The sequence below is a fragment of the Carya illinoinensis genome, chromosome 1 (genome assembly GCF_018687715.1).
Source record: "Carya illinoinensis cultivar Pawnee chromosome 1, C.illinoinensisPawnee_v1, whole genome shotgun sequence".
NCBI lineage: Eukaryota > Viridiplantae > Streptophyta > Magnoliopsida > Fagales > Juglandaceae > Carya > Carya illinoinensis.
In genome coordinates this window covers 10,791,541-10,921,186 of record NC_056752.1, presented here as the reverse complement: position 1 = coordinate 10,921,186, position 129,646 = coordinate 10,791,541, and the positions used below count along the sequence as shown (strand labels likewise).

Below are 129,646 nucleotides of genomic sequence, written 5' to 3'. Positions count from 1 at the left end.
TATTCACTTTTTCAAAAAATTCAAATAAAAGGTTATTCTTTTTCAATTGTCAAAGACAACATCACTCACTTTTTCAAAAAAATCAAACCTAATTTTTTACTTTTTGCATATGAAAAAAGGAGTATACTTTCCTTTTCAAAAAAATTCAAACCTAATATTTTACTTTTTGAATATGACAAAAGGAGCACACTTTACTTTTCAAATTTTTCAAACAAAAACATCTACCTTTTTTCATAAGTAAAAAAAAAAACGTCAATCACTTTTGAAAATATTCAAATAAAATATGCACATGTGAAAGATGACAATCAATCATCTTTAATATTTTCAAAATTCAACCCTTTAATCAAGGCATGCACATGTAAAAAGTGACAATCAATCATCTTTCAAAATTTTCAAATTTAATTTTCAAAAAAATATTCATGCACATGTGGAAAATATATTTTAATGCTTTATGATAAAATATTAATTTTGAGCATTAATCCTAATTTCAAATTTTGAAGAAATTTACAACATTACTCTATAATTTTAATGTGAACTTGTTTCCTTCTTGCTCATGCTTGTTTCCTTGATGTGCTTGACTCCATTGTGTAGACAACTTGAATTTGAGACTTCTTTATTCTTTGAATTCATTTGTTATCATCAAAATCCATGTGTAAATATATAATTACACAAAACTTGAAATCTTGGGTTCAACAATCTCCCCCTTTTTGATGATGACAAATACTTGATAAAACCTGAAACCTGTATTAATACTTAACCTCTCCCTGAGAATATGCGTTAGTTTTTTAAGTAAAAGTATAAATATAATTCCAAGCATATATAATAAGTTTAGCAATTCAAACAATGTTAATGTTCTAATCTAACACTTTTTTCCATTTTGACATCATTAAAAAGGATCCGCAACAAGTAAATGGACCTGAAGAAAACAGTGCGTTAGTAGACACTGTAGATAGTTAAAAATAAATAAATAAATTTCATCAGTCCGTGACCCGACAAGTGCGGCTGGAGATTTGAAAAAATCGCCTGATGTTGTTGACAAACGAGATTGAAGGCTCCGAGTTTCTAAAAAATGTCATTTTCACCGATCGGGAAAAAATACATTGCTCTTTGACTTGGATGATACTTGTCTTGTTCTTTATGCTATCTCTATAAAATCAGTCCTGAAGTTCATCCAATCCACATCAAGTTTTCTTCTCATCTCTATAACTTATCTGCATTCCTTCAACATTCTCGTTTTAAGCCTTCTATTCTTTTTTCAATAGCTCATTCTTCTAACATTTCTCTAAAACCATCCATGAGGCATTCTGCATCTCAACCTCCTGTCCTTTCTGCAGCTGCCATTGGTGCCATGTTGCAGCAAGAAAATAATAATCTGACTAATAAGTCAGATTCTGATACTATTTATGACTTGGTGAGTCTTGAGACTCGCTACTCTTCCTCTATTGTTGCTTTTTATCATCGGCTACAAGCCAAAAATCATGAAGTTGAAAAGCTCAAAGAACAAATTATTATATTTCAACGAATTGTTCAAGAGTCTCACACAAGGAAAGGAATCATTCGGCAGAAGAATAAACAGTTGAAATCTTTATTAGATTCTTCATTCCGCTTGCCGGTTCCCATAGATAAGAATGACATGATATTGTATGAAGAGAATGAGCGTCTGAAACATGAGGCTAAGAATCTCAAATTTATGTAAAAGTATTTAAAAAATCTATCTCTATTTTTATTGACTCTGGTCTATCTTTTAAGAGATATTCATAGCATGCATCATACCTATTTCTCTTCTGATCATACATAATCTATCTTCTGGTAAAGGTTTTGTGAAAATATCTGCTAACTGATCGTGTGTGTTTGTGAACTCTAATATTATATCGCCTTTCTGCATATGATCTCGAAGAAAATGATACCTTATTTCAATATACTTAGTTCTAGAATGTTGTATTGGGTTCTTTGAAAGATTTTATAGCACTTGTATATCACATTTGATTGGAATGTGATTATACATGAGTTTAAAATCTTCAAGTTGTTGCTTCATGTAAATAACTTGAGCACAACAACTACCCGCAGCAACATATTCTGCCTCAGCAGTAGATAGTGCAATAGAATTTTATTTTTTACTAAACCAGGAAACTAGTGCATGACCTAAGAAATGACATGCTCCACTAGTGTTTTTTCGATCTATTTTACAACCAGCATAATTTGCATCTGTGTAACTGATTAGATCGAAAGATGTGTGCTTAGGATACCATAACCCTAGGTTACTTGTACCACTAAGATATCTAAGAATGCACTTAACTGCAATTAAATGTGATTCTTTTAGAGATGATTGAAAGCGTGCACATAAGCACACACTAAACATAATATCTGGTCTATTGGCTGTTAAATATAATAAGCTACCAATCATACCTCGATATATCTTCGAGTCAACTGGCTTACCAGATTCATCTTTATCAAGTTTAGTTGATGGGCTCATTGGTGTTCCAATTTCCTTAACATTTTCCATCCCAAACTTTTTCAGTAATTCCTTAATATATTTTGATTGATTGATGAATGTCCTACTTTTTGCTTGCTTAATTTGCAATCCGAGAAAGAATATAAGTTCTCCCATCATGCTCATCTCAAATTCTTCCTGCATAGTCTTAGAAAAAACTTGACACATATTTTCATTAGTAGCACCGAATATTATATCATCAACATAAATCTGAATCAAAAGAATATCATCATTTTCATAGTTTATGAAAAGAGTTGTGTCGATTTTTCTAATAGAAAAAACCAATTGTTGCCCAGATGACTAACACAAGAGGGGGGTGAATTGAGTTATATTTAAAAAAATAACATTTATAAATCAAATATACAATATAAAATATAAACAAAATGCGAAACAGTAATAAATATAAAGAGTAAGGGTAACAGAGAAGCAAACTCAGTAGGTTAACGAGGTTCGGCCTCACTGCCTACATCCTCGCCTCAAGCTACCCCTTGAGAATTCCTAAATTCACTATTCAACCTCCTTCAGGTAGAGATAGAAACCTATTACACCTTTGAACAACACCGCTACAAATGATCCGTGTAGAACACCCTCTACACTTGCAATCACCTTACAAGTAGTGATTCAACTATTCCCCGTATAGAATATTTTCTACACGCACAAAGGTTATACACACAATTTTTTTGATACAAAAGCTGATAGTAGGTAAGTTATCAGAAAATACTCCTCAATGAATGAAATAAGAACAATACAGCGCAAACTATATCTCTCAAAATGAACAAGGATTAAGGCTAAATGCTTAGAGAAGAGAGAATGAAAGTTTTGAATGAATGTTGTATGCTCTGGATGTTGCGAATGTGAATCTCTCAAATGATCTATTTATAGGCATACGAGACTTCATATTCAAATTTAAAAAGATTCACATGTCAAAGACAACATCATTCACTTTTTCAAAAAATTCAAATAAAAGGTTCTTCTTTTTCAATTGTCAAAGACAACATCATTCACTTTTTCAAAAAAATCAAACCTAATCTTTTACTTTTTGCATATGACAAAAGGAGCACACTTTCATTTTCATAAAAATTCAAACCTAATATTTTACTTTTTGTATATGACAAAAGGAGCACACTTTACTTTTCAAAATTTTCAAAGAAAACATCTACCTTTTGCATAAGTCAAAAAAAAGTATCAATCACTTTTGAAAATATTCAAATAAAACATGCACAGTGAAAGATGACAATCAATCATGTTTAATATTTTCAAAGTTCAACCCTTTAATCAAGGCATGCACATGTAAAAGATGACAATCAATCATCTTTCAAAATTTTCAAATTTAATTTTCAAAAAAATATTCATGCACATGTGGAAAATATATTTTAATGCTTTATGATAAAATATTAATTTTGAGCATTAATCCTAATTTCAAATTTTGAAGAGATTTACAATATTACTCTATAATTTTAATGTGAATTTGTTCCCTTCTTGCTCATGCTTGTTTTCTTGATGTGCTTGACTCCATTGTGTAGACAACTTGAACTTGAGACTTCTTTATTTTTTGAATTCATTTGTTATCATCAAAATCCATTTATAAATATATAATTACACAAAACTTGAAATCTTGGGTTCAACACATTCTTTAAGACCTACCCCACAAGCAAGGGGCTATGTGGAGAAGTCGATTCAGGATACCACATGTCAGTTGAAGGGGCTTTTTGTCTTCAATAAATTTCCTGGTTTTAACCATCATATTGTGTCTTTTCTTTTCATAACTCCAACCATCTTGGTGCCTTGGGGGGTCAACGATCTTATTGGATGGATCGTGGATCACCAGCTCTATTTGAAGGATGGTGTTCTCTTCCTTTGCACCTATGGTGAAGTGATGTCGGATAGAATTTAGACTAATTTTGATTGCTATTTTCAATAGATAATTCACATGACAAAAATAAGAGATTTACCCAAAACATAAAGAAAATTCTTAATAATATTGATTCATAATAAAATTCAAAATTCTTTTATGAAGCACCCAAGCTAGACTTAAATAGCTGCTAAGTTCAAAATTATGAAGATTTTTCTAAAAATGAAAAAATACATATTATTGTATGAGAAATTAATATATAAATAAACAAGAGTCCTACCAAAATTTGGTCAAAATCAAACTCATAATCACTTCCAAACTTTAAACAAAATATTTACTAATAATGTAAGAATGAGCATAAATATATACTATAAAAGAAATTAACTAATATTATTCTAAATGATTTTGGAAAAAGTAGCTAGTATCTAATATCAAGAATGAACATAAATATATATTGTAAAAGAAAATAACTGATATTATTCTGAATAATTTTGGAGAAAGTAACTCATATCCAATATCAATTTGAATATGCACCACGGAGAGGCTTGCCAGGTTATCTCCAATGCAAGGACAGAAACAGATGAGCTAATAGATGCCCATTCTTATTAGAAGTCATATTCTCATATGTTAAAAGAATATGTGGCTAGCCTTTGGGATGAGGTGGCAGGTTTACGCCAGGACTTGCAAAAGTCTAAGGAAAAAGCGTCTAGGCACCATTTCGAGGCCAGGCTTTTGGAGGAAGAACACGACAATGGACATAATAGACTTCAACGCATGGAGCAAGAGTTGGAGGGGGGCAATAAGCGAGCCTTGGAGTACATAATCAGGTTGGATAATTCACTGAACTCTCTTCAGGGACTTAGTACAACTCTTGACATCACTTGTGGCGAGATGACTCAGTTGGAAGCTTGGTTTGCGGGCAACAATGAGGACCTCAAAGAGCACAACGAAAGATTTCTTAAACTCAATCAAGTCATGGAGACCTATAGGCAAAAAGCCATCGACTCAAAGAAGAAGGTCGCCGAATTGGAGGCTAAATTGAAGGCTTCCCAAAAGGATATGGTTCACCTCTCTCCTAAACTTGCGATAACTAGAGATGTCTATGACTAAGTATGGGGATTAGGTTACAAGTATGGCATCCAGAGGCTGAGGAGCTACTTGTTAAAGAACCCCATACAGATATGTTGTCACAACCCCACCCTATCAAGAGCGAGATCATGATACCGTACCTGTTCTTTTTTCTAGTATACCAGTAAATTTATTTATAAATAAATGTTCATATTGTTATTAGTATTATTTTTTTTTTAAAAGATAATACATGACGGTTCGAACGCATCATGCATAAATTCTAATTTCTAATTGAAAGAAACAATTAATAGACATACCTTTACATTACTTTATAAAGGACTCTCAGAGTCCGTCATCCATTCATTGAACGTAACTACTTTAAACAAAAAGGGACTCAGTCCCTTCAGTCTTTACAAAAAAAAAAAAACTAACTTAAAGCATGAGGGGTTTCCATCACTTCACTATAAAATATACCTTATACCCGAAGGTATCTTGTCTAGAAGTTAACTCAATAAAACATCCCCATGTAGGGTCCAGCATTAAACCTTAAGAAACATATATCGTCTTCAAAAAGAAACCAAACTACCCAAGGACTACTAAATGTCGGCCCCTCCCTCCTCAGCAATACTCATCTCCTCAGTAGATTTGTCTGTACCTAGATGTTTAAAACATAAACACAAAGTGAGTCTAATACTAAGTAAGCAGTACACCATGCTGTTAACTTAATAAGCATATAGTATTTTCTTTTGAAAACATGCATCCATAAACCAATACTAATTCTGACAATACTTCCATGCATATGCTTTCTTTATAACATCATGCATACGCTTACTTCTTACTATCATGCATCTACTTACTCCATACTTTCATGCATAATCTTTATTTTTTATTTTCATACATACTTATATATCATATCTTCATGCATACACTTAATTTAATCTTTCACTTTCTTTTGGCCAACACACTATTACGTCCCGTGTGTTGGGGTTAGCGGTCCTATTGGACCTGGATTCCACCCATGGCCATAGGTTAGAAACTCCTTTCTGTCAGGGAGCAGCACTGGGTGCACTACCAGTACTACTTACCCAGCATTACAGTCTGTCCATTTCTTTGATATCATTTCCTTTCATGTGGTCATTACATACTTTCATACATTAATTCATTCTTTTTCTTTCTTTGAAATCAACATTTTCTGTATCTTCCTTAGTCTGATGAATATGCATTTATTTTGAAAAATAGCATTTCATGTCATGCTTACATATAAATAAAATCTTAGTTATTTCAAGAAGCATGTATGAAAATTTCATGACTTAGAATCTACATGCATGCATTACCATATCCACGTACAATCAATTATAATCGATAGGATACTTAACAGGGGCTACCAATAAAGGCTTGTACATAATATAAATTCATTTATTCTTTAATTAGAGGAACGTTTGGAAAGAGATAGAGATATATTCTTCCACAAGAGAACTTGGCGTGAGCGCATGGTTATAGCTACTTACCTTGGTCCTCTGCAATCCCTTTAACTTCATAAAATCCTAATCCAATAAATAACAAGTGTGTTAAAACTCATCCAACATCCTTTAGACCTCCTTTTAATGATAGCTAAAATATTATAAATCTAACGTCATTTTCTACCCTTAATGTTACTTCAAATAATTACCTTCTCAACAAATCTTTACAATAGTAACATAAGAAGATAATTAATTTCGTTAAGATAACATCAAAACAGCTCCATATATGCATTTAATCACTTAAAACAGAATATAATTATATATATATACACAAAATAGAATATTAAAACAGTCTCTCATATATATTTACACTTAAAACAGAACATAAATATGTATATATACAAAACAGAACATTGAAACAGCCTTTCAAATCTATTTACATGGAAAGCAACTTCTCAAACAACCTTCTATATTTATATATATGAAATACCACCTCAAAACAGATTCGTATACACTTGGTTAGCAAACAGAACACATGTACGTATATACATACCAAACCACAACATAAAGAGATGAAAATAAAATAAAAATTGACACAATACAACACATCGTTCCGTTGATCCTAACAACACCTCAAAACCATGTACATATATATATATTTATAAGATGGTTGATGTATTTTAAAAAAAAAATCTATATATCACTTACACTAAGAAATGAGTTAGGAACCATTATCCCAAATTTCTCCACTTCTTGAAAGATGAAAACACTTGGAAATTCCAACTATAAGAAACCTCAAAGTGGTAAAGAAATAGATAAAGTGCACGGTTTGGAAAGATTTAACTTTCTTTATTTCTTTTGGGAGATCACATGGTTTAGGTGATAGAAAGAAGGATTGGTTCTTCTCTTGAACTAGAAGAAAGTGAAGGAAGAAGGAGATATACGATGGCTTGAAAAAGTGAAAACTCCTTAGGAAATGAAAAGGGGTCAAAGCTTATCTCTTAAGGTGCATGTTGGACGTCCTAGATTAAGCCTAAGAAGATAAAGCTTATACCTAATTCAATCTAAGGGTGTAAGTTCAAAGGACTAATTCATAATTAATTCAAAGTGAAGGACTTAAAAGAAAGTATAGTAAAGATATAAAAAAATATACTCTCATCTCATTTTAATAATTCACATAAAATAAAAACACACAAATCTTAAAATAAAATAAATTGAATTAATAAACTAATAAAATCTTTACATGAAAATATTTAATTTAAAGATTAAAATAAAATGACGTAAAGACTCACATAGTAAGACTAGGGTATTACATATGTGGTCGCTGAACTTGGAATCTATCAACCCCAGTCGTGACACCTTCCACTTTATTGACTCATTGGGCAGAGATGTGATGCCCAATGCCTTTCCTCTATCACCTTATTATCCCTGAAGATAGTTGTTCCTTTTGTACTTTGGCTATTTTTCAGACATTTATGTAACTATCTTTCGTAGTAACTCTTACCATTTTCCTTTGGACTACATTGTTGTTATGTCTGTTTGAATTTCGATGCTCTTTCCACGCCTTTGTTTTGATACTTATCGAAGAGCGATGTCTTCATGTGTATGTTTGAGTACTTATTGTTGTGGCCCGTGATGGGAATTTCCATGCCTTTGTTGCTGAAAGATGACACTCTCGTGGGATTGTCATCATTCGTTAATCGCTAGGGGGAATGGTCGATGCACTCAAGGGAGTGTTATCGCATATTAATTGCCAAGGGCAACTACAATCACACTCAACTTAAGTAGGTGAGGGTCGAAGCAGCCAAGAGACTATCCTTGGCAGTCAGTCGTTGTGCAAATGCAAGGGTATCCAACATAGGTGGCAAGGGTCTAAGCAGTTGAGGAACTGTTACCGCCTTTTGGTCACCATAGAAATACAAGGGCATTTGACTTTAGGTGGCGAGGGCTGAAGCAGTCAAGGGACTGTCATCGCCTATAGTTCACCGTAAGAATGCAAGGGCATTCAACTTAAGGGGTGAGGCTTGAAACAGTCAAGGCACTGCCATTGCCCGTTGTTTACCATGCGAATGCAAGAGCATCCGGCTTAAGGGGCAAGAGCCGAAGCAGTAAAGTGACTTTCATCTCCCATTGTTCACCATGAGAATCAAGGGCATCTAGCTTAAGGGGAAAAAGCTGAAGCAGTCAAGGGACTGTCATTGCCCTTTGTTCACTGAGCAAATGCAATGGCGTTTAACTTAAAGAGCGAGGGCCAAAGAAGTTAAGGGACTATCGTCACTCGTTATTCACCATAAGAATGCAAGGGCATTCAACTTAAGGGGTGAGGGTCGAAGCAACCAAGGTACTGCCATCACTCATTGTTCATCGTGAGAATGCAAGCCCATCTAGCCTAAAGGGTGAGGGCCGAACTAGTCAAGGGAATGTCATTGCCCGTTGTTCACCATGAGAATGCAAAGGCATCTAGCTTAAGGGGCAAGGACTCAAACAGTCAAGGGACTGTCATCGCTCATTATTTACCGTGCAAATGCAAAGGTATTCAACTTAAAGAACGAGGGCCAAAGTAGTCAATGGACTATCATTGGCTGTCAGTCATCATGCAAATGCATGGGCATCTAGCATAGATGGCAAGGGTCTAAGTAGTTAAGGGATTGTCATCGCCCTTTAGTTACCATGTGAATACAAGGGCATTCAACTTTAGGTAGCGAGGGTTGAAGCAATCAAGAGATTGTCATCTCCTGTTGTTCACCATGCAAATGCAAGGGCATTCAACTTAAAGGGCGAGGGTCGAAGCAGTCAAGTCACTATCATCGCCCGTTGTTCACCATGCGAATGCAAGGGCATCCAGCTTAAGGGGCGAGAACTGAAGCAATCAAGAGACTTTCATCGCCCAATGTTCACCATGAGAATGCAAGGGCATCTAACTTAAGAGAAAAAGGCTGAAGCAGTCAAGGGACTGTCATCACCCATTGTTCACCATGCAAATGCAAAGGCATTCAACTTAAGGAGCAAGGGCCAAAGCAGTCAAGGGACTATCATCGCCCAATGTTCACCATGCAAATGTAAGGATATTCAACCTAAGGGGCGAGGGTTGAAGCAGTCAAGGCACGATCGAAGCAGTCTAGGCACTGTCATCACCCATTGTTCACCGTGAGAATGTAAGGGCATCTAACTTAAGGAGTAAGGGTCGAATTAGTCAAGGAACTGTCATCGCCCATTATTCACCATGAGAATGCAAGGGCATCTAGCTTAAGGACCAAGGGTTGAAGTAGTTAAGGGATTGTCATCGCTCGTCGTTCACCATGCAAATGCAAGGGCATTCAACTTAAGGAGCGAGGGCCGAAGCAGTCAAAGGGCTATCATTGGTAGGGATGTCAAATCGTGTTAACGAGTCATGTTCGTGTCGTGTCAAAGCATATATATTATACAATATAGATCAACCCTAGCCCGACCCATTAAGTTTATCATGTCAAAATTTCAAACCCTAACACGACCCATTAACATAACGAGTCGTGTCGTGTCAACCCGTTTTGACCCATTAGTGAATATTAATAAAGAGGTTAACACGACACAATACGACTCGTTTCAAACTATTTATGTAAATAGGTTAAATAGGTCCAAAATTAACCATTTTGACTTAATTAAATTTAGCATAATTTTATATGAATTTAGAAATCACACTATTTATAAAAATTATAAAGCTAAATACAAGTCCAAAATTACAATCTAAATAATAAAAATATCAATATTGAAATTCTAACAATTTTACTTTTAGGTATAAGGGTATAATTATAATTTCAACTTTCTTAACGTGTCATAACGGATTGACCCATTATCAACCCGTTAAGCAATCATGTCTTAACCAGTTAACCCGTTTTGACCCGAAACCATTAAAACTAAACTCTAACCCGCTATTGTCGTGTCATGTTCGTGTTGAGTTAACGGATTGTGTAACATATTGCCACCCCTGATCATTGGTTGTTAGTCATCATGCAAATGCAAGGGCATCCAACATAGGTGGCAAGAATATAAGCAGTTAAAGGACTGTCATCGCCTTTTGGTCACCATGCGAATACAAGGGCATTTGACTTTAGGTGATGAAGGCCAAAGCAGTCAAGGCATTGTCATCACTCGTTTTTCATAGTGCGAATGTAAGGGCATTCAATTTAAGGGGCTAGGGTCAAAGCAATCAAGGCATTATCATCGCCCATTGTTCACCATGCAAATGCAAGTGCATCTGCCTTAAGGGGCGAGAGTCGAAGCAGTCAAGAGACTTTTATCATCATGAGAATGCAACGACATTTAGTTTCAGGGGCAAGGGTTGAAGAAGTCAAGGGACTATCATCATTCGTTGTTCACCATACGAATGCAAAGGAGGCTTAAGGGACAAGAGCCGAAGCAGTCAAGGGACTTTCGTTGCCCATTGTTCACCATGAGAATGCAAGGGCATCTAGCTTCAACGACAAAGGCTGAAATAGTCAAGATATTGTCATCGCACGTTATCCATTGTGTCAATGTAAAGGCATCTAGCTTAAAGGGCGGGAGCCAAAGCAGTCAAGGAAATTTTTTCGCCCATTATTTACCATAAGAATGCGAGGACATTTAGTTTAAAGGGTGGGGGTTGAACTAATCAAGGGATTGTCATTGCCCGTTGATCATCGTGCGAATGCAAGGGCATTCCACTTAAGAGGTGAGGGTTGATGCAATCAAGGAATTATTATCGCCAGTTGATTGTTGTGCGAATGTAAGGGTATTTGGCTTTAGAAGTGAAGGTTGAAGCAGTCAATCAACTACCATTGTTCGTTGATCGTTGTGTGGATGCAAGAGCATTTAACTTTAGGGGCGAGGGTCGAAACAGTCAAGGGACTGTTATTGTCTATTGATCGCTATGTGAATGCAAGGGCATAAGGCTTAAAGGGCAACGACTGAAATAGTCAAGGGATTGTCATTATCCATTGTTCACTGTGAGAATGCAAGGGCATCTAGCTTAAGGAGCAAGGGTCGAATCAGTCAAGAGACTGTCATCACCCATTGTTCACCATGAGAATGCAAGGGCATCTAGCTTAAAGACCAAGGGCTGAAGCAGTCAAGGGATTGTCATCGCTCATTGTTCACCATGCAGATGCAAGGGCATTTAACTTAAGGAGCGAGGGCCGAAGCAGTTAAGGGGCTATCATTGGCTGTCAGTCGTTGTGCAAATGCAAGGGCATCCAGAATAAGTGGCAAGAGTCTAAGGCATCCAGCATAGGTGGCAAGAGTCTAAGCAGTCGAGGGACCGTTATCGCCTTTTGGTCACCAGTTGAACACAAGGGATTTTGGCTTTAGGTGGCGAGGGCCAAAGCAGTCAAGGCATTGTCATCGCTCGTTGTTCATAGTGCGAATGCAAGGGTATTCAACTTAAGGGGCGAGGGTGAAAGCAATCAAGACATTGTCATCGCTCGTTATTAACCATACAAATGCAAGGGCATCTGGCCTAAGGGGCGAGAGCCGAAACAGTCAAGAGACTTTTATTGCTCATTGTTCACCATGAGAATGCAATGACATTTAGCTTCAAGGGCAAGGGTTGAAGAAGTCAAGGGACTGTCATCACTCGTTATTCACCATGCGAATGAAAAGGCATCTGGCTTAAGGGGCAAGAGCCAAAGCAGTCAAGGGACTTTCATTGCCTATTGTTCACCATGAGAATGCAAGGGCATCTAGGTTCAGGGGCAAGGGCTACAATAGTGAAGGGACTATCATCGCACGTTATCCATGGTGCAAATGTAAGGGCATCTAACTTAAATGGCAAGAGCCGAAACAATTAAGGGACTTTCATTGCCCATTATTCACCATAAGAATGCAAGGGCATCTAGCTTAAAGAGTGAGGGTCGAACCAATCAAGGGACTGTCATCGCCTGTTGATCGTTGTGCGAATGGAAGGGCATTCCACTTAAGAGGTGAGGGTCGATGCAATTAAGGAATTATTATCGCTTGTTGATAGTTGTGCAAATTCAAGGGTATTTGGCTTTAGAAGCAAAGGTCGAAGCAGTCAATCGACTACCATATTGCCTGTTGTTCAACTTTAAGGGCGAGGGTCGAAACAGTCAAGGGACTATTATTATTCGTTGATCACTGTGCGAATGCAAGACATATGGCTTAAAGGGCAACGACTGAAATAGTCAAGGGATTGTCATCGCCCATTGTTCACCGTGAGAATACAAGGGCATCTAGTTTAAGGAGCAGGGGTCGAATCAGTCAAGGGATTGTCATCGCATATTGATCATCATGCAAATTCAAGAGCATTCGGCTTAAGAAGCAACAACATAAGCAGTCAAGGAATTGTCATCGCTTGTTGATCGTTGTGCAAGTGCAAAGATATTCGACTAAAAGGACGAGGGCGGAAGAAGTCAAGGGATTGTCATCAACCTTGGGTCGACATCCAAATGCAACAACATCCACTAAAGGGGCGAGGGCCGAAGCAATCAAGGGATTGGCATTGTCTGTCAGTCACCTTGCGAATGAAAGGGCATTCGGCATAGGTGCCGAGAGTCGAAGCAGTCAAGGGACTATCATTGCTCTTTGGTCACCTTGCGAATGCAAGGGCATTTGATTTTAGGGTGAGGGTCGAAGCAATTAAAGGACTGTTATCGCTCGTCAATTGCCGTTCAAATGCAGGGGCATTCGATTTAAGGAGAGATGGTCGAAGTAATTAAGGGACTATCATTGCCCATTGTTTATGCTCACCCTAAAGTTGAATGCCCTTACATTTGCATGACTATCAATGGGCAATGACAATCGCTTGATAGCTTCATCCCTCACCCTAAATCTAAATGCCCTTACATTTGAATGTCAATCAATGGGAGAGGACAATCCCTTTACTACTTTGACCCTAGCCCCTTAAGCTAGATGCGCTTGCATTGCATGGCAACCAAAGGGCGATGATAGTAGTTTGATCATAAACTAAAATTAGCATACGTTAGCTAGTTATATATATTATTATTGAAGTCAATTTTTTCAAAGCCAGTGTTAACATACCGCACATGTCATGATGTTTTCAAATATGTCATTCATCATATTTTGTTCTACATATTATAGTTATGTACGTATTATGCATCTCATACATCTCACATTGCATAAGACATGTAATCTTTCGTAAAATCAAATGTAAGATAAGCTCATAACAGTTATTCAGATGACCATTCAGATATATGGCACCAATGCATTTCAGGGTGAACTTGCAACTCACTAACTCTAGCATGGTTCACCTTAATACGCCAGTGTACACTACAGTCATTTTTATTTATTGTAGTAAGAGAAGTTAGTGCACAACTATGCACATATGATTAAGTATGTTGGCCAAGCAAATCAATCAAATAAATCCATTAGTTAGTTAATTCAGATAAATTAGTCATGCATAGCATAATTATCAATATGATCAGTCATGATTTTAAGTTCTCGGCATGAAATATTTTATGAAAAATCTTATGTTAAGTATGTTTACATTATAATAAGTTTCTTACTGAGTCATAAACTTGTTTTAATTTTTTTTTTTTAAATCACCCCAAGTAAAGATAATTATGACGATAGAGTTGCAAAACAAGACTCAGAGAGACGTAACAGTGACTTAGATCATGTATATAGATTTTAATTTATGTTTTTATGGCACAAATTTTGTGAAATTTTAAGAAATACTTCTGTGCACTCTCATTTATGATCTCAGTATTTTAATACAAAACGACTTTATTTATTATAAGGAATCTTATACTTGTAGCTAATTTAAGTATAAGAAAATATTTTTAAGTCAAGTTCAGTAGTAGCATTCTAACTCCTGAAAATTTTGAAAAATGACATCATTATTAACCGTGTGGAGTAATATGAAGTATTGAATTCACTTTCTATGTGTTTGGACTTCATAGGTGTTTGGACTACATGCCCAAATACTTCATATTTGGCCTACATGTTCAAAAAATAATGGATGTAGTTATCACATATTTATATATATACATGAAAATGCCTTAATGATATAAAATTTTCAAAGTATATAATCCAAAATCCGGTAGTATTTATTCTTTTAAGTTACAAAAATTATTATATGGTCTAAAACAATCCAAACGCATATTGTAAAATCGTCTTAGTGAATATCTATTAAAGGAAGGTTGAGAATAGTACAATTTATCCATATGTTTTCATTAAGAAGTCAGGGTCTAGATACACAACTATTGTAGTATAAGTAGACACCTTAAATCTTATTAGGACTCTAGAAGAGCTTACGAAAATTCCAACTTATTTGAAAAATGAATTTCAAATGAAAAATCTTGAAAAAATCAAATTTTTTCTTGATCTACAAATTGAACATTTTTCAAATAAAATTTTAGTTAATCAGTCTAGGTATATAGAAAAAGTCTTGAAATACTTTTATATGGATAAAGCTCACCCTTTAAGCACTCCAATGGTTGTTTGATCAAGTGATGTAGAGAAAAAATCATTTTTGACCTCGAGGGGAAGATGAAGAAGTTATTGATCTTGAAGTACTATACCTTAGTGCAATTGGTATTTTAATGTAGTTTGTAAATTGTATAAGATTTGATATTGCATTTTCAATCAACTTGCTAGTAATATATAATTCTGTATCAACTCGAAGGCATTGGAATTGCATAAAAAATATTCTACATTACCTTCGTGGTATGATCGACATTTGATTATTTTATTCAAAAGAATCAATCTCATAATTAATTGGATATATAGATGTAGGTTATTTATCAGATCCACATAAAGGACATTCTCAAACAAGATATCTATTTACATATAGAGGTACAACTATTTTATAGAAGCCTGTCTAACAAACAATAGTTGCTACTTCTTCCAATCACTAAGAAATTATTACAATTCATGAAGCAAACCGTGAATACATTTGGTTAAGATTAATATCATCATATTCAAGAAAAGTGTGGCTTACCCACAATCAAAAGTAGCCCAACAATATTATATAAAGATAATGCAGGATGTATTATGCAAATAAGAGGAGGCTACATCAAAAGTAATTGGACCATGTATATTTCATCAAAATTCATTTATACATGGAGCTTCAAAAAGGTGACGGCATTGATGTTAAGAAAATATAGTCAAGTTATAATTTTTATTTACTGAAATTTTACCGACTGCAACATTCAAAAAATTGATACATAATATTAAAATGCATCGGCTCAAGGATCTTTTATCATAAAGAATTGAAGTTCTGCATACTTATGAGAATGAGTCAATTATTATCTGGATTGTACTATTTTTCTTTAACTGAGGATTTTTTTCTAGGATTTTTTTTGTAAGGTTTTAATAAGATAATTTTAAAGCATTTAAAGATACACTAGAATATTGTATCCTTTTTCTTTCATCACAAGTTTTTTTAACTGAGTTTCCTTTGATTTTTGGCTATGTTTTAAAGAGAATATGTCACTAGTCATCCAAGGCAGAGTGGTATAAATGCATGAATGTGGCAAAATACATTCTATATATTTGATGGATGACTATTAGAATTTTTATATCTTCATGTATGGATCGTGCCACACCCCACCAACAAGAAGCCCATTTGGTCTTTTTTTTTTATCATACATTTTTTTATACCCTTAAATATTTAAAAAAAATTCATAATATCATTAAAAAACATTTACTCACTAAGTTAAAAAAAATTAAAAAAAAAAAGACTGTCGTGATCCACTATCAAGGCCCAAGTGTTTTCCTTCATATATTCCTATTTGTCATGTTCATGTTTCCTCTTAATTCATATATTATCATTATCTAAATTCATGTATTTATGTATCATCTCATGCCTATATAATAGAGTCATGAGGAGCATTTTTCGTAAACACAATAAAAAATTTAAAACAAATAATATTGAATTTCTGAAAAATTAATTTTATTTATTATAACGTTTCAATTCTTTTATTACTTCTCTTTAATTTTATAATATTATTATTATCAACAACTTCGGCTTCAGATCCCATCCTTATCCTCTTCGGCTCTTTTATTCACAGTAAGCCGAACACGACAACAATCACCCTGCTCTTTCCATTTTTTACAGAAAAACCAAACCACCACTCTAGTCTTAAATCTCTTCCGGCCGAAGCTCTCTAACGCAGTCCACGCAGCAGCGAGAAGTCTCAAGATGGCGAGTACTCCTTCCCTCCTAAGCTCAGCAAAGTCTTCGTTTCACGGCCTGTCGCCACTCATTTCGGTCCCTCTGTCCGTACGAGTCCCTCGCGGAAGCCATGGAATCGGTGTTGTCTCGGTGAGGGCGGCCGTCGGGACTCTGGTGGTGGACGCCGAGAAGGTTCATCGTCTCAAATCTACTTACCTGGAAAAAGTCGTTCCCAAGCTCAAGGAAGAGTTCTCGTACCAGAATATTCACGAGGTAGCTATTTTTTCTCTCTTCTCTGAGATTAATTACATTGATTAGTTATTTGGTTTTCTGGATTTAGTTTGGGGCTGAAGCCGAGCGTTTGGGGTTGGGTTATGATATATGGGTTTTTTTGTTACAGTTTTTTCTTAATTGTATATTTGCTTATTGAGTGGAGTGTGTGTTTGTTTGAATGAAAAATGGGTTTGTTTTTTCGTTTTTTTTTTTTTTTTTTTGTTGGCGGCCGCCCCCGGGGGGGGGGGGGGGGGGGGGGGGGGGGGGGGGGGAATTTTGGAGATGATAATAATTGAATTTTTAAATAAATTCCCATTTATAGATATTTAAATGAGAAAAAGAATAAAAAATTCAACTAATTGGAGTTTGGTTCTATTGTTTGGAGTAGATGAGCTGATCTTTTTGTTCTTCCAAAGTCAGAAGGACAAAAGTTCTCATTTCGTTTGTTTTCCGTTACTTACTATCTTGGTATCCAAGCCACAACATTATCCAGCGTAAAAAACAGGGTCGTAAAACTTTTGATGCATTGATTTTAAATTTGAACTCTGCGCAATAATTTGTGTTCCTTGAAATTTCAAACGGAGGAGGTAGGGAAATATTTATAATTCAATTTTACAATGTAGGTTCCTAAGATTGAGAAGATTGTGGTGAATTGTGGTATTGGAGATGCTCAGCAGAATGCAAAGGGTTTGGAAGCGGCAATGAATGATCTGGCGCTCATTACGGGGCAGAGGCCTGTAAAGACAAGAGCCAGAGCTTCCATTGCCACCTTCAAGATCAGGGAAGGTCAACCACTTGGGATTGCTGCCACACTGAGAGGAAATGTAAGCATGCTTTTTTCCTTCAATTGTTGTTCTATAGTGGGGCTGCTTTTGCGTTTGTTTTGCCATTTCGGCGATGTCTTCAATTCACTTCTAGTGATAAATTTTTTTGTTGACTGTACTGTGCAGTATGTATGACTGGAGAATTATACTCTTTGTTGATTTTGATTGTCGATAGAAACGCTGAATAATATCTTATGTTTGACTGCTAGTGCTTGAAGATCTATTTAAGTTAATAAGTTTGCCTGAATTAGTACGATTTATCTGCAATGGAAGTATGCTCCGTGCCCCTCATCTCCTCCATGGCGTTTGAAAATTTTGTTATTTAAGATAATATGATCAATTATATGGATCGTTGCAGATAAAAAATAAATAACTTATATGGGTCATGGTGCCAGTTTTTATACTACAGCAATTGGTACAGCACTCAGATTTCTATTGTTTTCAGTATATGTAAGAGTTAACATATGCTAATTTAATGACGAAAATGAAATAGCTAAGGAGGAGCTGTTTGATTAGCATTGAAGGTGTTACCAGGAGATAGAGAGAAGGATATCAGATTGGAATTTCTTTTCTGGGTTGGGAGATATATCTATATGCTGATGGTTGTGGTGAGTATCAAACTGGGGACTATGATATGAAGCTTTTCAATAAAAAATTAGAACAGTGGTGATGGTGGTGGCGGTGATCGTGCTAATGGTTTTATAATAATAGTGGTGATGATAATGACACGGCAGCATCCTGCTGGTTGCAAGGGCTTAGTTCGTTTTTATATCTGATAGTAGCAGGTTGGTGTTGTTGATGAGATACATGAGTAAATGACAAATGTCCAACCTTCTAGGCGATAATCTACTGCTGTTTAAAATAAGCAAGTCTCTTACCCTTTGGCTTCTCAAGATTCATTTTCAGACTCCAAGATTGCAGGACCTTTTCCTCTCTTATGGGAGGCGGCTGTCTGCTTGGCTGCGGCGGTTGGGGGAAGAGGGAGTGGGGCCCCCGCCAGGGGTGAGGTGGGGGCGGGGGTGGTTTTTCGTTGTTACTGTGGTTCATTTGTTTTCTCATAATATCTTTTGCTTGGTTAATCATACTGAAGTTTTGAATGCTCCATACATGATCTTGTAGACATCATTGCCATGATTACTCACTTAAATCTGACATTAGGTAGAATAAAGAAAAAATAGTAGAGACATAACTGCTTTGCTCATCAATTGGTATTTGGCTTTATTGCAAGAGGTTTCGGTTCATCCTAATCGATTTTCTTTAAGATTGTTTCTGCACATCTTCTTCTTGCGTATGATGAAGTACTTGCTGCAAACCACACAAGTTCCAATTCAAATGAAACAAAACCTATTTCTTGGCGTTAGTTTAATTATTATCAAGCATTCAGTGGCAGATCCTTCCACTTGGCTTCATCTACTTTCTCATTGACCAAAAGTATCAAGTCTTGTGCCATTTATTTATTTATTTTTTTTCCCCATTTTGACAGGTAATGTATTCGTTCCTAGATCGGCTAATCAATTTGGGGCTTCCAAGGACGAGGGATTTTCAGGGAGTAAACCCAAACAGCTTTGACGGACATGGGAATTACGGCATTGGGATTCAAGAACAGAGTGTATTCCCAGAGATCAGGTTTGATGCACTTGGGAAACAAAAGGGCATGGACGTTTGTATTACTACAACAGCTAAAACTGATAAAGAAGCCCAAAGACTTTTGGCTCTCCTGGGGATGCCATTCCGAGAGGGTGGTGGTTCTACAACTTTGGTGCGCAAAAAGAAGCTGAAAGCTCACCATTTTGATTCGAAATCGAAGGGTAGAAGCCGGAGATAAAAGTGTTTTTTTTCCTCCTCATTTTCTTCTTAGACCGAAGATTTGTACTTTTTCGCAATTCTGTTATATGTTTGCTAGTTATTTCCTTAATGATGATGTTAAATGGAAGGGATCTGTACGTGTAAATCAGGCTGTTGTACTTGACGACTACTTGTTCTTGCTCGAATGATTTTGGTGTATTTGTTATCTTAAAAATGATGTTGGGTGAGCAACATTCTCAACTTATCACACCTCATTTCATTATTATAATTTTTTAAAATTTTCGTATAAAACGTATTAAACAATTTAATTTTTTTAAATTACAATTCAATTTTTTTAAATTTTAAAATAATAACAATATTTTATTTAATTTTTAATTTTCATCTAAAATTATTTTATCTAGAATTAAAAAAAAGTAAATAAATCTATAATTTACACAAAAATAATAATTTTTTTAAAGGTGGAGTTTTTTTTTTTTTTTTTGGTCAAAAAGAGTATGTGATTATTGCATATTCCAAGATCAGATTCATCCTTTAAGCAAGTTTAGCAATTACTTTCGAGTAATGTTAAATATAGTTTTATGATACAAATCATGTCTACTCTTTTTGAAAAATTGGGATCATCATTAAAATAATAGTTTTTTCATATAAATTTTAGATTTATCTTACTTCAAAATAAATTGATTGAATTTACAATTTTATCTTACTTCAAAATAAGTTGATTGAATTTACACATTTTAAAATTGTAAATATAATCTCTTAAGAATACGACAGGAACATTCAAAATGGTGCTCCCCATTTTGACCGATACTTAACAGTTAAAAGAAAAGAATATTAGTAAATTTGTATTTTTTTATTTTTTAAAAATATTTTAAAAAATATTTTTTAAATTCAAGGGCACAATTCTCGACCCTAGCATTGTCCTTTCTCTTATCTTTAAGCCTAGTAGGGGGTGATCAACATTGGAAATTAAGCCTCTGAAAAATGTGTAATGATGTCCGTATAATATACGTATATTTCTTTTCATCCCGAAATATTATATGTCATATTTATTTTAATTTTTTTATAATAAATATATGATATATAGATAAAAAGTAAAATAATTTAATTAGTTTAATAAGAATAAAATAAAATAAAAAATAATTTTAAAATATATAAAATATGTAGTGTAAAATGATGAATAACATCCATCTTTTACAAAAATATCTCTCATTTTAAAATATAGTTATGAAAATATTATGAAAAGTTACATATATTTATCAATTTTCTTATTACTTGTCCAAAATTAAAAAAAAAAAAGAAGAACAAAATTCGATCGAATTTATTAATATCACGTCAGGTCAACAAATGAGTTAAAAATAATGAAAATTAGGGCATGCTTGGACAGATAGAATATTTTACAACTTTTCATGATTTTATTTTTAAACATCACTTAAATAAAAAATATTTTTTAATTTTTAATTTTTAATTTTTTTTCATCTAATTATTATCAAATCAATTTTTTAAATACAAAAATAATATACTTTTTACAAATTTAAAATAAAAATAAAATTTTAATTTTATAATATTTTATTAATATTTTCCAAAAAACACATCTTCCAAAATTCAATAAAACTTCCTAACACAATTCTAAAATAAAGTAAAGTAACCGGTTTTTTTTTTTTTTTTAATTTGTAAAGATAGACCCGAGGGGAACGGGGGCTATGTCCTGACAACGAATGTTGTCTTAAATGAAGACAATCAAGTGGAGCTAGCAAGGTTAGGCCGCAGCAACTATATAAGGCCTCGTTTGTTTTGAAAATTATTTTTATCTCATATATCTTATTTTATTTAATTATTATAATTTTTAAAATTTTTTTTATATAAAATAAAATAAATAATTTAATTTTTTTTAATTTTAAAATAAAAATTATATTAAAAAATATATTTTAATAAGATTTTATTTAATTTTTAATTTTTATTTTAATTTATCTTATATTTAAAAATAGAATCTCATTTATTTTTATAGATGAAATAAAATGATATGAATTGAATTGAGATTAAAATTAAAAGTTAAATTAAATATTAAAAATATTTTTTTTATATAAGATTTTAAAAAAATTATAATAATAAAATTAGAGGAGTAATAATTTACGTTAACGAAAACAAACGATAACCATCATTCAAGCAACGACAATTCAGAGATTAATAACCCAAAAGAGAGCTGCGAGACAAAATCAAAAAGAAAACGATGCCCAGTTTCTGCTGTCAGATGGCATTGGGAAGATTGGGACTCGCAATGGCTAAACCCTCCGTTTTCAGAGCCGAGCTACAACCCACGGCACCTCATCTCTCCACCGATCCGCCCTCCTCCACTTCTCCCCGCCGCGACATCGTTTTCGTCGTCAACCCCCGAGGTCTCTCTCTCTCTCTCTCTCTCTCTCTATATTGCTTTGTTTTCTCCGAAGAATTGGCATTGGTTCATTAACCCCATTTTTCTTTTCGTTGAGAATTTAAATTTGAAGAGCATTCTGGGTCCTTAACATAAAGCTTCGCAGGTGCAAATGGTAGAACGGGAAAGGAATGGAAGAAATTACTTCCGTATCTAAGGTCCCGCCTCGGTAGGGACTGCAATGTGAGTTTTCTCTCTCTTTGATTGTTTTGTTCATTGACTCGAGTTATAGAGATGTATATGCTTGTTCAAATACGTGCACACATATCAAGCTTGTTCGATTATGTATTGTATAATATATTGAGGATTGGGTTGCGCTTATTCTCATCAACTGTAATTTAGAATTTACTATTTGGTACACTATGAATATGAGCGTTATTCTGGGGGGTAAGTCACTATGAGATGAATTTCCCATTTATATAGTTTTATTTGGGATAGGATGATAATGGCCACTTGTCTACTTGATGAGCTTCATTTTTCGTATTTTAGATGAAAGCAATTATATCTTGGTTCTATATCTATCCTGATATTAAGTCATGTTAACAAATCTTTTATTCTTTTTCGTGTCATATACAGAAAAGTGAAAAGTATTACCTTATATTCACAAATAATTTTACCAAATCGGGGTGATTTTAGGCAGTAGAAGGATATTGAATTTGTTGGTTTTGTAGAATCCCAATGTAGTTTTTTATATATAAAGTTTATAGTGCACTCATTTTTTCTTTGCCTTGAAAAGTTTAATAGGGAGGGTATTGACGGTATCAATATCTATCCGGTCTGTCAGGGGATATGCTACATCTTTTGCATTTTTTTTTACAAATACTTTGTTTGGCTTGATATTTGTGTTGTTATTTTGTGACGATCTTTATGTATTTTGGCCAGATATGTGAATCCTTGACTTCAGGCCCTTCTCATGCAGTAGACATAACGAGGGAGGTAGGTGCTGGAGGCTGTGCCATTAAGACTTCATTTTAGGGTCTGTACTGAATGATTGGTCTTGATTAATTCTTCTATTGTCAATCTGCTTGTATGCAGGCCATACGGGATGGTGCTGATGCTGTGATTGCAGTTGGAGGTGACGGAACTCTCCATGAGGTTTTCCACATTACATCTACTGAAAACTTATTTATTCATGAACCTTTCTGTATAATGTCTTTAAGCAGTACTCATGGCTGCTACTGGATAGATATCTTACTTGGTATTTGCGTATAAACAACTTGCTAAGATTAATGAATTTAATAAAGAGATGCGAATTTGCTCATAGAGTATTTCCTTTATACTAGCAAACGCTTTGGTTGGATATGGACCAATATAAGTTTGTTGTAAAGCTAATTTGAAAAATTTTCTACCGAAATTGTGGATGATAAAAGAGTTGATATTATGCAATTTAAGATTGGTAATTCAGGATATTATAATTATTTCATAGTAGATGATGTATTTGATAAATAGAATACCACCAAACGTTTTGGTTTGCTATAAGCAGGTTGTTAATGGCTTCTTCTGGGATGGAAAACCTATTGCTAATCATGGAGAGCTAGCTCGCTCAACTGCACTTGGTGTAAGTGCCTTGTGCTCATCTTAACTGCAAAAGTCACTCAACAGTAACATGTTAGTGTGATTTTTGTACTGGTTCACATGGACTTTCCAAGAGGAGATATAATTCTATTGTGCATTTGTACAGATCATACCCTTAGGGACTGGATCCGATTTTGCCAGAACATTTGGCTGGTCAGTTCACATTACTCTTTGCCATTTCTCTTGATTCCATGTTTCCATCTAAAGGTACGTATTCAAGATCATTGATTAGGATATCTATTTTCATTCATTGTTCAGGAAAAATGATCCTCTTGAAGCCATTGAACGCATAGCTAAAGGTGCTTTTAAGTTTTTCTTTGATTCTTCATTACTTCTATTATACTTGTGTTGTCTCAAGACTTGAGGAGCTTCATTAGCTGACTGTTCCTCCACGCTTTTTAACTTTTTCATTTATGCTTTGCCAAATAAAGGTTTTTTTCTTTTTTTTTTTTTTTTTTTTTTTTATCAGGACTGAGATCAAGGATAGATATTGGGGTTATCAGTACAAAAAGTGGAGAATTACATTACTTTATAAATGTTGCTGACATTCATTTGTAAGGCTAATTTTATAGTTTTCAGATTTAGTGTCTAGGCATGCTGATATTGACTATCACATTACTCTGAGTTGTAAAATTTTTCAGGAGTGCAAAAGCAGGTTTTTATGCCTCTAGATACAAGAGATATGGAAATTTATGCTATGTTCTTGGTGCCTTGCAAGCCTTTATGGGGCACCATAACAAAGACTTAAGAATCAGGGTCAGTGACTCAGTGCGACCAAATTTTGTCTAGTGTAGGATTTTTATATCCTTTTTTCACTTTATTCTTGCCATCATGTAGTTCCATAGTATTATTATTAGTACTAAAATTTTCTTTGTATGCTGTGATTATAGGTCAATGAGGGTGAGTGGGAATTATATTCTCAAGTGACGGCCCTTTGCATAGGAAATGCTAAATATTTTGGAGGTGGCATGAAGATTACACCAAATGCTGACCCTTGCAGTGGAAGTTTAGAGGTAGAGCAGTTTTCATGTGAATCTGATCCTTAACTGATTAATATTTGTTTTGAATAATCTAAATTAGGTGCTTTTGCTAGTAACTTTGAATTTTTCAAAAACTTTCTATTCAGGTTGTGATCCTCCAGGACTTCAAGTGGTACGACTTTATCTTTAAACTACACAAGCTTTACTGGGGAACCCATTTATTGGTGAAAAATGTATCTTCAAGAAGGTATATTCTCTTCATAAGTGATAGGTTATACTGTTATTTCTTGTTGTCCAATATGCTCAATATTTCCTGTACTTGGGCAATGCCTATTTCATTATTAATAAAATATCTTCTTCCTTATAAAAAATATATATATATATCTCAATATGTGCACCTTTTGTCCCCTGATATTTAGCTATGGTTAAGAATCTGGCTAATAAAGTTACAAATAAACTTGATAGTCTTGACCTGAGGGTACTTGATCAAGTTAACTTTCATCTCCCATGCAACATGACAAAAAGGTTTTTGCGACTTCCTGCTATTGAGTAAAACTAACGTGTAAATATCGAATTTTATATTGTATTTCCATTGGCTTTTGTGTTTTTTTTTTTTTGGGGGGGGGGGGGGGGGGGGGGGGGGGGGGGGGGAGATTGTGGGGGAGCTGGTCTTAGCTGCTCTGCTTGTTACTTGAAACCCCCAACAGCTTGTAATTTAAATTTCTTGACACATTTCATCTGGAAGATGTATCTCTGTAACCATCGCCTTTGGGGTGGGCTATTTTTTCTGAGGCATGCCCTGCATGCTGGCGGTCTTTTTTAGCTCACTTGGGTTTGTAGTTGATATTCATTACAGCCATTAGGGGGTGTTTGATTTGGTACGTGTGCCATTCATTGGTGGAACAGGGTAGGTTGAGGAGCGGCAATTGCTCCCTTCCCTCCATGGAGATTCCTTTTTCTCCCTCCCCAAATTTGCGAAGATTTCTTTTTTTTAAAAATGAGATTACCTTCCAAGAATGTTAATTTTTCAAAGAACCAAAATGAGATTGCCATTCAAGAATACTTCGATCTCAAAGAACCAAAATGAGACTATCTCCAAAGAATGAAAAGTACTTTGGTACATTTTTAAAAACTAAGAGAAGTGTAAGTTAAGATGTACAGGTTGATTGTAATATTGTCATCACGTGACAACTGCTCATGCCAAAACTATCCCTTATTTCAGGTGAACTCATTGAAAGAGCAGTCTAACGGCATCACAGAATGAATGAAAATTTCACTTCTCTTTAATGTTTTACCAAGCAATAAAAGTTTATTCAGTTATAAATTTATTTTGTCTTTTGCTGAAGTACTAAATGTTTTACAAATTAAAATTATATATATTTTCTTAGCTACTTTTCAATTTTGTTCATTCGTTAAGTGAAGTGGTATTGCAGTGTGTGTTCTATTGAAGTGGAGGACCTCTCAGGCAGTGGCAGCATATACATTCAATCTGATGGGGAACATTTAGGGTTTCTTCCAAGGAAGGTTTGTGTTTTACCTGGTGCTATTGAGTTGATATGCTGATGCAAGAGCACGTCCGAGTAATGCACGAGAATACTCATCTACATGAAGTGATTTACTTTCCCCAAATGGCCTTTAGATTCCTTCATCCTTACATGTATAAAAGGAAAAGCAAGATGCTAGAAATAACAACCCAACCAAAGTGAAGTTATAATGTCTTAGAGAAGTAGATCCGAGATTTTTTTTTTTTTTTTTCCCTCTGTTACCAAGGAAATAAGGCAATTTTTCTGTTTAATTTGTACTTGGCGGACCATTGCTTTCGAAAGGTTTGGGACTGTTTTTATTTTTTTTTATTTTTTTATTTTATTTTTTTTATTATTAACGGTAACAAATTCTTTTAATGTTGCCCGAGACAGTCAAAGCCCTGTATTGCTAGAAAGAAATTGCAATTCAAATTTTTGATATATATTTTTCTGGGAAAGAAAAAGACATTGTTGCTTTAGATTATTGTTGAGATGTGTGATGGCGCATCAGCAAATATCGAACACCCCTCATTCATGGATGTTATTTTTTTCTTTTAAGATCATTGCAGTGGCAATTCATGGATCTCATGCTTAGGTTGGTTTCTTTCTTTCTATACATCGACATCAACTTGGGTTTTAACCTATTAAAGCTTTAAGAAATACTCCCATCATAAGAGATTATGTAAAAGTAATTTTACAAATTGACGTGATTTCATGTGGATCGTGTCATATTATAAAATTACTTTTATTGTAAAGTAGACTTGATAAATCACATTAGTTTGTAGAATTATTTTTGTGTAATTCTTTGTAGCTATTGCACTCATCTAAAGTAGGCCTACAACTCAGTCTGAAATAGTCGGGTTTTGAATCGATCCAACCCAAATCATGTTCATCTAAGCAGGCAACTCGATCCGATCCGGTCCGATCAAAATGAAACCGGGTTGAACCGTATAACCCGACATAAAAACCAAACGAAGAAAGAACACAGGCACCGTCTTTCTTCTTCCCACCAAGCATCCTCGTGGAGATTGGCTCCCACTCTCCATTAGACAATAACAACTTCTGCACAAAATTTAAAACCAAATTCGGTCTCAAATCTTGGTCTTTCACCTAAGACTCTGACCGACGCATCCTTATTGGACTCATTGCATTCTGGTATAGTAGCTGGTGTAGGAAAGTGACAATGAGTTGCGCTTGCAGGGGCAAAAGTAGCTTTAAATGGGTAATTAAAAGAATTCATTGATGCTTTGACTCCCAGTTTGGGATTGGCTTAGGATTTCTTAAAGTTGGCGATGAGAGAGGAGGGGTTACAGGGGCGCTGTTTGAGATTCGAAGGGGTGGGAGAGACGAAGATGGGATTGGGCTTAGAAAGGCAGAAGATAAAGGACTGGGATTTTGAGAAGAGTATGAGGTGATTTTGGTTGAGGTGCCTGCCATATCACTTACCAGAAAATCCCATCAACTTTCCTCTCAATTTCTTTGCATTTGCTTCTGTCTCTCTCCCTCCCTTCAGTTAATTTCTTTGCATCTAATACTTGAGGCCAGAGAGTGGTCGAACAAAAACTGTTTCTTATCTACCAAACAAAAACTGAAACAGAGTGATCGAATAGGCATATAACCGAGTATATTTGGACTTTCTTACGTTTGTGTTGTTGTCACTAATTGCCAAACTTTATTGTTAGATCAATTCATTAAGCCTTCTGCCAAGAAACCATGATCCATCGATTCATAAAAAGACAAAAACAAAATTGTACCTATCAATTAATGGCATTGCTACTATAAAGATTCTCATTTCTCAATTTTCTTATTGGATCAATCATTAAAATAAAGACAGAAGAATGATTTCATATGAATCTCTATTTTCCAATTGGAGCAAGGACGCCAACAACCCCAGAAAAACATCACAAACCAAGGATGTTAAAGAATCAGATCCACACATGCATTGAACAAATTAAAAGGAAAAAGAAAACAGATAAGAGAACAGAGAGACCTTAGACTAAACCCAATCCCAGCCCTCCCACAGTACAGCCAATACTACAAACGACGGACACACGTTCTACTTCAATCCCTAGGGTGTGAAGGCTTGGAGTCTGGGAGCCTGGAGTCTAGGGTTTGAGCGATCTAAAGGATACCTGGGTAAGAGCAATTGCAATGTCGGTCGGTGTAATATTAGAAATCCAAACCCGTCATTTATTTGGTTGGTAAACCGATTGTTTAGTAATCTGGCATTTTCCGGTTTGGATTGGATCAGATCTCACAGGTCACTCGGTTTGACGGCTTATTTGCATAGGCCTAATCTAAAGCATCTCACATATGTCCTTTTCCAACTTGAATTTGGATAGACCTACTTGTCAAGTTGAACGCTTTCATTTCTTTAAGAGTCTTTTCTTAATAAACTAATCCTGAGGTGTATAGGTAATCAAACTTGCTTCCATTCCGAATAAGCACATCCTATTGTATTGATATGTGGCGTTCACAATGACTGGGGGGGGGGGCTGAAGATCGAGCAATGAGTTATTTATTAGCCAGACATTCTTCTTAATGAGTAGGTCCAGGCTCCTAAAGAAAAACATTTTAACTTCTTTCTTTGAAAAAGGAAAGATTAGGAAAATCTTTATGGCTTGCAGCTTTCTTCCAGCTTATGGGACAAGCATGAAAGACTATAAGGAGTTTTCCACAATCTTTCAAATCTTTCTACTTATAAATCCATATGAAAGACACCGACTTATACATTATTGGTATGACAAACTCTTTGATTTGGAAGGAAAATTTAAATTAAATCATATAGTATAATCAGTGCAATGAATGTCTGTTGTAAATATAATATTTTTTTTATATTTTAATAATATTTTTATTTTTATATCCATCTCATACAGATCCTTTGTTCGCCAGAAAGAGTGTAAGAAATTAAGAATGAAAAAAGGGAGTTCGACGAGAAATTACTTTTGGATTTCTATGGCTGCCATTATTTGAGGCCTAGAGATATTTAAAAGAAACCGCGGTAGAGATTCCAACTCCCAATTCCATCTTTCAACTACCACCCCTCTCTCTCAACATGACTGTTCTTTCCTTTGCTTCCATCACTCCACACCTCAACTCCCAACACCGCTGTATCGTTTTCCGCTCAAATTACTGTCCCAAAACATACAGATTCCGATGCAATGGAGAGAACCCAACGAGCAATTCTTCAACTAGTAGAGAATCTGAACCCGAGAATGCGTTGCTCAAGGTTGCTTGGTATGGCTCCGAACTCTTGGGAATTGCTGCTTCGTTTTTCCGTTCCCCATCAAACGTTGAAGCTCCTGAAAGAGTTCTTGAGCTTGCTGGAGATGGGTCGGGAGTAGTTGATCGTGCCCAAGTCGTGGAGACTGTCAAAGACGACTTTGAAAGATCATACTTCGTCACAGGTTAGAGAAACCCTATTTAATATCTGCTCAAACTTTCACCTTTATACGATACCTTGATTTTCATTTGGTGTTGCCCCTAGGTAATCCCAGATACACCTCTCTCTTTGTTGCTTTCTTGTTTCCAATACAGTTGCAGATTTATTCCGTCCAATTTGATATTTTTCAATTTTTTCTTTCCCTCTACCTTTTTATCTGTTGTTGGATGCTTATTCAATTGCTACGGTAATAATAGTGAGGGAACTATGTTGTAACCATATACCACTTGATAGCACCTAAGTACCATTTTCCCTAGAGGAGCGTTAAAAGACGCTAGAAGAAAGCCTTAGGGATTTTTTATTTTTTATTTTTTATTTTTTATCCTGGTGGGAGGAGGCTAACAATTGGGCTTTCAATACAAAACTTGGGAGTTGAGAGGCTGTGGTAATTTCCTTTCCCTCCGTGATGTGCTTACATTACCGAGTTTTTCCTAGAATTGCTAGCTATTTCATTTCTGAGACGTCAAGATCTTTCAATTCTAGTTCAGGTAATAATCATTTCTAAAGTAAAGAATTCTAGTGGCAAATGTTCTTGAAATGCGTGGAAAATGTCACCGCAAGTGTCAAAAGAATTGGAGAATCTTGGCAATTTGAAATAGAATAATTTCTGAGAGCCATTCTTAGTCAGTTGGTGACAATCCAAGAGTTACTTTCACCATATTATCTAGGTAAGAATTAAAATGACATGGAAACTTCCAAATGATTGGGCGGAGAAGCATGATTAACACCAACAAATGTGTCAATCCAACAATTGTATGGTATATACTTGAGGTACAAAACACGGCAACAAAGGCACAAATACTCAATAGAAGTCTTTCTGCGCAATAAGAGTAGAAATTAAATGTAGCCTTGTTATTTGCATCATTATGAACTTCAGTTACGAGGTATGTTCCTATTAATTATTCTAACTCAGTATGCAAGCCTGTTTACTTAATGAAAGGTATGAACATAGACTGTCAATTATGTGTGGATTATATGGATTGATATGGTGCCACATGCAATTGGATCAAATTTAGATCTAAACTTTGTATGGTCTGTGAACCCATTTTCTGTTGGCCTCACTGAGGATTCCCCCTTTCCAATTGATCAGGGAACCTTACACTTGATGCTTATGTAGAGGATTGCGAATTTGCGGATCCAGCAGGTTCCTTTAAAGGGCTTCGCCGTTTCAAAAGGAATTGTACGAATTTTGGATCCCTTATAGAAAAGTCAAATATGAAGCTTATGAAGTGGGAAGATTTTGAGGTGAGCTTCTTACGTAGATTCATCATCTCTTTTATCATTTGTTGTTTCCTGATTAGCCATCTCAGTCTTGGGACTTGGCATTCCCATCTACACCTCCATAGACTGCATAACCAAAATCGACATATTTCTATCATGATGTTTCTATTGTAATTACAGGATAAGGGAATAGGGCATTGGCGATTCAGCTGTATATTGTCATTTCCTTGGAAGCCTATTCTTTCTGGTATGTATAATGCTCTTTTGCATCAAACTGCTTCAGGCTAGTGAACTCATTGGTCCTTTTTGGACTTCAGTTTCTTCTATCAAAGGCATCATTGCATTCACAAAAGTATGGAAAAAAAATTCCTTTCCTTTCCCCCCCTTCGGCAATTACAAATCTAGAGAAATGTGAGGAGAAGAGGAGGGAGGGAGGGAGGGAGGGAGGGAGAGAAGAGAGAAAAAGGGGGGGGGGGGGGGGGGGGGGTTCAGGTTAAGGGGTGATTTTGATCCCTGCTTGTTTTGAACTAAACAAAGCTAAAGTAAGTTAAAAACAAGCCTGTTACATTGATTTGAGCCTCTGAATCTAACTTTTGTAATCTAACTATTTTAAACCATGTTGCAGCAACAGGATATACCGAGTATTACTTTGATGCACAATCTGGAAAAGTATGCAGGTGAAGTTTCTCAATCTAAAGCATTCCTTTCTCTACAACATTATTATTTACTATATTGATCTCGTTTATGTTGTTTTTTAGGCACGTGGAGCACTGGAATGTTCCCAAGATGACTTTACTTAAGCAAATTTTGCGGCCTAGCCAGGGGTTATGGCGTAAAAGAATAGGTGCTTAAGTTAACCTGGTGCTTGAGGTATATAGAGTGATAAAATGAACCTTATGGCTGATCAGGTTTCGATGAGACACTCCTAAGTAGTAATTAAATCATGATATATTGATAGAAAAAGGTTGGGTCCATGACATCTCTCAACTTTTGGTGGGATCAGCTATTGTGATGAAGAATCCTTTCAATGCATGATTCAAGCCTCCGTTGTGGTCTGATCGGCCATACTCTGAAAATGGTGATTCATTTGCTGTTTTCTCTTTCCTCACAAACATGATCAGTGTTGGAGAGCTTATCTTGGAAGCATTAATTCAGCTAGAATTTATTTAGTTTTGGATTGATTCATATTTGTTTTTGCTTTTGGCATATTAATGAAGTTTAATGTGTATATATATATATTAAAAAATTACATCATGTATAAAGCCAAAAACATTATTTCTCCTTTCACTTTCTCATCTAACTGCCCACCTCTCTCTCTCTCTCTCCACTTCGTCTCCTTCCTCCTCACTCTCTCTCTCTCCTGTCTCTTCTTTACTTCGTCTCCTTCCTCTCACTCTCACACTGGCAATTCTCCATTTCTCCTCTTCTTCTCTTTTTTCCTCTTGTTCTCTTATCTCCTCTTCTCACTCTCATATTGGTGGCCATAAGTCGCCGATGATTTTTTCTCCCCCTCTCAGTCAGGGGCAAAACTATGTAGAAATTGGTGGGGGCGGACAAAGTTTAAACAATCTAGCCTAAGCTCTACTTTATTCTATCTAGCCTTGCTTTGACATGCTAAAAATCTAAATCTATGAATGGATACACTGATGGACACTGCACAATATTATTTTTGTTCACACATTAACACACACTATCTCCCCTACCTAGTGATAATAAAAAATGACATTGATTTTATTTTCCCCTTGACTGATTGAATAACCAAACAACTCTCTTTTATTAGTGTCTTCTACTTTTTTTTCCTTCTTGCTCATTATTTGTTCTTCACAGCATGGAGATTGGAGTTGGAAGATTGTAGGGTCGCTGGGTTGTTGTTCTTTGGTCTTGCGGCTTGTTGAGAAGCTTAGGGTTTGTTTGGGAAATTCATCTCATTTGATCTTATGTCTAAATTTCTCATAATTTCATTTCCAAATAATACTCAAACACAAATAATTTTTAATTTCAAATCTACTTTTTCATCTAATCATTACAATTTTATCAAAATTCTAAACAAAACACAAAAAAAATACAACTTTTTCAAATTTCAAAACAAAAATTATATTAAAAAATTATATTCTAACAATATTTTAATTTTATAATATTTTTATTCATATTTTTCTATCTTATTTCCTAAATTTCAATAAAATATCTTAACTCAAACTATTTTACTATTATCCACAAACTATTTTACAACTATTCATAAAATTCTCATCTCATCTCATTTCCCAAACATTCCCCCGACTTTCAATTTTTATAGTAAGATTTTTTAATCCTTATTTTATTTCTGCAACTCTTGTACCATTAGCAGTGAATCATTCTAGAAAATAAGATCATTTGTTTCCAAATGAACATTCAGCTGTAAACCCCTAAACATAGATAGCATTTCAATCTCTATAGGATCATTAATCTCATGCTCATTCTTACTTGCTGCTATGAGCACTTCCCCTTGATTATCTCGAAGAATTATTTAGTTTCATAGCTACTTAGGGGTCTTCCAATGACAACAATATTTATTCATCTTTAGTAGCCTACATTTGAGCTCTTTATAGGCCTTCTGCATAGCGAGGGAATGTCCAATCCTTGGTTAGGCATCAAGCTTTTATTTTCATATACCATTTGATTTCTTCTATACCAACAACTCTATGAAATTAGAAAGAAAAGTTCTACATCCTCCTTGCTACCTCTTTCACTAACCTATCTAGCAATTTCCACAAAATCTTGATGAGTATCAGCTGTCTGCAAGGTGGGTAAATGTTTTCTCCAACTCTCTTTCAATGTAGGACAATAATAGAGAGCATGTGCAATATCCTCCACCCCACCTTTACTAACTGTAAATTGTCTTCGGTCAACACCCACCTCCTCTTTAGGTTGTGTTTAGTTGGCAGTCCATGTTTACAAGCTCTCCAAGTAAAGACTTTCATCTTACTTGGGAGTTGCATATTCCAAATCACTTTCCATATGTGCTTCTACCTCACAACATTAGAACTTTGCCCTTCCAATCTTCCCTTCTCGATTTATCTAAATAGTCTATAAGCACTTTTTACACTAAACATTCCATCCTTCTTTGGTGCCTATATTTGAATGTCTTCTAGTTCTCCTAGGCTGATAATAAGTTTCAAAGCCTCAATTGCAGTTGATGGAGGTAGCGGATTCCTCACTTTGTCCACATCCCAATTATATGATTAATGTGATTAGTTCAGTTTTCTATTTTAAACACTTTAGAAATCTGAAGTCACAATATATACTCACGCAAGATCAAAATAAAAGCAAGAATAATAAAAGAAATGGGAAATTAACACAAGAAATTACATGGTTCGACTCTAATGGTCTACATCCACAGCAGAAACAGTTAAGAAGTCTTTATTATTGAAGAATGTTTTAAAATAGAGTTTTACAATCACTTACAATCATTTCTCACCGCAAAAAATGGGGAGTAGCTACCTCATATTATCCTCAAACGAAACTACACATTTCTTGCACTTGATCTTCATCTCAAAGTGCTGATTTAATCTTGATGAAACTAGAGTTTCAAAATTCTCTGTTTCTCTCCAGGATGATGGCGGCTCCAAGAATGAAGAAAGTGAAAATATTTGGACTCATACTCCTCACGAAAGGCTCACTTGCCTTTATATATAAAACTATATAATTACAAACTTGCCATTTACCCAATATTACAAAAATGCCATTAATGAAATTACAAATACATGGAAAAACGACAAGTTGTTGAGGTAAAAAACTTGGCATATCTTCAACAAATTTCCACCTTGTTAAGTCTTTTATACTTACAAAGTGATATTCTTCTTCCTCTAGATTGTTCCTGCAAAGTAATCCGAACTCTAATAGCTCCCTATATTAATCAAATTTAGGCAATGCCTAAACTTTGTAGTTGGTAGAGATTTTTTAATCATATCAGAAGGGTTTTCCTCAGTTGGAACTTTTTTCTTTAACCTTTCCATATGCTATTACATCTCTTACAAAATAAAGTCGAATGTCTATGTGTTTAGGCCTTTCGTGGTATACTAAATTCTTGTCAAGATGTATAGTTCTTTGATTATCATAGTGAACTGTGATAACCCCTTTAAATATGCCTAACTTATATGAAAAATCATTTAACCACATAGCCTCTTTTATTGCTTCTGTCATATTAATATATTTCAGCTTCAGTTATTGATAAAACAACTATAGATTGTAAATTAGATTTCCAACCGATAGCCTCTTCAAATGCTGTAAATACATATTCATATAAAGACTTTTTGGTATCCAAATTAGCGGCATAGTTAGAATCCACAAATCCCTCTAACTCACTCCCCTGTTGTACATCTTTTTCAAACCTCAAATCTAGACACTGTGTTCCAATTAAGTATTGTAATACCCACTTGATAGTATGCCAACGTGGCTTCCCAGGGTTACTCATAAACCTACTTACCATGCTAACAACATAGGTTAAGTCAGGTCTAGAGCACACCATAGCATACATCATGCTTCCCACCATGCTTGCATAGGGTATACCTTGCATAAATTTAATGTCTTCATCGGTTTTAGGGGCTTGACTTATGGACAGTTTTGAATACTGTCCTATTGGTGTGCTAACAGGTTTTAAATTAGACATACCAAATCTATTGAGAATCTTGGTGATATAGTTTTTCTAAGATAGATAGAGAAGTCTTCTTTTCCTATCTCTAACTATTTTTATACCTAATATCATCTTAGCTGGCCCAAGTTCCTTCATCTCAAATTCTATTTTCAATATACACTTGACTTCTTCAATTAGATCGGCATCCCTACATACTACAAGCATGTCATCTACATACAAGAGTAGGTAGATAATGTGGTTCCAGGAATGCCTAAAACACAGACAACTATAATAATGACTCATTTTAAACCCATTGTCCAACATATGAGAGTCAAATCTTTTGTACCATTGCCTTGGGGACTATTTAAGTCTATACAATGATTTTTTAAGTAAACAGACATGACCACTGTTGGACTCATTTACATAACCCTTAGGGGGTTGCATGTAAATAGTCTCATCTAATTCATCGTGCAAGAAAGTTATTTTTACATCTAATTACTCTAAGTGTAAATCTTCATAAGCAGTATAGGATAGAATTAACCTTATGGAACTATGTTTAACAACAGGTGAAAAAATTTCATTAAAATCTATACATTCCCTTTGAGTGAATCCCTTTGCTACCAACCTAGCCTTATATCTAGGACCCTCAACTTCTGGTATGCCCTCTTTCCTTTCCCTTAATTCCTGGTATGCCCTCTTTCCTTTTATAGATCCATTTAAACCTTACCAATTTAGTCTTTTCAGGCTTAACAACCATTTCCCAAGTACGATTTTTTTTCAAAGAATTCATTTCCTCATCCATAGCCTGTACTCATTTATGAGACTCAATACTTTCCATGGCTTCCTTGTAGGATCTAGGATCCATTTCTACAACTTCATTTGCTACGGTCAAAGCAAAAGCAATCAGCTTAGTTTGACCATACCTGATGGGGGGTTTTATAACCCTCATTTTTCTATCCCTAACCAAGTTGTATGAACTAACTCCACCTTGGTCCTCATCACCTAAAGTGAAAGTTTGAGTCTCAACATCCTGACCTTCTAATTTCTTCAAATTATTGTCAGGTTGCTCCACCTTAAGATGTATCTTCTCCAAGTTAGTATCCTGAGTGGGTTCAAGTCTTTTAGTTTTAACCTAAGCCATTTCATGTTCATTAAAAATCACATTTCTACTAATGATACATTTTTGTATCATTGGCTCATCAATCTATAATTTGTACTCTTTTACTCCCTCAGGGTACCCTACAAAGATACATTTCATAGTTCTTAGTTCCAGTTTGTCAGTTCGGGTATGAGAATACGCAACACACCCAAACACCCTTAAGTAGTCATAGTTAAAAGGTTTTCTAGTCCATATTTTTTGAGAAGTCTTAAACCCTATAAATGATGAAGGACTCATATTAATTAAGTAGACTGCAGTTGTGGCAGTTTCAGCTCAAAAAGACTTAGAGAGTTCCGAGTTTGACAGTAAGCATCTAACCCTCTCCAATATGGTCATATTCATAATCTCGGCTAAACCATTTTGTTGAGGGGTTTCCCTTATTGTTTTTATGCCTAGCCATACCCCCCTCCTTACAAAACTGATTGAATTCACTTGAGAGATACTCAAACCTATTATCAGTTCTTAATTTCTTAACCTTCATTCCTACTTGAGTTTCTACCAATTTCTTCCAATTCTTGAATTTCTCAAAAGTGTCACTCTTATTTTTAAGAATGTACAGCCACACTTTTCTGGAATAGTCATTAATTATAGAGAGGAAATAACTTCCCCCTCCATGTGAATTGACCCGAGCTGGACCCTAAAGGTCCGAGTGCACATTGTCCAGGATTTGTTTTGTAGTGTGAGTGGCTGTTTTAAAACTTACATTTTTAGCTTTTCCAAGGATGCAATCATCACAAAAAGCTAAAATTTTCAATTTTTTCTCACCTAACAACCCATGTTTATGGAGTTCTAATAGTTCTTTGTGACTCACGTGACCTAACCTTTTGTACTATAGAATAACCCTATCCTCACCCTTCTTTAGGATATAAGAAACATCACCTATAACAGTTTCCCCAATGAGGATATACAAGCCATTTTTAAGGACTCATTTCATCATGATAAGTGAACCCTTAGAAACCCTCAAAGATCTAGATTCAGACCTAAAAGCGTACCCAGATAGGTCTAACACACCTAGTGAGATTAGGTTCTTTTTTAATTTAGGTATGTATCTAACCTTAGTTAAGAGTCTTTCAATACTATCATGAAGCCTTAACCTCACCGACCCTATACCCTGGATTTTACAATACTTATTGTTACCAGGCATCACAAACCCCCATCTAAACTAGTGAAAGTTTCAAACCATGTTTTATTAGGACACATGTGAAAAGAACATCCTGAATCAAGGATCCATTCTTTTCCTGAATCAACATCGGACACATTTAGAACCTCGGCACTCTCATACCCATCACTTACAACCGATGCATCCCCCTCCTCCTTAGACCCATTTCCTTTATTAGATCTCTTATGAATGCAATCTTTTTTTAAATGCCCCTCTTTGTGACACAGGAAGCATTTAATTGCTTCCCTTCAGACTTAGACCTACCCCTCATATTGTTTTTATTATTCTTTCCCTTTTGACCTCTTTTTTCAACTCTCACTCTCACAGTCAAGCCCTCCCAGTTTCAGATTTTATTTCAGACATGGCTTGTAATTCTCTGGACTGTAATACGGTTTGAACCTCATCTAAGGTTAGTATTTCCCTCTCATACATCATGGTCTCTTTCAAACTAGCATAAGAATTATCCAAAGAACCCAACAATAAAATTGCTTAATTTTCATCATCAATTTTAATATCAATATTAACCAAATCTAAAATAATTTTATTAAAAGAATCGAGATGGTCAGAAATCAATATACTGCCGGACATCTTGAATGTGTAGAGTTTTATTTTCTTGTACAGTCGGTTGGCCAGAGATTTTGTCATGTAGAGGCTCTCTAATTTCAACCAGATTCCAGCAGCGATGTGTTCGTTAGCTACCTCCCTCAGAACTTTGTCTCTGAGAGAAATAATGAGTGTGCTGTGAGCCTTCCTCCAGATTTCTTTCTTATCATTCTCTTCAACAGATTCCATTTTCTTTTCTCCAAGAAGAGCTTCTTGGAGACCCTGTTGAGTGAAAAGGGCTTTCATCTTGATCTTCTACAGTCCAAAGTCATTTTTTCTATCAAACTTTTCGATATTGAACCTCGCAATCCCCATCGAACCAAGCTCTTGATACCACTTGTTATATTTTCAGCCCTCTCACAACAAATATTCAAATAACCAAATTAATGTACCTGGTTGTAATATGCAATTAATTTGAACAAGAGACAACCAAAACTCTAAGAAAATTATATGATTAACATGATCAGTTTAGTTTTCTATTTTAAACACTTTAGAAATCTGAAATCATAATATATACTCATGCAAGATTAAATAAAAGCAAGAATAATAAAAGGAATGTGAAATCAACACAAGAAATTACGTGGTTCGACCTTAATGGTCTACATCCACGGTAGGAACAGTTTAAGAGTCTTTATTATTGAAGAATGCTTCAAAATAGAGTTTCGTAATCACTTAACAACCATTTCTCACCGCACAAAATAGGGAGTAGCTTCTTTGTATTATCCTATAACGAAACCACACATTTATTGCACTTGATCTTCACATCAATTGCTGATTTAATCTTGATGAAACTAGGATTTCAAAACTCTCTATTTCTCTCCAGGATGATGGTGACTCCAAGAACGAAGAAAGGGAAAATATTTGGACTCATACTCCTCACGAATGGCTCACTTGCCTTTATATATAAAATTAAATAATTACAAATTTTCCATTTACCCAATATTACAAAAATGCCATTAATGAAAATACAAATACATGGAAAAAGGGCAAGTCATTGAGGTAAAAAACTTAGCATATCTTCAAAACACCACTTGGGATGATTGTCAATAAGGTTATCCATTGTTGCAGCATTGTCACTGATCTCTTCCTATCTCGTGATTTGCTTTAAGCTTTTGACCCCTAGCGGATTCCTCACTTTGTCAACATCCCACCACTTGATATGATTGTCAATAAGGTTATCCACTATTGCAGCACTGTCATTGATCTCTTCCTCTCTCATGATTTGCTTTAAACTCCTGACCCCAAGTATCCAGTAATCACTCCATATATTTATTGATTTTCTAGTTCCCACTCTCTACCTGCAACCAAGAGCCAACTCTATCTTTATCTCCCAATTGCCACTCCAAACATAAGAATGATTGTGACCGACATTGAATCTAAAAAGCGCATATTAGGAAAGTATTTGGCTTCAAAGATTTTGTGAAGTATAGTGGACTTATCTTGTATAATTCTCCATCTTTGTTTAGCCAAAATAGCTTCATAAAAGTCTTGAGGTCTTTGAACCCATCCCTCTATCTTGTTTAAGCTCACACATCTTCTTCTAACTCACTTAGTGGATCTTGTCTTCATCCATTTTCGGTCGTGCCAGAATTTAGCCATCATTTGCTCCAGTTCATTACAAAGGCTTTTAGGTAGCTTAAAACAACTCATGGAATAAGTAGGTATCGAAAGAGCAAATGCCTTAATTAAAACTAGGGATGTATAGAAAATTGAGAAACTGGTCGAAATCGATCAGACTGGCCGCTTGAGTAGGGAATCAGTCGAAACGGGCATAGAACCGGTCGACTAGTGGTAGGATTTAAGCCAAACCGACGTTGGCCGGTTTGGTTCGTGGTTTGACCCATGGAAAAACCACTAAATCAATCGAAGTGTCAGCTTATGCATATATTTTTTCAAATATAATTATATCAAATGACACCATTTCACTTAAATGAGTGAAATGACATCGTTTTGGAGACACAGTCTATTAAAAAAAAAAAAAAAAAGATAAATGCAACGGCACCAAACTAAGCTAGACTGTGTCGTTTTAAATTAGGGTAAAAGACCCCTAACGAGCCCTTCTTTCTCATTCTTCTTTCGAAAATTTTTCCTCATTCTCAGCTTCTCACCGACAGCAGCCACCCCCAACCTCTCTCTTCGATGTGTCGATGCCATCTCCTCTCAGGCTTTCAAAGCCTTTATCTCAGATTCTCAGGTCACTCATCTCCCTTTCGTCTCTCTCTCTCTCTCTCTCTCTCTCTCTCTCTCATGGGATAGTTGATGTTTATTATTTGAATATGTATATTTGATGTTTATTGTTGAATCTGTATTGTTGAGTGTTGAGAAATTTGTATGACTCAGGGGAACCGATGTTCACATCGATGAATTGACAACAACTGGCTGAAACTACATCAGCCGGTTTTACCACTCTCCATCAACCAGTTTCGGTTGGTATCTTCCCCTTAAATCCATATCAGTTGGGTTTCGGTCCATCGGTTTGGTTTTGGTTTTGGACCAAAACCTAACCGATATGGTTGGTTTTCACCCCTAATTAAAACCTCTCTTCCTCCTTGTGACAAAAGCCTCTTCTTCCAACTTTGGAGCTTCTATCATATTTTATGCTTTTTATCAAAGAAAGCCTTGTTTTTTGCTCGACCAACCATATGAGGTTGTCCTAAGTACTTAACATATTCTTGGAAACTATGGATACCCCAAAAAGACAAGAGTTCCTCTTGCTGCACATAGCTAACATTCTTGCTAAACATGATTGTAGTCTTCTCTGTATTGACCATTTGGCCTTAAGCCTTTTCATATTTCTCAAGTAACTGCTGAACTGTCACATTCTCTTGTAGATTTTCTTTACAGAATATGAAATTATCATCTACAAAGAGGAGATGATTAACTTTTGGTGCCCCTACATATTTTAATCCCAAAGATCTACTTGGCAGTTTTAGCTTGTTGCAATAAGATGATCAACGCTTTTGTACATATCAAGAACAAGTATGGTGACAAGCGTCTCCCTATCTTAATTCTAGTAGCCAGTAGGTATCATTGTGCCCTTTGATTCTCCATTGATCAATGCCGAGACGGAAATAGTTCTTACACACATTATGACAAGCTCAATCCACTTTGCCCCAAAACCCATCTTATGCATAACTTATTCCAAGTTGTCCCACTTTATTCAATCATAGGTCTTAATCATGTCCAACTTTAAAGGCATATTCTCAGTTTTTCCTAGTCTTTTTTTTTTCCTTAAAATGTGAATCATTTTATAGGCTACTAATATATTATCAGTAATAGGCCTAACTAGTATAAAAGTACTTTCAGAGCCAGATATTACAAAATGAAGTACATGTTTAAGTCTATTTGCCAACACCTTAAAGATTAGGTTGTAAACCACGATACAAAGACGTATAGGCCTAAATTCTATAATTCTTTCAGGCTTCTTCTTTTTAGGGATCAAAGTTATGAAAGTATGATTGAGTTAGAGTACATGGCACAATTCAAAACTTGTAACATAGCAAAGGGTACTAACTCACCAACTATGTGTCAATACTTCTAAAACAAATATGGGTGCCATGTCATCAGATCCTGGAGCTTTAGTAGGATTCATCTGGTTCAAGTAGAGGAGTACAGAAAACTAAAAAACCGGTCGCCATAAAAAACGATCTGTTGTGTCAGGAACAGGCCAGAATCGGTTGGCACACGGTGGAATTTATTAAAAACCGACCAATGTCGGTTTGGCAGCGGTTTGACCCTGGTTCAAACCGCTAAATCGACCGAACCGATAAAAATTTATTTAAAATATATATATACAATATACAAGAGATAATTGAAATGACATTGTTTAGTATTAAACCAAACAACATCGTTTCATGTAAGACGTGTGAAAAAAATTTTAATTGAAACGATGCCATTTGATTTTAAATCAAACGGCATCTTGAAGTGTCGTTTCAAGATGAGACCATCTTCAACCTCTAACTTCTTCTTCCTTCGTTCATTGCATCCTTTGCACCAACTCCCTCTCTCTCCTCTACAACACACTCTCTCTCTACTCTCTCAGCCGAACTAAGCCACTACAGTAATCGAAAACCGACAGAAAACTATCGGAGTCGATATGGCCAGTTTTCCTACTCTCCATCCACCGGTTACGGTCGATGGTTCCTCCCTCTTCAACGGCGTCGGTTTTGCCCAAAAACCGTGTTGAATACGTCGGTTTTCACCCCTAAGTTCAAGGTTGTGCATACCTCTTCTTTAGTAAACATCTTATTAAGCTCACTATTCATGTTGTCAGATATTCTCCCATTTAAGCCTTCCAAGAAATCCAGATCTGTAATTTGAGTTGAAGTAGCAAACAAAGCTTGAAAGTAGTTCATAATTACCTTATCCCTGCATTCCTCAATCTACCACATCCTTTCTTCATCCTTCAGGCCTACAATCAAAATTTTCCTCATTCTCTATGAAGTCTTATTAAAAAAATACTTTATGTTTTGGTTCCCTGATTTTAACCATAAAACTTTTGATCTTTGTCTTTATAAGATTTCTTCTATTTCTAACAAACTTTGTAATTTATTTCTAGCTACCTGGTGTTCCACAATCCTCAAGCAATGAGGGTCGCTAGCTTGGAGTTGTAAAATGGATTGTCGGATATGTTTATGCACTAATCCAAAAGTCTGCTTGTTCCACACTTTCAATTTTTGACTGCACACTAAAATCTGATTGATCACAAAACTCATATTTGCACAATCAAGGCCCTCTTTCCAAGAGACTGCTATTACTTTCTCATAATTTTCAACTTCCACCTACATGGCTTCAAACCTAAACAATCTCTTCCATCTTCTATTATAATTTCCATCATTCACATGGATAATAATAGGCACATGACCCATATAAGCTGTTGTTCCATGTACAAATCTTGGATTGGGATATAGACTGAACCATCCATTGCTTGCCAAAAATCTCTCCAACCTTTTACTTATGTTGTTTTGCATCCCTCTTCTATTATACCAAGTATACTTAATACCCTCATATCCTATGTCATACAAAGCACATTCATCCACCGTAGTTCTGAATTCCACCATATGTCTTTCTGGTCTAGCTCTCCCTCCTATCTTTTCCTGTTTGCATAGAATCTCATTGAAATCTCCAAAGACTAGCCATCCTTGATCATCCTCTTTTAAAAATTGGATGAGCCTCCAAGTTTCATGCCTTTTTGTTGTATTTGGGTGTTCATAAATGCTTGTTAATTGTCACTCTCTTTCCTCAGCCGCACTTCTTTCATCCTAGCATCAATGTAATATTTGGAAAAACTCTTCACAGTTAACAAACTTTATTTTTTCCACATTAAAACTAGACCCCAACTTCAACCCTTATTCTTTACTGCCAAGCAATACTCAAAACAAATATTGAATTTTAAAGGCTATTTTTCTAACAACCATTTTTGTCTCTTGTAAAAATAAGACTTGACGAACTTCATTCCTGACTAAGTTAGGAAGAGCTCAAATACTTTTTGGGTTTCTAAGCCCATAAAAATTTCAACTTATGATTTTCATTGCTCTCGGCGCTATTGGGAACTAGCCTTCACCAATCTTGTTTGTTGGTCTTCCTCCTCATAATTCTCCTTTTTTCTTTGTTTGTCTGCCTTCTCATAATTCACCTTATTTCTCTTCTATTTTTGATTGCCTCTTCTTCCCTCTAATGGGCTAGCTGTGTCTTTATAATGAGTTGGGCTAGTGGGCTTTCCTCACGGGCCCTACCCAACATACCAGAATGATTGTTTTGTGGCCTCACTCTCATCCCTTCCTATTGCACATGGTCCTTCATGTCTTTTGGAGTCAACGGTTCTATCTCATGAACATTCCCCTCTATAGCTGTCGCCTTTGCAATAATCTTGTATAACACGTTGCAAAGACTTATAGGTTTGTAATCCCCCTACCCTCTTAGGTTCTACACACTTTGGGATTAAAGCAACATATGTGAAGTTCATGCCATTCCCCAAATTTCCATCATTTAAAAAATACAGTATAGCCTCACACATACATCAGCCCCTCTTGTACTCCAAAACCCTTAATAAAAAACATGCACTGTAGCCCTAAGGACCTGAGGATTTGTAAGGCCCCATTTGCCTCAAGGCTAGTTCCACCTCTTCTCTAGTAAAGGGTTTCTCTAAATCATCATTCATGTAGCTTGTGACTTGGAAATCTAAGCTCTACAGGCACTCCTCTATTAATGCACTGAGAGAGGTAGTTGTTCTATAAACTTCATCAAAATGCTTTCTGAATGCTTCAACAATATCCTCCTGTTCTACCCTCAATTCATACTGTCCATCCATTACAAAGGAATTTGATTTTTTTCCTTCTTCTTTGGTTGACACACGCATGAAAAAACTTAGTGTTCTTATCTCCCATGTTGTACTAGTTTCTCTAGAACCTTTGTTTGCATTTCAAATCCTCCTACTCCAGGAGCCTTCCCACCTCTTGTTGCATGTTACTTATTTCAATTATATTATGAGGCCCTTCCTCATCTTGCATCTTATTGATTCAAATGAGCTTATCAATACTACCACACCTCTCCCTGTCTTTCTTTCTAAAGCCACTAGCTAGAGTGCCACTGCACATGCTTAAGAGTCTTCGCACTTTCTTCATAGGCTTACGACAATGCACCTTCTTAGATTAGACACTATCAACTATTTCTTTACACTCATCTTTCTTTAGCCAGCTGGCCTCAAACCTAAACACTAGGCCTGTGCTCTGACTATGATGGAGTTGGAATAGTGCCTTCTGACTTCTAACTCCAACTTGAGTCGGAGTCCAAAATTCATGTCGATTTTGACTCCAAATGGAATCGAAGCTCAACTTCGATCGGAAGTCAGAATTTTACTTCCGAGTCCAATTGGAGGTCAGATTTTTTATTTTCAATTGGAACTCCGACTTCTAAATGGCAAGAAATAAATATAAAAAAAATATAATTAATGTAAATACATCATTCAGAAAGTCCTATACAATGGTTCAAAACATTGATAATAGAAAAAATTTTCAATTTCAAAATTTGATTAAATAGTCCATAAGAAGAAACATATTGGTTCAACTAAAAGGAAAAACCTCATCTGTAGCATCGTGCTTAGTCATTCTTCATCCTGAAATTAAGATAAAAAGTCCCCAATCAATAAAAGGAACCAAAATTGATTCAGAAAACACAGTAAAAGTAGAATTTTATTACCATTTATCACCAATAAAGATTAAAATTAGTTCCGTTATCAACTTATCTTTATCCATACTCTATCAGTTATCGGCAATTATGCTAGGGTTTACAATTAAATCTGTAAAATTATAAAAAGTATAAGTTAAATAGATTTATGAAATCATAAAAAGAATTAAATAATTATTGAAATACTTAAATAATTATTGCAATAAAATTTAATAATAAAAAACAAGTAAAATAAGATTACCCGATTCAAGCTTATAGCTCTCAAAATCAATGACAATGCTATTTAGTCCAAGGAGGGTATCACTGATCCAGTTTCGTGTGCAAACGAGGGCCTCCACGGTTGACGGTCATAATGAATTTCAGAAAGCATTCAACACTCAACCTCTAGTGCTAAACGCCGATTCAGATGCAACCGTAATAATAGGAATGACTAGCATATCTTGGACAATACAAGAAATGATTGGATATTTGGCAGAATTAGCTTTCAACCAATTTAATATTTGAAATACAGCATTAGGTGCCTTGACCACTTCCTTAAAATACCATTCAAACTCAGGAGTACATTGCATAATATTCCTCGATGTAACAAGTTGTTGATACTCATTTATAATGTTGTGACCTTGACGGCATAGACGCAATGCTCCATCTAAGCTAAAGTCATTGGAGAGAGGTGTCGAAGTTAAGTGTGAGGTACCTACTGCAGATGAAGGCTGGCCAATATTACTATAGTGGTTGTATAAGTCATCGAGATTATTTTTGAGCGCTCTAATAAATGACCTAGCCTTCACTGCCCTGAGGACAGAGTTTGTCTCAAATTCTATCACAACTAACTTAACTTGGAGGTCAATGATCATAGCCTAAAAGAGTAATCTATATATCTTATCAACTTGCCCCTAATATTTATTATATTTGGTTTGTATCCTCTGAGCCATACCAGATAACAGTCCGCTCTGGTCATCACAACCTTCTTGTAAGTGATGGTGTAGCATCGAGACCTCGCTGAACCACAAGTTTACAGTCGTATATGTGGATCTAAATATCCGTATAGTAATGTCATAAAAAATCTGCAAAAATGTGACAAAGTACCCCACACCGGTCTAATCATGTGTGTCTGGTAGCTGAGCCCCTTTTCTGCAGGCTCCACCAAAGCATACGTAAGGCCCCCATCCTCTACCTCCATCCTCTTAAACACTTTTTGGTACTTCTATGCCACATCCGACATAATGTATGTAGAGTTCCATTGAGTCAGAACGTTCAAGCACAACATCCTAGAACATGAAATCCCAAGTTGTTCTGCTATTGTCTTGAACTTTTTGAGCCTTTGAGGGGAAGTCTTCACATACCCTACGATGTTGCGGACTTTGATAATGGAATCGTCAACCTCTTTTAACCCCTCATTAATAAAGTTAAATATATGAGCACAATTTCGAATATGGATAAACTCGTGGTCCAGAATGATATCATTTCTCACCCTCGTATTTTGCTTGAACCATTCAATTATATCATCATTGGCACTAGCATTGTCAATTGTAATGCATAAAACTTTTTGAATTCCCCAATCCTTCAAACAATCATCCATCTCCACCCCAATCGATGCACCCTTATGATCAACAGTATCTTTGAATCCAATAATCCATTTTTTCAAATTTCATTCGTTGTCAATGTAGTGTGTTGTGATACACATGTAGGAAACGTTATGTACAGACGTCCATGTGTTAGTCATAAATGACACTCTCTGGCCAATGATGACAAACATCTTTCTCATATTTGCCTCGTCTTTTAAATGCATCTTCATACAATCTTACATCACTATATGCCTTGATAGCAATGGAAATCGTGGCTCAAATATCTTGATAAACTTTCAGAACCACCCTTTTTTGCCGACTGTAATAGAAGGCATCTCATCTTCAATTATCATCTCTGCAAGCGCATCCTCAACAACTTCTCATTGTATTGAAGGATGATCATTTTCCTAAGTTGTGTACCATCAGTCATGTAAAAGTTTCGTAACTAAGCTTGGTCTGATCTTTGGCCGTTAATCCCTTCGCTATCTTATACCTCTGGCAACCATTAAGATGTGATATCAAATAAGCTGTGACTTACTTCTTTGAATGACATCTAACGTGTGAACCACAATGGTTACAACTTGCCTACAGTTCCTCAAGATTATCGTCAATCTTGGTAAAATGTTCCCATGTCCATGACCTTTTTTTATTTGATCGTGGTGGCCTCGCAGATGGAGGTGGTACATTCGGCTCATCCCCAATAACCATCTTATCCATCTCATTAAATGCATCCTCTTCATCTTCTATATTTACTGGGAGTGAGAATTGACTACTTGTACACGAAATTTGTGCTCTGAAAGTGGATTTAGATTTTGGTGCTTAAGTCGAAATTGTGGGATCTTGATTCAATTCTGGAGTCCCACTAGGTGAAGCATCCATATCTAGAATATGACACACATATATAAAAAAATCAATTATATATTGAAAGAAAAGGAAGAAGTACTTTAAGTCTTTAACTGCATGCTACAAATTCATGATATATATAGCTAGCTAGAGTGTATATATATAGTTTGATTAATTTTAATATTTTATAGACTAGCTTGGAATATAAATTGTGAAACACAACAAATCACAAAAGAAAAAGGATTGTAAGTAGTTGTTCTTTTAATATTAAAAAAATCAATCACGAAATATATATTATAATTCTCAAGATCACGTAATAACAAAGAAGAATAACAATGCAATATATATATATATATTACAATTATGTGTTTTCTTAGAGGGGTCTAATGTAATCATCCATATTCTCAAAATTTTTGTAAAGGTAGTCGGAGCTAAAGTATTTGTACTTTTATTTTTTCCGATAAATAAGGATAGTTGTGCATGTGGAAGATATTCCCAAAATCATGCTTTCCCCATTTGTGTTCCCTTTCTCTTAGTATTAGGCTTGGTTGTTTCATTCCCCTTGAAAAGTTGAATTGGGTACTAAGTTTTATCACAAACAAGGAGTTCATGTAAGAATGGTTATACTCAAGATTTATTGTGAAAAAAGTGCTCTTTACTAGGATTATTATGAGAAATGCTTTATTTACAAATAAATCTCATAAAATCAAACACATTTAACCAGGACTAACCCAACATTTACCCTAAAATCACATCAAAGCCCCCAACTCCTAAGCATGTTAAATCAAATTCACACATAACTTTTTATCTCTATGAAAGACGAACCCATAAATTCACAAAAACCAAACTATATTTTACAAAAATCTCACACCACTTCTGTGGGTTCAAACATGACTAAACCAACATGAAACAATCCAAACACATTTCTTGCAAGGCATCATCATATCAATAAACCAACCCAAAATTCAAAACACAAACATAAGTCTTTCACTTCAACCAAACAAACTTACACTTTCCTTCCTTACTACCATAATCTTAAATACACCATTCATTCAAGAGGATTGGCCATTGTGCAAGATAAACACATTTATACTCTCAGGCATGAAAACTTTCAACCACAAACTTGAAACTCTAGAGCGTAAAATAACAAGTTTCCTCTTAAGAGAACATGATTTTCACTATGAGCATGCAAACACCAAGCCATCATGACTCTAAATCATGAGTCCAAGAAACACACAGCAAACCGGGGGGAGATTTTACAGATTTATCACACGGGCTCATCATTCATCAACCTAAACTATTTTCCAAAATTATGAAAGAGCAAAGAGAGATTTATCTAACTGTGCATGTGCACATGAATGTGTGAGTAGGAAGTATCATTAGATTCACTACCTAAACAAACATTAAAATCCTAAAAATTAAAATTACCAATTGGCGGTGGCTTAAAGACAACATTACGGTGATGGTGGCTTGAAGAAGGTAGCGTGAAGCAATCTAGGGCATGAAGATTGCAATGGGGCGTGAATTGTGAAGAAGTGAAGACCGAGTCACTAAAGATGGAAGAAAATTGTGACTTGTGTGTGTTGAGAGCTAGGGGTATGCAAAATGGAAGACCTGAAGAAGAGTAGAAGACGACGTCGTGGCCCATGGTTCTTGAGTCCTTGACTCTTGCGGCGTCGTTTACGATATAAAGAAGAAAACAACATCATTCTTATTAAAATGGAACAATGCCGTTTGTGATAAGAGATAAAATTATCACAAATGCAAAATAACGTTGTTTTGTATCTAGGTTTTCTTAAAAAAGTCGAAAGTCAGAAGAGATTGGGACTCTGAGTCCGACTCCAAATTCTGCTTATGAAGTCGGAATTACTTTGACTCCAACTTCGATTTTTAGAGTTGAAGTCGGAGCGGGTATCAGTCGAATCGGAACCTTCGATATTTTGCACACCCATACTAAACACATATCGTCTTTTACACAACTTCCTTTTCAGTTCCACAATAGACAACAGGATAGGCTTGTGGTCTAAACTTCTTGCAACAAGCCCTTCCACCAAAACATCACTAAGTATAGCTTTCTACTCTGCATTCAGTAAAAATTTGTCTAGCCTTTCTTTTGTGTAAGTGTGATCAAAGTGCCTATTACTCCATGTGAAAATATTGCCCACACAGCCAGCATCAAACAAATTGTTGCTCTCCATAACCCCTCGAAACCGAGTCATTTGGTGCTTAGCTCTTCATTTCCTTCCCACCTTCTCTCTGAGGGATAATATCTCATTAAAGTCACATGTAACACACCAAGTTGTTTCTTCAACAAGCTTAATTCTATTCAATAGCTCCCAAGAAAATCTTCTTTTATTGTGTCAGGATGTCCATAGAAACCAGTAACAACGCAATCCCCTTTATTGCCCTCTCTTAATTTTGCACTCATATGCCAATGAGAGTAAGTCTGAATCTGTATAGCCTCCCTATCCTTCCAGAATAGAGCTAAGCCCCCTCTCTTCCTTACAAGATCAGTTGCAAAACATCCCTTCATTCCTAACTTGTTTTTTAAGGACTCCACTCTCCTTGTTTTTGTCATAGTCTCAATTAGAAAGACTATTTTGGGTCTCTTTTACTTAATCAAGTGGCTAAGTTCTTCAATTGTTTGAGGGTTCACAAGCCCTTAGTAGTTCTAGCTTAACAGATTCATAATGATTGGTAGGGCTGCCTTACAGCCTCTGCCATTAAATCCACCATTAGTTTATCCCCTTCAACCAGTTGCACCCTAGCATTTTTCCCCTTACCACCCTTCAACTTTCCCTCCAATACAACACTATCCACACTTATCTTCATAATTGTAACAGATGTAGCAGATGTAAGGGACTCACCAGAAAGTTTTGGCCCTCGAGCCCTTCTCTCCAACTGCCTCTCTTTTGCTTCTCTAGCCCATTCAAGCTACCTGAGACTTCCTTTCTTTGTTCTCCCAATTCTTGGAAATTATCATGAGTCAGAATTAATCCCTCACCCCCATCATCCGACTCCCTTTCCGCTAACTTCTTCACTCCCTCCATTGCTTCCATCATTACCCTTTGATCCTCATTAGGATTCTCCACCACCTTAGAGCTCCTCCTCATCTCAACAACATTTGTAGTCCCTTTCCCATCCACAACAAGAGTTCCTTGAACCTAATCTTGCACTCCACTTTCACTATGTTGTTTGTTCACTTCCTCTTTCCTCCCCATGTTCCTTTTAATACCTACCAGTGCCCTCACCTATGATCCAAACTGAGTGGATTCCCCCTTACCATATGGCCCTTTTTTATCCCCACTCCTACAACCTTGTTTCCCATGTAAGATACATTCACAATGAAAACAGATCCTAGGCAGTTTTTTGTATTTGAATGGAATCCACATACTTTGGCCCTCAAAACTCACTATTATGCCTCTTGCTGTAAATCAAATTCAACTCTCACCCTAAGGCATTTTTCCCAAGCTACATCACCTTCATTAGCATCCACCTTGATGACCCTTCCAATCGATCCACCAATATTCTCTCCCATTCTTCTGTTCATACCTCTTAGAGGGAGGTTATGCATTTAGATCCAAAATCTTTCACTGGAGAAATTCAGTAGGTGTGAATGGGTCATTCCGTTGAACATCTTCAAAACAAAAAAAAAAAAAGATAGTTATCATACAACCAAGGACATCTGTCTAGAACTCTGTCCCTATCACCTTGATTCACAAATGTAATTACATAGCAATTCCCTCCGATTTCATTGAATTCCATCTATTTACTAACTCTTCATACTTTCTCCATCATCGATCTAACTAACTACTTCCCAATCACCCTATTAGCATAGATCTTTCCCTCCAGATTGCTCTTCTCTTTCAACTTTAATCCATCTAGCTCATCTTTTTCAAGCACAATTGGGTTTTTCTCTTCTTCATTCAAGTTAAGACGATCCCATCACTCTTCTAATCCTTTCATTACCCCTACACTGACCACTGTAATGATTGGAAACACCTCCTCTATACTTCTTGAGAAATAGTAGCATACTCATTACTTTACCTTTATTGCTTACGGGAGACGATAGAGAGAGGACTCTTTATATATGGTAACCATTATATTATTATATATTATAATATATCATTATATTATTATTTACTATATTATATATACTATATAATATATCAGAAAAATCAGATTGAAACGATAAAACTGAAAGTATCGATTTAAAGATATAACTGATGCGATATTGATTCTTCAAATCTTAAAATTGGTATATAACTAACCACCAGTTCAATTATAAAATATATTTAAAATTAGATCAAATTGGACTGATTATTCTAAGTAATTTTGTCTTTTTAGGGAAGAATTTGGAAATATTTTTTTACCGTATAAACTGTAGACTAATATTATTCTTTTGCCCTTTCAAAAAAAAATATTATTCTTTTGCCGAAACAAAGCAGACATTGGTCCATCCTTAAGACTCAAAGTCCGGGTCGAATTTTTTCGGATTCGACACTTTCCCGTTCCTATATCCACCCACACGCTTCAGAAGAGGCAATTCTCCCTCTCTCTCTCTCTCTCTCTCTCTCAAAGACTCTGCAGCGTGAAAGTCAGGAAAAAATGGCGTTTCCGTACATGGAGGCTGTCGTTGGTACTCTCTCTCTCTCTGTCTAACGGGTTTTGCTGCTATGTCTTTTCTTTTTCATAGTATATCGATTCGAGGAAATTTCCACCCCCTCCCGTTTCACACATTTTACAACGATTCGTTCAATTAGGGATTCATTCTTTGTTTTCATTTTATTTAGTTGATTTTTGCGTGTTTTTCACTTGTTGTAGGTTCTCAGTAGCGTAAATTTCAGTTTGTTAATTTCTCTTCAATGTTCCTCTTATTATTTAACATCACCTTTCGAAGTTATTTTTTGGCATTAGTTGATATTTCAAATACTGGGTTGTCGTGGAATCTCTCCTTGAGCTTTTGGGTAGTGAGACAATGTTCGCTAAGATGGAAGCTTTTAGCTTATTGATGGGGCTAAATGAATAACTGTAACGCCCGGGGGTGTTACAATAACTTTTAGCTTATTGTCCTCAGTACGACCTCGGGGCGTACTGGGAGTGAGCTTTCCGTTTTCTTTTAGTTGCATAGGTGGACAAGAGAATTCTGCAACACCGGTAACAAATTGCTTAAGATAATTCATCGTTGGAGTCACCAGCTCAAAGTTAAATTTCCCTTTTAGTCTCTCACATGTTTTGGCTATTAATGAAATAGCTACTTCTCGACATATGTTTTAGCTATTAATTATAGCTTTTCAAGACAGTTTAAGTGAAAGGTGTAAATATTTTTGTTGGCTGTGGTGCTATTATGGCATGTTACTTCCCAAAAGAAAATGATCGATGGCATTTGACTCAGACATTGAAAAGGCTTGCACATTTGTTGCAATTTCTTGTTATTATTTGATAAATATGAGCAAAGAGAGTTGGCAAAAGATGATTTCTTTGTTTAGGTTTATGAAGCTGCAAGTAGTATCTGTTAAACGTTGTGAGTTCTGGAGGGGATGTATTTATGAGATCATGTACATTTTTTCTTGTTACTTTTTTGTTCACCCACATTTTAATTTCATGGTATTTTTGTTTTCTTATTGTTTGGAATTGATCTTCCCTCTTCCCTCTGCAATAATGGTTGATTCTTTTTGGTGTAGAGTTTGCAAACCCTGCCCTTTTCTTCGTGATATATTTTTTTCCAGGTTTCATGATTTTATTGTATATTCCAGGTTTCATGATTTTAATGTATATCTTTGAAACTTATCTGGATCTACGGCAACATTCTGCCCTCAAACTCCCAACTCTCCCAAAAACTTTGGAGGGAGTGATCAGCCAAGAGAAATTTGAAAAGTCTCGAGATTATAGTCTTGATAAAAGGTTTGTTTTTCAGTTTCAATTGATACTTGAAATTGATGTATTGTGGAGTTCTACTAACAAACTTCCATCCAACATGCTTTTAACATTAAAGTATATAATTTTAATTATATTACTAACTACTACTACTACAACAACTTTTACTACTGCTATCTCCTGATGCAACATTTTTTGTTTCAGCTACTTCCATTTCTTTCATGAGTTTGTGACTATACTGATGGACTCTGCAATTTTGTTCTATGGAGTTTTGCCTTGGTTTTGGAAGGTGAGTTATTGGATGCTGTGTTATTTTACACCCCACTCGAAGTTTTATCATCCTTTTTGTCTACTCGTTATGATTGCAGAAATCAGAAGAATTTGTGCTGCTAATTGGCCTCAATGCAGAGAATGAGATATTACACACCCTTGCATTTTTGGCTGGTGTTATGGTTTGGTCACAGGTGAGCATGTGAATTTTCCTCCTTAATCTAAAAAATAAATTGATCTTTCAACGTTACTAAAAAATAAATTGATGTTTCAACGTTATTGTAGATGAGAAAATTCCACTTGTGTGTAGTGTATCTTCAATGTGACAATATTCAGCTCAATCAAGTGCCATCTGCTGCTGAGTAGATAGATATATTGCTTTGGTTCTTACTTGTTTTGTGATTATGTTGCTGAAGATCTTAACAGTTTGCCCATGGACCTTGATTTGGAAGGGTTCATGAGAAGTTGTTTATACGTGAGAGTCAGATGTTAGAAGGAGTGTGTATGGGTCTTGTTGGTTGTGAATATTTCCAGAAATTTCCTCTACATGCCATGTTTCCTTCTTTTTTATTTTTTCTGTTTTATTTAATGACTTGTGGGCACTGATAGATACAAAGTTATGAACTTGTATGATTGTACCAACAAAGTTATGCATATCTACTATATTGTGATCTCTTAGCACTGATAGTTTCTTTTGGAATTGTTTATGCAGATCACTGATTTGCCATTTTCTCTGTACTCAACTTTTGTGATTGAGGCCCGCCATGGTTTCAATAAAGTTTGTATTCTTTCCATGTCCTCTTATCACCATGTTTATCTCTTGTTATTTCCTGGTTTCCTCATTTGGTATTTTGGAACACTTCTGATTTTATTTCTCGTTTTTTGGGACCTGGTACAAAACTTCTCTTTGATTTTTTTTCTTTCTTTCAGCCTTCTATCCCATTTCACTCTGCTTCTTGACACTTTTATCATCTGTTTTACAGCAAACATTATTGTTATTCTTTCGGGACTTAGTTAAAGGAATTTGCCTTTCTGTTATACTGGGCCCACCAATCGTTTCTGCAATAATTATAATCGTACAGGTAAGGTCATGCGTCAATACCTAGTATTCATACTTTTTGGTCGCTGTTGATTAACATGATTAAGTATTAATTCCTCTAGAATTTAGAGTTCTTTACAACCCGTCTTATCTGCCCTCTTTTCTGTATGTTATTGTGAAATTCCTGCCTCACAGTGGTGGTTTCATCTGGTGGATGCAGAAAGGAGGTCCTTACCTGGCAATCTATCTTTGGGGGTTTATGTTTGTTCTTTCAATCGTAATGATGACGCTCTACCCTATTCTAATAGCCCCACTATTTAATAAGTTCACCCCTGTGAGTATTCAAGATATTTATCATTAACCGAGTAAGTCAAATCATTTGTTTATAATGTTTGATTAAATGGTCTTTTTTTCTTGGTATGCTGCAAAAAAAGCTCCCAGAAGGTGAACTTAGGGAGAAAATCGAGAAGCTTGCTTCCTCCCTCAAGTTTCCTTTGAAGAAGTTGTTTGTTGTTGATGGATCCACAAGGTCAAGCCATAGCAATGTGAGATTCAAGTCTGAAACATTTTTGTTTTGTTTTTTCAGTACTCTTTTCCTTTGGACAGCTGCTATAGGGCTTGATAGGCTTAAGTTTCATCTTGTATCTTTTTCTACTTTTGGTGAAGTATTTTTCTTGTACACATCCTATGTACATGGGTTCACCTTTTGAGCTCTTTAGTGAAATTTACTACTTAAAAGACTATCCATGTTAGTTTAGTGGTTCTACATTTGTCCAAATTCTTGTTAGTGGAGGGGGTGAATGTTAGATGTATTAAGGTCTTTAGAGCTGTCACTTATCCAAGTTACTCCCCCTGTGATAGTTTGTGTCAGCACACACTAGGTAATAACTTTCGTTTTTTTGGGATGGAAACATAATTTCTTAGTCAGGGGAGCCAAAGCATGATTGGGAAAAAAATTTTAGGATTTAAGATTTTAATTAATAGATTGAGAATAAAATTACTACACATTTAGTGTGAACAAAGTGAAACAAAAGAGAAGACTTCAAATTATTGTTACTTGATTTTTTTCAACTCAATCACCTATGAAAATGGAATCAGGCTTTCTTTTTTTATCATTAAAATTATCTATGATTGTATACTAGATTTTGCAGCAATTTCCCTTTTCATATAACAAAATGCTAGTTGGAAATACTAAAATTTTAATGGAAATTATTATTCTTCCGAATCTAAAGGATTCATTTGCAGGGAACAAAACTATCATGTAGCTTGCACAAATATATAATGGGCTATACCATGAAATAGTCACCAAGATTTTTTTTTTTTACTAGTGATCATATTAATAAGAATAGGCATAGCCAAAGTACACAAGATGGTATGCAAAAGGTAACACCAATTTAAGAAGTAGAATTAGAAATAAGAAATTCATGAAAATCATGGCCGCTAAAGTCTACAGCTGTGGCCCATAGAAATAGAGTGCTGACAAAAAGTAATCTAATTTCTTCTGAGTGTTCCTTGTCTTCAAATTTCCGGTCATTTCACTCATTCCATAGGCACCACAGGATACAAATAGGAACCATTTTCCACAAGGCTGTGATTTATGGAATACCTCGTAAATTTGTCCAGCTGGCTAAAAGCTCAACCACTGTGGCGGGCATAACCCAAGCTAGCTCTAACCTACTAAACACTTCATCCCATAATGCTCTTGCAACCTCATAGTGCAATAGAAGGATTCACCAATCCACTATTATCGCCCTGCATTTCTGTAAACTATCCATCGTCAAAATTTTACTTGGTGATGCTGTCCAAGCAAAAAATACTGCTTTGGGAGGTGCCTTATTTTGCTAAATCCTTCTTCTTGGAAATTGATTATTCTACGGTTGTGTGAGACTTATAGGAAGTATGAACCAAGAATGTACCTTTACCTACGGTTACCCACCACAACATGTCAGCTCCTTGAGTTCCCGGTTTCATGGAGTTTAGAAGACTAAAGATCTCCTCAAAGTTGCCAACTTCCCAATCTTGGATTGCTCTAATGAAAGTCATGTTTCATTGGACTAGGTCACCAAATATCTCCCTACAATTAGCCATTGATGCTTCTTTCTCACATGCAGTCTTGAAAACTGAAGGGAATGAGTCCTTAAGGGTGTTATCTTCACACCACAGGCTGCTCTAGAGTTTTATCTGGAACCATCTCCCAACACTAATCTAGTGTGCCGAACAAAAACCCCCCACCCTTGTGTAATATGCTTCCATATTTGCACTGCATATACTCCATGTACCTCCTAGTGCTCCACCTCTACCAGAGGTAATTGAAATCAATCATTGATTTCCATAAGGCTTCTAGTTTTGTATTATATTGCTAGAACTATTTCTCAAGTAAGGCCCGATTGAAAATCCTCAAATTTCTAATTCCCAACCCACCAAGAGAGATTGGGGAGCATACCTTACCCCACTTGACCAAATGGAATTTTGAAGTCATCCCCCAAACAATTCCAAAGGAAATCACGATAAAGTTTCTTAATATGGGTCGCCACACTTGCTGGAATTGGGAATACAAATAAAAAATACGTTGGTAAATTAGACAAAGTGCTTTTGATTAAGGTGATCCTACCATCTTTCGAAAAGTACAATCTCTTCAACTTGCTAACATGCGTTCAATCTTCTCAATCATTGTATCCCAAATTGATTTAGCCCTTGAGGCGGAAGACCAAGGTAATTTATGGGAAGAAAGGACACCTTACATCCAAGAGTATTAGCCAATTGCCGAATGTTGTGAACATTACCCACTAACACCAATTCTGATTTGTTTAAATTTACTTTCAAACCTGATGCTGCTTCAAAGCAAAGTAGAAGTGCCTTAAATGCCCGAATTTGGTATTTTTTTGCCTTACAAAATATCAGTGTATCATCTGCAAATAACAAATGAGAAATGTTAATAGATGCCCTATTGGGGTCACCAACTAAGAATCCAACCATAAAGCCACTATCAACCAAGGCTAAGATAATTCTACTAAGCGCTTCCATAACAATGACAAAAAGGAGTTGGGACAAAGGGTCCTCTTGTCTCACACCTCAAGAGCTATTAAAGAAACCAACTGGATGCAATTCACCAAGATTGAAAACTTCACCGTTGAAATGCACCATCTGATCAATGAGCACCATCTCTCCCCAAAACCAAATCTCTCAAGCAAGTAGGAACTCTTAGCTGACATGATCATAGGCCTTCTCCATGTCTAACTTGCATAGGATCCCCAGATTGCCAAATTTTAGCTGCCATCTAGGCATTTATTGGCGATTAGAATTGAGTCCAAAATTTGCCTACGATTTACAAATGCATTTTGGGGTTTTGTAATGATCATCCCCAAAACCTCCCCTAGACGATTTGCAAGCACCTTGGAGATGATCTTATACATCCCATTCACAAGACTAATTGGCCGATAATCCTTCACATCCAATGCCCCAATCTTCTTGGGAATAAGTGCGATGAAAGTGACATTAAGGCTTTTCTTAAATTTCCCAACCGAAAGGAATTCCTGGAACATTTTCATTAAATCGTCCTTCACCACATCTCAACGTGATTGAAAGAATCACATAGAAAAACTGTTTGGACCAGGTGCTTTGTTTTTGACAATTCTCCTTGCCACACTGTAAACCTCCATCTCCTCAAAGGGCCTCTCCAACCAAGAAACGTGTTACATGGCAAGAGCCTCCATACAATCCACAACACTTATATTCAGCATCTCAATGGAATTAGTTCTCCAATGAGAGTTGCCACTTTGTGAAAAAACTTTGTACTTCGGTCTCCTTCTTTCAACCACAATCCTTTTGATTTTTGATGTCAAGAGATCTCCTTTGATAAAATAACCCTCTCTAATTTTGAAGCTAACTTAGACTTTTGAGATAATTCCTCCAAAGAAAGAACCCGACCCTCCTTTATCCTCTCTACCTCTTGTAACTCCTCTAACATAGACGTCTTTCAGTCACCTATATCACCAAAGGATTGAGCATTCAAAAAGTTTAAATCTTTTTCTAAAGCTTTTAGTTTACTTGCGAAAATGAAGCAAGGGGTGCCGTGAATCTGATATGAAGACCACCATTGCCTAACCCTTTCCACAAAACCTTCAGTTTTCAGCCACATATTTTCGAACTTAAAATACTGACGCCCTCCTTGGATACCACCGCAATCCAACAATTTAAGACTTAAAGATATTCATCAAGGAGCAGAACAGAAGAAATGAGAAAAAATCACAATTCTAGTACACCCAAATAAAAATAACTCTAATATCACCGTCTTCCTAATTGTTATTACTCCTTCCAATTATTTAAATTGACTTTGGGTTATAGAAGCAAATGGACTTTGGTTAATTTTTTTATTTGGTAAGTGATAAGAAAATTTTATTGACAAGTAAATAGGCATAGCCCAAGTACACAAGAAGCATACAAAAGAAAACAGCTAAATACAAGCTAGGAACTAGATTAGGCTAAAAGCAAATTATGAAGATTTTCTCTATTCAAAACAAGAGCCTTTTGCCCAAATACACAAAGTACTAAAGAAAAACTTTCTAAGTTCTCCCATTGAGCATTCTCTATCTTCAAAGCACTGCCCATTTCTTTCCAACCATAAACACCACATTAAACATAAAGGGATCATCCTCCAAATGGCAATAATATGCTGATTCCCCTTAAAACCTTGCCAACAAGCTAAGAGATCCACCACTTGCTTAGGCATCACCCAAGCAATACCCATTCTACTGAAAATCTCATCCCAAAAAGTCTTAGCCACCTCACAATGAAGATAAATGGTCAATAGATTCACCATCATTCTTACACGTGAAGCTCCAATCCACAACAAATAATCCACGCTTTCTCAAATTATATGTGGTCAAAATTTTTCCAAGGGATCCCAACCAGAAGAAAAATGCAACCTTACTAGGCAACTCAGATCTCCAAATGCGCTTTCAAGGGAATTTATTAACACAATGACAAGTCAATGCCTTATAGAAGGAGCTAACCGAAAATCTGGAATTTCTAGGAATCAAACCTTCTTTTGATAGGGTTGCATTTGGCAAGAACACAATTACTTTCAATGAGCAATGTCAGAATTAAAAGCCACAATATTCAGTAGTCTCTACGCTTAGATAGCTACTCACAACAACTCCCAATTCTCCTGCTCATTAGACTTGGAATTGATGCTCATCTTTACTTCTTATAGTTGGGTCTAAAATCTTGTATACTTCTGGTTTATTTGAGTCACACACCTCTCTGCTTTTAATAAAATTTGCAGCATTAAAAAAATTGATGGGGTCCAAACTCATGCATACCTCTCACTTATATTTGAGTAAATGAAAAATATTAAGCAAAAAGAATTTCAAAGCCAAGATGGCTCCATCTCTACTTTTTATGAATAAAAGTGTAATCTGTACCATAGAGAGAGTCATCACTTTTATTATCAAAATGGGAAGTCATAGGGCCTTTTACCGTAAGGAATTGCTAGTTTTGTGGGTGAGGTGGGACTGGATCTCGTGAAACCCAAAGTGAGGAGGACATACGCCTTTGTAGAGTATTACGAGAAAGTTGCCGACATATGTATGGCACTCATGTAACACTTATTATCTTGCTTGCTTTTACAATATACTGCTCATGCTTTTAATTGTGATTTCTGCCTTCCTCTTGTTGTTTCTCATGCTGTACTCTGACACGTTAGATTACCTTTCTGGCTGATTCATCTTATTATACATAATGCAGGCATATATGTATGGATTCTTCAAGAACAAGCGAATTGTCCTTTATGACACATTGATCCAGCAGGTGTTCAATAGGACTGAGCTATCCTTTTCCTTTTTATGTCTTGAATTGCTTGATTTCTTCTCATTATAACCTGTGATAATTCTTAGAATGTTTGCACTTTGAATGTGTACAAAGTGCTAAAAGAATTTATTGCTTCTTCAGTGTGTTCATTCAGATTATTTACTAAGTTTCTTCATTTTAACCAGATGGTACCTTGCTTCTGTAGTTGCTATTTAGATATGAAATACATGCCCATGATTTGTGCTTGAACAGTGACACTTCCTGTGCTTTTGTGATAATCTTTCATTTGAAATTTGTTTGGTGGTTGTTTTCTAATATTATCATTCTTTCACAATCATAAGCTTTGTCCTGGTAAACTAAAGCACTCTCAGGGCTTATTTGGGGAGTGGGAAGAGATGAGAATTTTGTAAATAGTAGTAAGATAGTTTGTGAATAGTAGGGAGATAGTTTGAGTTTAGTATTTTTTGGGTTTTGGGAAAGGAGAAAGAAAAAGTTGAATAAAAAATATTATAAAGTTAAAATATTGTTAAAATATATTTTTCTAATATGTTCGAGGATTTAAAAAAGTTGATTCTTTTTTTGAAAATTTGGAAAAGCTGTAATGATTAGTTTGACAATTTTGTATTTTAGTTATGTTTGGGAAGGAGATGAGATGAGATGAGATGAGAATTTTGGAATGAGATCTATTTCTAAACAAGTCCTCACTTGTGCTCGCAAATGTACTGTGGGTCTTTATATTCAATCAGTGGTTTTGTACTTTTAGAATGAGGAGTCGGTCATCGCGAAATTCTTTTTTCAGATCGTTTGAATTAATAAAATATATTAGATTATGATGTTACTAGATTTTGCCATTCACAAAAGCATTAAGTAAGCACCTATTTGTGATCATCTACTTGATTTCACATATGCACATGCATATGTACACCATTCAACGAATTTAGCAAGGAACTAATGGCCTAGCACACTAAACCTCTTCTCTGTATAGTAGGGGAAAAAGGAAATCACACCCCAGCTGTTGCTCAACTATAAACTTCATGGCACCAACGAGATGAATGGTGTCCTAAATAAAACTTTATGCTTGTAGTGTGTGTTCCATTCTAGTAACCATTGTGGATGTTACATGGTTATGGCAAGGTTACAATATATATGTTTTTTGTTTTCGGCAGTGCAAGAATAATGAGGAAATTGTAGCTGTTATTGCTCATGAGTTGGGGCATTGGAAACTTAATCATACAATGTACTCATTCATTGCTGTGCAGGTATGCTGTTATTTTCTTTGCTAACGAAACTCATGATTATGTTTTGTTGCTAGTTCACTGCATTCTGTAATGCACTGCTTGACACATGAGATATTTGATCGTGGCCTCAGATAGTGCATGACTATCAGACTATCCATAAGCACATCACTTAACAAGAAGAAAGAAACTAGGCAGAAACATGTGTCATAGTTCTTGGCCTTAATTTATTTTGTTTGTTAGGTTTAGTATTGTATTATCATATTTTTTGCCCCTTAACATGAAGGGTACCCAATTACATGATGTTTAGTACCATTTCTTGAGCTCATTTAGACATCCAATTGTCAGAGTTTAATGAGTCCTTCATTTCTTCATTCTAAAATATCACCTCAAATAACATGTTTAAGTCGTGTTTGATATGAAGATGCATATCCATTTTTATTTCTTTTATTCTTACCATTAGTCTTTTACCCAAAGTATAAGCTTTTTGCATTGCTTGAAAAGTTTTGCATCATGGAAAGTAAACACTTCTGCTTCTACCTCTCTACACCAAGATTTTAAAGTTATTACCACAGTTTATTAGTCACTTGTAATCTCTTTCCAACTTTGTTTTTGTTTGTATCATACACTGTTCCAATACATGTACGTATGTATTTAGAGGTTATTCTATGTTCCTACACATGTGTGCCCCTGTGCGTATACAATATGATAAGTTAAGCTTTCCAATCCAGATTTCTGCTTCTGATTTAGAGGTGCTTTATCTCACGACTTTTGCTTGCTCTGTTGTTCTTTTACTCTAATCCAGATTCTTACACTTCTGCAATTTGGAGGATATACTCTTGTGAGAAACTCCAGCGATCTGTTTCGAAGTTTTGGGTTTGATACACAGCCTGTGCTAATTGGTCTCATCTTATTTCAGGTATTGATATACGAAACAAATAGAAATCAAGGGGTGGCATATGCCATTTATGTTTGTAATACTTGTGTAGTTTACTCAAGAAGCGGTTGTTGCCACTGTCCTTCTCCTCCACTACCATGTTGATTTAGGGCCTCAGATTTACTACTACAATCTTTATATGAAATTTGTACATATTTGTTATTACTGCACTTTTATGTTTGTAGAATGTTTGATGCTTCACCTCGATGTTTATAGGATAGCAAATAATTGATGGTCTGTACTTACGTTCTCCTTCTGGTATTATTATGGAACTTAAATTCATTATTTTATTTATAAAACAATTAGGGAACTTAAATTCTAATTTCATTATTATTAAGTACCACTAATAATAATAATAATAATAATAATAAATTGTTATGGAAGTAATACTAAAGATAGTGAGTTGAATTCTTGTTCTCATTTAATTACAGGATTTTGTTAATTGATCTCAAGTTCTTTCCTAGTTTGTTCTAGTCTTTAGCATGATTGTTTTAAAAGGTTTACATCATCTTTTTAGTCTTTCAATCTCATTCTGTTAACATTGAAAGTAGCATTTACATTGTTTTTGTAGTTGATTTGCTAAGCAGGCTCGAAGCAATAACTGATCCACTGAGCTTATTCATTAAAAGTTTCTAATTGCTGTATGTCATTTAGAATTTTGCCTGCCCTTGAACTAGTTCTCAATGGTAGGTTTGTTGTAATAAATTCTTTCATCACAGGAAACTCATGCTGTTTGGGTAGCCTTGAACTCATTTAATTATTTCATTATTAATGAAATTGAGATTTGAATATTTTTGGGGAAGAAAATTAGTAATGCTCTTCTATTTTAGAATGAAATTGAGATTCTAATATTTTGGAGGAAGAAAGTCAGTAACACGATTGTATTTTTTACTGGGCTTTGTTGTTTGCAGCATACTGTGATACCTCTCCAGCACCTAGTAAGCTTTGCCCTCAATCTTGTGAGCCGATCTTTTGAGTTTCAGGTAATCTATCTGTATGGTTCTTCACTATCTTTGCAATGTGGTCTATTTCTTTGTTGACAACTTATTCTTTCTCTTGGGAGATTACTCCTACTTAAATCTGTTTCATTCTGTCTAGGCTGATGCCTTTGCTAAGAAACTTGGTTATGCCTCGGAACTTCGATCTGGTCTCGTGAAATTGCAGGTGACTTGTCTATGGTTTCCCTCCCTTGTTTTTTTATGTCTATCCTATTTTCTTCTTGTTGCTCTGAGTGAGAATCTAACCTTATGATGATGAATTTTCACTTTCAAAAGTTAATTTACTATGGATTCCAAATCATGATTTTTTTCCAATGTTATTTGTTTTACTCTATTTTTCATGATGTTTATTATTTTCAGCGATAGATTCTGTGTTTCTGTTCAGTGCTGGGTGGCTTAGATAATATAAGATTAGATAGATTTTCAGATTATTGATCTGGATGCCTGGACAGATTATGGGATTATGTGAATTGCACAGCTAATGGAAAATAACTAGAACTCCTGTCATCTTGTTTATATATTAGGTCTTTGTCATATTATTTTTTTCCTGCAAACCGGGGGCATATCAGATATTTCATTAGGCGGTATCCAGTCCAAGGATTATCTGCCAATCCATTTCGTTCTTCTGACACTAATACCTTGTAATCCGTTGCCATCCATGACTGAGTGCTAACTGGAAAAGATGTGTATTTCAGGAAGAAAATTTGTCGTCTATGAATACTGATCCTTGGTACTCGGCTTATCACTATTCACATCCTCCCCTTGTTGAAAGATTGGCTGCACTTGATACACCAGATAAGAAAGCAGACTGACACCAGCAACCTGCAGATCACAAATACAGTACGTTTACCTGTATGAGTTATTGACATATTGTAGGCTTGGATACTTGTACTTCCTTCGGGACAAGTTACAACTGTGGTTTGTGAGTGAAGTTTAACCGGCTGCACCCTACTCTTGATATACCATGGTTTTAGAGAACAAATGAATGAAGTGCTGCAGCGTGCCAGTTCACTTAATGCAAGTATTTGTAGGCTGCTTTAAGAAACGTGCTGCCACAGAATCGAGAGAATCAAAGGTTTTTAGGTTACAAGATTATCTATCTATAGAGATCTTGTGTTATTTTTCGTTTTTGTTTTCCAAATGCTGGTTTTCTTTTCCGTGAGTTCATAGTTCTATTTCTAAAATAGCATTCCTTAAGAATAGATATATTTAAAGTTCCTCCCTTCCCCTCTCTTTCCCTCCTCTCACCCTTGTCCAAAGTCCTGTTGCCATCATCCACCTGCTGCTCTTACTTGTATTCCCCATCTCCCCCCCCCCTCTTCTCTTTCTCTCTTCCTCTCTCCTTGCAGTCACAACCTCCAACAACTCTCTGCCATCATCTCTACCTCCCCAAAACTCCTCTCGCCCATTTTCACTCACCTTGTCTTTTTCTGTCTGGTATTATTATGTGTTCCCTATTTTATTGCTATTATTGTCTAAGTGCCATTATCCTACTTTCACTGTGCTTTAGGTTCCATATTTTTTTTTTCTTCTTTGATTTTAAACTCATCTATTACTACCAAACAAAAAATCAGTGCTAGAAAGTGATGCATTACTGCTAGAACCCCAAAGAAGTTGTAAGAATAAAGAGTTATGATCTTCTGATTAGGTCTATTAATAATCTCAATCCACAAGCAAGCCATTCCTTTGTCCGAACTCCTAATAACATATGGTTGACAGAATAAACGAGAGAATTTTTAAGATATTGCGATGCTGCATGTAAACATGACATCAGGTAGATATTTTGATATGCATGTTATCTCAATTGTAAAATGATTGGCTTTACTACCTGTCACATCCTAATATTCTGAAATCATGAGTATTATACTTATTATATTACAAATGGTATTTTTCATTAAGATAATTATTAGTAATAATTCATTCCAGGTTGGTTGCCCAAACCTCCAAGAAAGTCTAATTGTGATAAAACAAAACAAAAAAAATCTTCTTCAAATTCCCATAATTATAATGTTATCCACCCATTTTTTGGTACTCTTTACACCATTGGTGTTACTTTCTTCAGCCAAAAACCTCATGCTGCCTTGTCCACATTCTGATATTCTGAAACAGATGTTTGGATGTTAAGAGTTGGAGAGTTTTTATGAATTTTGAAGGAATCAAGTTGAGCTAAAAGTTTATTAGTTTTTGTGAAAGTTTTGTCTCTAACCTTAAAATATATTTAAATAATATATATTTGATGATGATGTCAAAGTTTTATAATTTTTTTTTTTTAAAAAGTTGATGTGTTTTTATATTAAAATAATATATTTTTAATGAAGAAGTGAAAATGTTGAAAGCAGGAAATTTTGTATGTTTAGAAGAAGTTCAGAAAAAACTAAAAACTACTCTGATATAGACAAAAAACACTCTATTCAGTATTCAATCATTCACTTGGTTATCATATTATCATCACTTAGGTCCTCGTGATCACCAAAGTCCATACAAGTGGGGCCTACCCACAAGCAAGCATCTGTGACAATCACATTTCTTTTCGGAACCTCCCCCAGAAATTTCACTCCCCGATTGGAAGTATAGCATAATAATCATATAAAGAATGTATTGTATTGCATTGTCTAACTAATTGTCTATTTTTTTTCTTTAATCAAAGTGCATTAATATTAAATTATAGATACATGGTGGGGTGTCCTGTACAAAAGATTGATTGCACTGCTTGAGTGCTTGGAGAGATAGAAATAAAAGAAAAAGAAAATGCCAAAAGAACTATAGTTCCAGCCCATGTTACTCGGCTTATCCAAGGAGAGTACCGTCAAAAGTCATTTACAAGTTGAGCAAATGGCTCACTCCCAGGATAAAGATACCGAGACCATTTATTTTGGAGCATTTTGTAGGAAGAAACTCACTTTCAGTCTCTATGTTCTCATCCGGGGAAAGTATGAACATAGCTGGATAGCTAGAGACGGAAAAACTTGATTTTTGACCGCATTGAAAGAAAACTAACGACTCTACCGACGCATAGGGCTTTTGCACTAGCGGGAATGGAGCGTGGTAGAATGCAATCATGCACCTTAAAGATTTGAGGTTAAGGAATCTGTTGGTGACGTTTGTGTGGTCTGAGAAATATTTCAATCATCACCGGACATGAAGCTTATGCTTGCGTTGACACTGCGTGAGGCTGGCACGCTAATTTGATGGTGGTGGTTCTTGACCTATCTTGTATTGGCGTTTGGAGAATACATTGGTGTTGCATGTGTAGACCGCTAGTGGCCAAAACTCGGTAGATCTAACAATTCTTCACCCAATAGAGAAAAAAATATAAAAAAAAATAGATATACACGATAATGTGGAGGAAGAGAAAATGAGGGAGAGGGAGTTGCTGCCGTCCCTCCCCCATGGACAGACAATTGAGGGGGATTTTTTGGTATTATTGAGAGAGAGAAGATTTCTAGAGAGAGGAGAAAAAGTTGTAGTTATGAGGAAGTTCTAAATTCTAATGGTCATCTTTTGATTGTACAAAACATTATTCACATTATCCCATCTATCTCATGATGAAAGTGGGTTACATCTTGATTAAGTTGTAGAACCTTGGGCATTAACTTTGTGATTGATTATTTTTTAAGGCAAAAAGTTTCCATGCACTTTTCTTTCACGTAACCTTAGTGCTCGTTTAAGGTTTTTTTTTTTTTTTTAAGTAAAACTTACACTTTTCCTTAAGAGTCAAGACTCACTGTACAAGCTATTAGATAGAAGATTTATCCTTTTCTTTTCTACCAAACAAAGCACAAGTTTGACAAATAATCTCAACACTCATGTGAAGGTGTTAGAATATATAAATGGTTGATATTTTATTGATAAAACATTGTTTCTATCCCTAGCTCACGACTTGTAGCATACAGTAAACTAAAGGGTCATCTCGAAGTTGTTGGTATGTGAAGATACATTGTTTGGTGCTTCGTTTTTATTTTCCCATGAAGGCTGAATTAAGAAAGATCTTATGTGAATTGCTCTTAGACCAAGATGTAATATGCGAGTGTTACATAGTTAAACAGACAACACCTATATCATGTCAAGGGCTGCCACGAATTCCTCGAGAACTAGATAACACCCTCATACATTATCTTGGAGCCTCAACCACAGAGGTTTATTCTAGGGGAATCAAACAACAATTCTGCACACAGAAATCTAATCAGGCCAAGGCAAAACCCATGGCAACTTGATTAGTGTCCTCATTGCAAATATGTGACAATGATTCAGCAACTTGGTTAAGCATTGTCTTAACCAAGTTTGGTAAGAGACCCATGTAAAGCTTCCTAAATCCAAAGCATAACTAATAAGGAAAAGCTCAGAATCGGTCAGGTGATTTCACCATTTTTACACCAGTAATTAAGGATTTGTCACGTAAGAGATTTATCAAACTATACTTTGGAAAAGTATAGTTGCAAGTATAATTGTGTACTAATTTATGTACCAATGTGATGTGATTGGTAAAAAAGTAGATTTTATTGAAAACAGTATTAATTTAAATTTTAAGTATGAATAAATCAGTGTTGATATACAGATTAGTACGCGACTGTGCTTGTATGTAGCAAAACTCCTATACTTTACACCCACCTTTAGTAGATCACATTTTTATCTTCCCCCCCCCCCCCCCCCCCCCCCCCCCCTTCTCTCTCCTCTCCCCACCCCACCCCCGTTGCCTCTACAAGCCCCCCACCTCTCTCTCTCTCTCTCTCTCACAAATTTGCTAGAAGCTCGATTGCTATTTGCTTTCTCTTCGAGTTCAAGGCCCGAATCCATTAACCTAAGAACAAAGTTCCAAAACTCTACACTGAGATTTTCTAAAAATTAAATAAAGATTTCCCCCAACTCTAAAAAAAAAAGGTATATTGAAATTTTCAAAAGAGAATAAGAGCTTGAACTATATTCAAGAAATGTGAACACCACCCACTTAGGTTGAAACCGAGTGCTTGCAAGCTACATAACATTACTCTTAAAGAAGATTTACACATTTTATCGGGACCTCTATGGCGCAACCTACACTTTTAAATAATTCTATTAGGCATTTCATTCTCTCATATAACAATAAAAAAAAAAAAAAAAAAAAAAAAACCATATACTCTGCATCCCAAAAAAAAAAAAAAAAATCATGCAGTGATAGAAATGTTGATTCCTGGCCTTGAAGTCGAAGAGAAATGATCGAGCTTCTAGCAGATTTTAGAGAGAGAGAGAAGTGGGGGGCTTGCAGAGGCAACGGGGGTGGGGTAGAGAGAGAGAGAGAGATGTAAAAGTGTGATATACTAATTACTAAATATGCGTGTAGAATATAATTTGGTAAGTCTCTTACATGACAAATTCTGAATGGCTGGTATAAAAAGGGTGAAATCACCCGACCTGTTGCGAACTTTTTCTTAACTAATAAGAGCATAACCATGTTATTATACAAGAGCCTACAAAAGCAAGAGACAACATTCACTTCAAAAATTTGAGAAAATACCCTAAAATTAGTAAAAAAGAGATGCAACTAAGAAGGTTGTAATCTTTTTCCTTTGCAAGATAGAATTATGAAAACTAGAATTAAGCATGGGAATTAGGAAAGCGGGGTGTATTGTGAGAAGTAGTGAATCAAAAAACTTGAAAATAACTATGTAATCTTCTATTAAACATTGCAATCATCCTTCATCCAAATATAGATCATTTCATGGGGAAAATGCGCAAAAGAGTGTAAATCAATTGAATTGTTGCAGTCTTGTTTTAATGATGGTTGAGAGCTTGGGTCAATCATGGGTCTTGTTTTGATGATGGAATAGGGAAGAGGCACCATGAGTCTATCAACCATATTAGTTATTGATTAATCACCCCAAATCCAATGCTGCTATCAACCATTAAATTCCTTCGGAATGTGCTTTAAATCTAGGTAGTCACCTTGCCTGTTTGCATAAATGGGATAGGAAAGAGTGGTAAGAGGGATTTCCCTTTTTAGATTGAATCTTGTTTCATCCTAAAACATATCTAATACCAACTCCATCTAAGACCACTCGATCCATCTGATCTACTTGGAGTTTACCCCTTTCCACTTACCTGTTTGATTGTCAATATTTCTTGTCATTGAACAACAATAATTGTCTACAGAGAGAGAGAGAGAGAGAGAGAGAGAGAGAGAGAGAGAGAGAGAGAGAGAGAGAGAGAGAGAGAGAGAGTCACAAGTAGTTCAATACAATCACTACAACCATGGAGAGAGAAATCACTAAAAATACTAACCCATTCATACAACCATAGTCACAAGAAGTTCTTCCTCAACACTTAAAAAAAGAGAACCCATAAGCCATTCTTACTCATCTTCCACAAAGAGGGAAAAGGGGAATGATAAAGTCAGAGAGCACCTAAATCCAAAAGAATACTCACAAATTCACAAGAGCAGCTTTTCTTTTACGCTTCTTTTAAATAAACGCACCATTGCACATGATATAAGAAGATAAATATTTTTAAATAACCCATTGGTTTAAGAAAATCTCTCCTTTGGAACATTTAAAAATTATTCCTTTATTTTCTTATTGACTGAACCTTGAAGATATTTTCTCAGCTAATAAATTATCCAAAAGCTATAAGGTAGATAACATGATCTATACACTTGCAAAAATTTAAAATTTTAAAAATATATTTCAAAATACAACCACATAATTTTTATTTATATTAAAAAATGTCAAAAAATTATATATATATTTATAAATAGAATGAAGTACGACACAAATTAAAGTAATAGAAATCAATTTTATATAAAAAATAATACTACTTATCATTATAATTTTTATCATTTTTTTATTATATTATAATGTGATATTAAATAATTAAAAATTATTTATTATATTTTACTTATAAATATATTTTCTCATTTCACCGAAGAAGATAATAAGGAAATAATAAAGATTTTATATCATCCCATGATTTTATATATATATATATATATATTTGTAAGTGCAGAATCTTTACAGCTGCCAGAGAGGCAAACAGGCATTTATACACACTCTACACTCCCCCTCTCTCTCTCTCTCTCTCTCTCACATACAACACCACACAACATTTCTAATATCGTTTCCAAATCTTCAACTTTCTCTGGCCTGTGTTCGCCGGGAACCCCATTTTCCTGGCTTTTCCGGCGAATCCCATGGTACCTATACTTTAATCCTTATCCCTCTCACTCTCTCTGATATCACTATACACGCAAAAACAGAGAGAAAAAACAATGTCTGTTTACGACGCGGCGTTCGTGAACACGGAGCTGTCAAAGCCGACCTCAATCTTTGGGCTCCGACTTTGGGTCGTCATCGGCATATTCGTGGGTTCTCTCATCGTGATCGCCCTCTTCCTCCTCTCCCTCTGCATCACCTCTCGCCGCCACCGCCACCCCAAACACGCGAAACCCAGCACCGCCGCGAACGCCACCACGCCTCCCATCTCTAAAGAAATCCAGGAAATCGTGCCCCACCCTGCTCCTCCGGCAGAGATCCAAATCGAGATCGGGAAGCTAGAGCACCGCGTAGTGGTGGTGTCGGATCGGTACTCTAGCGGAGAGAGCAAGGGGACTTCTACTGTCGAAGCGGGGTCGTTCGGGAGCGGGAGCATGGTGGGTCCGGAGGTGTCTCACCTGGGGTGGGGAAGGTGGTATACTCTCAGAGAGCTGGAAGCCGCCACCGATGGGTTGTGTGAGGAGAATGTGATCGGCGAGGGTGGCTACGGGATTGTCTACCGTGGGGTCTTGCCTGACGGCACCAAAGTCGCCGTCAAAAACCTCTTGAATAACAAGTACTCTACTTACCATCTTATGTCACTAATTTTTATTTGTGAGGTACAGTTTAGTGGGATGTTAATCTGGTTCTCAAATTTTTTTTCTGAAAACGTTTAATTGCTAAGGAAATAGAGTAATTGGATTCGTGTGTATTTAATCTTATTTTCTTCTCTTGCCTTCTCTCGGCAACCAAACCAGGTTCTTTTCTTTTTCTGTTGGTTGAGGTTATGTGCCTGTCCAGTGCTTTCTTTTCTTCTGGTTTATCATCCTTTCTTTTGTACAATATTCTTGTCTTGAGTGCGTGAAAATGAGAATCTGCTGTAAAGTAACATGCTTTCAATAAATGAAAAAAGAAAGTGCCATTTTCTTTTTTAGTCCCTTGTGCTCCAGATCGAGCATGATTAAATGGTGTTTTAATGAGTTAAATTGTACTTTTTGTCCTCTTTTCCCCTTCATTTAACTGTATCATGAATGGCTGCTATACCTAAGTGGACTCGGATCTTTTCTATTTTCCTTGTCTTTAACATTTATATCTGGTTAATTATCTCAATAAGCTGACTAATAAGCAGGGGTCAAGCTGAGAGGGAATTTAAAGTGGAGGTGGAAGTAATTGGACGGGTACGGCACAAGAATCTTGTCAGGTTGCTTGGATACTGTGTTGAGGGTGCATACAGGTATCAATAGTCATTTTCTTGTTTGAGCCTGATGTAAATTCTGTGGAGTGTAGAGATTTAATGATATGGAAGCTGTTTTGTTTCTTAGGATGCTTGTGTACGAGTATGTTGACAACGGAAATCTGGATCAATGGCTTCATGGTGATGTTGGGGATGTTAGCCCTCTAACATGGGATATCCGTATGAGCATCATACTGGGAACAGCAAAGGGGTATTGTGATAGTATAGTTTTACATTAGTTTGTTTTTATCTGATGCGTGCAATTGAGCTTAATTGGTGACCTTTGCTCTTCCAGATTGGCCTATCTTCACGAAGGTCTTGAACCAAAGGTTGTCCATCGAGATGTGAAATCTAGCAACATACTAGTCGATCGTCAATGGAATCCTAAGGTATCTGATTTTGGGCTTGCTAAGCTCCTGTATTCTGAGAGGAGTTACGTGACAACTCGTGTGATGGGAACATTTGGGTCAGTTCATTGCCTTGTTTTCGTTAAAACCGACCTTAATATAATGCTATGCATTGAGAAAATTATTTGTATGCTTCTTTAAGTTGGAAAGATGACTCATCTGGTTGTCTCTCTAGGTATGTTGCACCTGAGTATGCTTGCACCGGAATGCTGAATGAGAAAAGTGATGTGTACAGCTTCGGAATACTTATCATGGAGTTAATTTCGGGGAGAAGCCCTGTTGATTACAGTCGACCAAAAGGAGAGGTTAAACTTGAATTGTAATTTGTTTATTTCTTTGGATCCCTCTTCTATAAAATTCCTTTTGCTAACTATAGTAAGTACTAAAGAATTGCAGGTGAATTTGGTAGAGTGGTTGAAAACCATGGTTGGAAACCGGAAATCTGAAGAAGTTGTTGATCCCAAGCTGCCCGAGATGCCTGCTTCAAAGGCACTTAAACGTGTTCTGCTGGTTGCTCTTCGATGTGTTGATCCTGATGCAACAAAGCGGCCAAAAATGGGACATGTAATTCACATGCTTGATGCCGATGACTTACTATTCCGTGATGTATGCACCATATTAGTATTTTTCTCTTCTCCTTTTTCCGAGTTTTCCTGAGGATGTTCTATAACCTATCTAATTCCTAATTCCATCCATTGTATGATTAATATGAAGGAACGCCGGCCTGGGAGAGATTCTTCCCGCTCACATCATGATTATCAACCAGACGAAAAGTCTGTTTCAAAATTAGGCGATAGAGAATTGGGTGAAGGGACCTCTGATACAAGTGAAGGTGATAGTGCTAGGATACATCATCAGCCAACAAGATGGAGATAACACCACTCTAAGGGTTGTGACTAACGCTCAAGTTTATCCTTAGTTTTTAAGCTTATTCTCTAGATATCGATTCCCCACTTTTTTGATTGTGCCTTTAATTCCAAGAACAATAATATGCATATATATGTTTGATATTTAGTTACATTTTTTTTATCCTGCTCTTTCTCAAATCGGGATTCATCTGTATAATTCAAAGCATTCATTCATCATTCCTGTAGGAATTTCGATTCATCGATATGTTCTCTGTAATACAAAATGATACGGTTGGCATTACATCTAATGTGTCTTCTTTCAGTATTGTTTTTTTAATTGGCACCGGGTGAGAACAATCAACTAATCCAGAGTTCAGTATTCACATTACGTCTCTATCTCGAACTTTCTGGATTAACTGTCGTGTTCCAATTCCATCAAGAGACCAACTACTCAGCAATGCCTGGGTTTCCACGTTGCCATCAACGCCAGCCCCATACCGGATGGTTATGGGGTGGTGGACCGCACACCAGCTGCTTTGATGGAAACATTCGATGTCAACATCAAAGCCAGATGGTCCTGTGGAATGTACCCATCAACCAGCTAATTCAGTTGAATGGTTTGCGGCTTCTTATCCAAGTGGTTTTACTTGTCCTTGTTCGGCCTGCACAGCTTGCATGCCAAGATCTAGACTGGAACTGGGGTCATGGTTTTGATTTTAGCATCACTGCCAGGACATGTTGTTGCCCTATTATTTCATATCCAGCTCTCAAGAGACTCGGTTGTCTGTCCTATATATTGTGTACAGCCGGTGTTTCCGACTGCTTGAAAACACATTCTTTTGCTGCCCCTCCACCCTTATAATGTGCGGTTTCTGGGAAAGTTTGAATATATTTTCTTTGATGAGTAGTTCGGCAGTTCACAAGGTTTGTTGAGTAGACTTTATGGTGTCTATACTAGACTTATTAGACCGTATTCAAATTCTTTTCTCACTATTTTTTCTGAATACAAATGGAGGGGTTAAAAAGGGGTATATCAAGGAAGGAGATCAATTAGGGGAGAGCACCAACTTAGTCTGGGTCGGATGCAGGAAATTCAACTCTAACTCTGACTTTGACTTGTGTAGGTTCTGATCTAACTCTGACTTCAACTTATTGGAGCGGAGTCGGATTTAGATTTTCAACTTTGGGTTTTCTTTTAATTTTCATATTTAGCCCATTTTAAAAATAATTTTTTTATGGGTTTTCAAATTTCAATTTTTACAAAAAATTAAAAACTAAAATTAAATCATTCATTGTTAATTTACTTATATATTAATATCTAATTTTTTTTTTATATTAGACTTTTACTATAGTGTCTAATTACATGTTATCATATTATAATATTACAAATTATTTTTAATGTCTAAGTACATGTTATTGTACTATAAATATTACATGTTATTATATTATATTAGTGTCTAACTTATTTATAACTTATTTCTACACTAGACTTATTTATAGTGTAATTAGTATTATGTGTTATTAACTTATTATATTAGATTTATTAATTATTTCTATACTACTATCTAATTTATTTCTATACATGATTTATTCTATAGTGTCTAATTATATGTTATCATACTTTAGTAAATTAGTATATATGTTATTAAGTTATTATACTAGACTTATTTAAATATTAGTGTCTAATTTATTTATTTATTAAATAAAATTATATTCATTTAGATTAGCAAATGATGGATGCAAGAAGGGACTCTCCTCCAAACTAAAGTGCATCCTTGGCTAAATAATGAGAAAAACTATTGAATTTCCTGGAAGGGAGAAGCTTGAGGCCTGTCGGGTGTCAAACCATTTTTTACGCCAGCAAATGAGGTGTTGCCATGTATGAGTTTCAATAGAGTAGAGAATAGTCATGTATGTACTTGATGACATTTTTTGTATTCTCATTTCTTCTCTCCCCCCTCCTCCCCCACCCCAGTCGGCCTCCTCCCCATCTCTCTCTCTCTCTCTCTCTCTCTCTCTCTGTACAAAATGAAGCACTCTCTTCTCCACCCCCTAGCCCCGTCGACCTGGTCCCCCCGTCAATTTGCAGTATTATCTCCACTTCCTATCCTTCGAAAACCCACTTTCTCCCTTCCTCTCCTCTGATTGTTGAACCCTCAAACCATATATGAGATTTATTTTTCCCCTTCTTCTTACTTGGACAATGTATTTGCCTTGCATAAATAGTCTCAATCATTTTCTGAGTTAATTTCTTTGTGATGTATATTTTAATTTGAAATTCAAACATTTTAAACAGACCCACCTCTGTTTCGTATTGGCAGATGAAAATGCTGAATCTCAAACATGGGCTATTATTTATAGCATCTAAATTAGTATATCCAAGGGATTGGAAAATCTCCATACAGGATTTGAGAAGCCCGTAATCCATGGAAACCTCAAGTCAAAAAATATACTTTTAGATGGCAATTACCATCCTTACATCTTTGACTTCGGTCTTCATCTTCTGTTGAATGCTACTACTGGCCAAGAAACGCTTGAAGCTTTAGCAGTTGAGGGTTCAAGGATGGAGCCTATCAATGAGAACCCAACTCCTAATGAGGATTTTTATCAGCCCAGTTTCATGAGGAATGACGTCCATGGACATAGGATTGGAGAGTTATTTCGTCTTGAAGTGCTTCTTAATGAACAAAGCTGGAACCAATTAACAGCATGATTTTCTAATGTGGATCTTTTCGGGAGGTGCGCTAGGGAAAGAAGATAAAAGGGAAAAATGGTATAGGAAAAGAGGAGGGGAGAATTCATGGTTTTAAATACCGTACCGGCCGGCTGGTACAGTCGGAATATTTCGTACGGTCATCGGTCCGGTACAGATATTGCACCTGTTTCGTACTGGTCTGAATACCGGCCGCACCGGCCGGTACCAGTCGTACCGGTCGATATTTCGGTCTGTACTGACCTACGTACCAGCTGGTATTTTGGCCTTCTATTTTTTTTTTTTTCATTTTTTCAAACTACAAGTTTATTTTTTGACCCCCAATTTATACCAGATTATTTATAATTTATATATATATATTTATGTATAAATTATTCATATATAAACTATTATTTTAGAATATAATTTATTTATTTATATTTATACATATAATTTATTTATATATCGACTATCCCGAAACGGTACACGAAACGGTACTGGTACCGAAATATTTCGTTCCAATACCTTGACCGGTATGCTATCCGGTACGGTATTCAAAACATTGGGAGAGATGGCTCTTGGGTAGAGCAGTGAGAACTCATATAAGATAAGGGAATAAATTGATTCTATACACTAGTACCTACAGTGAGATAAATAAATCTCATATCTATTGAGATTCTATTGGCCAGTGTAAATATGTAAATGACACCCGATCGGTTGTCAACTTTTCTCTAAAATATGCATCACAGACCAATTCTTAACTTTCTTGAGCATTGCCTTGATGTCTTGAATAATCATCCCACAGTGCTCCAATTCACGACTCCACCCTTTATATCTTGTACCACATTCATTGCGTCTCCCTCGAGAATTATATCCTACAATTTCAATTGGTTTCACAGGATGACTGCCTTTAAAACAGTAACTGCCTTAGTGGCATTGCATCTGGAAACAAGTCTCTTTGAGATTTGAGTATGTGTACAGTAGTAATACTACCATATTTACATATACTAAACTATTATTAGTCTATTTATATTATAGTGTATGTATATTATTTTATAATAATTAACTCATACTAGTATATTATTGAATTTAACTATATAAGTTCTAGATATATAACTATATAACTATATAACTATATAACTATACTAGTATATATAATAAATATATAAGTAAATACATATTTTTATGACATATGTATAATATTGAAGTCAAAGTCGGTCTAGCAACACCTTGAACTACGACTCCGACTTAAAAAACTAAAAATAAATTGTCAGAGTCAGAGTAAAGCCGGAGAGGAGCTGGATTCGAAATTGAATTTTTGAATTTTTGCTCAGCTCTAAGATCAACTAGTAAATTCTATTAGGGTCTGGAGATGGGAAACTCCTAATTATGCGCTGTCTTGGAGTTCCACCCCGACTATTTCTTTTAGATTGTGTTTGGGCAGTGAGATGATCTCAGATATTCTGTGAATAATAATGAAAAAATAATGATAAAATATTAAATAGTAGTAAATAGTAATAAAAAGTAGGTAAAAAGTAATTATAAAATAATAAATAATTATTTAGTATTCTTAAAATACTCTAGTACTAAATCTAACTTAGACTAAAAAAGCATGATTGCTAAGGTCAAGAGGCTGCAACTCAATAAAATTTATTTTATTCGCATATATCCTACCTAGCTAGTTGATCTTTTGGTCCACCATTTTCTAGTTGCCTAAAGTTATTATCATGCATGCTTGGCTTACGTTCTTTCTTATGGCCGGAAGCTCCAAAATTAAGGCGAACCAAGTATATATTAAAGATAAGAGAAGTTAAAGCAAAGCAGTACTATGCTTAAATAGATATGGCATCTCGACTGCCACGAGCGCATTAATCCATCTGGAATAGCTATCTATGTAAGGTCCTATCTCAATATTAAAGGTAGTAACGTGGCTAGCTAGGCACATCTGGGAACTCAAATGTCCGAGTGAGTGACTATTATTTGATTTGGAATGCATACCAAAATATATAGTCTCTCCATTAATCCACCATCTTGCGCCTTACTTTCGGTACTTTGCGTTGCTTGGGGGTCGGTGATCATCATGATTGTACACGATTAATTCCTGCCCATCTTGCTGCCATGGATTTTTTATTTTTATTGATCAGAGAAGAAGCTGGAAATTCAGTTCTGTGATGACGCACTATATATGCATACATGCAATATATATATATATATATATAAAGTTTTCAATGCATAAGCTAGAATTCGTTAAGCAAGAAGAAAGGCAGACTGCCTTTGAGGCCATTGAAAAGGTAAGATTAAATATATTGCATTAGTACATCATCATGATCTTCCAATTCGCTAAGATTTTAGAGCATGCATGAGATTGTGATTGGGGGAGGTATGGTGATGCCTTTGGGAAAAGTAGTGCACCAATCAAGATTAGGATGATCTAATACCTCTTTCTACAACTGCCATTATCTCAAGTGTAAGAATTGCTTGGGAAACTAACTCAACAAAAATTTTTCCTGCGTTCATTTTAACGTACTCATTTGTGCACTCTATTATTGTGATTGGTTGCACTATTTTTTTAATATAAAATAATTATTTTGACCAACACATCAGTAAAGTGCATAAGAAGTATATAAAAGTAATTGTATGTAGCAGAACTGTTAAATCAATTAGAGCAGTTTTGTTCATGAAATCCCTAGTCATCTCAAGACAAAACTATTCATGTCATTTGAGGGTCTTATGTTGTTTAAGATGAGTTTTGTTATATACAAGCATAGTCGCGCACTAATTTGTGTACCAATACTGATTTATTCATACTTAAAATTTAAATTAACACTGTTTTCAATCAAATCTATTTTTTGACCAATCACATCGCATTGGTGCACAGATTAGTACACAATTCTAGTTGCAACTATATTTTTCCGTTTAAGATAGACATATAAAATGAATTTTGCAACATTTATGACTTGTTCAATGCATGACAAAATATTGATATGGGAGACAATAAATATTATAAGACGCACTTCATATATCTATCTTTTAACTTGAGACCCTCAAGGCCGAAACTATTACCGGAATTGAGGATACATTTTAAAACTATAGGGCTCTTTATTTGGCTTTGCTGACCATGTACGTTGCCCATGCTTAAAGACCAAAGTATCAAATATCCCCCAAAGATCTTTTAGTATTATGGGCTGAATGCATCATGTGTGTATCCTACATGGCTTGAGATGATGTAGATCATCTGCCAATATCTTTTTCTCTCGATCCGTACAAGTAATGTCTGCTTATAATATCTGCATGCTTCTCATGTTAAATAAAAGTAAAGTTTATGATCTTATTATATTATGAGAGAAAATAAAAGATATTTAAGTTCTAAGGATTGTCCAATTTCCCTTTCTTGTCTTCGACGTAATTAACGAAGCCTTTTGCTCACGATCTTTCGTCGGCTGACAAAAGCTTCATGGATTCTCTGATCTTATCCCTTGCTCATTTGTAATTTCCTCGTAGAATACTCCATGCTTTATAAAATCTAGGGTTAATTGTTGTACCGTTTGGATATAAAAAATATTTTATTTTATCTTATCATTATTATTTTTTTTTTTAAATTTACATATAAAATATAATAAACAAATCAATTTTTTTAAATTTTAAAATAATAATAATATTTTAATAATATTTTATTCAATTTTTAACTTTTATTTCAACTTATCTCATCTAAACTCAACTCACTATCCAAATAGTACATAAGTTAGTACTTGAGTTTTCACTTTTTTGCAATTAGAGACTTCAATTTTTAATTATACAAGATTAATATCTAAACTTTAACAAACTTGCAATTAGGTACTTTTGTCGATCTTCTTCAGAAAAACTAATGATATGCCACATGTCAGTTTTTGATTGATTAACACATTACATTAGTATACACGCAAGCTAATCGAAGGCTGACAGTCAATCCTGCCAATAATTTTCTAATGGAAAATTAACAGATGTCACCAGTAGGGGTGTAATCGTCTTGGGGGGTACCAACTAAAACTTTCGGTCCATTATTTTTTTTAAATTGAAATGGACTGATTATTCCAATAGATTGGACTAGACCGTTAGCTATTGATTTAATCAATCTAATCAGTCTGATTTGGTGTATGAATATTTTTTCCTCTTTTTTATTTTTTGATAGAAAATTAAAAATTTAATATAAAAGATTAATTAAATTAATAAAATTAAAATTAAGTGAGCTCTCTAATATAAATTATGTAACTAACTCATTACAAAAATAATTAATTATAATTATATTTATAAATTTATGATGTTAATAGTTACTAACTTATTAACTTAGTATTCATGAATTGGCCTATATTAAAATTTTAACATTTTATATATGATTAATTTCACCGTCCATAGATTCTCCACGCTAATATGCAAATTAGATATCTTAAAAAAAAATTACCTAATTACTTTAATTAGATGTAGATAGTAGAGTATGTTTCTACATATAATTACATGATTTATCATATAATATATTAGTTAATTGATATAATATATTGTTTAACATTTGTTATGGTCAATGACAATCTCTTAGATAAAAATTACATAATTAGCTTATATGACCACTATATAAAATAATATATTATATATAATATTTAAAAATCACACCCCAAACCAAATTGATAATTGAATTTTTCTACTTGTTGGACCGAAACCAACCAATAAGATTATCAGTCCAATCCAATCTAATCTGGACCAAACCATTTGGCTCGGTCGGTTTTTCAATTCAGACCAATAGTCTTACAGTCCTAAATGTCTAGTATCAATTTTGCAAAAGTTAAAAGCTGAAGTCTTGCATTGCAAAATCGTGAAAACTCTAGTACTGAATTTGTAATCAACTCTAAAATATTTAAGATAGATTTATTTGAATTTCAACTCGAATTATAGATCCTAAACTGTAAAAAAGATAAATATATTAAGTGGGTTCTATAATGTGTATTGAAAATTTAATAATGCCCTAGAGATTTACCTGATGAAAATAAATATTTAAAACCTAGGCTTTTGATTTGAAAAAAAGTACTTTTAAAAAGATTTTTGGCATTATTAGCCGGGCAAGTGGGTGTATCATGATGCATGCTCATGTTCTAAGGTCTTAATGCCACCAATATCTACGTTATGGACCACACACTCTTTGAATTATTCTTAACTCTCTAAAGTCTTCGACGTGAAGTTCTAGCAAAGTACACAGACTCTTAATTATTATTTTTTAGCTATTTATTGTATGGCCCTCATATATAACTCAATTCGTGTATTCGCCCCCCAATACCAATATCTTGGTTTGGCATTGACCATATAGCATGAAGCTGAAGTCCTGGTCTAACCCAACTTATTTTACTCATGTACACAATACCAGAATTGGAGAACATTGTTTTTTTTTTCTTTTTTATATATAAAACAATTAATATTATGAAGACAGCATCAAATTATATTTAATCCTCTATGTTTTTAGATGAATAAATAGTACAATAAATTTCTTTAAAAAAAATTTCTTAAATTTAAAAAAATTAAACCACAACTCAAAAGTAGCTGAAGTCTTTTGGTGGAGATCTCATTATTGGAACCCATATCGTGAGGTTGAAAAAGCCTTCTCAAAGCAGCCTGACCCAAAGGTCGCCGAAGTTGTATGTGCTCGTATCGTTTATCTCCTACCCTCTTTGCTTTAGGTCACATCATCTCTCATTTATGTCTCATCTCCCCCTTTCTTTTTAACACTCTAACACCTTGCATTCTCTTGTTCATTCTCTATCTACTTATCCTCTCTTTTATCTGTTTTCTAGTGATAACCATTCCAAATCTGGTGTATTTTACCCCCTTACAATATATATTATAAGTATTATACTTATAATTTTTATTATACATGCGTTTTATAACAGCATGGATAAATGAGTAATATTATTAATATTTTATGGATAATTTAGGAGCAAAATCTATACATCCAACTTCAAAGTCTTTGCATTTGATCCGAAGAAGCCTAGAATTAGGTTGTGGACTTTGATAGTGGAAGTTCATACGTTGAGAAATGAGAAAAGAATTCGAGATTTTTTTTTTTTTTTGAGAAAAAAGGTTATAGGGTTTTGTGAAAGCCATGAATACCACTAATTTTTAGGTGAAAATACCAAATAAACCCTAAATCATTTTTATAGAAAATTAAAACAATTAAGTCGCAGATATATATATATATATGTGTGTGTGTGTGCGCGCGCGCGCGTGCATGCGCAGAGTATTCAAACCTCCTCATGAGTATTCATACCGGAACTTTAGTATTCATAAGCTCCTATACCACGCAATACACAATTTTTTATTTTTTTTATTTTTTTAAAATAAAGTTAAAGTTTATGATCTTATTATATTATGAGAGAAAATAAAAGAAAAATAAGTTCTAAGGATTGTCACATTTCCCTTTCTTGTCCTTGACGTAATTAATAAAGCCTTTAGTTCACGATATCGTTACGTTGGCTGACAAAAGCTTCATGAACTCTCTATAATCCCTTGCTCATTTGTAATTTGCTCGTAGAATACTTCATGCATTATAAAATCTAGGATTAATTGATGTACCGTTTGAATATAAAAAGTGTTTTATCTTATTTGATTTTATCTCATCTTATCATTACAACCTTTTTAAATTTACATATAAAATAGAATAAATAATTTAATTTTTTCAAATTCTAAAATAATAATAATATTCTAATAATATTTTATTCAATTTTTAACTTTTATCTCAACTCATCTCATCTTTACTTACGATCCAAACACACCTTTTAGTACTTTCGTCAATTTTCTTTTAAAAAACTAATGATATGTCACATATCAGTTTTTGATTAATTAACACATGACATTAATATCCAAGTAAGCTAATCGAAGGTTGACAAGTGGCACCATGATGCCACATGTCAATCCTGCCAATAATTTTCTAATGGAAAATTAATATATGTAAGTAGGTGTGTAACTCGTTCGGGGAGGTCACTGATCGAAAATTTCAATCTATCATTTTTTTCAAATTGGACCGGATCGATTACCCTAGTAGATTGGACCAGATCGTTAGCTATCGGTCCGGTTGGTCCAATTAGTCTGATTTGGTCTATGAACATTTTTTCCTCTTTTTTATTTTTTTGATAGAAAAATTAATATAAAAGATTAATTAAATTATTAAAATTAAAATTAATTGAACTCTTTAATGTAAATTATGTAACTAACTCATTACAAAAATAATTAATTATAATTATAATTATAAATTTATGGTGTTAATAGTTACTAAGTACTTACTAATTTAGTATTCATAATGGTCAATATTAAAATTTTAATATTTTATATATAGTTAATGAATATTAATTAATTTCACTGTCCATAGATTCTCCATTCTGATATGCAAATTAGGTATCTTAAAAAAATTACGTAATTACTTTCTTTAGGTGTAGATACTAGTAGAGTATGTATCTACATATAATAACATGATTTATCATATAATATATTAGTTAATTGATATAATATATTATTTAACATTTTATATGGTCAATGACAATTCATTGGATGAAAATTACATAATTAACTTATACAATTATTATATAAAATAATATATTATATAATAGTATTTAAATATATATATATACATTCGGTCAGTCTCAGTCCAAAAAAATCACACCCTGGGACCGAACTGATTATTGAATTTTTATATTATTTAACATTTTATATGGTCAATGAAAATTTATTGAATGAAAATTACATAATTAACTTATACAACTACTATATAAAATAATATATTATATAATAGTATTTAAATATATATACACATTTGGTCGGTCTCGATCCAAAAAAATCACACCCTGGGACCGAACCGATTATTGAATGTTTCTATTTGTTGGACCAAAACCGACAAATAAGACCATCGGTTCGGTCTAGGTCGGTCTCGGTCCAATCTAGTCTAAACCAAATCATTGGCTTGGTCGGTTTTTTCAGCTCAGACCAATAATCTTATAGCTCTAGATGTTTGGTATCAATTTGCAGAAGTTAAAAATATATATTAAGTTTTCAATGCATAAGCTAGAACTCGTTAAGCAAGAAGAAAGACAGATTGTCTTTGAGGCCATTGAAAAGGTAAGATTAATATATTGCATTAGTAGATCATCATGATCATCAAATTCACTAACATTTTAGGGCATGAGATTGTGATTAGGGGAGGTGGTCATGCCTTTGGGAAAAGTAGTGCACCAATCAAGATTAGGATAATCTAATACCTCTATCTACGATTGCCATTATCTCAAGAAATTTGAGGGTTTTATACTGTTCAAGATAGACACATAAAATGAATTCTACAACATTTATGACTGGTAGGCCAAAATATTGATATGGGCGATAATAAATATTATAGGACGCACTTCTTAAATCTCTCTTTAATTTGAGACCCTCAAGGCTCAAACTATTACTGGAATTGATCGAGGATACATTTGAAAACTATAGTGCTCTTTATTTGGCTTTGCTGACGATGTACGTTGCCCATGCTTAAAGACGAGAGCATCAAATATCCCCCAAAGATCTTTTAGTATTATGGGCTGAATGCATCATGTGTGTATCCTACATGACTTGAGATGATGTAGATCAGCTGCAAAGATCTTTTTCTCTCGAGCCGTACAAGTAATGTCTACGTATAATATCTGCATGCTAGCTTCTCATGTTAAATAAAAGTAGGGTTTATGATCTCATTATATTATGAGAGAAAATAAAAGAAAAATAAGTTCTAAGGATTGTCCAATTAATGAAGCCTTTTGTTCAAGATCTCTGCGTTGGCTGACAAAAGCTTCATGGACTCTCTCTAATGCCTTGCTCATTTGTAATTTCCTGTGGAATACTCCATGCATTATAAAATCTAGGGTTAATTGCTCTACCGTTTGGATATAAAAAATATTTAATCTCATTTCATCTATTATTATAATTTTTTCAAATTCATATATAAAATATAATAACTAATTCAGTTTTTCCAAATCTCAAAATAATAATAATAATATTCTAATAATATTTTATTCAATTTTCAACTTTTATCTTAATTTATCTCATCTCAACTCATTATCCAAACGGCAGATAAGTTATTACTTGAGTTTTCACTATTTTGCAATTGGAGACTTCAATTGTTAATTTTATAAAACAAATATCTAAACTTTAGCAAATTTGCAATTAGGTTCTTTTGTCAATTTTCTTTAGAAAGACTAATGATATGCCATATGTTAATCCTGCCGATAATTTTCTCATAGAAAATTAACAGATGTCAGTAGAGGTGTAAATGGTCTGGAGAGGTCATAGGCTGAATTGTTCTACTTGTTGGATCGAGACCGACCAATAAGACTATCGGTTCGGTCTGGTCTAGTCTCGACCAAACCATTTGGCCCAATCAGTTTTTCTGATTCAGACCAATAGTCTTACAATTCAATGTGTCTAGTATCAATTTTGTAAAAGTTAAAAGCAGAAATCTTACATTGAAAAATCGTAAAAACTCTGATACTAAATTTGTAATCAACTCTAAAATATATAAGATCAAGATTTATTTGAATTTCTACTTGAGTTAAGATCCCGAACTGTTAAAAAGATAAATATATTAAAGTGGTTCTATAATGTAGACTTTTGATTTCAAAAAAAGTACTTTTAAAAAGATTTTTGGCATTATTAGGCGACCGGGCAAGTGGGTGTATCATGATGCATGCTCATGTTCTAAGGTCTTAATGCCACCAATATCTACGTTATCGACCACAAACTCTTTGAATTATTCTTAACTTTCTAAAGTCTTCCACGTCAAGTTTAAATTCGTTTTACTTTTACAAAACTATCATTTCATCTCATTTTAATTATTATTATTTTTTTAAATTTTTATATAAAATAAAATAAATAATTTAATTTTTTCAAATTTAATAAAAAAATAATATTAAAATAATATATTCTAATAATATTATATTCGACTTTTAATTTTAATTTCAACTTATCCCTAAAAATAAACGAAGACTAATATCTTAGTTTTGCATTAATAGACCATCTCCTCGTCTAACCCAACTTATTTTACTGTACATAATACAAGAATTGGAGAAAATTGTTTTTTTTTTTCTTTTATATATATAAAACAATATTATGAAAGACAGCACCAACTTATATTTAATCCTTTATGTTTTTAGATGAATAAATAGTACAATAAATTTCTTTAAAAGCATTTTCATAAATTAAAAAAAAAACTACACCACAACTTAAAAGTAGGTCAAGTATTCTGGTGGAGATCTCATTGTTGGAACTCCTGTCGTGAGATTGAAAAACCTTCTCAAGGCAGTCTAGTCCAAAAGTTCCCGAAGTTGTATTTGCTCGTGCTTTTTATCTCCTGCTCTTTTATATGTCTCATATCTTCTTTTCCTCTTGACACCCTAACACTTTGTCTTATCTTATCAATTCTCTGTCTCATTTCTCTCTTATTTCTTTTATCTTTTAGTGATGACCCTTTGATGAATTGGGCGTTGATAACCATTTTGGGCCTAATGTATTTTGTCCATTACAATACATATTATAAGTATTATATTTATAATATTTATTATAATTATTATACGTTTTATAACAGCATGGATAAATAAGTAATCATTTTTATAGAAAATTAAAACAATTAAGTCACAGATATATGCATGCACAGAGTATTCAAACCTCCTCGTGAGTATTCATATCGTAACTTTGGGGCTTTGCCACTTTGGTGTGAAAAATACTGAACAAAGTTAGATATTCTTATGGAAGAATGGAATGTTGCATCTCGACCGTCTCCACACCTCAAGATTAGTGATAGGAGGATCATACCTACCAATGGGTGGGAAAAGCAAGGGTGAGCAGCGAAGGGAATGTTTGTTTGGAGGAGAAAATTAAAATATATATATATATATATATATAAATTTATTAATAGTCATTTTTTTAATTTTTAAATAAATAATAATAAAAATAAAAAGAGTAATAAAGAAATGATAAGAAATAGTAAACTTATCACTATAAATTTGAGTAATTCTATTTAGGTGTTTATACTATATTTATTTTTTAATTTTTTTAAATTCTGTTAGCTTAAAATAATTTTTCTACTCGTTATTCTTATCTTACATATTTATTAAGAAAAAATAAAAAATAAAAATATATATAGTATAAAAATAATGAGTATATATATATATTTTTATAAAATTGAGTAAGATGAAAATTTATTACCAAACAACGTTTTCTTGAAGGGTCTTGGGTCGACTTCAACGTCGTGTGAAGCTGAAATTAGCAGAGAGGCGTCTGATTCTGGGTCTCGCCATAGATGGACGGTGGCGAGTGGTTTTTGACACAGACAAAAACCGTCAGCTGTCGGATTTTAAAAAAAAAAAAGAAAAAAAGAGAAGCCAAGATGACGTCGTAGACGTGTTTGGCCAAGCAAAGGCAAAGGCAGGCGGGCAGGCGGGCAGGAAATTTGACAATGAAAGAATTGAAGGAACTTTTTACACCGTGTTTGGAAACAGGAATGACGATCTCCAAGTAAAGGAAAGAGCATGGTTTTCTTTGTAGGGAAGTAGCTAGGACAATGCTCAAGATACCTTTTTCTTCTTTTTTTTTTTTTTTTTTTCTTTTTTCTTTTTTAAATAAAGAAAGTGATGCAGCAGTTTCATGTTGGAATAATTCTACTACAACTAAAAAAAAATTATACGTACAATTATATTATAAAATACATAAACGTTCTATATTTATTTTTAAAAAAAGTGAAATTTATTTTTAAAAAATTACTTTTTTTTATATAAATTACTTGTTTAATTTATTTTTTAAAACAATTATGCCATTGTATAATTTACAATTATAAATATTATTTCTTATTTTTAAACATAATTTGATTTGTTTGCTCTAAACTACAAAAGTCTTCAACTTGACAAACTTTTTTATTTTGATTTACAAAAGTCCTCATTTTCTAAAGTAGTAATGACATCTTTAGAGAAAGTATTTATATATATATTTTTTTCGGCATGATAAAGTATTTATATGATATAATTTGATTTAGAATGTAAATATAAATTTTAAAATTAATATAAGAATCTTTTATGTCATAAAGTAAAAAGAAGAATCAAGCTACAAAAAGTCTTCAACTTGACAAACTTTTTGCTTACACGGTAATTTCCATTCAATTTTGATATTCCCATAAATATGCTTTTAAAAAAAAAATATATATTATCTCTAAATCATTAAAGTTGTCAGTACACTTCCGATATGAAAGTTCCATTTTTCTCCATTGAAATATCTAAATAAAATGAAAAAAAAAAAAGGTAACATAATATGGTCATAAATGTCAAAACTTAAAACTATGGAACAAGTTTAAATTGAATGATTATTTAGAGCATATATTAAAAATTTTGGTAGTTTAGTAGCTATTTTATAAAATAAATGTTACTTTAAATAAACAAAAGTTTATAATTAAATTAGAAAAATATTTCAGACACAATATTTTTATAAAAATAAATTTATAATTTTTTTTTAATAAAAACGCATATTGCATTTATTGAAATTGGACATTACAAACTGGACTCGCAATTCACATTATAAGCCAACTTATAATTTTAAACGATTCTCAGTACACACATGTGACTAACATGACCTAGCCCTTGCTGCAGCCTCTCCAAACTAATATTTGAAAGACAAACACTACTGTCCAAAATAGAGTATAAACAGACTCCTACCCGTTCAACAAATGAGGTAGTATACACCATACAAACTAAAAGTCCTAGGGAAACAACTCTTCAGATCTAATGTCTAACAAACTTGTAATTTTATTATACTAAAAACAAAACCATACAGATTAAAGCTAAAAAAACCAAAAACGCGAAACATAAGCATCGGCAGGGGCTGTATAGGAGCGTGGGATCCACACGCCACCCTCTAAATATGAAACGACGGTAAACTCCTGAAAAAACGGATGCTCTGGTTCTAGATAAGCCGCACGTGGCGACATAAACGTATCCTAGGCGGTGGCGATTGAGCTTCATTCACCTCGCTATGGACCTCGCGTTCTATCTACTCGCCATTGAGTTTGGCAAACTTCTTCTTCCTTTCGACAAATCGAAACATCTCCACCAAAAAAAATGAAAGAAAAAACCAGAACCAAAAAGAAGAGGATGAAAAGAAATAGAGGGGAAGAGGGAATGAGAATGGAAGGGAAGTAGAGAGAAGGTAGGGTTTGGAACTCTTTCTAGAGAGAAGGTAGAGAGAAAGAGACGAGAGAGAGAGAGAGAGTAGCATGTAAAAAAAATAATTTATAAGAATAAATTTATAAATTAATATGTCTTGATATAATACGTTAAACTATAATTTTAATTTAAAATAGATCTAATATATTATATATAACTACGTAATGCATCCACAAGTTTACTCTCATTAAATTATACGAGACCATTAATGAAGAATTATTGGCCGGCCTTTTTATCCAAAGGGCGAGTAGCTTCGTCGAATAAAGGATAAATTATATCAATTTCAAGTAAGATAAATAAATAATTATTTAATAATAAAATATTTTAATCAATTTAGAATTCGTTTGAATATTGAGTTGAGTTAAAATAAGTTGAGCTCTTTATGAATGGTAATGAATTGAGATGACAGAATAAGTCCACCTAAATGAGTCTAGATGTATTTTGATGTTAAAATAAATTTAGATATATTTATAAAAAATTAAAAAAGATTATAAATCTCATATGAAAAAATATATTAAATTGGAAAATATTACGACTCCTACGTAAAAAAAGAGATTTTAAATCGAGATGAGTTTAGTAATTTAAAAATTTAATATTTAGATGTTAGACTCAACTTAAAATTAAACTGAATCTTAATTTAGTCCAAATTTCAAACAGAATTTTAGGAATAATTTAAAAAGTGAAGTATTATGAGAATATTTCACTATTATTAATTATTTTATCATTATTTTTTATCTATTTTTTATTATTTAATATTATTATTTATTACTATTTAATATTTTATTATTACTTTCTATTAATATTTATAAAATATTTAAAATCACCTAACTTCCCAAACTCGACCGTCATAAGTCATGAATTGCAGAACCTGCCCACGTTTATTGACCTAAAAAGGGGAAGAAATTCTCAAAAAAAAAAAAAAAACAAAAACAAAAACAAAAATAAGGAGGAGAATTTTCTACTTTCTACACTGGCCGGGCCCCATGACAGCCTGTATGCTGCCCGCTGTTATTGACCAAAGAAAATAATATTAATATTATTAATAGAAAAATAAAAAGATAAAATATCCGCTACCCCAATCCCACCCATCTCTTCACACGTGTCACCTCTTCTCTCACCGCCTCGGTCACTCTATCACTGCCCAGGTCTCCAGCTTTAAAAAGGAACCTTCAACCTACTTCTTGCAGATCCGGAAACTTCAAGGAAGCAAAGAGAAGCGTATCATATCAGGTCGCCGCTCTGAAATTTTCTTGCAAGATATTTGAGATCTTTCCACGTTTTATATCAGGTTCAAGCCATATACACCTTCTCTCTCTGTCTATTTCTTCCGTGTTTTGGTAGTTTTTCTTTCTTTTTCTTTTTTTCTGTTTCTTTTTCTCTCCAATCTCCGAAAAGGAAGTACCTGGAAAGTAGACCTATTAATTGGATATTCATCTGATTTTTAACGATCGGAGGATAACTTCGGCTTCATATTGCTCTAATCGGTGAAAGATCTGACGGTTAGGTGAGTTATTTCGTTTATTTCTGATTAGGATAATTGTTGTTGTGGATCTTTGTGATTTCGGTAGAATAGGTTGGTTGATTCATTTTGTGATGATTTAAAGAAAGGTGCAGAGAAGCTCGATATTAAAGTTTGAAACCTTTGGGTGTTGATATTCTGTTCTGCAAGAAGAGGACGTGGGTTTTTCATGTTGATTTTTCTTGTGCTGTCTTTTCATTTGCTCTAAAAAACTTGTAAAGATAATTGGAGAATAGAAGGGAAATTAATTCTCTTTTTCGGATTTTATGTTATTTTGTTTCTGTACCCAAACTCAAGGTTAGTGTGAATACAATGCATATACTCGTGGGTTTGTATTATTATTTCATTGTGCACATAGTTTGTAATAATGCGGAGCGATATTGGCCTTTTATTTTATCTGGCCTGGTTTTTGTTGCTGGGGAAAATGGAAGAGAAGAAGCAAGTACAAAATCTCGATATTTATTTCTTGATATTTGGTTGTAGGAAAACTTAGATCAGCAAAGCATCGAATTTTTATAAAGAAAAATTCTATGTGTAGTCACTTTTGTGGACTCCTTTGTGCACTCCAGTGATATGATTGGTTGTGTATTAAAAAAAAAATTAATCCAACCAATCATATCAGTGGAGTGTGCAGAGAGTACGCAAAAATGACTATACGTAGCATTACTCTTTTATAAATTCGATTTGGAAAGAGAATAAATTAATAATTTCGGATCATACAAAGCAAAAGACTTGAAAGTGAAGGAGGACAAAAGAGATATAGACAAAAAAGCCGAGAAAACTCGTATAGAAATAGGGGAAATTTGGGATAGCATTATATTTGCTCAAGTAATAAGAGGTTTTGCATTAGTAATCCAATCAATTCTTAGAAAATATATTATATTACCTTCATTAATGATATCTAAAAATCTTGTTCGTATACACTTATTTCAATTTCCTGAATGGTCCAAAGATTTAAAGGATAGGACTTACGAAATCCATATTAAATGTACCTATAATAGCGATTAATTATCAGAAAAAGAATTTCCGAAAAAACTGGTTAACAAACGGTATTCAGACCCCAATAGGTCTTTTGGGCTCATAATTATTCGACTATGGTCTAACCTATCAAAAAAAATTATTCGACTATGTTCTATGGAATTTTGCCCCTGTTCATATGGTTTTTATGAAGCTTTTATCTGTTCTCATATATGCAGTTAAATCATCGACATGAGCCGTCCACAAGAACCACACCAGCCTTTCTTCCATTTTGGGAATCCTTTCCGAAGGTTATCACCAAAGGGTCCTTATCTGTCTCGAAAGCTTCTCTCACTGTTGAACAATTTTGAGAAAACCTTGGCAGAGAGGCTGGAAAAGCTAAACCCAAATGACAAGGAAGAAATCCTTAGCTTGTCATGGATGAAATCTGCAATGGAGTCACTTTGTGAAACTCATAATGACATTAATGCACTCATAACCGACCTTGATCTCCCTGTTTCTGATTGGGATGAGAAATGGATAGATGTGTACTTGGACATCAGTGTGAACTTGCTTGATATATGCAATGCATTTAGCTCTGAGCTATCCCGACTGAACCAGGGCAACCTCTTGCTTCAGTGCCTGCTGCACAATTTGGAATCCACCTGTGCAAAACCCTTTATCCGTGCCCGTTCTTCCCTTGATAGCTGGAGTCGTCATATCAGTTCAAAGAACTCCAGAGTTGAAAACTGTTGCACCATTTTGGACAAGCTTGTGGAGTCCATTGATCTTCCCAAGGTTAAGAATTCAGCCAAGGGGAAGGTTTTGATGAGTGCTATGTATGGGGTTAAGGTGGAGACGATATTTGTCTGTAGTGTCTTTGCAGCCGCCTTCTCTGGTTCTCCGCAAAAGTTGCTAGATTTGGAAGTTGCTGACAAATATGCATGGGCACAAGCGTTTACCGGTCTGCGGACTAGCATTAATGGGGAAATTAGAAACATGTTGGTGGGTGAAAGAGTTACAGCTTTGAAGGAGCTTGAAGCGGTTGATACAAGTGTCAAGAAATTGCATCCCATGATCCAAGATGGGGATGAACCCGTTGAAGCAGAAGCATTCAAGAATTCTGTTTCAGATTTGGCAATGAGAGGGGAGAAACTTTCACAAGGACTAGATCTTCTTACAAAGGGAGTGGATAGCTTTTTCCAAATAGTTTTAACTGGGCGTGATGCTCTGCTTTCTAACTTAAGATTAACTGGTACTGACTCTGACACAAAGGTTGGGGGCAACGTATTAGAACGAGTTTTGAGTCGATGAAGTTGGAACTAAACCGTTCACGGCATTTAGATGGGCTTAGGTGTGGGGTTTTCTGTTTTCTTATTACTGATGATAGTGTACCATCTTGTTTTGCAGCTTTTGGTCTTTGTATTCAGTATGGTGTGAGTTGCAAGGTATGTTGTATTACAGTGCTGCAGATCTGTAAATGTATGATGTACTACCTATTATTATTATATAAAAGGCTGTATTGTTTGGGAAGAAGATTGTCATCTTTTTAAATGTTTCAACACCCCCCATTTCCCAAGCAAACAAAATTCAACTGTTATGTGGGAAGCTCTGAAATTCTCATATGGATGATAATTGGCAACGAGTTTCTTCTTATTTTGCAGTGGAGATGTGCCTTGAGTAAAAGCATATTTGCATTTTCGTGCAATGCCAGAATATGAGACAAGTAAAAGATCCGACTCGCGGAGAAATCAGCTTTGGACCAGGTATATCGAGTAACCTTTATATTAAAACCTACCAATTACCATATGTATTCCCCAAGTCTGATGTTGGAAGAAAATAAAGGGAAGAAGCCAGCAGCCACGGGGAGGAGAGGAAACCTGTCATCAATATTTATTTTTATTCATTAGAAAAAGACGACTACCATAGAAAATTAGGTTTAAATAGAATTTGGACTGTAAATAAAACTCGATTCCGATTCGTTAATTAAATAAATTGTTTTATGGATACTAGGTTAAGATCGATTATTAAATGATACGATTCATGTAAAGTTCAATTTGACTTGAACAAATTCGAATAATTTTATTATTTTCTATAGTATTATGTTCAATGCTGTAACGAGAGTATATTAAATATTGAAAAATATAACAGATAATCAGTTCTCAATACCATAGTTATTCTATGGATAAATTTATAAGAATAATTTAAATAATTTACATGTTCTCCACTGGGTTGCAAGTAGAATGACTCGTACAATATTAAGGAGCTCATATGGAGGCGTTATGTTCAAACCGGGTCCAACTCATTGAGGATAATCGGCTCTATACGCTCACTTAGATAGAGAAACCTGATGACTTGAACAACTGAAGTAATTGTTGGGTCATCAAAGATAGAAAACTCACTGTTATTCCTTCTTTTAACTCATATCTATCATGCAAATTAATCAGAAACGCAATTTATCTCAAGTTCAAATCCCTGATTGCTGCTGCTGTGAGTTTGGACTTTGGTCTCTTCCCCCACTTCACTCAGCAGTAAGTTGAAATCTCTATTAATGTACTGGAGATTATTCTTGGTCACAAGCTCTAAACAGTATGATTTTGAAGATCTTCTGTGTTTGAAATGGTAGATGTGGATATAAAGACTCGCTGCCAGGCTGAGCTAATCATCTTTTCTCATATCTTTGGGGGTGAAAACCTCTGAATCTGTATGTATTCCCTCTGTTTAAGCTACTTTCTTTGCAGTATGATTTTTGTTAACACCTGGTACATACTGTCATGCACGATTCATTGTTTTCAATAGCCAAGAATGCTAACCCTTGGTCCTGGACACAGTATATCATCATCATCATCATTATTTCCTGTTATTAAGAATAATTGCTCCTGTTATCTTGCATGATTTATACACAACTCACTTGGGCATGGGGTCTTTCTGATATGATTGTGCAATTTATGTATATTCTGAAAACATTAGTTCTATAGCTAAGCTTAAACCATGAAGAAACCAGTCTTCAAATGATTTGTTTCCCAACTTTTACTAATAATTAATAAAAGGATGCATCTAAATAGACATCTCTCGGCTGTTTTTTCTTCTTGTCTCTGTTGGCTAGCAACAATCTAGCTCTACCTTATAGATAAGACTAATTAATACTTTTGCTGGTACAAATCAAGCAAAGCTCAAGCATTTGTTATTGTATATGAACACTTCTTGAAGTTTACCCTATCGATGGCCAAGCTATCCGCAGGAAAATCACATGCCCCAATCTTCTCCGGCCCTTGATCAGGCAATGAACCACACGGCGGAGGACTCACGCCACTTGTGATCCCTGCGACATCATTGCACATCCACTGCACTTTTTTTGACTTAGCCGCCACGTTAATGGTCACATTCGAAATACAAATACCCGTAAAGGGATCACCCGAAATCCCTTCCAATCTAGCCGCCATCGAGACATTCTCCGCCACCACATCCCTGTAGTTGATCCCTTTGACTTCAGGCAAGGCGTTCGGGTCGTAGTGACCATCTGCATGTGCTTTATAATTGCCATTCATCAAAAACACCCATTTCATGGTATGCAAAGTCAATCGTTTCACGTATACATCTTTCACGTAACCTCCTCTTCCTACCGCTGTCTTGATCCGAACTGCCGATTCGGTATTAAAGGCCACAATATCCTCGGCCCTGACATCTTCAATCCCACCGGACATCTCGCTGCCCAATGCGATCACAGCGCTGTACGGGGAGATGCATGTGAGCCGTCTGATTACCAGTTGTTTGGTGGGCCATCCAAATTGTATACCGTACTCATCCCAACCGCTCTTAACAGCCACACAATCGTCTCCAGAGACAATATAACAGTCCTCTATTCTAATGTTTGTGCATGAATCTGTGCTTAACATAAAGAACCAAAAACAAACACAACAAAACAATATAAAAGGGTTAAAAACTTCTGATTCCGACAAATTGCAGCTAAATTATTATTCCACTAGGTTTGTTTCGTATAGTGCTTTTATTTTATTTTATTTTTATTATTTTGGGAAAGTAGTGTTTAATCACTAAATAAAAAAAAACCATTGTCGGGAGCCTTCATTCGGAGCCCCTATCGGGTGCCCTCATGTTTGGGTTTAGCATTTTTGTTTTCGAAAAGCATATCCATCCTTGTTTTTCCTTATTGAGTAATCATACATCTATAATTATTTTACAATTTATTTTCAAAAAATCAATAAAATTATATTACTCTATTAAAAATAAATTTTAATATTATAAAACTACCTCAATTTTAGTTAAATTGTAAAATAGTTGTAAAGTTATTATTTTTCTTCTTCTTTTTCAAAATTTTCTTATTGATTTATAAGAGTTATATTATATATAATTATAAAATATTTAAATCTTGCACGCATCTTTTGAAAATAGTGAGACCCACCATTCAAAAGTGAAAATTTTCTTGTGGGTCACAAATTCATCCAATTTTTTGAAAGAAAGTACATGAATCTTATATACACTACTTATACACCGCCCTAGAATTGGACAAATCATTTCCCAATTTAAAATTTGAGTAAACTCCTTTTGAACTTATTTGCCATTTTTATCCTTAAAAAGGCTATACTAAGCAGACCCTAAATGAATTTTAATAATAATAATAATAATAATAATAATAATAATCAAATAGTTAAAAGAAAGATTATAATAAATGACAAATACTTCTGAAGAAACGAACCTACCTGGATTGATACCGTCGGTGTTTGGAGATCTAACCGGAGCTATGATCGTGATCCCTTGCACAACTATGTTGCTGTAAATTACATATTTTGACAATTTCGTTATCCTCTTTAATATATTATTAAAAAAAAGAAAAAAAAAAACATCATGCCAATGCATGTTTCTGTAATATAATACATGGGTTTTCTAAAATTTAACTCCAAATTTTTTTAAAAACAATGCCTATCATTTTATTTTAGATTTTATCATCTTCAATTACACAATATGATGCACTTTTAAGTGGTTATAGTTAAACTACTTAAAATATGTCATATTAATGAGCGTGATTGAAGATAACAAAATGTATTGGCTCTTAGCAATAGTGCTAAAAATTCAAAATGATTATATAAAAATAAATTCATAAACTGACGTGATTTCATATGATTTATTATATAAATTTTATAATAAAAATAATTTTATAGTTTGACGTAAACATCAAGTCATATTATTTTATAAATTTTTTTTTATATAATTTTTTTTTTTTTTGTTAAAGTATTTTTGGTGAAGTAAGAATTATGAGGAGAAGATTAGGGGCAGTTGGATTACCTGCTGTAAACAGGATGAATGTTCCAAGATGGGGAGTTTAGGAGCGTTAGATTGGAAATCTGAATATTATCGGAGAACATGAGTTCGATGAGGTAAGGGCGGGTGTATTTTAGCTTTCCACCGTGGAATTTCTGCCACCACATACTTCCCTGACCATCAATCGTACCGTTGGCACCTGATTTCAGATCCATCCAACAACAAAATAATATATGTGAATCAATATTATTCCTTTTTTAATTCTTTTTTTTTTTTTTTTAAAAATTAGGTATTAAATATACGTACCTGTGACAATCACGTCAGTGAGATTTGTTCCAAAGATGAGACTGGCGTATCTTCCACCGGCGGCATCTCGTCCTCGACCGTATGACGGCAAAGGTTTAAGCACCGGCCATTCGTTCATATCCTAATAAATATATATTATTTGATTAATCTCACATGACTTAAGGGACTTGAAAGTTTGAATAGAAATTCTAAGATATTGATTCACACATATGGGGTAAAAGAATGTACACTTTACACTCTTAAATCACTAAAGATTTTACATTTTTCATCTCAAATTATTAAAATAAGAATAATTCTATTTATTATCTACACACACTACGTATCAGATTTATTTTTTTTATTTTTTTAATAACAAATATATAGTGTATGAATGATAAGTAAAATAATTTAATTAGTTTAATAATAATAAAATAAAATAAAAAATAATTTTAAAATATATAAACTGTATAGTGTGGGACGATAAGTAGCATCTCTTGTATGAAAATAGAGAATGTGTTAGATTGGTCAGTTTTGGAGCAAAGTTCAACACTCTACTGTAGTTTGAGGATGCAAAGTGGGACCTAAAATTGGGAGAGACTCAGATGTTGATTCTCATTAAGGTGTTGAAATCTTGAAACTGACAAACCGTAGACAAGAAATTGTTGCTTGGAAGCTGGAATGGGGACGCAATTGTCTCTCAAAAAGCTTTTGTCTTTTAGGACGCAATTTCAGTAAAAGCATTTCCAACCCCGTGACTTTACTTACATCCACTTCTCACCAAAAAGTACTGAAATACCTTACCGAACAAATTGAATTTTAGATCAAGATTAGGTATAAGCAAGGTTACTATTGTCCTTATAGCAGGTAAAAAGTTTCAACTTCTGGTTTCAATCCTTATCATTTCTGTTATCTTTCGTCATATTTATTGTTATAATTTATTCTATAAAAATTTTATATATAGTAAGTTTTGTGTATAGTGTATGCACTTTCACTAATATAATTGATTACATTATTTTTTTAATATAAAATAATTATTTTGACTAATCATATCAGTAAAATATATAAGAGTTCGCTTAATTAACAACGGCTTAGAATATGACACGTGGCACATGTAATTGTAAATGATAAAATTTAAGGCAGGAAAAGAAGACCTGAGAAGCGAGGAGAACAGCATCCTGGTGGAGATAGAGAGTGAAGTGGCTGGTGAGTTGGAAGCTCCCAGTGAGCCATTTTCCAGGAGGAACATAAAGTAGAGCACCGCCATCTGATGCATGCTGGCTTAGGTTGTCGATTGCAGCCTGAAATGCCTTTGTGTTTGAAGTCTTGCCATCACCAACACCATTGAAATCCGTCAGGGATGCACTGTGAGCTCTGCAGCTTATTGCTGTGTACTCAAACATGGAACCCTGAAAATTGGCTTTTCTGCTCTCTGCTCCTCTTTGGCTCAGAAAGGCCACTACCATAAACACTGAAATTACCTTAATCACCTGTTAACAAAAAAAAGGAAATTAAGAAATGTGCAAGGAAGGTCATGTTTATTATAAAAGAACACACACACACATAGAGAAACCAGAAAATTTTAAAAAACAAATGATTAGGAGTTTGTGCACGTCTGAGGAGGAGTTCTAAGAAAACTTTTAACTAGAAACTGGACAAATTTTTTGAAAAACCCATAATGTTTTGGTTGTTTGAGTAGAAAATGTAAGGGGTTTGGACTCTGGAGGTTTACCTGAGCTCTCATGGGACTTCTTCTTGAGAACTCCATTGGGGAGATAGCAAACTTGAATATGTTTGGTGGTGAAGACGACGGAAGTATTTATAATGAAAAGTACACAGCATGTGGACATGGAATTTATATTTTCTCAAGTAGGCTTCCTGTTCTTATAAAAAATTAGAAAAAATATAATTATGGTTTTATTTATATATTTTTTATTTGTTTTATATAAAAGACAAACGTTAGCAACTTAATTAAAGAGGGACAGTTGCAAATTAGTTTCTTTAGCCATGAGGTTTGGTGAAACAGTGTGGTTGTATGTGCTGTGAGTCTCTTGCATGACCTTTTTTACAGTAATATTTAATGGAAAATACTCTTAACTGTAAATAGATTATATAAAAATAATCTTACAGATTGATATATCTTGACGTGGTTTGTTAAATCTAACAAATCAGATAAAACTAAGTCAGTTTGTGAGATTATTTTGATGTAATTTTTTTTGTGGATGTAACAGTACTTATTAAATATAGTTTTAAGGTGTATAAATATGCAGTCCCTTTAAAAACTTCCAAAAAGGACTTATGGGATTTTACAAATGTGGAAGATCGTCTCTCTTCAGATAATATGGTCTATTATTAAAAAATAAATTTTTTTATGTGAATTCTAAATTTGTATATCTTTTTTAAAAGAAGTGTGTCAGATTTAGACACCTTATAACTGTACAAATTATTTTTTTATATTTATTATTAATCCACTAGAAATATAATAATAATAAGTTATGAGTCGGTATTTCTATCTATTTGCACTACCAATTGAAATGCCTCCAAGTGATAGAATGACTTATAACTAATTATTACCATATTGGAATTAATGTTTAAAGTCCTATATATAATTATTACCATGGTTTCACTTTTAAGACAAGTGGTTATCAAAACACATGATCATGTACAAGAAAATGCCTTGACTTATTATTAACATTACCACATATATTTTAATTTCTTACTTACCTCAATGCATTTTAAAATTTTGGATTTTTTTTTTCTTCTTCTTCTTCTTTTTTATAATTTAGAATAATTCTACTTATCATCTCCATACAGTACATATATTTTAATTTTTTTTTAATTTTTTCTATAACATATATAGTGTATAGATGATATATAAAATAATTTAATTAGTTTAATAAAAATAAAATAATAAATAATAAAAATAATATTTAAAATATATATTGTAAAATGATGTGTATTATTCATCTCTAATTTGTATGATAGGCTTGTCAGATTGAGGAGAGATGGTAGTTGATGTTGTTGTATCTCTTTGGACAGTATTCTGTTGGAAAGTAGTTATTAGTAGGTCCTCCCCTTTCATTTCACTTTGTTGGGATTCGCATTTCAACCATTCTCGTGACTTTCTCCATCTCTCTCAGCACCACCACCCCCACTATTGCCGACCCACTTCAGCTCATCACGGGTGAAAAAGGTTACTACTGTAGCCCATTGTTTTGTTATAGACTACTGCTATATGTATATAAATATATATATATATATATAATAATTTCATAAACTAATATAATTTTATCTATTTATTAAATGTGTATTATAATAAAAATAATTTTATAATTTGACAAATAAGTGAATTAATACGAATTCACATGAAAAAAAAATTAACTTTTTAATCGTAGACTTTACTCTTTTTCAAAATGATTACGCGACGTTTACATATTTCACAACTGTATATAACATTATTCAATCTTTTTATAACTAAAATATTTCTCTTAATGTGTTATATATATATATAAAAGTTTTGTTAGCTTCTCCTTAATTCTGACAAATGACTATAATGATAATAATAAGAAGTCGTGAGCTGTTTGCATCTCATTTGTCATTTGAAATTGATACTCTTTACTTTTTAACACATTGGAATGCCTAATGGATATGCCTTGGTCAAATGCACACTTTTTTCAATTTGAGTTGTAGGAATGAAATGAATATAATTAGGTTCTTGCTTTTATATTTTTCTTGTGCAAGTAAATTTTAGTTTTCAAGTAATTGGGAAACAATATTATTTTATATATATATAGTTTATAATTTGGTTCGATCCGGACAATGTTTCAAACCAATTGATTATTTTAATATTAAATCATCATTTATTTCAAAAACTTTTCGTAAATGCTCAGAACATGATGCGTATACCCTTAATATTAATTATTGTGCATTGATAGACACTAACTAACTGTTTAAACCAAACAGTTTTAAGTGAAATAACGGTTGCAGTTTCAATCAATCCCTCACAGGTTTGTTTATTCAATCACGGGAAGAAAAAAATGCATGCATGTCCTAAGACAGCTCCAAATAGTGGGGCTTTGTGTTTGAAAAATAAACCTCTCTATCTCTCTCTCTCTCAGTGCACAATCGATCACATGAGTCTCACTCATTTTTCAAAATTGCTTGTCTCATTCAAGGAAGGAATAACTTGGCTGGTCATGTTTTTCCTCTTTGGTCGGTAATTGCTTCCGCTTGGTGGTTGAAGATGCTTGTTGGTGGAGACGTAATGATTCTTTATCCAGAACCAGATCACCACGCTCAAGATCATTCTGGATATTAGACACCCACAATCCATATGGCTTCTGCAGGACATCCATGTAGTAATTGTTAGATTTTCCAAAAAGATCAAAAGCATTTCATTTTGAGAAATGATATTTAATTGCAGTCGTAAAATGTATAAGCGCTGCACAATTTTTTTGGAAAAAGAGAATAAATACGGGATCCATACGATAAAAAAATAATTTTTTAATAATAAACCTTACTTTTTTTTCAAAAAAGTTGTGCAACATTTGCACATTCCACAACTATATCTAATATTACTCTTTAATTTTTCAAACCAAAAGTTAAAAGCCAAAACCCACGTGATGAGATCATAATCATCACGTCTATCACATTACATATATATGAATAGTACCGCTTTATTTTTGTCTAATATAAAGTTATGGGTACCGATACATAAAGACAATTACTCACGAAATGGTGTCAACATAATCACATATAGAGATGAAGGTTCCCTATTCTAACATTTACACGATAACAACAAGCATCATTTGTGTTCCGATTATGGGGGTTGATGAAGATGGACATAATGATTGAAGGTACATGATATGGCGCCCCATTTTCTCATTAATTTTCGCAACGTTGGAAATTCTCACATGTAATGATGTAGGCGATCAATATATAATTTTCTGGAAAAAAATTATACAATTTATACTAACATTATCAAAGATGACAATGGTACATAATGGCCGGTTCAATGGTACATAATGGGTTTGATAGTTTAATTAAGATTATGATATTAAATTCACCATCTATATATGAATAATCTTTTATATACGCAATTTGCACATGATGGATGGATATGAGCAAAGTTAAAATTTATTGATCACAACGTGACATGATTCTGTACACACTATGAAGTGATGATGATCAAACCAAATACAAGAATTCACTGTACTTTCATGAACTATTGAAAGCATAGATCGAGTAAACTTAATGATGATTACCAAAATCGTCGACATTAATTTATAAATACAAGTCAGGCCTAGTCGATCGTGCGCACTTGAGTTTGCACTACTAATTAAAAACATGAACTTTGCTTTACTTAAGGTTTTTCTATAGAATGGATGCGACTGATTCGATGAGTTGACGAATCATGGATTAGGGATTTGTAGGCTATTTTCGAGTTGCCTTCAATTCATGTCACGCTTGTAAGTCGGAGCTTTTTGACTTTTTGAGGCTGCGTCTGGTTGTGTGGCTCACTGGCTCTGCTCTAGTTGATGGATATATAAGTAGTATAGGCAGTACTTTTTTTGTCTAGCTATGAAGAGTTACTTTTATGCTTACGTTTGGATTTTGACTAGAGTTGAGTTATTTATGAATAATAATTAGATGAGAAGATGTGATGAGTTTTGTAAAATCTATTTAAGATGAATTTATATGTGTTTAGATGTTAAGATGAATTTAAATATATTTATAAAAAGTTAAAAAAAGTTATGACTTCCACGTATAAAGAGGTATTGAATTGAAAAATATTATGAATCCCATATGTAAAGAGATTTTGAATTGAAATGAGTTTAATAATTTGAAAATTAAATATTTAGACGTTAAACTCAACTTAAAATTAGATTGAACGCAATTGAACTTTACAAGCAAAAGATAGAGTCATGGTATAAGGCAACTAAACCATTGGGCATGTTTGGATACAAGAAATTATTGAAATCTTCAATAAATCTTTTTACTCTCAATCCAAACATATTTATAAATGAAAACTTATAAAGATGTTTGGATAATAAGGTCTTTTTACTCTCAATCCACGTATCTTTTTGCCCCTAATACAACATTAATAAATATCCATATCAAAATCTTAACCAGATTTCTATAATAAATGAAAATTTAAACAACTTCCACAAAACTTTAAAAAACATTGACACAAAAATTTTCTTCTCAAGCATATTTTCTTCTCAACCACAAAATTTTCTTATCTTTTGGTTAATAAAAAAGTTAAATTTTACCAAAAATAAACTCAAACCATTTAACTATTCAATCAAATAATTTTTATTCAAAGTTCTAATGTTATAACTTTTTTTTATAAAAATAACTTATAGTTATAAATTAAAAGAATTACATAAGATAAATAAAATAAACTAAACTATTTAATACATATAGATAATATAATAAATCAATAGTTGTAGTTGTATGATATATTATTATACAAATTATCCCATACACATTTTGGAAACATAGCATATCTATATTAAATAAGGTAAACTATGAATAAATTAATAATATATAATTAAGTATATAAAATATAATTAACATGTAATATATATAAAATATAATTAACATGTAATATATATTACACATACATATATAAAACATATTACGAGCTTCAAAACAAGTTTAAATGAGTCAAGCCGAGCTTATTCAAATTTTGTCCATGAATCTAAACCAAATCAAGTCTATAGAAATTTTACTCGTTTAATATTTGAGCATATATTAATATATATAAACATCTCATTTATTAAATGAATTAAATTCAAATCTAATATACACAAGTCGAGCTCCAGCTGTTTACAAACTACTCTATTAATTTGCAGCCCTATACAGGCTTCATGGATTTCCACCAGGTTTTAAGCATGCTCGAAACATGTTTCTTTTCCAGGTGGAACAGATTGTGTTAGTACTTAGTACTCCAGTCTTACCTAAAAAAATTGCGGAATGGAGTAAGAATCTTCACATGGACAAGTTCCAATATCCGATTATCAGTGGTATGTAATCCACTTTCCAAAATTTTCATTTTAAACGAACAGCTCTTTTTCCAACAAACAAGCATAAAATCATTATATCCAACATTTCAGCTTTTAACAAAAAAAAAAAAAAGAAACAAAAGAAAAGGAGAGGAGAGGATTTTACATCAAGGCGCGGATTTTCAGATTTAGTTTTGAAAATGTGAATGATTCATCTTGTCATTTGTCATATCCACTGGTCATTTCTTGTGAGCTGCTGCCCAATCTAGCACCATGCTTCTGAATTATCTGCACTGCTTGCAGAAGAATATCTTGTTCTGTAGCATATAACTCGTCTTTGCTCTACATAATCAAAAATTTCAAGCGGGTATTTTAGTGAAAAATATATACATGAAGAAATAAATAGAAAAATAAATAATGTAATATCAAGTAGATTACAAATAGTGAAATACAGCACAATTATTAGAAGATAAATAAGCAGTTCATTAGTCCAGACAATTACAGTGACGGATAAAAATCCCATATTCACGCCTGCAATCTTCTCCATCAATCTTGTCCCATAAATCATGCCTGCAATCCCATAAATCAGTGGACTAAATGGCTGGAACAGTTTCCCTTATTTCCTCCGATAATCTCTCCCAATTTGTATTTATGTTAGTTTCCGTAAGTTTCTATTACAGGTGTACATTCCTTATTTGTTCATTCTTTCATAATTGTATATTGTAATCTGTAAAGCTTTATATATGGCAGCAATGCACAAGCCTAGCTTCCTGCGGGCATTTTCCTGAATTTACATACAGTGCCAATTAATCACGGATCAAACTATTTCTATGTTCCTTATATAAAATACCAAAAGCCTAAAATTGATGCAAGTTGTTACATGCTTTGAAATTCAAAAATTTTATATATAGTCAATTTTGCGTATTCCTTGCACACTCTACTAATGTAATTGGCTGTGTCATTTTTTTTTCTCATAAAATAACTGTTTTGGCCAATCACATCAGTAAAATGTACAAAGAATATATAAAAGCAACTGTACGCAGCAAACTCTTTAGAATTTGACATCAGCAATCAACAAAAAACAACCTCGGCATTGAGATCTTATGGACAAGCCTATCACATCTCTAATCTGAAAGTCCGAATCAAATTGTTCTGATTTTTCTTTTTTCGAGCACATTTTTAGTTTCTAATTCTCAGAATTTATTGTAGATTAGGACACAGAAACAGCTTTAAGAGAGATTTTCATAACAAGAAAGAAAAAAGCTTCGTAGCACAATTCATTATCAACAAACTGAAGGCATAAAAATTTACCATATGTTTGAGATTGCATCCAATAGTTAATTCAGCATAATAGCTTTCGATTCGAGAGAGGAAACAGTAAGGGCGCTCCTTTTCTAGGAAAACTTTTGAGTTTGATCTTAGCATACTCTTTACATCATTTGATATATGGGGGATCTTGTCCAAATCATCAGCTCGCACTGGAATTTTGGTGACCATGGCGCGAAATTGGGCACGTGACTTGTTCACAATAACCTACAAAATTTTCAAGACAGATGCTAAATTTCTCAGGACCAATAAATTATGACAAGGATGATATGCTACAGCAGGTAAATAAGAACCACTTTATCATAATGAAACAGCAATTTGCTAGGTTTTTGTCTCACTGAGAATGTATGTGTGGGTGTGGGTGTGGGTGTGTCAGAGAGAGAGAGAGACCCAAATAATTGTATTCATATCATAATGACAATCAGAGATTAGCCTCAGTGAAGCATTACAATATAGATACATTGCAATGTGCACTATCAAATAAATGATCGTGGGACATAATACATTAGCATGTCTCTTATAGTACCCACTAATGGCAAACAATCTGGACAAACAAGTAATGTGGTAAAATATAACTAATTTTGTCTTCTTTTTTCAACTCTTGTGATTACCAATTGTATCATCATGTGTGTGGGGTGTGTAATCAAAAGCTCCGTTTAGGAAATTGCAAGAATAGCACTGCATAGAAGAATAGAGGACATTTCATCCTATGTAAGGAATCTTCTTTCCAAACATCTGTCATCCCAAAGAAATGGTTATTTAGGAATGTGATTTTCAGAGAACAATACTCAAAAGATTTATGATAGCTCTTTTCTAATACAAGGAATCAATGGCCAAGTAATATGAGAATTGGTTAATTGATCTTGAGCCAGATTGCGTATTAAATTATAGTACGCATTTGAAGTCATTCATTCTCTTGAAAACACCCGCCTATGGCAAGCGTACAAGCTCAAAATAATATTAGACTCCAGATCAACATTACAACTAAATCAATTAACCTTAATTAAGAAGGGAGAAATTGAGGTAGAGCCTCAATATAAGTTTTTTTTTTTTTCTTTCCTTCTGATAATAAGAAGATTTCTGTAATTAGTGCCTAAGAATATAATACAACTAATTAAATCTACATCTTCCCATCAATTTAAGCTTGTGGGATAAATTGTGATTTGACAAGCACAATGGCACAACCCAAGTACACACAAGTAGTATACATGAGAAACACCTAGCTTGTAGATGAAAAGATTCTGGAAAATCATGTTGTCTAAGACCATTAAAGTTTATAGATACAGCCCAAGAGAGAAGAGTGTGAATAAAGAAATTCTTGAGCTCCTCCGTTGTCCATCCGCAATCCTTTAAGGCTCTATCATTTCTTTCAGTCCATATACACCGAATGAGGCATATAGGGAACGTCTTCCACACTGCTGCAATTCATGGGCTGCCACCTAGCCCTCTCCAAGCATAGAAAAGCTCTACAAATCTTGAAGGCATTACCCACACCATTCCAACACAATTGGAGAAATCACTCCACAATGCACTTGCAATCTCACAATGAACTAAAAGGTGATCAACTGACTCCCCACTCCTCTTACACATGCAAAACCAGTCTATCACAACTATATTTTTTCTTTCTCAGATTATTCACTGTGATCTTCCTGTGTGTGGCTGTCCAAGCGAAGAATGTAACTCTCACGGGTGACTTTGTTCGCCATATGCTCTTCCATGGGAAAGGGTTAATATCATGAGTGCAGAGACTATTATAAAAAGAGCATACTTTAAACACCCTCTCTTTGATGGAATCCATTGAATCTTGTCCTCATTTCCCCTCCTCACTCTAGTGAATTATAACAAGTTAAAAAACTCACAAAAATCACCAATTATGTGCTACAGAAGCCTCCTTAGCACAAGCCACACTATGTACCTCATTAAGGGCCCCATCCCCATCCCCGCACCACACATCATGCCAGAATCCAATTATGGATCCATCTCCCACGTCAAATCTAACTTGAGCATAAAACTTCCCCCAACCTCTCCGAATATTCTTCCACATACCTACTCCATATGGCCCTTGTACCTCCTTTGTACTCCATCGCTAGAATTTTTTTTTTTTTTTTGATAAGTAAGAATAAAAATATATTAATAGGAAAGAGCAAGTACATAGAAAGTATACACAGAATACACCTAGCAGAACTGGAAATGGAATCATGGATCCACTAGAATTAGAAGACATTGATCAGTGTATCAAGAAATGGTCCACTTCAATGATTTAACAATATCAGTGTGATTTTCAGATGTTGCTTTTGAGAAGTTACACAAAAGGAAGAAACAAGAGGAAAAATAGAGAAGCACCCACCTGACTAGAAAACAGTGAATTTGGAACTATGACGGGGAACTTCTCCGCATTCAATAGGGATGTGGTGGTTAGCCCCATTTCCACCACTTGACCTTCTATATTACCAGCCTGCAATAAGTATACATATTGATAGTTCATACAAGGAACAAAAACTAAAATACAAAAACAGTGAAAAATAAAATCAGATATATCTCTTGAATATAGAGATTGTTCAAGATTGTTGAGATCATAAAAAGATATTCTCTACCAGTTTTCAGTCTAATGAGAAAACGGAAAACCCATAATCATATGGATCACGAAAAGATTACACATCTACATTCCATGTGACGGCCAAATGAAGGACAAAAACCAGACAGATGCTAGATCCCCATTTGTCATGTGAGGAGCCATTGAATAATAACTGTTGAACTATTATCTTTTAATGGACATTCCAAAGTTAATATGTAGCCAACTGAGGGCTAAGTCATGCTGTTACTCAGACACATTGAAAACAGGCAGTTGGAAAGCAGCGACCATCCAAAACTTTTTAAATACAATATCACATTTTGCAAATTTTCAAATCCTGACATCCTGGGAGCTTCTATTTTTCGGCAGATACAGACATTTTAAGTGGACAACTAGAATATTTCTTCACTCAATCATGGTTCAGCAAACTACAAAAGATCCATTGGAATCATGGCATGTTTTCCTACTAAAACCACAGAAAAGCTGCACATGAGAAAAAAATTTTCCCATCTTTTGCAAACTAATGAGATCAATCGGTACCATGTCCACAAAAAAAAAAAAAAAAGGAAATAAAAAACATACTTTTATCGTATCTCCAAGTGAAAACGGCTTTGAAAACTGCATAGACAACCCACTGAGTACATTACCGAGGATATCTCTGGCAGCAAATGCAGTAGCAACTCCTGCGTAAAGATACAACAACGCAAAAATTAGTTTAATTTATGACATCTCTAAACAAGATGGCAGAATGATCTTTTAATAGGTAAGGATGACAGAACTACTACCATACAAAAAAATCATTATCTGATAGTTAAATTATAATCAATTAACCGCAAGAATTTGCAGCAGAAATACAGGTAAGAGAAGAGACACATCCAACATGTACGGACTAATTAAGAAAAGAATATTAATGCACACAATGTGAAAGGCCTCACACAGCAGCAATGACAAGGTTTCATTTTCCTGTGATACATCAGAGACAGAAACATATGTTGTCAAAATCCAATGAGTACTGGCTCAAATAGCACTCGTCCGAAACAAATGATAGAGCATAAGAGATTAGCAACCAACACTCACCACCCATTCCACCAACAGATCATCATTTATGAAATTGAAACAAAGAGCATGCTAGATTAGCAGCTAATACTCACCTCCTATTCCACCAACAGTCAGAATAGATTGCACGGCAACTCCACACGCCTCAGCTAAAGCCATTATACCAATCACGAATAGACCAATGGACGAAAGTTTGTCTAAAGCCAGCAACCTTTCCCTATCAGGCCCCGCGAAAATTTGAGCCGCCAACACACGAGTAAACACATTCGTCTTCCACCGATGCAAAAACCATATAAATGAAAGGATAATTGCACCTCTCCATGCCTGTGCAAGGTACTGTGATGCTACAGTGGTTGGTGCAACCATCACACAACTACAAATCAAAGTCGTCATGATTATCCCAGACAATAGAAAACATGATACAAAATGCAAATCAAAATATGATGAGGCATATGTTTGGGAGCCACTAACATCTGCGAAAATGCCATGAAGGTAATTACATATCGCACTGGATCCTCCAAAGCACCCCATATACTTTTCTCATATGGAACTTGCTCACCAGCCAGGCTTCCAATTGGTAAAGCAGAAGAACCTTGCATGGTATACTTGTGAAATCTCCTCAAAAGCCTAGGCATAACCAGCCAAGCCAATATAGTACCAGCCAAAGTACTACCAACTGGAATAATTACATCTTTTAGATAAGGATGGGAATCGAGCAATTGATGAACATAGGGGGTCAGTTCATCAGAGGCTTCTTTGGCCTTCTGCCCAGTATAAGTTGCCGCATCCACTATACTCTGCCAGGAGTCTTTAGCCTTCTCAACAAAATCACTTACAACAACACCACTTGCACCAGAACCATCAGGAACTCCTGTGTCCCCAGCTCTATCAGCTTTGTTACCAACAGATGATGAATATGACCGGTAATTGGTCAAGGGGCTGATCAATGTAAGAGGACTTGTACTTTGGAAGCGCAAGTTTGATAGGATAGGTAAAAACAGAGTTGAGGGTCTGATCTTGTAGTGTTGAGTATGAACAAAAGACTGAGAACCTACCGCTCTAAAATGGTTATTTGTAAGAGTTTCAGGAGATTGTGATTCTTTTGTGTGGTAGTTTCGATTCACAAAAGCATGCAACGGTCTTACATGAATCAGGTTATCATACTTCACAAGTTTCAAATCATAGTTGTATGATCGACATGATTGCACTTTCCTACAAGGATTCACCGAACTATGCAGCGATCTTAGAATGGAAAACCTCACTCCAGCCATAATAGCAACTCAGTACATCAGAGCAGTTGAGGAAGACATCAGTTGAAAATGATATATGCCAACTTGCGAGATCGGACCAAACGGGATCAAGTAACTTACAAAAAGAAACTCAATCTGCAAATTATAAATGTGCAAAAGAAATATCATCAAACTATTTTCAGCTACGAGAAATTCAACGAACCAACGGCAATGTAATCAGATTTAGACGTTATAATTACCAGTATTATAGCTACAAAAACGATGAGAAAACGTGTGTACATAAACCCTAAGCCTCTGTTTGGGTGATGGTAACGAAGGAAAAGAACATAACATAAAACCTAAACTCAGATATATAACAAGATGAAATCCAAACTACGCATAAACTCTAAACCCCAGTTTGAATGCCAAGAAATTTTTGGGGGGGAGGGGGGGGGGGGGGGGGGGGGGGGGGGGGGGAGAGAGAAAAGAAAATAGAACTTGAAATCCTATGTTTTCTCACATTTTATTCCAGAACTTGAACATACAAATCCATGAGCTAATTTCAGAAACTCGAAAAGAGAGCTTCTTTGCTTGGAAAATACGACAAGAACAACTAGAACAGCTGGGAAAATCCGAGAACCCATTATGAAAGAAAAATTCTGAACATAAAGATAATCGCACGCACCACACGTCATTTTTTTTTTTTTTTTTTCAAACATTAAATATAATAATGAATAGAGGAATTTAATTAATTTAAAAATAATTAAAAAAATGATATGCAATGTGTGAATTTATTTATAGGAAAATTCTATCCAAAAAACGATAAAAGTATCACAAATTAGGTGGGGTTGAAATAAGAGTGTAAAATATGAGAAATAATATATATCTTTATATATAATACTAGGACAGATCAACGTGTAATACGTTTATCTAGTTGGATAAAATAATTATTTTTAAGAAAATAATATATATTTCATAAAAAATGTTGATTTCAATTAATATTTTAAGGTATAAGAAAAAAAAGGTAAATTCCATCAAATATTTAGGCAAAATGTAAATTTTATTTTTTTGATATTTTAAATTCTTAATACAATTTTATGTACAATTTATATACTAAGTGAAAAAATTTAAATTAACCATGCACTAGAAGCTAGGTCCACAAACACAAAAAAATGTGTTTTTTCTAATTTGAAACCACTTAAAAAAATAAATAAATAAAACCTACCCATTTCATCTAGGCCTGAAATCAGCACTACTCACCTCTCTCTCTCTTCTAAGAAACACATTCCAAAAGCTTCTTCTCCCCTCTTTCTTGATTTCTCAATTTTTTTATATTAATTATTGTTTATTATTTAAATTGTTCTATAGTTTAAATTATTTTACTATTGTATTTTATGGTTCTATTTTATTAATATTTAATTATAGTATTTTTATTTATCTTTTATCTATTTTATTATGCCTTTTTATTTTATTGAACCATGTTTTTTCAAATTGGGCTTGTTTAGTGTGCTTTATTTTCTATTTTAGTCCAGCCTGTTCTGTGTGTGAAGCCCAGCCTACTTGTTGAATTTCAACCCTCCCTTTCTCTTATAAACGACATCGTTTGACTTCTTAGTCTTCAGGGCTTTGCTTCTTTTTCTTCCTTCTTCTACCTTCTGCCGAACAACTTCTCTTCCTTCTCCATTTCAATTATTCTCGGTTTCTTATGAAATCAGTGTACCACTGCTTCTCTTCTTCTTCTTTTTTTCGTTTTTTTCTTCTCCTGCCTTTTGGTAAAATAGTAGATTGTGAGAGATTTGTTACTGAGTTTAGAGAAAGAGAGCGTTTGATACAGAGAGATAGAGAGAGGGGCTTGGGAGTTCAAACTCAATCCTACGCCTACACACACATACTGCACTTCAAGTCAATCTCGAGTAGATCAAGAATGAGACCGTTGATCTAGTATTTCATGATCATTCCTACATGTTCTGAAATGTGTGTGTGTATGTGTTTTTTTTGTCTTAGAAATTAGATTTATGGGTCCTAAGTGCATTGGACTCTACTTGCGAAGTTTCTCACCATCTTTTTTCATTTTCCTAGTTGATTTTTCTCTTTTTTCTAACTCTGGCTAATGCCTAAATCAAAACATAAAGGGTTTATTTTCGCTTCATTTTCATCAAAATGATTTTCTTTCATTTCATTTTCATTAAATTCCATTTCCTTCTTATTTGCTTTAAAATGCAGTTCCTCTCTTGACCTCTGTTTGACTTTCGATAAAACTGAGTTGTCAGAGAGAGAGAGAGAGAGCATTAGAGACAGAGAGAGAAGCCTAAGAGAGAAAACGGCGTCGAAGAGAACTCACTGCTTGTGACGGTTGCTGGCGGCAGGGACTTCAAACAGAGCTGGTTTGATCCTGCAGAAAGCGGACTATAATAGAATACAAACAGAGACTTAACGGGCAACAAATAAATTAACGGAAAAACAAGATTTTCCGTTAAAACAACAATATTTCGTTTCATAGGCACTTTTTATATATAGAAAATATAGAAGTCTCAAATGTATAGGCTAGGTTTGGATACAAAGCTATTTTCATCTCATCTCAATTCATCTCATTTCAATTCATCTCATCTCATCATTACAATTTTTTCAAATTTACACATAAAATATAATAAATAATTCAATTTTTTCAAATTTCAAAACAATAATAATATTAAAAAATAATATTCTAACAATATTTTATTCAACTTTCATCTAAAACTATCTCATCACATCTCACTATCTAAACCTCACTAAATGGTACAAGATTTTTATAAAAGGAAATGGACCACACAGTAAAAAGTATGAAAAACTAGTTTTTTTTTATAAGACTTACATTTTTACAAAAAAAACTTATGTAAAATTTATATATTTAAAATTTGTACTTAACATTATTTTTGTACATCATATTAACAATGTGATGCTATGTTGATGGTCATTGAATAGATGATGTTAAATGGTGTATTACGAATGTCAGTGGTTAATACACGAGCCCATATCATTTTTCACTCTCAAATTACTACACTTGTTTTGTGGACAAACTATGAGCAAAGAATTTTGTAGAACTTTGGATGACTCAAAAGGATTTTTGTTCTTACAGGATTGTATCATTTTAGGCTTTTAGCTAGGGGTGTAAATCAGGATGTCGATTTGGGTACTCCACTATATCCAAATTTATAATGTGATACGGGTACCCATCTGGATTAAACTCAATTATAATCCATGCGGGATCCAGTTATAAAAATCTGGGTATCCGATTACCCGAATTGTAACTAAATATTTAAATTTATCAAAAGATTGTTTTAAATAAGAGAATTACAAACACCAATCGATATTTCAAAACAATGTCTTTTTATCTCTAAGATAATTTTATTTTTAAGGAAACTTTATTGCTCAATAGAAGAATTACATCAACTCATTCAAAACAATATCATGAATACATTTTGGAACTTTTATCAAATCTTCATAGAGTGTTAAAGCATCTTTAGCAAGGCTATGAGCCGTAGTGTTAGCATCACGTTTGACATGTTGCAAACTTGCACTGACCAGTTTGAGAACCAATTCAGCATATATCTTTATATATCTTGCATCAGAAAACCATCTGGCTCCAATCCATTCTCTTCTTGTTTAGTGCATTGACCACCTGAAGCACATCATCTTCAAAAATAATTTGACTTAGACCAATGTCTTGACAAAAACTGGAAGACATCTTAAGTGCATAGGTTGATGCAAGGAAAGCACTTGCAGGTAGCACCCTACATGTTCGAAAAATGCCTATAACTTGTCCTTCAAAGTCCCTCACTATGGCCACAAAGCCTATTTCCCCTTCCGGCTTATCTAAGACTGCATTCCAGTTGACTTTATAGGTTCCTGATGGAGGTTTCTCCCAAGACCTAGCCACCTGTAAGATATTTGTTCTAGGGGATATAAGAGTGACATGAGCACTTCTAAATGCTTGTATCTCCTCTTTAGCCTTTTCGACAAGCATATTTGGGTGAGTGAAGCCCTTTCCATTATAAATGAATTCCTCATTTTTGTAGTCATAACTTCCTTTCCCAACTCATCCTCACTCAATTTATGAATCAAATGTGTCCATAAGATAATTTTTTTTTTTTTTTTTTTTTAAATATGAAACTTGTTACGTGTACCAAATATTAATCCGAAAAGTAATACTAAATTCAGTTTTGGGGTGTGTAGGTTTTGAACATTCCTTTTAGAAAAAGTGAGATTCACCTTTGAAAAAATGATTTTTCTTGTGGATTCTAGATTTACCTAGGGCTGAGCCCAACAATATCGGAGTTGGAGCGGAGCTTTTTGTATTTGGCTTTTTTTCATAGCCCATTTGAACTTTAAATTTGACAATTTTGGGCTCTCACTAATCGAGTTTGGGCGTTCATATTTCAATTTTTTTTTTAAATAATTTTTTCAATATCAATTTATTAAAACTTAACCAAAATTGAAAAAATAAATCACTATACAAATTAATATTATTATGCATTAGTATTATATGTTATTATATATTAATGTTTATACATTAGTATTACATGTTGTTATTATAAACTTATATATTTGTATTTTATACATAATATATTAGTATTAAATGTTATTATACATTAATGTTTATACATTAGTTGTTATTACACATTAGTGTTACATGGTGGCAACATTTTTTTTTTCTTTTCTAGTGCTAGGGCTGAGCAGATATCCGAAAATCCGACTCCGACCTCGACTCCGCTCCGGCTCCGCTCTGACTCTACAAGTCGGAGTAGGAGTCAGAGATTTTTCCCGTGAGAAGTCAGAGTCGGAGTCCAGGCGGATTTGACTCCGACTCCGACTCCGCTCCGATCCGACTCCGACTCCAATCATCCGACTCCGACTCCGACTCCGCCTCCGACTCCGCATCCGACTCCGCTCCGCTAGTGTACATATTTTATAAAAAATATATTTGTTTTTCTATATAGTAATCATATAAATATAAATATAGTAACATCATTAGTTAAATCCAATAATATACTAGCAATTAGCACTAGTTATTAGTTATAAACTTATAGTAAATAAGTTAATAAATATTACTAATTTACTATATACTAATAGACTAATAGTATTAGACTATTAGTATATAGTAAATTACTAATATATATAATAGTATACTATTATTTGTATATATTAAATTAATATCTTTAAGTTATTATCTTTAAGTTATTATCTATTAGTAATTTAGTACTAGTGTAGTGTTATCACATATTATTAATTACTAGTTATTACATCTAGACTATAGTAAATAAGTTAATAAATATTACTAATTTACTATTATACTATATACTAACTTACTAATAGACTAATAGTATTAGACTATTAGTATATAGTAAATTACTAAATATATCTTTAGTAAATTACTATTAGTATATAGTAAGTTACATATATATTAAATATATATCTTTAAGTTATTATCTATTAGTACTAGTGTAACTAGTGTTATGGACATATTATTAGTTACTAGTTATTACATCTAGACTATCTAGTTATTAGACTATAGTAAATAAGTTAATAAATATTACTAATTTACTATATATTAATAGACCAATAGTATTAGTATTAGTGTATTACTAATATATAATATATTTAATAGTATACTATTAGTTATATACACTAGTGTTATTAGATATTATTAGTTACTAGTTATTACATCTAGACTATCTAGTTATTAGACTATAGTAAATAAGTTAATAAATATTACTAATTTATTATATATTAATAGACTAATAGTATTAGTATTAGTGTATTTCTAATATATAATAGTATATATTTTTACTAACTTAAATATATTTTTACAGTTTTACTAACTTAATTTATTTTTACTAACTTATTAATTTACTTTTATTATTTAAAGTAGATTAGTAGATTGTAGAAGTAGGAATCACTAATCAGTAAATGGCGCCGTTATTAGAAACTGGGTTGCGTGAAACGGCGCCATTTCACGCAACCTTTTTTTTTTTCCCCCAATTTTTAACCCCAAACGGCGCCGTTTCAGTGCAACCCATTAGGGTTTTCACTTCCCCCCCCCCCCCCCCCCCGCCCGATTCCCTCTCCTTCCCTCCCCTCCCCTCCCCTCCCCTCCCCCTTCGCTAAATCATTTTTTTCCTCAGTGCCTCACCTCTCATCTCAACCTTCACCGACAGAACCCTCACCTCTCATCTAAACCCGTGCTGTGCCGTCGCTCCTCCGTCGCCCCTCTGACCTTCGTCGCCCCTTTGAAAGCCCATTCTTTGCAAAACCGAGGTGCCTCTCTCTCTCTCTCTCTATAATTTGTATATCTTAACTATTTTTGCATTATTTTTGTTCATTTTCTTGATAGTTGTGGATATTAGGTTTGGTTGTTGATTTCTCTTCAAAACCCTAAATTCTAAGTGATCTGGAATATTGGCTCGAGCAAAATGTCGAGCGGTGTAATCTGCCTGAGTTCGCTCGAGCGCCCTGTTGAGTGAGGGTCGAGCGAATACATCTGTTTTGACCAATAACGAGCATACTTCAAGCCTTTTCACAACAACACTTGTTGTAACACTATTTTACACAGGTTTTCACAAGAATATGTCAATACACTCATTTTTCCCTCAACACCTTTCACTAAATAAAGCATATTTTCGTTGGTGGCATATTTTGGTTGATTAGGACATTTTTTCTCATTACTACTATATATGTATATCATATAAGTTACTTGAGTAATCTTTACATTAGTTCATGAATTTATTTTGTTTATGTTTATCTTGTTTGTTGTGTTCTACAGTTCTAGTTATTAAATCATGGATATAGAAGGCACAAACACTCCTACATCCACAGGTGCATCTTGTCTTGGCATTCCAGCCCTAGAACAACCGATTGATATTCCTTGTCCAATAGTTGATGAGTCTAGCGGACCAATAGGCTCTTCGGTAGGTACTCCTAGTGCCTTTGATTCAACCCCTCGCCCTCCACTTGGTAATAGAAATCCTAAAAATAGGTCTGAGGTATGGTCTCACTTCACAAGAGTACCCGATTGTGATCCCGAAGAGCCTATATAACTACTTATAATCATTGTCATAGGCAATGGAAATGCCATCCCAAAAGGCAAGGCACTTCGGCCATGAAAACACACATCCAACTTTGCTCCAAAAACCGTAAGAGTAAATTGGACAAGAGTCAAACATTCTTGATCCCGGAAGCAAGAAGTGAAGAAGGGGAAGGGGAAAAGACCTAGACCTTAGAGATGGCCAAATATAATGAGAAAAAATCCTAACTGCCCTTGCTAGGATGGTGATAGTGGATGAGCTATCATTTAGATGTGTTGATGGAGAAGAGTTTCGGGAATTTGTTAAAGCTCTTGATCCAAGGTTTCCTATTCCTTCTCGATTTACCGTAATGCATGACTGCATGAGGGTATTCTTGAGAGAGAAGGATAGCTTGAAGAAAATATTTTTGACCACCAAACAAAGAGTATACCTGACCACTGACACTTGGACTTCTATCCAAAATATTAATTACATGTGCGTGACCGCTCACTTTATTGATAATAATTGGAAGTTGCATAAGCGGATCATTTCATTTGTTCGGATTAGTGACCATAAGGGGGCAACGATTGGGAGGGAGTTGGAGGAGTATATGCTTGATTGGGGCATTGACAAGATCCTCATAATTACAGTGGATAATGCTACCTCTAACGACTCTGCTATTGATTGGTTGAGAACAAGGAAAATAGGAAGTGCGGATTGTGTTGCAAGTTACGAGTTTATTCACATGAGGTGTACGGCACACATCTTAAACCTTATTGTGAGTGAAGGTTTGAAAGATGTTGATGACTCAATTGTAAGGGTCCAAAATTTGATTAAGTATGTGAAGTCTTCTCCCCAAAGACTTGCCACTTTCAAGTCTTGTGTTGATAGATCAAAAGTTCAATGCTCTAGTTTTTTGACTCTTGACGTGCCTACTAGATGGAATTCGACTTTTCTTATGTTGGACGTGACTGAGAAGTATCAAAAAGCCTTCCAACTTTTGCTTGATGAAGATCCCTACTCACGAGTTTATTTGTCTGAGGATGGACATGGGAAAAAGGGTCTAGGAGCTCCTGGGCCAGATGATTGGGAGACCATAAGAAACTTTTCGAAATTTCTTCAAATATTTTATGGTGTTACATTGCGTATTTCTAATACACTATATGTCACATCAAATAATTATGTCCAAGAGCTTATTGCCATTTATAAACACTTGAATAATTTTTGTAACAATAGTAATCGATGTTTGAGTTCAATGGCTTTCAGAATGAAGACAAAGTATAATAAATACTGGGGTGATCTTGAAAAAATAAATCGGTTGTTATTTATTGCTGCTATTCTTGATCCGTGGTTCAAATTGGTCACTCAAGCATATTGGTTCAAGAAAACATTGGGTGAGGAGAAGGGTGAGGAATTTGTTGCACTCCTCAAGAGGGATATGGAATATTTGTATGAAGCATATGTAGAGTTTGGTGGTGGGTGCGTAACTGGTGCTAATAAAACTCAGAGCGGTGAAGCTAGTGCATCAATGGGGAGTAGTAGTATTGTTACAGATTATGATCCCTTGAATTTTTTGATAGAGTTCCATAAAGAGCATACAGCATCTTTGATGGATTGTAAGTTGGAGTTAGAGCAGTATTTGTTGGAGAACATTGAGATTCCTACAAGAAGTTTCGACATTTTAATTTGGTGGAAAGTCAACTCCACTAAGTATCCGGTTCTTGCTCTAATGGCAAGAGATATCTTGGCCATTCCTATCACCACCGTTGCATCTGAGTTAGGATTTAGCACATGAGGTTGTGTCCTGGATCCGTTTAGGAGTTCTTTGGCTCCTAGAACTATAGAAGCTCTTGTGTGCTCATAAAATTAGTTGAAGTCTACTCCTATATGCTTGAGTCAAAATTATTCGGAAGCCATTGATGATGCAGATAGCTATAAGTTAGACTCAGGTAATGTATTTAGAAATTTTTTTAAGTTGTTATATGAGTTGATTTTAACATTTTGTAATACTAATTTATTATATTTTAACATCTTAATACAGAATTAGCCAATTCTATGGCCAGCATACTTCGTGAAGAGGATTGACAATCTTGTTTATGGTATCTTATTTCAATTTTACCTTCTTTATTTTTATAAATTTATATGGTATCTTATTTCTTTACTAATTTTGTTCCTTTTTTTTTTCAGGCACAAGTTGAAAAATGACATTTTTTGTAATTTGTATTGGTTCTATTATTGCAAGTTGTAAATTGTAACTTATTGATGTTGGAATTAGAATTTGTTGATGGATGATGAGACATAAGTTGACTAGATAATTTGAGAGGATAGATGATGGAATCTAGATGGGTTAGATGATTGGTGTTTTTGGCTCTATGTTATTTTGTTTGTTGTTGTTGTTGAAATGACAATAGCATGGGGATGCTAGATTTGGTTGTGTTTTTTTAACTAGTAATTTTGAATGAATGATTTTAGGTTGTAATTTTGGTTATGTATTTTTAATTTTAGGTTGTAATTTTGGACCTTTGGTTATGTATTTTTAATTTTAGGTTTTAATTTTAGTTATGTATTTTTAATTTTAGGTTGTAATTTTGGTTATGTAATTTTAATGTGTGTATTTAGTTTTAATTTAGTTTTTAATTTTGGTTGCACATTTAAATTTAGTTTTATTTTTTATAGTGATGGATTTTGAATTTAGTTTTATTTTCTAATATGATAATTTTGGTTCCATAAATTAGAAATCTCAAATTATATTTTTAAAAAAAATTGATATAGAAGCCCAAATCTGATTAGAGTTGCAAATTGTAAAATTGAAATGTTAATTGGGTCAAGGAAAAAAGTCTAAAAAAAAGTCCAATAAAAAAGCCCAACAAAAAGCCCAACTTCGACTCCGCTCCGACAAGTCGGAGTCGGAGTGGGATGCAAGCGGAGTCGGAGTCGGAGGTTGGATTCGGCCTCCTACAAAGTCAGAGTCAGAGTCAGAGGAGGCCAAATCCGACTCCGGTTGGGTCGATGCTCAGCCCTACCTAGTGCAAGTATACTTGATATATATAAAACCAAAACCACAAAATAAATAGTTCAGTACCAAGAGAAGGTAATTATACAGATAAGGGGGTGGATCATTTCCATTATGAAATTGCAACAAAGATGGAGGAATTTGGATTAAATGAATGTTACCAAAGGCTTGCGTTCCCGCTGCCCATTACGCCAGATTGTGCGCGCATCAATTTTGAGATCAATGAATTTTCCGCACTTTCTATTCTTTGAATGAATTCAAGTAGTATTTGATATGACGATGGGGCTCATGATCCATTCTTGGATGGGGGAGTGAGAAATTGCTTTGATGGTCACATTTGAATCACCTTGTAGAATTATCTTTTCTAGGTTCAGACTAGCTACTTCTTTAATGGCCATTAAGGTTGCTGATGCTTCTCCTAAATTAGGAGTCTGCAAGAGAGTTCTGTTTTTGCAAAAACAATTGCACTAGTGTCTTTCAAACAAATGGTTGCCAATATATTCCTTTGCTGTCTAACCACCACATAAAAAAAGATGAGATGAAATCCCTCTGGATGCAAGTCTTCATTTTCTCCTATCAGGTTGCTTTCCAAAGACCAAGCTCTTGAATGTTGTTGAAAGATTCTTTGGACTAACTCTACATAAGACCTAGGAGAGGGAACTATTTGTTTGTGCTCCAATTTGTTTCTAAAGAACCAGAGGTTGTCTATTGCAATGGTGACAAAGTTCTGGAAAAATTGATGTTCTTCCTTAGGAATGTTAAGAACCTCTAAAGGATTGAGGATGATTCTAACCCAATTAGAAATAGATTGGCTTGCTAATAGGAAGATGTCTATAGGCCATTTAAAATTCCTCCACAAAATACAGGAATAAGGGTAGTTGAGGAATAGGTGGGTGAGATCTTCAAGCTTAGTATTGCACAAAGGACAAGTGAGGTGTTCCTCCTCAAGGGGAATGACAGTGCTGATTAAAGTTTTGGTTGGAAGGAGATTATGACTACTTTTCCAGAGAAGTAATTTTAAATAGTCTTTCAATTACAATTTCCATAATCCTTTCCACTTGATAGTAAGAAAATTTGAGGAGGGACAAGCCTCACTAACCATCGCAGCATAAGCTGATTTGACAAAACAAATGCTCGAAAAATGATGAAGCCATCTTATCTTATCAAGAACTGAGTGGAAGTTGTGATTTGTTAGAAGAATTTTTTGAATTTCTCTAGAGGTATATTTCGAGAAAAGGATGTCCAAGAGTAGTGTGTTCCAATGCCTAGGATCTTCAAGGGTAAGCTCAGACACTTTGATGTTTGCTCAATACCAGAATAGGAGCCAATTTGGTCTTCCTCGAAGCCTTGGTTTTTTATGAAGCCTCTCGAGTTGTTTGCCCCTCATTGCCAACCGCAATACTTCCAAATCCATCTTCAATGGTCTACAGTTCCACAACTGGTATTCTTAGACTAAGAAAAATTTTTTTATGGGGGAAAGGGGGAGTGCTCTTGTCATCAGAAAAGTCATTCCTCTTCTTCATAGTCTCACAAGAGAGATTGGGAGAGGGGGTTGAAAATAAAGGTGCCATTTTATTTTTGCTTAGCGTTTGGAGTTCAGTAGGGGAGCCTATCAAGAAAAGGTTATCCAGAATAGGGGACTGGTGTGTTTGGGGAAATGAGTAAGTGAATCCTAGCTAAAAAGAGTTAGAAGCTATACAAGCCTTGCCTGATGGGCTTACCAACAGGGAAATGTTATGCTTGGGCTTGGTAAACTCATATGGCCCATCTTTGCTTTTGAGCTGGGATATGATTCGTTAAAGATAAGAATAAGTCGGCTTGGCCTCATCGAGCGGTCCATTCGGAAGGAAAGGATTTTGTTCAGTTGACTGGGTCAACAGTAAGAATGGGTAATTTGATCAAGGTGGGTCTGCTTGTGTTATGGAGGTCGGCATATCAAACTGAGGTGCTATCAATTTTATCTCCAAAAGGGACACTTGGAGGCATGAGGAGTGATCTTCTTGTGTTAGGATTGCTGGGATGAAAGAAACTTGATTATTGATAGCGATGGTTTGGCTGCTCCCAATAAATGGTACAACCTCTTTTGTCAGGTAACTTGGATTGCCGCCACGTGGCAGAGAAATGGACTTAGATGGCTTATTTTTCCAGCCATTAAGGGTCGACCTTCAGCTTGGTGAACAGTGTCATCTTGTAGAATTTGATTGTTGTTGCAAGTTGCACCAAGAAAGAGTTGTTTGATGCAGAATTCCTTCTTGCATCCACCTTCGGATTTAATGATGACTTCTTTGCCTTTACCAAGGTGCTCAACTGGAATTTTCTTTCCTATCTCTACAATGCGCTATGGACGTGTTTGCATGGACGATAATGGAGGTTCTCTAATTCTGATCGGTGGCAGTGTTTGGAGGATAGGTTGAACTTGCTTAGAATTTGGGACTAACTAAGGCTGTTCTCTCTGAGGCTTTTGGACTAACTGAACTTTCTGACCTATCTCTACTGGTCTTGCCATGCATCTTGGTTCTTGGAGTTCAGGTCTCATCCAATGCCCAAACCAAGACTACTAAGCGGAGCTAATATAGATAGGACAAGTCTACTGTATATGTCCCAATCTTCTACAACCATAACAAAATTCTGATAAGCATTTGTTGCCCAGATGACTAACAAAAGAGGAGGGTGAATTGAGTTGTATTTAAAAGTTAACAATTATAAATTAAATACACAATATAAAATATAAACAAAATATGAAGCATCAATAAATATAAAAAGTAAGGGTAAGAGAGAAGCAAACTCAGTATGTTAATGAGGTTTGGTTCCACTGCCTACGTTCTCGCCTCAAGCTACCCTTTGAGGATTCCCAAATTTACTATTCAACCTCTTTCAGGTAGAAATAGAAACATATTACATATTTGAATAATATCGCTACAAAGGATCCATGTAGAACACCATCTACACTTGCAATCACTTTACACGTGATGATTCAACTATTCTCTATGTAGAACACTTTCTACACGAACAAGGGTTATACACAACCTTTTACTGATGCAAGAGCTGAAAGTGGGTAGATTATGAGAGAACACTCTTCAATGAGTGAAATAAGAATAATACATCGCAAATTATATCTCTCTCAAAATGGACAAGGGTTAAAGCTCAATGCTTAGATAATAGAGAATAAAAATTTTGAATAAATGTTGTATGCTCTTGATATTGTAAATTTGAAACTCTCAAATGATCTATTTATAGGCATATGAGACTTCATATTCAAATTTAAAAAGATTCACATGTCAAATTCAACATCATTCACTTTTTCAAAAAAATTCAAATAAAAGTTTCTTCTTTTTCAATTGTCAAAGACAACATCATTCATTTTTAAAAAAAAAATTAAATAAAAGTTTCTTATTTTTCATTTGTCAAGGACAACATCATTCACTTTTTAAAAATTTCAAATCTAATCTTTTTACTTTTTGCATATGACGAAATGAGTACTATTTACTTTTCAAATTTTTCAAACAAAATCATCTACATTTTGCATAAGTTAAAAAGAGCATCAATCATTTTTGAAAATATTCAAACAAAACATGCGCATGTGAAAGATGACAATTAATCGTCTTTAATATTTTTAAAATCAAACTTTTAATCATGTCATGCATATGTGAAAGATGACAATCAATCATCTTTCAAATTTTCAAATTTAATTTTCAAAATATTCATTCACATATAGAAAATGTATTTTAATGCTTTATGATAAAATATTAATTTTGAGCCTTAATCCTAATTTCAAATTTTTCAAGAAATGTACAACATTACTCTATGAGTTTTAATGTGAGGTTGTTCCCTTCTTCCTCATACTTGGTTCCTTGATGTGCTTAACTTCATTATGTAGACAACTTGAGTTTGAAACTCATTTATTCTTTGAATTCGTTTGTTAACATCAAAATACATGTATAGATATATAATTATACGAAACTTGAAATCTTGAGTTTAACAACATTCATATATGAAACTAACTTTTGCAAAACTCTTATTGACCCTTGGCAAGATGAAACCCTCAAAGAGAGGTTTTCACGTATTTATCTCAACCCTAATTCTAAGAAATTGTCTAGCGTACAAATGGAGAAGATACATGGGGTCAATGTCAATAAAACGACCTAAAACTCTTCCTATATTCTCGACATTATCTTCAGTCATCATATCAAGGGGTAAGCCATGAATTTGGATCAAAAAAGCAGAATGAGTAAGGTCTATCTCTTGGAGCCTAAGGCCTAGAGGCCATTCCTTGAGCACCAAATGATACCCTTTGAAGTTCCAAGGTCTTTGATGAAAGGCTCTAAAGTTTTCAAGTAAGGAAGGAAAGGTGAAAAGGAAGATATTGGTCCCAAGATCTTCAATAGTGAGTCTAGGGACAAAACTCCAAACCGCACAAATAGTTGAATGGAGTAAATACTTGTTATAAAAGCTTTGGCTGAGACCAACTTACCAACTAAAGCAAGATTTGAGATTCTTACCACAGATTCGGTTGTTGGAACCAGTGTGATGTCGTCCTACATTGGAACTTTCGTTTGTTTAATGAGAAGATCTAGGTTTTACTTGCTGGTTGCCATATTTGGGGGAGAGATTAGGTGAGAATATGGAGATGGTTAGAGGATGGTTAGGTAGGATTCATAAGGGCGGAGTCTACTACAAGGAGAAAGGAACTCGATCAAGGTTTGACTTTTTGCTTGCCATTTTTGGGGGTAGAGATTAGGTGAGAATATGGAGAGGGTTAGGATGGTTAGGTAGGATTCATAATGAAGGAGTCTACTATGAAGAGGGAGGAACTCATCTTCAGATAGCAGATTTTTTTTGCAAACGTTGGTAGCATCAGTTAATAGTATGGTGTTTATATATACTAAATTATTATTAGTCAATTTATATTATAGTATAAGTATATTATTTTATAATTATTTGCCCATACTAGTATATTATTGAATTTAAGTAACTATATAAGTTATAATCATATAAAAAATATATAATTAATATATAAAAAATACATATACTTTTATAAAATATATATAATATTAGAATCGAAGTCGGAGTCGAAGCGGAGTTGAAGTTAGTATATCGCTACCTTTGACTCTGACTTTTTTGGTTAAAAAAACTCCGACTCCGACTCCGACTCCGACTCATCAAAGCAAGAGTGGAGTCAGATATTTGCTTAACCCTAGATTTATCCATTTTTTTCAAAGGGTGTTGCTAATCAGCCCCATGATTTTGCCTCAAACTTACCACTAGTACAATTACACTTTTTTTTTTCTTTCAAACATTTTTAAAAAAATACACCACTTTACGAATACACTTCCTTAACCATTATGAAAAAAAATTAAAATACCAAATTGTAACTTTGAGGGCAAAATCATGGGCCAAGTATCATTTTTCTTTTTTAAAAATAGTGTGCGGGATTTGCACACCCAATATTATAAATATCATTTCTCTATATCCAAATTCGTCCATTTGTTCAAAATCTATTATTTTATCGACTATATACTTGTTTGGTCATAATGAATTATAAAATGACAAATATCCTATATACACAACCAGTATGTAAACAAAATAAAAAAGCACAATCAACATCCTAGGAAACATAAGATTTTAAACAATAAAATAGTAATAAAATCAAATATAATTTAAAGTTAGAAAATAAAAGTTAAAAAATCAACTAAATTAAAAAATAAAATACCTAAAAATATAAAAAAAATTAAATTAAATTCATAAACTAATCTTTAAGAAAAAAATACTAATACCTAAAATAATAAACTAAAGAAAATAACTTCAGATGAATTGGTCTAATAAACCTCAAATAATAGCCCTCTAATAGGATATTGACAACTAGACTCCTCATTTTAATTCTCATACATTTGCACCCTACGTGAAACCCCATGGAACCTTCCTCTCTCCCCCCTCTCTCTTGTCTCCCATCCTCTTGCATGAAACCCACCCTCCTCTCCACCCACTACTCTCCGAGACAGAAACTATGACCCTTCTCACTCGATCAAAGTCGCCGTTGTCAACCCTACGTGAAACCCCACGAAACCGAACCCTCTCCCCTGTCTCTGATCCTCTCGCATGAAACCCACCCCAAACCCACTTTCATTTTTTGGGGTTTGTTCAATATTAATAGTCAAATTTAGATTAACCTCCACACTTTCTCTCAAATTCCCTCCAGACCTGTGTCCCATTTCTAAAATGCTTAGTGGTGGGCAGTAGGTGCCCACCACCCACTGCACCGCCCTATTAGGCCCACCCCTGCTTGAGTGGGGCAAGGGATCCACCCCTCACTGGTAGGGGGCAAGGCCCCCCCACCCATATGAAAGGGACACTACAGTGGCAGGGGAAGGAGGGGGCTTAGCAAATCCCCCACCCCTCCCTTGCATCCTTGCATATATAAGGGGAACCCCAACCCCTTCCCCCCCCAAACTTCAGTTTTCCCGAATCTTCTTCGATAACTCTCTTCTCTCTCGTCTTTGTCTCTCTCAATCAAAACCCTCTTCGTGCATGTTCTCTCTTGTCTTGTCTTTAAGCCATTGCCCCTTCTAGTTAGATGAATACGTTGTTTCAACCCTCTTCATCTTCTTCCTCAAAATCTCCTTCATCTGACCAGTTTTGTTTGCAAGACTATTTCATTTGTAGGTTCTTGGAGCTTTTGTTTTCCTTAAATGTATTTCAGAAGAAACCAGATTAATAAGGAATGGAAAATAAAGGGAAAAAAAGAAACCAACACGTCAGTGAGCCCCACAGACTATAGAGGGTAGAGCCTATTTACAGATCTTCAAACGAGGTTTTTGTTTTCACTCTCATTTTCTTTTGGGGGGTTTGATTCTGTCTACGAGTTTTGGGTTTGGGTTTGTTGTTGTTGTTGAAAAAATGGTGGACATGGTAGTAATCAATTGAGAAGGGGAGGGGTGGGGAGGGCCGGGGGAGGGGGGGTGGATAGATGGAGGTCCACCCCTGCACCTCATGCAGCGGACGGGGGCGGATTGCAGGGAAAAAAAATCTCCACCCCGGCCCATGTGGGGCGGGGTGGCCCCACCCTGTAGGTGGCAGGCAACATCCCTAAAAATGCTAATAAACCCATCATTTAAATTACTATTTCCATATAAATTGCCACAGTTCCCCACAATTTCTCTCAAATTTCCTAGAGTATTAAGTAAATTACCTGAATTGCTTCTCGCAAGAAGATTGATAGAAAAGGATAAGAAAAAGAGATGGGCCTCTTCTGAGTGGGGCATAATGATGGAACTCCCAAGTAGTGCCGACTTAAACCTGTGTTCATTGAAGTAATTTCCTAGTCTAGGATGGAATGCGTCTGGGTGGGGAATGAAAATGGGAGTGAACGGAGAAGACTTTGAATAAGACTGATTCACAAAAGCATCAAGATAAACATAAACCTTAAAATTCCGCATCATTTCCTAAAAATCTAGAGCAAAGTGTTGACAGTCATGGTAAGGGCCTGATTCTACATTGACCTTCTTGACAATTGACTTTTTCATCATCGTAGTTCATGGGGGTGGTGCTACATCCTCACTGCTATAAAAAAAAAAAAAAAAAAAAAAAAAAAAAGAATTTTTGAAGTCCAAAACCTCCACGTCTATTAATTGATGGCTGTCGAAACAGGTGGCGACGAAAAAACAAGTGCCTACTGTACGTGATGGTGGCGATGGAACATGTTGATGCGGGCGGTGAAACTTGTAGCGGCGGTCTAAAGTTTGTGAGGGTTGAGATTGTTGTGGTTTTGTGTTTTCTGCTGAAATCTTGATTTGATCTAATGTATTGATCTTGTATGGCTTTTGTGTAAGCTAGCTTATGTGGAAGAATTGTATTGGATGCTGTTGTTGCCTTAACATTAGTTTGACCGTTGCAAAGTGGACCTGTAAACTAAAACGGTGAGAAACCAAGCACCCTTCGTGTTCACCCATGATCCCTTGCGGGTGGTGTCTTTCTTTCTTTCTTTCTTTCTTTTTTTTTTTTTTTTTTTAATTTAATGTTTTTTCTTTTATTAATTTATTGTGTTTTTTATTTTTCTTTATAGTTTTTGGGTTTTAATTTAGTTCTCTATTTTCTGTTCTTAGTTTATAATTTAACTATTTTATTTTTCTTAGATTTAGTTTAAGAATTTTTGTTTTGTTTTTTCATTTTTGAAGTTTACTTTTATTTGGGTATTTTTATATTTGATTTAGTTGGTTTTTAAATTTATTTTACGTTATAATATTTATGTTGACCTAACATGTTCACTGGGCAATTTTAAATTGTTTTAAAGTGCTAACTATGTATAAGGAAGATAAGCTTTTCTATTCAGCTACCTATCTACATCGCACATATCACATCTGTTTTAATTTTTTTATTAAATTAATATAATTC

At 34.5% G+C, this 129,646-nt stretch overlaps 9 protein-coding genes across 15 annotated transcripts; 6 read left to right on the top strand and 3 right to left on the bottom strand.

Annotated features, from left to right (window-relative positions):
- The first annotated feature begins 16,865 nt into the window (after window positions 1-16,865).
- On the top strand, window positions 16,866-20,129 carry LOC122310363 (50S ribosomal protein L5, chloroplastic). Its single transcript, XM_043124259.1, has 3 exons — window positions 16,866-17,252; window positions 17,876-18,076; window positions 19,560-20,129. The coding sequence occupies exons 1-3, from the start codon at window positions 17,007-17,009 to the stop codon at window positions 19,899-19,901; spliced, it is 789 nt and encodes a 262-aa protein (XP_042980193.1). The 5' UTR covers window positions 16,866-17,006; the 3' UTR covers window positions 19,902-20,129.
- Window positions 20,130-22,051: 1,922 nt separating this feature from the next.
- LOC122310359 (sphingoid long-chain bases kinase 2, mitochondrial) lies at window positions 22,052-26,852 on the top strand. The gene is made up of 12 exons (XM_043124255.1): window positions 22,052-22,275; window positions 22,417-22,493; window positions 23,193-23,246; window positions 23,346-23,405; window positions 23,794-23,868; window positions 23,992-24,038; window positions 24,144-24,184; window positions 24,355-24,439; window positions 24,527-24,641; window positions 24,776-24,898; window positions 25,012-25,112; window positions 26,299-26,852. The coding sequence occupies exons 1-12, from the start codon at window positions 22,110-22,112 to the stop codon at window positions 26,426-26,428; spliced, it is 1,074 nt and encodes a 357-aa protein (XP_042980189.1). The 5' UTR covers window positions 22,052-22,109; the 3' UTR covers window positions 26,429-26,852.
- Window positions 26,853-29,274: 2,422 nt separating this feature from the next.
- Window positions 29,275-32,236, top strand: LOC122310353. Of its 2 annotated transcripts, none has more exons than XM_043124252.1 (5): window positions 29,275-29,795; window positions 30,921-31,075; window positions 31,232-31,298; window positions 31,666-31,728; window positions 31,810-32,236. In XM_043124252.1, the coding sequence occupies exons 1-5, from the start codon at window positions 29,444-29,446 to the stop codon at window positions 31,839-31,841; spliced, it is 669 nt and encodes a 222-aa protein (XP_042980186.1). In that variant the 5' UTR covers window positions 29,275-29,443; the 3' UTR covers window positions 31,842-32,236. The 2 variants fall into 2 exon arrangements, with proteins under 2 accessions (XP_042980186.1, XP_042980183.1); XM_043124249.1 differs by having other exon boundaries at window positions 29,278-29,795; window positions 31,677-31,728.
- Window positions 32,237-52,658: 20,422 nt separating this feature from the next.
- Window positions 52,659-65,462, top strand: LOC122310345 (CAAX prenyl protease 1 homolog). The gene is made up of 14 exons (XM_043124243.1): window positions 52,659-52,813; window positions 53,931-54,078; window positions 54,256-54,340; window positions 54,420-54,515; window positions 55,034-55,099; window positions 55,305-55,403; window positions 55,581-55,694; window positions 55,795-55,905; window positions 61,106-61,168; window positions 62,335-62,427; window positions 63,209-63,322; window positions 64,252-64,323; window positions 64,439-64,504; window positions 65,034-65,462. Exons 1-14 carry the CDS (start codon window positions 52,783-52,785, stop codon window positions 65,148-65,150), a joined length of 1,275 nt encoding a protein of 424 aa, XP_042980177.1. The 5' UTR covers window positions 52,659-52,782; the 3' UTR covers window positions 65,151-65,462.
- Window positions 65,463-71,315: 5,853 nt separating this feature from the next.
- On the top strand, window positions 71,316-74,348 carry LOC122310335 (probable serine/threonine-protein kinase At1g01540). The gene is made up of 7 exons (XM_043124234.1): window positions 71,316-72,135; window positions 72,688-72,792; window positions 72,881-73,003; window positions 73,088-73,258; window positions 73,375-73,504; window positions 73,596-73,805; window positions 73,914-74,348. The coding sequence occupies exons 1-7, from the start codon at window positions 71,576-71,578 to the stop codon at window positions 74,073-74,075; spliced, it is 1,461 nt and encodes a 486-aa protein (XP_042980168.1). The 5' UTR covers window positions 71,316-71,575; the 3' UTR covers window positions 74,076-74,348.
- A 16,764-nt stretch (window positions 74,349-91,112) lies between these two features.
- On the top strand, window positions 91,113-95,994 carry LOC122310325 (protein BPS1, chloroplastic-like). 5 transcript variants are annotated; one of them, XR_006242603.1, is made up of 5 exons: window positions 91,158-91,484; window positions 92,696-93,904; window positions 94,121-94,222; window positions 94,904-94,987; window positions 95,083-95,994. XR_006242603.1 is itself a non-coding variant. In XM_043124228.1 (2 exons), exon 2 carries the CDS (start codon window positions 92,709-92,711, stop codon window positions 93,768-93,770), a length of 1,062 nt encoding a protein of 353 aa, XP_042980162.1. In that variant the 5' UTR covers window positions 91,113-91,268; window positions 92,696-92,708; the 3' UTR covers window positions 93,771-93,992. The 5 variants fall into 5 exon arrangements, 2 of the variants coding, with proteins under 2 accessions (XP_042980162.1, XP_042980157.1); XR_006242604.1 differs by having other exon boundaries at window positions 94,121-94,987; XR_006242602.1 differs by having other exon boundaries at window positions 94,121-95,994.
- On the bottom strand, window positions 95,463-99,899 carry LOC122310316 (probable polygalacturonase). The gene is made up of 6 exons (XM_043124214.1): window positions 99,748-99,899; window positions 99,170-99,505; window positions 98,040-98,160; window positions 97,758-97,932; window positions 97,175-97,245; window positions 95,463-96,339 (listed from the first exon to the last, which is right to left on the bottom strand). The coding sequence occupies exons 1-6, from the start codon at window positions 99,781-99,783 to the stop codon at window positions 95,630-95,632; spliced, it is 1,449 nt and encodes a 482-aa protein (XP_042980148.1). The 5' UTR covers window positions 99,784-99,899; the 3' UTR covers window positions 95,463-95,629.
- Window positions 99,900-105,027: 5,128 nt separating this feature from the next.
- Window positions 105,028-111,882, bottom strand: LOC122310307 (mechanosensitive ion channel protein 1, mitochondrial). 2 transcript variants are annotated; one of them, XM_043124204.1, is made up of 7 exons: window positions 111,726-111,882; window positions 110,448-111,361; window positions 110,072-110,349; window positions 109,503-109,603; window positions 108,696-108,803; window positions 106,334-106,555; window positions 105,028-105,364 (listed from the first exon to the last, which is right to left on the bottom strand). In XM_043124204.1, the coding sequence occupies exons 2-7, from the start codon at window positions 111,245-111,247 to the stop codon at window positions 105,242-105,244; spliced, it is 1,632 nt and encodes a 543-aa protein (XP_042980138.1). In that variant the 5' UTR covers window positions 111,248-111,361; window positions 111,726-111,882; the 3' UTR covers window positions 105,028-105,241. The 2 variants fall into 2 exon arrangements, with proteins under 2 accessions (XP_042980138.1, XP_042980141.1); XM_043124207.1 differs by lacking the exon at window positions 111,726-111,882 and adding an exon at window positions 111,466-111,658.
- Window positions 111,883-114,809: 2,927 nt separating this feature from the next.
- LOC122306074 lies at window positions 114,810-115,208 on the bottom strand. The gene has a single exon (XM_043118490.1). The coding sequence runs from the start codon at window positions 115,206-115,208 to the stop codon at window positions 114,810-114,812; it is 399 nt and encodes a 132-aa protein (XP_042974424.1).
- Window positions 115,209-129,646: the final 14,438 nt, after the last annotated feature.

Coding starts and splice junctions, on each gene's coding strand:
- LOC122310325 (XM_043124228.1), top strand. CDS start 92,709: ATGAGCCGTCCACAAGAACCACACCAGCCTTTCTTCCATTTTGGGAAT.
- LOC122310363 (XM_043124259.1), top strand. CDS start 17,007: ATGGCGAGTACTCCTTCCCTCCTAAGCTCAGCAAAGTCTTCGTTTCAC. Junction 17,253..17,875: donor CGTACCAGAATATTCACGAG/GTAGCTATTTTT, acceptor TTTACAATGTAG/GTTCCTAAGATTGAGAAGAT. Junction 18,077..19,559: donor CTGCCACACTGAGAGGAAAT/GTAAGCATGCTT, acceptor CCATTTTGACAG/GTAATGTATTCGTTCCTAGA.
- LOC122310335 (XM_043124234.1), top strand. CDS start 71,576: ATGTCTGTTTACGACGCGGCGTTCGTGAACACGGAGCTGTCAAAGCCG. Junction 72,136..72,687: donor AAAAACCTCTTGAATAACAA/GTACTCTACTTA, acceptor ACTAATAAGCAG/GGGTCAAGCTGAGAGGGAAT. Junction 73,004..73,087: donor ATACTGGGAACAGCAAAGGG/GTATTGTGATAG, acceptor TTGCTCTTCCAG/ATTGGCCTATCTTCACGAAG.
- LOC122310316 (XM_043124214.1), bottom strand. CDS start 99,783: ATGGAGTTCTCAAGAAGAAGTCCCATGAGAGCTCAG. Junction 97,246..97,757: donor ATTCATCCTGTTTACAGCAG/GTAATCCAACTG, acceptor TGTAATTTACAG/CAACATAGTTGTGCAAGGGA. Junction 96,340..97,174: donor CACCGACGGTATCAATCCAG/GTAGGTTCGTTT, acceptor TGTTAAGCACAG/ATTCATGCACAAACATTAGA.
- LOC122310345 (XM_043124243.1), top strand. CDS start 52,783: ATGGCGTTTCCGTACATGGAGGCTGTCGTTG. Junction 54,079..54,255: donor GATTATAGTCTTGATAAAAG/GTTTGTTTTTCA, acceptor TTTTTGTTTCAG/CTACTTCCATTTCTTTCATG. Junction 55,695..55,794: donor TATTTAATAAGTTCACCCCT/GTGAGTATTCAA, acceptor CTGCAAAAAAAG/CTCCCAGAAGGTGAACTTAG.
- LOC122310359 (XM_043124255.1), top strand. CDS start 22,110: ATGCCCAGTTTCTGCTGTCAGATGGCATTGGGAAGATTGGGACTCGCA. Junction 24,185..24,354: donor CATTGAACGCATAGCTAAAG/GTGCTTTTAAGT, acceptor TTTTTTTATCAG/GACTGAGATCAAGGATAGAT. Junction 24,899..25,011: donor CTTGCAGTGGAAGTTTAGAG/GTAGAGCAGTTT, acceptor CTTTCTATTCAG/GTTGTGATCCTCCAGGACTT.
- LOC122310307 (XM_043124204.1), bottom strand. CDS start 111,247: ATGGCTGGAGTGAGGTTTTCCATTCTAAGATCGCTGCATAGTTCGGTG. Junction 110,350..110,447: donor TTCATGGCATTTTCGCAGAT/GTTAGTGGCTCC, acceptor TTTGATTTGTAG/TTGTGTGATGGTTGCACCAA. Junction 108,804..109,502: donor CACTTGGAGATACGATAAAA/GTATGTTTTTTA, acceptor TACTTATTGCAG/GCTGGTAATATAGAAGGTCA.
- LOC122310353 (XM_043124249.1), top strand. CDS start 29,444: ATGACTGTTCTTTCCTTTGCTTCCATCACTCCACACCTCAACTCCCAA. Junction 31,299..31,676: donor TTGGAAGCCTATTCTTTCTG/GTATGTATAATG, acceptor ACCATGTTGCAG/CAACAGGATATACCGAGTAT. Junction 31,729..31,809: donor CAATCTGGAAAAGTATGCAG/GTGAAGTTTCTC, acceptor GTTGTTTTTTAG/GCACGTGGAGCACTGGAATG.
- LOC122306074 (XM_043118490.1), bottom strand. CDS start 115,208: ATGCTTGTCGAAAAGGCTAAAGAGGAGATACAAGCATTTAGAAGTGCT.